General features: G+C 37.1%; 6 protein-coding genes across 18 annotated transcripts in view; 2 read left to right on the top strand and 4 right to left on the bottom strand.

The window, feature by feature from the left end:
* The first annotated feature begins 7764 nt into the window (after nt 1–7764).
* LOC311081221 (peroxisomal succinyl-coenzyme A thioesterase-like) lies at nt 7765–16641 on the top strand. 7 transcript variants are annotated; one of them, XM_084111647.1, is made up of 12 exons: nt 7765–7905; nt 8514–8619; nt 9350–9552; nt 10300–10399; nt 10675–10865; nt 13057–13220; nt 13389–13508; nt 13597–13679; nt 14053–14146; nt 14261–14341; nt 15666–15807; nt 15915–16641. In XM_084111647.1, the coding sequence occupies exons 2-12, from the start codon at nt 8603–8605 to the stop codon at nt 16040–16042; spliced, it is 1323 nt and encodes a 440-aa protein (XP_083967773.1). In that variant the 5' UTR covers nt 7765–7905; nt 8514–8602; the 3' UTR covers nt 16043–16641. The 7 variants fall into 7 exon arrangements, with proteins under 7 accessions (XP_083967773.1, XP_083967774.1, XP_083967772.1 ...); XM_084111648.1 differs by having other exon boundaries at nt 7783–7882; XM_084111646.1 differs by having other exon boundaries at nt 7783–7882; nt 8514–8658.
* Nucleotides 16642–17224: 583 nt separating this feature from the next.
* Nucleotides 17225–51788, top strand: lamb1b (laminin, beta 1b). Of its 2 annotated transcripts, none has more exons than XM_084110636.1 (33): nt 17225–17454; nt 18428–18600; nt 20300–20435; nt 23198–23271; nt 23539–23727; nt 24215–24278; nt 25951–26150; nt 26238–26358; nt 26595–26783; nt 27215–27391; nt 27530–27642; nt 27719–27798; nt 27929–28064; nt 28967–29125; nt 29214–29335; nt 29418–29538; nt 29844–30033; nt 30783–30926; nt 31028–31259; nt 31388–31542; nt 31634–31858; nt 32213–32427; nt 32513–32609; nt 35679–36048; nt 37108–37292; nt 37375–37616; nt 38355–38555; nt 39148–39292; nt 39589–39793; nt 41006–41147; nt 41233–41409; nt 46536–46692; nt 46766–47952. In XM_084110636.1, exons 1-33 carry the CDS (start codon nt 17421–17423, stop codon nt 46900–46902), a joined length of 5307 nt encoding a protein of 1768 aa, XP_083966762.1. In that variant the 5' UTR covers nt 17225–17420; the 3' UTR covers nt 46903–47952. The 2 variants fall into 2 exon arrangements, with proteins under 2 accessions (XP_083966762.1, XP_083966763.1); XM_084110637.1 differs by lacking the exons at nt 46536–46692; nt 46766–47952 and adding exons at nt 50372–50528; nt 50602–51788 and having other exon boundaries at nt 17385–17454.
* A 2253-nt stretch (nt 51789–54041) lies between these two features.
* On the bottom strand, nt 54042–74931 carry tmcc3 (transmembrane and coiled-coil domain family 3). Its single transcript, XM_084111419.1, has 5 exons — nt 74818–74931; nt 73603–73848; nt 58443–59392; nt 58156–58291; nt 54042–55973 (listed from the first exon to the last, which is right to left on the bottom strand). Exons 2-5 carry the CDS (start codon nt 73663–73665, stop codon nt 55671–55673), a joined length of 1452 nt encoding a protein of 483 aa, XP_083967545.1. The 5' UTR covers nt 73666–73848; nt 74818–74931; the 3' UTR covers nt 54042–55670.
* Nucleotides 74932–86156: 11225 nt separating this feature from the next.
* On the bottom strand, nt 86157–90477 carry ndufa12 (NADH:ubiquinone oxidoreductase subunit A12). The gene is made up of 4 exons (XM_084113042.1): nt 90333–90477; nt 89852–89934; nt 89676–89763; nt 86157–86424 (listed from the first exon to the last, which is right to left on the bottom strand). The coding sequence occupies exons 1-4, from the start codon at nt 90419–90421 to the stop codon at nt 86244–86246; spliced, it is 441 nt and encodes a 146-aa protein (XP_083969168.1). The 5' UTR covers nt 90422–90477; the 3' UTR covers nt 86157–86243.
* Nucleotides 90478–90655: 178 nt separating this feature from the next.
* Nucleotides 90656–101984, bottom strand: nr2c1 (nuclear receptor subfamily 2, group C, member 1). Of its 4 annotated transcripts, none has more exons than XM_084113037.1 (14): nt 101857–101984; nt 100166–100274; nt 98011–98241; nt 96577–96655; nt 96268–96447; nt 95999–96146; nt 95821–95917; nt 94049–94227; nt 93814–93967; nt 93601–93722; nt 93031–93170; nt 92357–92494; nt 92160–92265; nt 90656–91632 (listed from the first exon to the last, which is right to left on the bottom strand). In XM_084113037.1, the coding sequence occupies exons 2-14, from the start codon at nt 100217–100219 to the stop codon at nt 91458–91460; spliced, it is 1803 nt and encodes a 600-aa protein (XP_083969163.1). In that variant the 5' UTR covers nt 100220–100274; nt 101857–101984; the 3' UTR covers nt 90656–91457. The 4 variants fall into 4 exon arrangements, with proteins under 4 accessions (XP_083969163.1, XP_083969165.1, XP_083969164.1 ...); XM_084113039.1 differs by having other exon boundaries at nt 98011–98130; nt 101857–101978; XM_084113038.1 differs by lacking the exon at nt 101857–101984 and adding an exon at nt 100772–101323.
* A 461-nt stretch (nt 101985–102445) lies between these two features.
* The window catches only part of fgd6 (FYVE, RhoGEF and PH domain containing 6), a 24771-nt gene continuing 4602 nt past the window's right edge, over nt 102446–122614 (bottom strand). For all 3 annotated transcript variants that reach the window (XM_084113035.1, XM_084113034.1, XM_084113036.1), the window contains 20 exons: nt 121901–122614; nt 117393–117501; nt 116722–116789; nt 116540–116570; nt 114030–114181; nt 113762–113918; nt 112735–112822; nt 111928–111978; nt 111380–111438; nt 111230–111301; nt 111065–111133; nt 110480–110563; nt 110314–110393; nt 110032–110131; nt 107376–107519; nt 107189–107291; nt 106917–107011; nt 106076–106204; nt 104555–104703; nt 102446–104469 (listed from right to left, as the gene is read on the bottom strand). The exon at nt 121901–122614 is cut by the window's right edge and continues 1309 nt beyond it. In XM_084113035.1, coding sequence (XP_083969161.1) covers nt 104433–104469; nt 104555–104703; nt 106076–106204; nt 106917–107011; nt 107189–107291; nt 107376–107519; nt 110032–110131; nt 110314–110393; nt 110480–110563; nt 111065–111133; nt 111230–111301; nt 111380–111438; nt 111928–111978; nt 112735–112822; nt 113762–113918; nt 114030–114181; nt 116540–116570; nt 116722–116789; nt 117393–117501; nt 121901–122614 — 2491 coding nt within the window. In that variant the 3' untranslated portion in view covers nt 102446–104432. The remainder of the gene's footprint in view (nt 104470–104554; nt 104704–106075; nt 106205–106916; nt 107012–107188; nt 107292–107375; nt 107520–110031; nt 110132–110313; nt 110394–110479; nt 110564–111064; nt 111134–111229; nt 111302–111379; nt 111439–111927; nt 111979–112734; nt 112823–113761; nt 113919–114029; nt 114182–116539; nt 116571–116721; nt 116790–117392; nt 117502–121900) is intronic.

Below are 122614 nucleotides of genomic sequence, written 5' to 3'. Positions count from 1 at the left end.
AGGTGGAACTTGCTTTTCACGGGAGCGCAACATGCATGTTAAAGCACTTAAAGAGGAAAGCCGGTGAGAGGTGGATGTTCTCCAGCTGGAGCTAAATAACTAGCAGTAAATCTCTTTATTAGAGAATGCAATACGACTAATGATAGCAATAATATTAACAATAATAATATAATTACAGTAATGTGATGATTTATTTTTGCATAGAATAAAGCTTGATCGAGCAGGAGTCAGGGCTGTTTTTATTATTGTAACACTATTAGGTATTACAGTCTTATCACTTGCCTGTATTTTGTTCCATATTCATGAAGACTTACAAAAGGAGATGTTATGAAGAATATCATGTCAGTTACTTTTTTATACTGTAAATTAAAAGGTGAATGAGAATGTCTCTGTCAGCTCAGCTTAATTGTCATGTCAATTTTTTTTTTTTAATTATTCTTATAATAATTGTTTGCAGTTTAAGTTTGTCTGTAATGCAGCTAATAATTTTTTTGTTTCTTTTTTTCTATTGAAAGAGAACAGAATATTTAACCAATGCTTAGAGAGCATGTGTGTGATTTGAGTTGGACAGAAATCTGAAAACCTAAAGAGAATGACCTGTTTAGTTGGCTCAAAGTTCATTAAAACAATGGCTCAAAGTTCATTAAAACAACCATTTCAAAAGCTGAAGTGATTTTCTTTTTTAAATTATAGTTAGAATATGTATAACTCAGTGTTTTAACTAATTGAAAAAGCTGAATAATCGATCCAAACTTACTGATTATTTGGCGAAATAATCGACGATTAGTCGATTAATCGTTCTAATAATCGTTAGATTAGTAAGTGTACCCATTAAGCCCACCAAAATCTAAATCTAGGTTTTTTTCATAGATATTGACATAGTTTATAAGAAAAATCATTTGTTAAAATGCCAGATCAATCTCTCATTTGAAAATGTATTAATTAGTTGATGTACATTTTAGAAAATAAAATTAAGATAATTTAGGAATAAAGTCAGAAGTCTGGCATGGGCTTAATTGGTACTTTTGGCACCATTTAAGCCCGCATGTGTTCCAGATAAGCCCACATCATCTTTGATTCACAAAATATATTTTTTTTTTATTGATTTTAAAGAAGTAAAACATCAATATATTTATTCAGTGACAGGGAAGAATTAAAAAAAATAATTTTGCTAATGTTTGATTAGAGCCCTGGGTGGGATGGATTGGTGTTAGTGGCCGGTGGTCTGGAGCCTTAAGTTGGCTTGACTGGAGTTGTAGCTGGAATCAAGCTGGAAGTTAGACCGGGTGTATCTCGGGAGCCAAGCCGAGTTGGGGCTCCATATTCTGGGCTTAGGGGGGGCTCCTAGTGGGCCTCCCACACCGGGAGTCTGGAGCCTTAAGCCGGCTTAGCTCCCAAGTTATGCCTGGTCAAAGGTGGAAGTTTAACTGGGTGAGCCGAGTTGGGGCTCCAGACTCTGGGGTTTCTGGGGACTCTCAGGTCACACCGGGAGTATGCAGCCTTAGGTCGGCTTGATTCTGGAGTTATGCCCAATCAAAGTTCCACTGGAAGTGACCATACCTCGGGAAGAAAGCCGAGTTAGGGCTCAATACTCCCGGCATAGGCGGCCCACTGGGTGACCCCTCCATGCCCTGAGTCCAGAGCCCCATCTCGGCTTGGGCCCCAAGTTTTGCCCGGTCAAAGCTGGACAGGAAGTGGCAGTATCTCGGAGCCGGACGGTCCCAGGGGCTCAGGACTGTGGGGAATGTAGGGTCCCTCTGGGACCTCTCCATGCCCAGAATCTCAAGCCTTAACTCAGCTTGGCTCCTGAATTATGTCCGGTTATACATACAGGACTTTAGGACAAACCGGGCTCTCTCTCATTTGAATGAATGTGTGTAATTTGTGTGTAAGTAAGGTAAGGTTAAAAGGTTAGTAAGGTAAAAGCACACAAAGACAAGTTATCTTTAAACACTTTCAAAAAATGTATCAAAGTTTGCAATTAGAGGGATTCCTCATTGAAATACATAAGGTGGGCTTAATGGTGAAAAAAAGACAATGTTTTCCTTTAAAAATGTAAGATATGTTTACAAATACATGCATGGAGCTTAAATATACTGTGGACTAGTATCATAGTAATTTTCATTGTGCCCACACTGAGAAATGTTACGTTTTTTTCATTCAAGGTTAGCTTGTGTTGGCTATAGTTTGCAAGCGTTTAAAAAAAAGTTCATTTATAAAAAATAATCTTCTCTACAAAACAATTTATGATGCATTTATTTGTAAATGAATGTAAAATGAATCACAAAACATTCATTGTTTGCAGTTCACATGCTTAATTCTTTGGCAGTCTATCTTTCTGTAAGGCTAATGGTTTGACCTAGAGATTAGCTTTGAACGCAAGCTAATAAAACTCATCTTTCCATTTAAAGGAAAATTATATAAAGGGATAACGTACTATTTGTTCATACACAAAAAACAATACATTTATCTCTTATTTGACATAATATCAATGTAGTTCCCAAAGAAATGGCTGAAAATTGCAGAAATGTGTTGATTTCTGAAGGGTCCCGAAACACCAAAGTTTTGGGGTGACTTTGTGTGAGGTCCCCTGAGACAGCATGCACATGGGTGGGGCTAACTCAACATTGCCAAATGTGATTGGTATGCAATTAAAAATGCCAGGGAAGTAACAAATCACTGGATTGGTTAAAATAATAAGCAGCATAAAATATTATTTTCTCTTTTTTTAATTTGACTTCAGAGTTGAAAGTGGGCTTAAAGGGCACATGGGCTTAATGGGTACACTTACCCTAATCAATTATCAAAATAATCGTTTGTTGCAGCCCTATTGTCCTCCATCCAAGACATGGCTACGTACTCAAGGTGCTCTCTACTCCGTTCAGAGTACAGGTCATTACTCTCTCTGCTCTTCCCCCCTCTGAGGGCGAGCAGGAGTTGCAATTATTCTGCCCTGGACTTAAGATTATATATTGAGCACTCTGCCAAGTTTGGGCAGTCTGAGCAGCTCTTCGTGTGCTTTGGAGGCCACACCAAAAAGCATCTGGTCATGATGCAAAGACTTTCCCACTGATTTTCTTCTGCAAAGGCGGTCTTTCACCATAGATAGGCACATTCCACAACGAGTAGTACGCTGGGCTTGGTTACAATAAAAACTGTGTTTGGACTAACAAGGAAGTTTTTAGTTCTGAAACTTAGATTTCTTATATAATGAGGACCTCTTATATGATCTCTCAGGTCATGACCCCATTCCTTAACCTGCCTTCATCTTTTTTATTATGTTAATGATGAACTAAATCCTATGAAAATCATCTGCTGAAGTCTATTGCAGATTTAGATATTCATACATGCTTATAACTACAGTTGTAAATGCACAATCAACTTGCTCTTGATTGTTGACAGAGCTTTGACCGTTCCAGTATGGATGGCTTGCGTATAGTGGCCCATGGAAACAGTCGCTAATGAAGCATCTATTAAGTGTTTTATTAACCCCTTGGAGTCGTATGGATTACTTTTTTGATGGATGGATGGATGTGCTTTTTTGGCCTTCAAAATCTAAGGTACCATTCACTCCGATTATAGAGCTTGGAAGAGCCAGGATATTTTTTAATGTAGCCTAACTCTGATTGTGTTTGGCTGAAAGAAAAGTCATATACACCTAGGATGGCTTGAGGGTGAGAAATTATGGGATAATTTTCATTTCTGGGTGAGCTAACCTGTAATGAGTTGCCGTTGATGATAAGAATAAGCAAGTTTAGATCACATACAAACAGAGCCCATTGCAGACGGATGTACATGCAAACAAATGTCTTTCTTTATTACTTGTGCTTTATTAAACATGGTCTCAAAACTTCGTGTGGCCTTTCCTTGTTCAAACATACACACAAAACCATACCTTGTAAACACTGCATAAGATTAAAATCCCCTTTGTATGCTACTCTGCAGTGTGGTCAAAAACTGTGTGCTTCCCAATTACCTATCACACACTTGTTGCTCAGGTGCTCTAATTATACTCATAGCCACAGCGCCACTCAGTGGACAACAATTTCAAGCCTAATAATGTCATGTTACCTGACAACTGTGTTGCTAAGCAATGATTAAATGGCCTGAAAAGGAAACTGGAAAGAAACAAAGGGTTTCATGAGAAGTACTCTCATTTTCTTGCCCGTTTTCTTAAAAATACCCGTTTTCTAACCCATACATGCTTAAACAATTGCCTGATGGGCTGAATGAGCCCTTCTCTGATCACTGCGATTGCCTCTATAATCCTGTACAGTAAAATAAATAAGAGGGATTCGGGTCGGAATCTGAGACTGGGCGTGACGTCATGCGCGTTCACGGCACGCTCATATGTCTGGCAGGTTTGTGTATGCGCCGACGCCGCCATTCTCCGTAGAAAATGGATTCTTAAGCCCCGTTCACACCGCCAGCGATTTTGTCGCTGCATGTCGTCAGCGCCAGAGATTCATGTCGCTAGTGGGCGTTCCCACTACGGGTTGCCTATAAACGTCATTAGCAGATCACCCTCCTACATTATTGACATCGAATCATTTTTCTTGCCGCTAAAAACAAACATTTTTGGAGGGAAATGACTTAATATAAATAGAATCAGTGCAATAAGTGTTTCATATGTGAAACTTTGATTTCTAGTGTTGTCCAGAACACTGTAAGTTATTAGAATACATTACACACTGTACTGTAATAGGTAGACCATATTGCATGCAGTTTATAGTCAAAACTTACTTGATATCCCCACAATCCCTGACACGTTTTTCCATGCATCATTTTTTTTAAATGTGTCTCTATATGTACACAGAGACATATCGTAAAGAACAGGGAAATTGCTAACAGCTAAAATCAACTTCTCCATCTTGACACGACACGCAGCAGTACAGCAGACGGATCACGTGCACTCCACTGACTTCACTCCTATTGGTTGTCGCTCGCGAAAATCGCTTCTCATTTGCATAAAGTTGAAATTTCTGAACTTTTGTCGCGCGTCTCGTGTCGCTTGACACGCCCACATTCTGTCGCCAACGGTCACTGTCGCTTGTGTCGCCGGATGTCGCCAGCGCTCCATTGAAATGAATGGGATCATGTCGCTTTGTCGCTGCGTGTCGCTGGCGGTGTGAACGGGGCTTAAGAGACCGGCTTGTAGTTCAAAAAAAAAAGAGAAAAAAAAGAGAACTTTTGTCTAGTGCAACCAAAAGGTCCAAATTGGAGTCAGACAGGCGTCGGGGTAAGACGAGAGTAAACATAGGGAAGGTTTTCAACAAATGGAGAGATCTCCGGTCTGCTCTAGGGCTCAAACGGGATCCTCAGTTGGCTTTTTTCTTGATAAAAAGGTAAGATATATCCCATTCTCTAATGTCTGATACGGCCAATAATGACAATAAATGACGATCCATAAAATGTGTAATGCTTTAGCGTAAGCTAGATACATGTACAATCGGAATAGGTTTTACTAACTTACCATTGTCAGTGATCAGGTTCAGAATGATTGTGATATAAAATGCTGATATATAAGTTAGATACTACTTAGACACAAATTTTGAGCAAATTACTGCTTAATTACGATGTATTGCTATTGGAATATGCTACTTAGCTGATCAATAAAACAGGCTAAACCCCCGCAAATCTTCGGCGGATTAGCCTGTTTGGCTTTTATGGTAACGTCATAGTGCCACTTGATTGTTTATTACCTTGAGACATTTGGGTGTACTTTGTTGACCGACTGTGTATGGTATGGTATCATGATTACTATTTTGAGCTTTTACAAAGTAATAACTTATATTGTTCATGAACGTGTTTCCATAATAATAGTCATAAGTGGATACAGTAAACACATAACACAGTTCAACATGGAGATAGATGGGAATAAAAAACGAAGTTTTCTACTACCCCCATTTTTTTCCCTCACACATAAGTGTGTTATTTACTCAATTGCCTTTCCTTTCACATATTTTAAATTACTTGCAGATTTAAAACTTTATTACCTCTGAAGACATAATGATTGTAAACAAAAGATTTGTGCGGCTGATGCTCCTTGGGTTATGACCAGCTCGTGCAAGCGTGCGTGTGCGTGTGGTCCGTGAGCGTGCACACCTCTGGTTGCAGTTTCGCTTGCCGCCAGAGGGGGCGTAGTTCTGCGAAAACTCAGACTCTTGCGCAATGCACCTTTAACTGAGTCAGTGCACAAGAATAAAAACAAAAAAAAACAGTGAGCAAAGAAGTTAAAACAGTACAGATAGAAGGCTGTTCTAATGTTACGTCATCTTACCTGAGTGTTCCTTGGCAAATATTTAAATATTAACATGAGCGGAGTGGAATAAAGAAAGTGTTTAGATCAGAGGTGCCCAATCCTGTTCCTGCTGATCGACTGTCCTGCACAGTTCATCTCCAACCCTAATCAAACACACCTGCCTTTAATTTTCAAGTGATCCTGAAGACCTTAATTGGTTGCTTCAGGTGTGTTTGATTAGGATTGGGCACCCCTGGTTTAGATTGATTTTCAAAATGGTAAGCACGCACTGCTTTGTTTATGGTTTGTGTATCTGCTGCGTCAGTTTCCCTTTTTGAATGACGAATATAGATGAATATATCTTCAGAAATAGACAGTTGTCTCATTTACACGCAGGCGCAGAACGCACATTCTAGCTGTAGTCGGCTGTAGTTCTCTCCGTGTGTTCAAGTGCAGCTTTTTCCCCCGACCGACGTGAGACGACAACACAGCTTTGGCTATCATCCCACTTTTTTTCATCAGTCGGCTTTCCACCCATTTTTATCTGCTAGTTCTTTGCCGTCGGTTTGGTGTGTCCCGGGCTTAACAATAGCCTACCCTCGTCACGATTCGATACATATCACGATACTGAACTCACGATACGATATTATTGCGAATGCGATACTCCAAGACATTTGGTAAAAGGTTAACAAATGTACTGTTGATTAAAATGCTAAATTTGGTGTTACATTGAAAATGAATAGGCTTATGCTTGGACTTGGTGCTGGAAACCCAATGCACAGGACAATGGTGACACCAGACTAAAAATATTCATGATTCTGAAGCTGAAAATACAGAATTATATTAGACAAATATACTTGCACACTGTCACTGATAAGATATATTTAAAACAATGTAGGCCACTTTTTACTGATGAGATGAGATACTGTGAGTAGGCTTTAATTAGAATGTGTGCATTGGTAATAAGGAAGCACAGAGTTTTTGACTTTTGTAATGACTTTCCAAAGCCGTTGCCGTTGTAAGCAAGTTTAGAACACGTACAAATAGAGTCCATGCAGACGGATGTAGATGCAAACAAATGTCTTTCTTTATTACTTGTGCTCCATTAAATATGGTCTCAAAACTTCTTGTTGCCTTTCCTTGTTCAAACGTACACACAAAACCATACCTTGTAAACACTGCATAGCACCTTGCATGCTAGGTACTCAAAAGCCTTTTCCTACTCAAAAACTGCGTGCTTCCCAATTATACTATGTCACAGCGCCTCTCAGTGGACAACAAAAACTTTGCAATAGAACAAATGTCTCCTACATAAATTACCCTTTATCCCAGATTTTTGCTGCTTTAAAAAAAATAAATAAATAAAGATAACTTAAGCTTACCTAGTAGCTATCAAACATGAAATATTCTTTAAGCAATTAATTTTTATACATTACATTTTTTTTAAAGTCGTGAACCCAAGTCTTTTGTCCACCTGCACTGCACAATACCTTTCCCAAGCAAGCACTACTCAAACAAAAAATAGCACAATTGAGCGGGTACACGCCCAATCTGGCATCCCTGCAGTTGCGTGAAGCAGCTTTTGCATCAACACTGAACGGAAACAGAAAAACTGGACTGGTACAGGAATAACTGTTACACGTGAGTGGAATGGCATTCTTGTGGTATGTAACTGGACGTTTCATGTTGTCATTAAATAGCCTGCAGATTATTCCAATGATAGGCTATAAACGTGTTTCCTTTATTGTCACAATGTGTTGGTGGAGCTGGTTGCAGTTATAGGGATGTGTCTCCCATGCTAACTTACGATTGTAGAATTTATCTAAGTAAAAAGTAGCAAAATAGAAAATATACGCCCTCTAAAAGTTGTAAACGACCTTTGCTGGTGTAAGCGGCTAAGCGCAGAAACATCTGTGTCAAAGGTAACATTTCGTCATCAGCATTAGCCCACGAGCTGCTCTCACTCAACCGGGGATTTGGACGAAAGTCTGATAACTAAGTTCGATAGATCATATATATACCATCTATATTCGTATTGTTAACACGTATTTTCCTTGAGGTAAGATTTCAATCATTTGGATTAAACCACTTCCGGGTGGGTCTCACTAAAACACCACCGAGCACAACTTCAGATCATGTAGCATGCCACAATATGTGATGGTGTGAACTGTGGATTTCCTTTGTGGTAACTTAACATGTTGTGAAGTTTTCGGGTAAAGACCATCGCTGCCATTTGTCATGTTGTTTTGTATGTTGTTTATGTTTATTTCAGACATTATTTTTGTACTTACGCTGTTCGGATCATCTGAAACCCATCACAGAAGAAACACCTGATCTGATCTTATCGGACTATACGGTATCATGTTGGCACCTGTTAGGTACAGACATTTCATCAGGAAAAACCATAAATCAACGTGGTACCTCCTTTTTGCCAATTTTTTTTTTTTTTTCAAAGACAGTTGTGGCTAATAACAAGTAACAAGAGTTTATTAACAGCTCATGGCATATGCAATATTGCTGTGGGAAATATAAAATTACCATGACGTGGTGAGCTACCAAAGTTAAAATAATTTACTTACTTTAACATTATTCCAATTAAAAAAAAAAAAAAAATTGTAATCAAGTGAGACATTGAATTTTTCCTTTCCATGACACTAAATGGTGACTGAATATGTTAAGTTTAAAAACGATGGAAAAGCACCACAGAGCTATTATAAAAGTGGTCAGGACATTAAAAGCAGTGAGAAGAAACAGATCTCTTTTAAATATGCACACACACACTCAATAAAGATCTGCGACACACACACATGCACTAATGATTAATGACTAGGCTAAACATTGGGCACTAAAGTTACTTTGAGATGCAGCTGCTCAAATGTGCTGCAGTGTTTTTGTACTGCTTTTACTTGATATTTATTTAATGATTATGAGTATTGCTCTTATTTAGTTTTTCTTATTTAATTACAGGGAGAAGCCAAAAAGAGTTTCATTGTACCTGTGTATAATGACAATATAGATTATTCCATTCTATTCTACACAACAATGCAGTTTAATAGAATACATTACATTGTTCAGACACTTTTCAATGTCTCATTTAATTCTGTTTAGGACTGTGGTCACTGATAAAGGGACATGTCCACTGCTCTCTGTCCAGCCCAGTCGAGGGCTGGTGGACGAGAAGTTTCAGATTGTCATAATGAATTTACTGCCAAATCAAGTGGTGACGATATACTGTCTACATCAATCAGACGACAAGGACTTCTGGCAGGCGTTTGGACACTACATCAGTGATGAAGACGGAATAGTGACAGGTGCGTGGGACAGTCCATTGCATGACCCCTAGAAAAGTTACCACAGTAAACCGAGTCCTTACCAACATGCACTACCATACAAAAGTTAGGGGTTGGTGAGATTTTTTTGAAGAAGACTATTAAGGGTACTAAGTCTTAATTTACAGTGCTATGCATAAGTTTAGACACCCATGCTAAAGTTGACTAAAAAGAGGAATAAAAAAATCATCTTTTGGAAATTGAACTTAATGCCTTAATTAAAAAAAATAGGAAAAATCCAACCTTTAAGGACACCAATTTTCTTTGTGAATGAATAATGTATCGTAAATAAATAAATGTTCTTCCTTAAAATACAGGGTGCAGTTACTTCATGGATCCAGGATACTATGCATCCTGATAAAGTTCCCTTGGCCTTTGGAATTAAAATAGCCCCACATCATCACATAGCCTTCACCATACCTAGAGATTGGAATGGAGTACTTTCCATAAGATCATCTCTCAATGCAAATCAAACCAGCTATTAGGCTAACTGAAATAAAACCATGCCAATCTCTAGGTACCTTGGATGATGATAAATAACCTTCTTTGTCCAACTAAAGACAATATGAAGCTAGTTTTAGCTGGATTTTTTGCTGGTCATAAACATGTACAATCATGGAATTCACAAACTTATCTATTTGCAGAGTAAAAAAGTATCTAGACAATAATAACATAAAACATTGTTGCAGTGTGCATTTATGACATGATGTGTATCTTGTTGAAATGTAGTGGCAAAAGATAAAAGTTTGGGAGGCACCTATGAAGGCACAGAGCAGATGGGATTGATATGGAGCATGAGACCTGTGCCAGGAAGTCGATCTGGACTCAGGTAACCCCTAAACCTACCCTACACCCTAATCTGGTTTGGGGAAAAAAAATCACACGTCCACTACGCATTGGATTTAATCCAGTATTTCATCGCGATACAGTTTGCATTGAGGACATATTGGACTTAGACTAGCAAAATCTCAATGTGTGGTTATTGCTGTTTCTCTGTTCTTTTTCTGTCAACTGAATCAAAAATTGTGAAATGTTAGTCTTATTTAAAGTTATAACTTTCTCATGTATTCTATTAACCTTTCCTTCCATTCCCTTTCATTCAAGGTTGCGTAAGACAAATGTTCTTACACCGATGGTGATTCACATTTCGGTATACAGTGGGCATCTATCTGAAGGATTTAGCGAGAAAACACCCCTGGCGACGAGTATCACAGAACGCTGGTACGTTGCACCAGGTGTTCAGAGGGTGAACGTCAGGGAGAAAGGAGTACGAGGAACTTTATTTCTTCCTCCAGGTATACACAAAATGATGAACTGCTCATTATAGATTAAAAATACAATTCAGACATACAGTGATTTAAAGGGATACTCCACTTTAAAATGAAAATTCTGTCATCATATACTCACCCTCATGTTGTTTCAAACCTGTATGAATTTCTTTCTTCTGCTGAACAGAAAGGAAGATATTTAGAAGAATGTCAGTAACCAGACAGTTTCTGGTCTCATTGACTTCCATAGTAGGAAAAAAATATACTATGGAAGTCAATGAGACCAGAAATTGTCTGGTTACTGATATTCTTCTAAATATCTTCCTTTATGTTCAGCAGAAGAAAGAAATTCATAAAGGATTGAAACAACATTTTCATTTTAAAGTGGAGTATCCCTTTAAATACACCTTTTCTATGATACCAAGCAGATTTCTGCACGGGTTTTTTTTTTTTTATAAACCCGCACCCACTGTAATTAACAGAACACCCGACCCAATATCCGACAGAAACACTAATTTTATGTAAACAAATAATTTTCTCATGTAGCCTAACACAAGCAAGAAAACCAACATTAGGCATTCTGAGCCGATGCAATTAATAAAACATTGCATTAAACAACACAAGTAAAATAATAGAACGAAGAATGTTTTAGTAGGCTATTTAACTGTAAGCTTAAAGCTAGTAATATTTAGTAGGGCTGTTTTCGACTAAGGATTTTCATAGTCGAATCTGATTCGTTAGATTTTGCCGTAGTCGACTGATAGTCGAACCTTTTTTTTTTTTAGATAGCAGCTAGATTTTTTCCATTTCAAACAAAAGAGCTAAAAAAAAACTAAAAGAAAAACATGGTGTGTAACAAATACCTTTTATTCATTTAAAGCCAGATGAACAAAACATATCACACATATATCATAACATTTCATAAACATGAGGAGCAATATGAGAGAGAAATTTGGTGATCGTTGTTTAGGTAGCATTAAACCACGTAAAGCTTTTTCACGCCCATGAGAACCGTGTGGAGTCAACTCACAGCCGCTCCGCTGCCCTGCTGAAAATGTGAAGCAGAAACGCTTAATATCAGATAACGTCCATAATAATTGGACTCTGGGTTCGATTTTTTTGACCATTTTCAGTGGTTATGAGGAGCAATATGAGAGGGAAATTTGGTAATCATTGTTTAGGTACATTAAACCACGTAAAGCTTTTTTCACGTTAGGACTTAGCCTATATATAAAGCCCATGAGAACCATGTGAAGTCAACCCACAGCCGCTCCGCAGCCCTGCTGAAAATGTGAAGCAGATTTTTGAATACATTTTTATTTATTTACATTAGTAAGCTACAGGACATCGTCTTTCAAAACATGACCTGCGCGAAAGCGGAAAATATTTTTTTGTACCCAGCCCTTCTGAAAATGCGAATGCGTCTCTGTCCCCAGCACATTTCAAACCAAACTGACGCCCATGTATTCGACTATGAGGTTCATAGTCGAATCAGACCTCTCCGAATCGAATCGTCGAATCCTCGACTATTAGAAGTCAGCCCTAATATTTAGTAGATTCACTCAGCATGTAACGTGGTTGTCTCTTCTGAAACTCAAAACCAGCACCAAAAATAGGCTAAAACTTTTATTCAGATTGTGAATATATTAAATACATAAAGCGAGCAAAGCGCGCTCCCTTTAATATAATCACTATAGCTTTCAATCAGATGCATCGCGATTGACTACAATGCTCAGCGCTGCAAATAATGCTGTAATTAGTAGCCTTTAACAGTCTCTTCAGACACGTAAATATTATTCCACCCGTTACAGGTTTATTCATTTCTGAATTAACATTTATTTGCAGGGCGCAAAGTCACAAAAATGTCAGGGTGATACAATTGCCAACTTACACTCAAGGTGTAAGGAAAATATGTATTACATTTTACTTGATAGTTGAAATGAAAATGTTCTATTTTTTTCTTATTGTGAACTATTCAACGGTATAATTTCTTTTATTTTTTCGACCTTGTGATTAATTAAAATATCATGACTTGATATTCCAGTGAAATGGTGACTGACAATCAACTGCAGTCTTGTATTTAGATCTGCCTCCATCCAATTAGTAACCGATGTATAGAACCAGGTAAATATGGGCAATATGGAAGAAAAGATCTGTCGCTGCTTTCTTTTAATCACAACTTTAAAATGAAATTGCTTATAAATAACTTGTTTTTTAGGCCCTGGGCCGTACCCAGGAGTGCTGGACCTTTGGGGAGGAGGTGGTGGTTTGGTCGAGTATCGTTCTGCCCTGCTTGCATCTCATGGCTTTGCATCCATGGCACTTGAGTACCTCGCTCCAGAAGAGCTGAAAACAGTTGATGTTGATGTGTCGTACTTTGAGGTATTTCAGAACTTTTGACAGTCTCCTAATGTGGACCAAATTTGACATGGCATCCTTGCTGATCTGCAATTGTCATCTGACTTTGTCATTTAATTTGTTCCCCGTGCATTGCGTTTTTTTCCAGATTAACTCTGTCCCACTTACTTTGTATATATATTATTCCTGTAGAAAGCATACCAGATTTTGCAAAATCATCCAAAGGTACAGAAGGACAATCTGGCAATGCTTGGGCTATCTTTTGGAAGTGCCGTCACATTCAGTATGGCGGCCTACTCTAAAATCATCAAGGTTCGCTTGACCTGCATACACGAATGTACAGTTATCTACATTTTAAATGCAGCTTTTTATTATTTAATATCCTTTTACTGTCTTGTAGCCCCAGTGCTGTGTGTGTATCAGTGGAAGTCATGTGATTCCTATTGATAAATCTCTTTTTGCAGTCTTTGAGGAGATAAAAAAGTGAGTGGATTAAACATTAATTCATAACCTGACTGAGACTCATCTAATGCAATAGTAATAGCAATCGTAGTAATATATTCTTTATTTCTCTCCATATTTAATTATATTGTGAATAAAAAAAAGTCAGGAACTGGCAAGGGATTTCCTAATGGAGCTGATTGAAATACAAACAAAACACATAACTTATATTAAAAAAAACAAAACATTTTGGAATTTACTGAATGTGGATATTTGACCTTTTCTGCACACAATTAATGTTGTCTTCCTGTCAAGCTAATTTAACAAGTGCCAGAGGACCATAAAAAGCCCGGTCATGTCCTACAGTCTGGGAAATATAATTGGATGTTTCAGTAACAAATGACGTTCATTGCAGGCATGCGAATAAGGTACGTATGAATGAGGAGAACCAGGTAATACAGAGAGACATCATCTTGCCGATTCCCTCAGACCCGGCTCTCAAAGTAGACGTGAGAATGACTTCGACATTTCTTTGTTCATATATACAGTTTGTTTGCATATAATTATTATAATTACTATTATTTGTAATGCAAGTTCTCTATTTTTTTTTAAAATGCACATAGGTTGGGAGAATAAAGTGTCCTCTTCTGTTGGTGAATGGTGGTGATGATCAGAACTGGGCTTCTGTTGAATCTGCTGCAGATGTGAGTTATATATATTTCATTTTGTCCAAACATGATTACCTCAAAAGGACAGCTAATGTAAGACAATATTAACAATAGACAATGAGACAATATTAAAGGAATGGTTACCCCAAAATGAAGATTCCTTTCATAGTTTTTTTCTCCTTGTTTTTTCTCTCTCTATAACAGTGTTATTGATTACTAAAAGCTACAAACAAATATTTAACTATATAACTGTTTACTAAATATTAAACTGTATTAGTAACTAACTATATATTAAAAGATGAAATAAAATGTAAATATTAGATAATAAACTTACTTCAATAAAAACGAGAAATTTTGCCGTGACTACTAACTGAAATAAAATAAGTTGAAGTTGAAGTACTAAAATTACTAAAACTAATAAAAAAACGAATTACAATGATAAGCTGAAATATATAAAAACTGAATGCATATATACTTGCATATTAAAGGTGCTCTAAGCGATGTTGGGTGACGTCACTTCTTGTTGACGTTCAAAGTATTGTCGAACAAAACGGAGGCTAGCTCGACCCTCCCTCCTCCTCATCCCGTCCCCTCCCCCTCCCTTCCGTGCTTCCTGAAACAGTCATGAACCATTTAGAAAAACCAAACTGGATTTACACACCTGTTCAGCAAAAACAGAGCGACCTCTGTTTGTCGGATTGGAAGCGGCGGAGTTCTCGCCACCTTTTGAACGCTTTTCTGATGTAAATTCGGGACTTTGCGCGTTCCTTCTCCTTTTCCCTCTTCTTTGTTATTTGTTCATCGGAACGTCGTCTCTTTGGTAATGTGACGGCCATATCAAAATTATCAAGAATATACATTTTTAACGTTAGTCGTTGTCGTTGTCTAGGACATCTCTCCTCTAGCTAACTTCCCTCTTCATGCCTCTCTCTCCTCCCCTCCCCACATCCCCCTTCATGTGCACGCGCACTAACCCCCCAACCCCCACCCCCAAATCATTCTTGTCGGTTATTGGCTGGAACACTGTTTGTTATGTTTCGTGGTCCAGGCTGGGCCAGTTTGTTTTTCTTGCCGTTTGTGGAGCCTGGGCTGTCTACAGAGACCACGTTTTTTACAGTGTGTTCAGGGGACAGGCAGCTAGCGGATAGTGAGGAGATGTTTGCGGTATGTGACAAAAAATGTTTTGGCCTAAAAAACGCGTGACATTGCTTAGAGCACCTTTTAACTTGCGTTGTAGCTTACGATTCAATAGCTGTCATCTTACAGTCTATATACGCTGTACACGCCGTGTAATGTTCTCATCTATGATTCAAATGGTTTGATGTGAATTGGGTCCTTGATTTGGACCTTTTATACCCAGATGGAGATGATGATGGAGAAAGCAGGAAATCGGCACTTGTTGACAGTCCTGACATATCCTGATGCGGGTCATCTGATCGAACCTCCGTACTCGCCTCACTTCCGAGCAACTAACTTCATGCTGCAAGAAATGAAGGAGAAAAGTAAGCAACATTTTTTCATATAGAATCAACATATTTAGAACTTTTTTTAAATGTGTCATTTGTTTGAATATAGATCTGAATGTAAGTTGTTGTTATTGTTGCTGCAGTTGTCATGCTGTGGGGTGGACAGACCAAACCGCACGCTTACGCACAAGAGGACGCATGGAACAAGATATTAGCATTTCTGCGGCAGCACCTCTGCTTCAGCTCAAACTTTGCAAAGGCCAAACTGTAGTTCTGTCATTTACAACATTGATTGCCAGCACTTGTTGTTACATTTTGCTTTGGTATCTGTATTAAACAAAAGTGGACAACAAAGTAATACCTTTAATGTAATACATTTGTTGCAGAAATTATACATAATTCATTAATGATGTTTGCAATAAAAGGGGATTATAAATATAGCACCATTACATAGTTTTGATAACACTAAATAAAGGAATTACAAACACAGTTTAGGTTTTTTGGGAAAGATTTCTCGGCACACTAAATACCAGTGATCACACTATATTTTCTTCATTTTGTACCTCTCTCTAAACAGGCGTTTAGATGATTTCATTGTTTCATTTTATTTCGTTTAACTTTGTAACTTTGTTTCTTTTGATTAAAAAGAATGATTTCTATTTTCTAAAGTGAATGTCATTATTATTACATAATTATGATGGTCAGTATTTAAAACAAAAGAATTGATGCAAAAGCCTTAAGGTTTTAAAATATTTTAGTGATTCTGTAACTAGGCCTACTTGAAGTAAAAAAAAAACTTTACATAATTTTTTCATGGATCAGTTGTGGATTAATAAATATGTTGTATTAAAATCATTTTCATTTAACAAGTTTGAAAGAGTGCAGTGTTTGTGTGTTTTTTTTTCTCTCCATAAAATTCAGAGATGTCACTACTATAACATTGGCTTTGGTGGTACTGACAATATGAAATGGTAATGTAAAATGTGTAAAATATATATATATTTTTTTTAACTGTCTAAAAAGCAGAGCAACAAATAATTGTAATGTGTATTTGAAATTATTTTAAGTTTTACAATTTTAAGTAATTTAAAATTTGTTCAGTTTTTAAAGATGTGTGCTGACTTTTTTTTTTTTTTAACAGTAAAACATAGACATAACAATGTAACGACTTATTTGCTAATAAGTAGTTTTACTGTATTAACATTAGGCTACCTAACGTCGCTATTTTAGCTAAGAGATTTTATGGTTGTGATTTTTTGGACAAAAAGACTGATAATTAATGTTACATATGCCAAATAGGAGCCCACTTTTAAGAATTGTGTGAAAAGCATAGCCTAAAAGTTTAAATGTTCTCCTGTTTGTTGTTTGGAACCGCGCCTATGATGCCAAAAAAAATGCTGCTCGCGCCTTAAGATTCACGTTTATCCCAAGACATTCTGTCCCCAAATGCATTATTGGTAGGCAGCTCACAATGTTTTGAGACACGCCAGTGTGTTTGGCGTTATACTGGGTTTGTAGCAGCAGCACTACTCGCGTAAATCAGCGTTGTTTAATATCATGGGCGGGAGCTTCGCTTCTCCCACGCTACACACACTCACACACAGTTATTCCAACACTCTGGAAAACACTGCTGGAGAACAAGAGCAACAATGTGGACTTTCCAGATTACAGCTCTTACGATATGTAAGTTTTGTTTATCAGTATTCTTCCATAAATACAACTGCCACTGGTTTTCATTTGATACAGCTTATGTTTGACTAAGAGTTTGATGGTGTCCATGATTTATTATTGTTTTTAACATTACCAGATGTTTTGGATTTTGGGTTCTGTAAGGTACCATGGAGTAGCCTACAGAGTTGTTTACGGTGCTTAAAAGTTCTTAACAGGATTCAAAACAAATTTTAGTTCTAACCTGAAACTTTATCTCACACATTATTTCTATTTTTTCATTTCTAGTATAAAAGTAGGGAAATAAAGGTCCAGTATGCAATATTTGTAAAGTGTATGGTCCAAAATCAGCAATTCAATGTAAACTTGTTTAGGTTTGGTGTTGCATAGTGGCAAGTTTGATGTCTTCAAGTTTTCAAACTATTTATAGTTCTAATTTGAAACTTTGTTTTTCTTATTATTTCTAATTTTAAGTATAAAAGTTGAGGAAGAATGGTTCAGTATGCAGTATTTGTGAAATTTTATTTGGTCCAAAACCAGCATCCATTATATAGTGTCAGGTTTAGTGTTTAAAGGTTTATGTGCATCTCTTCCGGTTTTCTGCATGCCACATTTAACTCTCCATCAGGTCAATAAGCGTTTCCATGTGATATTCATTTCAATAATTAGGAACAGACTCTACTATAACCAGAAGCCAAAATGATTAACCATGCCATCTATCTATCTATCTATCTATCTATCTGTCTGTCTGTCTGTCTGTCTGTCTGTCTATCTGTCTATCTGTCTGTCTGTCTGTCTGTCTCTCTGTTTATCTATCTATCTATCTAGACTTTAATGTAAGTGACTATGTAAACTAAAAAAAAAAACACCCACAGAAATATTCACTGAGGCAATATGTGTGACAACTGACCTCAAGTCTCCCCTATAAATGAACTTTTATTGTACTGTATTTTAGCATAATGTAATAATATCTATATGATTCCCCTAGCCTTTGCTTTGCACACCCTGGCACAATTACCTGATCACAATGACAAGTGCGCAGAGGGGAGCTGTTACCCCTCTACGGGTGATTTGCTGATAGGGAGAGCACATCGGCTTACTGCTTCCTCCACCTGCGGACTGGATGGACCGGAGAAATTCTGCATCGTGAGCCATTTGCAGGTAATGCAACAAACCTACGTCATGTACTATAAAAGTCAAACATGCAAATATATCACATACCCATGATATGTTAAATTGGTTTAAACACAAAACACTGATGAAAAACAATATTTATTTATTTATTTATTTATGCACAATATAATTATAATGTGAATGTGAATAATAATGTGAAATCAAGTAACGTTTAAACTTTTCTGTAATATACAACCAGAATTTTTTATATAAATATATTTGTTTTCTTAAGTTATTTTCTCTGTCTATTGTACATGACTTATATACAAAATTGTTATTATAATAAATATAAATTATTGTATTACAATTGAAAATAATGAGAAAAACACAAAGTAAAACATCCAAACGCATTGCAGTAATGATTGTTTTGGCGTAAGGAAATCTGATTGGCATGAAATGAATGTTACAATAAATCAGTTCTAAAAATAAGTTTATTTTCTTTATAAATAATATATATATATATATATATATTATTTATATATATATATATATATATATATATATATATATATATATATATATATATATATAGTTTTTCAGTTATTTTCTCCTTGTAGTACACATGCCGTATATAACCTAAAAACATCTGTGTGATTTGATCATAATCTTTCTATATGTTGTTGGGTGGGTAACAGCATTCGGTTTGTCTTCCCACATTCACTGTCTGATGAACAATCGGATCACTGTGTGAAGAGTATGTGGTGGGAGGATGAAGGACCCTGTCAGATGTTCCAGACCCCTTTAGGCCACTGTTTTGCCCTTTTTCACTATCTGTGTGGCCATCAGAATAAAAGTCTGACTGTAAATGCCAACAAGTGATATGCTTGTTATTTGAACTATGTGTAGGCTTGATAGGATCTGGAACTCAACCGTCCAACACATCTAGCATACGCAATTTTGGTTGCTATCAAACCTTAAAATTTAGGAACTAGTTTACACAAAAAGAAAAATTCTACTCAGCTTTATGACATTACAAATCCTTATGACTTTCTTTCTTCTGGGGAGTGCAGAAGGAGATGTTTTGCCCTGGTTGCTCTTTTCCTTATAATGAAAATGTAAAGTATCCAAAGTATCATTAATTAGTCCATTCATGCACTATATTTCTTTTATAGTCATACAATATAGGTTTTTGTGAGGAAAGAACTCAAATTTAAGTAAATCTTGCCCTCTTGCCATTGATTTCAAATCTCATTTACATTCAAACTTGCAAACGGACTTAAGAGAACCAATGGCACTTGTCATAATTATGAATAATATTTCAGAGCTTCAGTGGGAGGGAATATCATCAGTATCAATATTACAGCAAATTCCAGACATGGTTGAATTACTTTAAAAACTAGAATATAGCTCATTAAATAGCAAACATATTAATTTAGACTGCTTTTATAGTGTGTTTTTGTCCGTTTTGGAGCTGTGCAGCTGTAGGAAAATTACTACTTTTTTTATTTATGTTGTTTTGCTTGACCAAGTTAGTTAGATTTAGCCTGTGTAAGTCTTGCTGTGTATACATGTGTTTATGTTGGTGAGTCATGCGCATGAGAGGGTGATAAAAACAGGTGCCCATCCAGAACATCTGGATTCCTGCTGTCCGCATGAATGTGCTTTTCATTCCGCCAACCCCCCAAAAGACTGTATATGTCTCACATGTTCCAATAACATCTGCATCTCGATCTCTGTCCATTGTCAGGACGAGAAGAAATGTTTTGAATGCGATTCCCGACGGATGTACAATGAGTTCACCTCCCCCAACAGCCATACCATTGAGAATGTGGTGACAGCCTTCACTCCCAACCGCCTCAAAACCTGGTGGCAGTCCGAGAACGGTGAGTTCTCGCACAACAATAAGAACAATCACAAATAATCTCATCGGTATTTCAGTTCTTTCTCCTACACAGATTCCTCAGATTTTCATATGTCTCTTTTAGACATTTAGAAGTGATTTCAACAATGTCTCAAACTAAGCGAAGATATTTGCATTCAAAAGTTAGATCTCATATGAAAGCAAATATTTCTCATCAAATTCTTCCAAGGCTGAGCTTAACTGAGCTTTGCTATTCACGTTTTTCTGACTGTATGCCAGCAGTTGTCTAATTTGTGTGTATTTTTATCAGGAATTTTAGGAGGAAACTCCAGAGACAAAGTTGATACTTTAAGGGATAGTTCACCCAAAAATGAAAATTCTATTCTATATCTATATAGATATTTTGAGAAATGTCTGTGTTTTTTGAACATGTAGTCAATGGTCACCAAAATTGTTTTCTTACCAACATTCTTCCAAAATATTACCATAATGTTACCAAAATGTATTCTTTTGTGTTCCAAAGAAGAAAGAAATGCATAAAGATTTGGAATGACATGAGAGTGAGTAAATGATCATTAATTTGATAAATGAAACATTAATCTCCTGAGCTATCAAGGATCAATAACTCAAATATTCTGAAAACTAATAATATACACATTTATATGTCACAATTCTCATATCATTGGTCCCAAAAGAACCTACTGTGTCTCATGGCAGGAATTTGGGTAGACAAATAGAGAGAGGAATGGAGAAAAAGGAAAAGAAAGTTCAACTGACAGGAAGTAGTGGGAATGAGAAAGTGAGAGCTGGGATGAATGTAACCGCTGGGCGTGGGAAACAGCTGGCCTGCTCTCTCCCTAGCGACTGGCTTCCACAACACTCACGCTACCAGACTCAATCCATGGGTGTGGCGTGGCATCTCTAATTCAGGGAATTTATGATATTGGATGCTTTATTTGGCATAGTGCTGCACTTTTGTTACGCCCTTGTTCCCTGTAAATGTAAAAAAGAAAATGTGATTTTTTTTTAATACCGTTTCAAGGGTGTTTGTTGTGATTTTAAATATAAAAGCACCGTGAATTCACATGAATGTTTTTTGGTCAACAGTGGCGATAGTTTATTAATGGACCACTTGTAAGTCAAGTACTTGACCACAATGTAAGTCAAGTTTGTTCGTTTTTCATGACCGTTTTCCAGTATCTGACTAATAGAATTAAACAGATTTTTTTTTTAAAATGTTTTGCTTACTGTACCTTTAAGAACATGATAAGTAGATTACCTCTGTGTATGGAGCTCTAAAGGGACATGGTAATTGAAAAAAAAATCCATATCTTCTCAGCTTTCGCAAAACTTTTGCGTTCCCTAGAGAACGTTGTGTTCGCTACCAAAATTTGTGCGTTCCCTTAGAAACTTTGCGTTCGCTTGCAAAACTGTGGGGATGGAAATTATATGAGGTGGGAGGAAATAAAATTATATAGTTTTATCCTAATATGTATATTAGGGGTGTAACAATATATTGTGTCACAATATAGCGCAACACAAAAATGCAACAATATGTATCGTGGATAGTGACAATATGTCTTGTGTATAGTTCACCCAAAAAAAAATTTCTGTGTGAGGATAAAAAATCAAGTTTACAGAGTTTTAGTGGCAGTACTAAATTAAACTGCTATATATAATGTTTAATATAATGTATAATAATGCAATGGGGGAATATTTGTGGGTCCTGATAATGCCAAATACCACCAGTAAAAAGTGGCCTACATTATTTTAAACATATCTAGTCAGTGACAGAGTGCAAGCATATTCGTCTAAAATAATTTGTATTTTCAGCTTCAGAATCATGAATATTTTTATTCTGGTGTCACCATTGTCCTGTGCATTGGGTTTCCAGCACCAAGTCCAAGCCTATTCATTTCCATCCAAAATGTAATATCAAATTTAGCATTTTATTCAGCTGTAAAGCTTTTGTTAACCTTTTATCATATGTCTTGGAGTATTGCAATAATATCATATCGTGAGTTTAGTATCGTGATATGTATCGAATCGTGACATGAGGGTATCGTTACACCCCTAATGTATATAAATGTCCATTCACCGCAGGGCCCCTTCAAGCTCCAGTTGCACTGCCCTAACGGTGGCCCTGTTTATAGTGAATTTATAACAGCCAAGGGTCCATGTAGCTTACACTGAATGAGAAATGAATGTTGCGACTGTTAAAAATGCGCTTGCTATATATATACAGTGTGCCCAGTATGCGTGAAGTATGAAGGTATGAATGCAATTTGGATGTACTACAACCGCCATGTTGTCATTTTAGAATCTCGGCAGAAGTAATAGGTCCATTACATTTTGCCTGCTGTTTTATAAATACTACAAATTCTGACACTACTGATTTCATGTAATGTTTTGCACCTACAGTATACTAGTGAAACAAACATATCCCGCTACAGGAATAGTCTTTTTGGACTTGGGAGGAAGTTTTGACTACTGAAACTTACAGTATGTTTACATAAGACAGTGAACTCTTTTGTTTCAAAAGATCAAGGAAATTTCTTTTTCATTAAACAACACACCGTCTTTGATATTTTGTGTGAGGAAACTATTCGTGCCAGATTGCTTGGAGTGAACAAATATTTAATATATTACTATGCTTTTCTAAAACTGTATTAAAAATGAATACTTTTGTTGGAGCCGATAGTCTCGTGGGCAGCGCTTCAGCAAGTAGCCAGTTGTACCTCATTCATTTCTTTCCTCGCTCATTTATCCATTCCTCTCCATTAGGAGTTGAAAATGTGACCATTCAGCTGGATTTGGAGGCCGAATTCCACTTCACACACCTCATCATGACCTTTAAGGTGAGACAGACACTCTCTCTCACACACAAACACACGGAACTAGAACACAGTCTTGTGGAATGTTGAACATATGTGTAGATATGTTTGAAGTGTTTTCCTTTGAGTCCAGGGCTGCGTCTCCCAAAAGCATCGTAAAAAGATTGTAGAAACCTTTGGCACCAGTTGTGTCTACGATCTACTTCAGCTTTCTGCTTTTGGGAAACTTTTGCGGGAGTTTTTCAGTATCCGATCCTCTGTAAATGTATTTTTTTTTGCTGTTTTCCGCAGACCTTTCGGCCCGCAGCCATGCTGATTGAACGTTCTGCAGATTTTGGGCAGAGCTGGCAGGTGTACCGATACTACGCTTTCGACTGCACTGAATCCTATCCGCACATCCCTCGGGGGCCAATCAAAAATGTGGATGATGTCATTTGTGACAGCCGCTATTCTGGCATTGAGCCATCAACAGAGGGAGAGGTGTGTGATATACATTCATATAGACAAATATACATATAAAACAAAGTTCTGTCATGAAACTCTTGATGTCGCAGGCTGATAGGTGCTTAGCTCAATCTTCTCGCAATCACACCATTCTCAATAGGGCACAGCTGATTGGTTTAGCGCACTTTCAGAAACCCTCCGCCTTCCCCAGCTCCACATGTATAGATCTGCTACGGGTAATTCATGTAATTCAGCAGCAGCATGTCTTACTTGCTCACAGCAGTGTGTCATGTATGTATTGACAGTAGCAAGTCCTGTACTTGCTCTGCAGCAGCAGCAGCAATAACAGCAGCGTAGCAGATCTATTCCGCCAAGACCAAACATATCAACATTGTCACACCCATCACCATGCCAAACACTCAGAGAGTTGTCATGACAGAAGTGCTTATACATACCATTTAAACAGTATCTAGATACTTATATATACAATCCTGAGTCATTGTTCTTGTGTACTTGTGAACAGGTAATTTTTAGGGTACTTGATCCTGCATTTAAGATTCCTGACCCTTACAACCCACATATTCAAAGTAAGTAATTAGCATATCACCACAGCAAATCTCTTGACCAGTGAAAGCTTTGTGGTGCTATTTGTGTCTGCCAATTTCACTGAATATCAATTTTTTAAATGAGAATTTTATTTGAAAATTTCACACAATAATTTTTTTCCACCTCAGTCCCAAAGTACCAATGAATATGGGCTCAACCCCAATAGACATTTGGGGCCTGTATATGTCCCCTCCCCAAAATTCGTAATAGTGGTCAACAAAATAGGGGTTTTCGTTGGCCAAATTTATGTATAGACTTTAAAAAATAAAAAAAGTCCAATATTTTATTTATTAGCCCTTAGCTTACCTCTACAGTGCTATAAACTGTGCAACCCAGTGGTAAGGCAGTGGTTCCCAACCCTAGGCCTGGAGTACCCCCAACACAGCACATATTTGAGGTCTGGGAGTACTCCAGGACCAGGATTGGGAACCTCTGAGCCAAGGGGACATGGTGATGGATGAATATGAGATTGGAGGAAAAAATATATTTCAATGGTTTTGCGCTTACTTGCAAAACTTTTCAATTCCCCCAAAAAACGTTGTTTTCTCGCAAATTTTTTTTCCACCCACCTTATATTAATTCCATCACCAGTTTAGCAAAAAAGTTTTTCTCGGGAGAACTCAAAAGCATTGAAATATACATTTCCCTCCCATCTTATTATTTTCCCAATAACCATTAGGGGCCCTGTATAGACTTTATGTAGCCCCGCCCCTTTTCAGCACTGCGCTCATTGTGTTCTGTCTTCAGGCTTGTATTTCCACAGCATGAAGGGAAGATCTTACGGATTTATGAATAAACCACTCATTTTAAAATCTTCCCGGTCTACTGACATTTGTAATGACATCCGCTCCAAACATTACAATTCTCATGATAACTTTTCGTTAACTCTACAATAAGTATATCCACTTTACCAGCTAATTACTCTTCAACAGCGATGTCATAGAAATATACAGGGTCAAGTTCAAAGACAAAATTCTAAAGATGGTCTATAGAACAATAAATTGGTATATTTCATTCACATAATTTAATTTAAATAGGCAACTGACTAAATTTGGTTTTGCAGCAAAAAACAGCTAAATTGCTGTTTTTCAATGTGCTTTGCTTTCTAGAAATAAACACTACACTATAAATGTTCCTGTAACAAACTTGAACTATTGAGCTTATCTAGGCTAAAATAAGTATAAACATAATGAAAAACTGGGGAAAATGACATAACAGGGTTGTACACAGGGTCAAAGTCAAAGAAAAAAAATACTGCATTTTTCAGGAAAACACATTAAGCATTTTATATAAAACTAAAACTAAAAACTAAATTTTTAATACCAGGAACATTTTGGTAGATTTTCTAACCCATTCAAATTTAATAGTGATGTATGGACTGGTTTTCAACTGAAAAGCACATTTCAAAATGAAATTATTCATTTTATTGATTTTTTTTATTATTTTTTTTTTTTTTTGCATAACACACTAAACAGAATTAATGTAACTATATCCTGTAAATATTTTGAAGACACAAATGTGGCACAAATGGCATCATTTTCTGAGAATGACTGACTGTCAATCAAGTTGGAAATTTAGAGAAAAATAACTGTTGTCTTTGAGTATGTGTATATTTGTTTTTGTCTGACTACTGAAATACCTTTGTTCATACAGACTTAATGAAGATCACAAATCTCCGCATACGGATGGAAAAGTTGCACACTCTAGGTGATAATCAGTTTGATGACCGAGAGGAAGTGAGAGAGACATATTATTATGCTCTCTATGACATGGTTGTCCGTGGCAACTGTTTCTGCTATGGCCACGCCTCCAAGTGTGCACCAGTCGGCAATGAGGCAGGGGTTGATGGCATGGTAAGTAAACGCAACAACAACATTCACAAACCAATCACTCGCACTGCTCACCTATGTGTGTGTGTGTGTGTGTGTGTGTGTGTGCAGGTTCACGGTCATTGCATGTGTAATCACCACACTACTGGACTCAACTGTGAGGAGTGTGAGGACTTTTACCAAGATCTGCCCTGGAGACCAGCATTGGGCCGAGAGACAAACGCATGCAAGAGTATGACAAACAGCCCACAGTTAATCACAAAAGAATAATTATATCAATTATATTATATTATATTATATTATATTATATTATATTATATTATATTATATTATATTATATTATATTATATTATATTATATTATATTATATTATATTATATTATATTATATTATATTATATTATATTATTCAGAAGCCATACTGAATATTATTCACTAATCTGGTGTTTTTTCTTTCTCATTCTCTCAGAATGTGAGTGTAATCGTCACTCACATTCCTGTCACTTTGACATGGCGGTGTATCTGTCATCGGGAAACAGGAGTGGAGGAGTATGTGATGACTGTCAGCACAACACACAGGGCCAATGGTGTGAGAACTGCAAACCCTTCTTCTACAAGCACTCTCACAGAGACATCAGAGACCCCAGGATCTGCGTGCGTGAGTGTGTTTAACGCTCTCAAAATGGATACATTTAAATCTGTTCCTATGGAGAAAGGATGCTGTAAAGTGTTACTTGGAGCAATGTTACATGATAAATGAAACATGATGAATCTGTGTTTGTGTTTGGTGAACGTGATTTCACCAAGTACAGCATGTTCCTGGATTACCATATTTGTTGATCCTGGAACAACATTCCTATCAACCAATCATATTTGAGGGACATTTTTACAGTTTATATCAAGTTTAGGCTTACAATCATGGTTAGGTGCTTCTACATCAATGTTATTCACCTATCATTCCCCTCTGATATTAGGGATAACTGATGGGTAGGGTTAGGTTTAGGAGTAAGGGATAGGACTACATTTTCAGACAGGAATGTTGTTCAAGGATCAACTAAATATGTTGAGTCTTACTTGGTTTGTGTTTAGCCTGTGACTGTGACCCACATGGTTCTCTGAATGGAGGGTTATGTGACAGCGCTACGGATGTCCTAAGAGATATGATTGCTGGCCAGTGTCGCTGCAAATCTAATGTGGAGGGACAACGTTGTGACCACTGTAAAAAGGGACACTATGGCCTCAGCGACGACCCATTAGGCTGTCAGCGTGCGTAAACACACACACACATATACACACAAACAGCTTGTTTCATGTTCTTTCAAGGCTTTGACCTCTGAAAGACTTCCTGTTTTCTGGAGTCAGTGTGTATGATCATGTTTGTCTTTCTTTTGTGTGTGAACGCAGCATGCAGCTGTAATCCTCTAGGCACACTCTCCGCAGGAAGTCCCTGTGATATTCAGACAGGAAGCTGTTACTGCAAACGTCTTGTGACTGGACAAAATTGTGAGAAGTGTCTGGTAAGAGAGCATTATAAGTATGTGTGTTTTGGGTTTGTGTTTTTGTGCTTGTGCGTAACACAGTTTTCCCTTTCAGCCTCAGCACTGGGGTCTCAGTAGTGATATGGATGGCTGCAGACCATGTGACTGTGACATAGGTGGGGCTTTACATAATAAGTAAGTACCTGTATTAGATTTGTTAAAAAAATAATCCGTTATCATGTCATTTAATAAAAACATTTCTATTACAAATTAATTTATACAGGCCAACATAAATATTCTTCCATATATTTTGTTTGCTCTGTAGTTGTTCTCAGCAAACAGGGCAGTGCACTTGTAAGGAGCATATGTTTGGTAGGCGTTGTGACCAAGTGCATTCTGGGTACTACTTCGCAGCACTTGATCACTACATTTATGAAGCTGAGGATGCTTCCTTTGGACCGGTAGGTGTCACTCAGGAACACTGGCCTTCATTCATGAAACACAAGTAGAAAAAAAAATCGGTAACACTTTACAATAAGGTTCATTGCTGAACATTAGTATTAAGTAATAGTAACAAACAATGAGAAAAACATGTGTTACAGTTTTTCTTTGTTAATGTTAATGAATGAAAATACAACTGTTCGTTGTTAGTTCATGTTAGCTCAGGTTCATTAAATAATATTAACATATACAACTTTTCATTTAAATAATGTATTAGTAAATGTACAAATTAGCATTAACTAAGATTAATAAATACTTTACAAGTTTTTTCATTGTTAGTTCATGTTAACTAATGTAGTTAACGAATATTAACAAATTAAACCATATTGTAATGTGTTACCATAAACTCTTTTGTAAACATTTTAAAAATGTAAATTTTTTTTAACAATTTACATAATATTAGTCTTACAAACCTATTGAATGTGACAGTTTACATAAAAATGATTTTGTGAACAAACAGCATGTGAAAGTTTACTAAAGACTGCTCGTACAGAGAAACTAAATGTGATTAATGTGACTAAATTTACATAAGAATGGTTTTACGAGCTAACTGAATGTGAAATTTAACAAGAATAGTCTTATAAAGAAATAACGTGCAAAAATGTACTTACTTAGATAATTTACATAAAAAGGGTTTTGTACTAATTGAACCATGAACAAATTAAGGACAACAATTTATGTCATTTGCTTTTATGAAAAAACTGAATAAGAAAATGTATCTAAAAATAGTTTTAACAAAGATATACACAGAAATTTGCTTTGCTCATTCTGCTGTTCTGATTCTGATGAGTGTTTAAGTTCTTCACGGTAACATGTAACAGAACCTTACGTGTAAATGCGAGTATTTATTGATTGTATGCAGGCAGTACACGTGGTTCAAAGACCATTACCTCTGGATCGTAAACCCACCTGGACGGGTACAGGATTTGTCAATGTACCAGAGGGTGAAACACTGAGATTCAACATTTACAATTTACCACGATCTATGGAATACAACTTAATGATCCGCTATGAACCACTGGTAATGAACACACCTACAATATTCAATTTATAACTTACATGCATGTTCACAAACAAGCAAGCACATGTGTTTAATGCATTTATTGTAGTTGCCAGATGAATGGGAGCAGGTTGTAGTAAACATAGAGCGGCCCAGAGCCAGTTACCAAACAGCACACTGCACTTCTGCATACAATGATGAACAGACCATCTCACTGCACCCTGGATCCAGGTAAGGTTGCATTAGCGTGTGTGCAGTGTTTTGTTTTGTGTATTGTGTACTTGACTCCTGATTGTGTGTTTGTGTGTTTCAGATATGTAGTTCTGCCTAGTTCAGTGTGTTTGGAGAAGGGTCAGAACTACACAGTGCAAATTAGCTTCCCACAGTACTCATCATACAGCTATCACTCTTCTCCTCACACACTTGTTGATTCAGTAAGGTTATTTCATTTTCACTCGGAAATTGCAAGTACATTTCAGAAATAATTACAAAGAAACGCAAGTATGAATTAAAAATGACATTTTGTATCTTTCTAATAATGTTTTATTTACAATTTTGAATAATATATTTTTTTACAGTGCATGAATATAACATAAGCCAACTAACATTCGCAATTACAGACATATCTTCTAATGCAAATACATTTTTCCTTTAGCTCTACATTCACAACCATCAAACACAGTGGTGTGTTGCAATAATCATGCCTAATGTCTTGAACCTTTACTTCTAACCTCTGTAGATAGTGCTTCTGCCAGAGGTGCAAGACCTGGATCTATTTTGTGAGGGACCCCAGCAGCAGGAGGACTGGGAGATGTTCAAGAAATACAGATGTATGGAACGGAGCCAGAGTGTTAATAAAATCCCCTTGACGGATATTTGCAGAAACTTCATCTTCAGTGTGTCGGCACTACAACACAATGGAGCTCTGGGTGAGACAGTCAGAAGAATAACAAAATTGAGTTTTGCAAAATTTATTAAAGTCCTCCTGTGGTGAAAATCAAGCTTTTAATGTTGTTTATATGTCTATGTGGTGTTTTAATATGCTTTAAGACAAACCATGTGCAAATTCATAAGTCAACACCATTGCTGAGTATTTTCTCCTTAAAACTGCAGTGAACCAAAGACAGTCTCAAAAACACGGTTTTGAAATCGCTGGTGTTTCTGACGTCACAAACTACCTTGTAACCAATCAGGTCAACGTGTGGTCGTCAACGAGTGGATCTCTGAGCTGGTGCGAGTGAATGGAGGCGGGCCAATTTGCATATTCATAGAACCGCGTATACTAAATGAGGCAAGGGTGTCGAGTTACATTCAAGCGATTTTAAGGCATGAAGATTTTCAAGGAAAAACATATAAATATGTATATCAAATATGAGTTTTAAAGGATAAAATGATTGACTACAGGGGGACTTTAAAACTAAGCATGAAATAGTCTAATTAGCCTAAGAAGGCATTGCTTGATTAGGCAGCAAAGCTTTTGGTCGCAGTCATTATATTGCTATTTAGTTCGATGATACTGGTGGTGCAGAAATTGCACACTATAATTTTAAAAGTACATTCTTTATCATCAAAAGCAAGTGCATACTTTTTGTCCTTAGCACAAGGTTGCCAATCAAGCATATTTTAGCTGCCTGTCTGATTAAAACCCAATTGTCTCTCAATTATTTATCACTGGCAGAGTGTAAGTGTGACCCACGAGGTTCTCTGAGCACAGTGTGTGACGTTAACGGTGGGCAGTGTCAGTGTCGGCCCAATGTTTCAGGGAGGAACTGCGACGCCTGTGCCCCGGCCACCTACCAGTTTGGACCTTCGGGATGTAGACGTTAGTGAACACTACACATATGCACAACAACACAACACCAACATATCCATTTAGCATAGAATAACATTAACGCCATATCTCTCCGTTCACTTTCTCATCAGCGTGTGACTGCAACCCGCTGGGCTCTCAGAATCTTTTCTGCCACCCCACCACGGGCCAGTGTTTATGTGTGCCAGGGGCATATGGGCGCCAGTGTGGCAACTGTAAGCCCAACCACTGGGGCTTCCCTCACTGCAACCCCTGCTCCTGTAACGGGAACAGCGAACAGTGCCACCCGCTTACAGGCGAATGTCTGAACTGCAGGGATCACACCACAGGCCACAAATGTGAGAGGTAAGAGAGGATAACAGGTTTGATACATATTATTTTGCATAGGACTTCACCATGGGCTAATGTGCTCTAATTCTTGAGTAATTAAAAAATAAAAACACTTGTGTTTTTCTTGAAACCCTCTGTTCCAGGTGTGAAAGTGGTTATCACCGTAATGCATTGTTGGAGCCGTGTCGCCCTTGTATGTGCCCTAGCGGACCTGGAAGCGGAATGCAGTTCGCTGAGAGCTGTTACCAAAACCCCAACTCTTTCCAAATGGTCTGTGTCTGCAGCTCAGGCTACAAAGGTAAATGCATCAGTTGGAGAAATGAACAAAATAGAAACAATTTCTTAAATGTCTCACATAAAACACTTCTCACTCCAACTCCACGTTCTAGGACCTAAGTGTGAGGAATGTGCCTCTGGTTATCATGGTAACCCTCAGGTACCAGGAGGACGGTGCAACCCATGTCAGTGTAACGGAAATATTAACATGCAGGACCCCGAATCATGCGACACCCGCACTGGTGCCTGTCTCAAATGCCTGTTTCACACCGATGGCAATGCGTGCCAGCACTGTAGACGTGGTTACTATGGAGACGCCCGTACACAGAAGTGCAGGAGTGAGTATGCAGTGTAAACAAGCGCATTACTGCGCTCCATCTGATTGGCTGCATGTATGCGCATGCAGTGTGTATTTGTCCTTTCCTCCATTACGTCCTTTCTTCTGTGAAATACAAAAGAAGGTCTTTTTGAAGAACGTTTTTGTCCATACAATGAAAGTCAATGGGGTCCAAAACAACATTGGACTCCACTGACTTGAGATATTCTTCAAAATATTTTTGCTTGTGTTCCACTGAAGAAATTTTAATTTTCAACCTAATTGAAAGTTTAGCAACATAGTTATACACTTCATGTATGCATGTTTTTTTTCTTCAAATATCCGCAAGGCCTTTTTTGTATCGTTTTGTACTCAGGATGTATGTGCCATCTTGTGGGAAGTTCCAGGCACAGCTGTGTTGATGGCCTGTGTGAGTGTGACAGGGTTAGCGGGCAGTGCCCATGCCTGCCTGGTGTGGAGGGTCAGACCTGTGACCGTTGTGCCCCCAACACATGGAACATCAACAGTGGCAAAGGATGCCAACCTTGCCAGTGCCACCCAGACCACTCCTACAGTTCCTCCTGCGACTTGGTATAAACACAAACACCTACATTTATCACACCAAGTTCATGACAAAATCAGTCATAAATCAAGTTTAATTATCCACTTGTCTCAGCTGTCAGGTCAGTGTTCCTGTAAGGCTGGTTTTGGAGGCAGGACATGTGAGGAGTGCAGGGAACTGTTCTGGGGAAATCCTGAGGTCCAGTGCCACGGTGAGTTTGCACTGCGTCATCGAAACTGTCCCACGCCGTGGGTCATGTGAGTGGAGTCCGAATACTGCTGCACTAATATTTGTGCAACACTCCCCAGACAGCAACATAGTGTCAGCCCACATCTGGCCCACATCTGGTACTTTTGGATTCCACGTGTACCAGATGTGGGCCGGATCTGGGCCGACACCATATTGCTGTCACATTTTCATCCTCAATTTCGTGGCGCACGTGTACGTCCTAAATAGCAAAGTTTTCTTCAGAACAATGCACAAAAGTGAATGGATGGAAAAACCTAGATGAAAATAAATATCCCAAAATACGGAAAAATAAAATCCCTAAGAGCTACAACTTTCCTTTTCATTTCTATTTTGATTCTGTTTCTCAGGAAATGTTTCCTTGAACACATTAAATGGACACGATGCTTTATTCGCAAATAGATTTTCTGTGATATTGCGATAAATTAAATCTGCAACTTAAACTTTCTCATGCATTTGTTAACATGACCTGAATGCCAAGTGGAGATTTCTAACCAGACTTAACCAATTTGTCATGTACCATTTTTTATCATATTTATCAGGGGTGCCATCAATTTTGACCACGACTGTGAATACACCCATGCTAAAGTTGACTAAAAAGAGGAATAAAAAATCATATTTTGGAAATTGAACTTAATGCCTTAATTTAAAAAATTAGGAAAAATCCAACCTTTAAGGACACCAATTTTCTTTGTGAATGAATAATGTATCGTAAATAAATAAATGTTCTTCCTTAAAATACATGGTGCATAAGTGAGTACACCCCTATGTTAAATTCCCATAGAGGCAGGCAGATTTTTATTTTTAAGTATTTTTTTTAATTTTTTTTTAGGATACTATGCATCCTGATAAAGTTCCCTTGGCCTTTGGAATTAAAATAGCCCCACATCATCACATAGCCTTCACCATACCTAGAGATTGGCATGGGGTACTTTCCATAAGATCATCTCTCAATGCAAATCAAACTAGCTTTTAGGCTAACTGAAATAAAATCATGCCAATCTCTAGGTATGGTGAAGGCTATGTGATGATGTGGGGCTATTTTAATTCCAAAGGCCAAGGGAACTTTATCAGGATGCATAGTATCCTAAATTTTTTTTTTTTTAAATACTTAAAAATAAAAATCTGCCTGCCTCTATGGGAATTTAACATAGGGGTGTACTCACTTATGCACCATGTATTTTAAGGAAGAACATTTATTTATTTACGATACATTATTCATTCACAAAGAAAATTGGTGTCCTTAAAGGTTGGATTTTTCCTAATTTTTTAAATTAAGGCATTAAGTTCAATTTCCAAAATATGATTTTTTATTCCTCTTTTTAGTCAACTTTAGCATGGGTGTATTCACTTATGCATTGCACTGTATATATATATATATATATATATATATATATATATATTTTCTTTTTTTTTTTTTTTTTTTTTTTTCTAAAGATAGTTTCTTTTGAAAATTAAGATTTTGTTCTCTTGAACAAACTAAATGGAAATGCTGATTTATTCACAAATTGTTTGAAGTGAAGATGTCAGACCAGATTTAACCAGTTAATAAATTTAACAAAAAATGGCACATGAAGAGCAGAATCAAGACCCAATCTATACCTGATATCTGTATAAAAAATGAAATTAAAAAAAATGAGAGCAGTGTAAATACGGCCTAGAACACATTAACCACTCACAAATAAACTAACACAGGGAAATAACACTCTACCAATGCTGATTTGCACCTCTACTCAGCTAACGTGTTTACCTTATTTTGGAGAATTCCAGAAAGTCTTCATGCTCTGATATTATTTCAGAGAAATCCCTGATATCTTGGCCCGCAGTTGATTTTCTTGTGATTTAGTTCTATTTAATGTATTCCTTATTCTTCCATCTGCTTTACTCATATACATGATAGCATCCAAAGACTCGGATGAAATCCTCCGATACAAGGTTAAAATGTTACCAGACAATGTTTCTGTGGTATGCTGACAAAGTTTCCCTTGTGAGATTCGGCTGCTACAAACAAACACTCGCACACAGCGCAAATAAACTCCCGGAATGTTTGGAAACTAGTTGGAAAGTATATACAAAAGTGTATATTTCTGCCAGTGTGATTTATGCAATTCTCTCTGAAATTCTTCAGAGACCCAGAGTTTATTTGAATAAGGGTCTGCTGTTACTTTAAGCATAAGTGTGTGTGATTGTTCTTGTTGAACTACAACCAAAACAAACTCTATCTCTCTTTATCTCTTTCCCTGCTTTTTATCTTTCTGGTGCTTACGCACTTATGTGAAACTTCATACGCTTCAAGTGAATTTGAATGGTTTGGGAATAAAAACTGCGTCTACATGCACAATCTTCGCTTCGGTCAAATAAACACCTTAATCTGTGTTCTTTTGGCAGAGGGACAGATTAGACGAAACCTGAAATACACCTAAAATTGAATGTTTATATTTCGAGGTCAAGAGCCAAGAAGATTCCAGTATAGAGATAAACAAGCTCTAATCATCCCAAAAAGGAAAAAAATCCAACTTTTAAACTTGCCATGATGTTCCAAAGGAATCCTCTGAACACAACTCTTATGAATTAAACACAAGGTCACATTTCATCCAAATAACAAGCAGGAAGAGAATATAAAATGATGTTCTGCATAAAGAAAATAAAAGTCATTTTAGATCCATTAAGATTCTTTTTGCATTGTGACATTATTGTCTTAAACACATTTACTAATGAGTTTATTCTCAGTGACAACTCTTATCAGATTTGCATTACTGTACACAATTTCAAAATATAATTATAAGTAAAAAAAAAAATCAGTTTCCAATTTAATTATTAAAATATATATTTCTTGAATATATAAGCTGTTTTTTTCCACCTAGTATATCATGCGTGGGAATAAACAGATGTTTTCTCACACATTCCAGCACACACACACACGCATACAAGAATTCACTGTCCCTTCCAGCACCCACATCCAAGATATTAAATCATATGAAGAATTTTGGCACCATTTCATTTTTTAAATCAATTGTGCATGTTTGTGTTCCAGCATGTGACTGTGACCCACGAGGCATTGCCACTCAACAGTGTAATAAGATGTCTGGCGAGTGTGTGTGCGTAGAGGGCGTGGCCGGGCGAAGGTGTGACTCGTGTGGGCGTGGCTACGTGGGGACCTTTCCTGATTGCGAGGCGTGTCATCAGTGTTTTCACGAATGGGATGTAAATGTGGGAGAGCTGACCAATCACACGCAGAGGCTGGTGAACACAGTAGAGGATATGAAAGAGACGGGCGTGGCCACGCCCTATAAAGACATCATATCGAGTCTGGAGGATGAAACCAGACAGCTCAGAGAGATACTGGAAGACGACAAGGTTCAACAAACTCTCACAAACACACAGAGGATGCTGCAGCAAGCTAAGTATGTATAACATATCCACATGCATATCACTCCATTGTTTTCCTTTTTATATACTCTCTTTTAAAGTGAATTTATTCATCCTCATGTCATTCCAAACGCATATGATTTTCTTTCTTCTCTGAAGTAGAGTGCAACAGTCTGGTTCCAGAAGTAAAAATCCCATTCTTTTTCTCCATAAGGAAATAGATTTTTACAGCTTTTACAACATTAAAGACAGTTTTAAAATCTTTATGGGAAAAAAAAAACTTCTGATATTAACTTCACTGGAAAAAGTGGGCCACTGTTGCGCTCTATATGCATCTCTGTAAAGGAGTTGTTTTGTTGAATGTTCACGCTGATCTTTTCCATACAGTGAAAGTATTTATGGTGACAGCATCATAAAAGCCATCATCATAGGTCACATATACAACATTATTAAAAAATATTGTCAGATACAAATATTTTTAGCCAAAAATGAAGGCTTGAGGGATTAACCTGGACCACCTTGTAGTGCTGTGACAGTGTGAAGAAATTACAACAAAAAATATTATTAAAGAATATTATTCTAATATTAATTATATTATTAGTAACAGTTATATATATATAATTTATTTAATCAATATTTTATTTATTTAATTAATATTTTAATTAATTATTATTTATTGCTATTTTAATGATTTAATCTACATTTTTCATAATTAGCCTGCATGTCTGACATTTTAAAAAAATTGTCTTGAAATCCGCTTTTTTTTACACTTCTTCTAGCAAGAATGCAATAATGTATCTTATGTAAACAACTACCAAGATTGGGGTTAGGTAAACCCAAAACCAATCAGACATCCCACCAACTAGTTGGTTTTAAAAATACATATAAAGCTGCATATACTTAAAATTAACACACCATTCATATTCATTCCAACAACAACAACAACAACAACAACAAAACAACAACAGTGTGAATGGAAAATGGACTGAGTCCCAGTCACAAACTTCTTTCAAGAACAGGGACAGTGTTAAGTGCCAAGTTCTTTTTCACACTGTTTACTTTAATACACTTGGATTTCTTTCTCCTGATCTTAGTGAGACAGCATCAGTTCTGAGAAAGTCTATGGACCGATTTGAAACAGATCTGGAGAAAGTATCTGCTGACCATCAGGAGGCCTTGGAGAACCTGGAAAGTCTGACCAAAGAGGCCCAAAACCTACAAGAGATCTCCTCTGACAAACAGCGGCGGGTTCTGAACATAAAAAATTCAGACGCCAGAGGTGAGTCGAGCACACAAACATACTGGTTTAAATTCAACACACGCATGGTGTGTCAGAAGTGTGTGATCATCATCTCCCGTAGGTGCGGCTGACAGCATCAGAGAGTATTACAGGGAATCTGGCGGGGCGGAGCTTCGTGTCAATCAAGCCGTCTCTGACTCGAGAAGTACGGTCAATGAGTCTGCCTGGCTGAGGAAAGCTGCAGAAGCCAAGCTAGACGCCACAGAGAGAGAGTTTAACCTCAAACATCAGCTGCATATACAGAGGCTGGACAAAATCGGATCTGAACTGGACTCCACAGAACTTTCACGATTAAACCGTCAGGTAAATAAATGACGTTTTTAAAAAATGAGTAGTCAGTTGGTTATTTGAATGGCTAATCAGTTGGTTAAAGGGATATTTCACCGCTGGAAAGATGAATGTGTATTTAAATTGGGTCATTTATGTAGTAGAAATGTGAAATTATTTTAGAAGTTGGTGCCTTCTAGAATGAGAAAAGCCAGAAAATGTATTTTTGGCTCATGTGGATGAAAGACAACAACTCCCAGAATGCACTTGCTTCGCTGCCCTACGAGGCCACTCCCAAGCCACGCCTACCGGTTACAGAGGGCAGTATCGGAAGAAATGATGCAACTAGTCTACTAGTTGACTCAAAACTGAAAAGACGCCGTTTTATCGTGAGATCCCCCTATGGGCGGGTTGAAAACATGCGGAACGAGCTCCTACGACTGGCTGTAGTCTCTCGCCTCTGGACAAAAAAGCCTCCGATGACACTAAATTACGATTTTTGCGTCATCAGAGTTTTTTTTCAGACACACAATACAGAAATCTCTCATCTCAGGGGGACATGAGGGAGGGAAGCACGGTCATTCGAAAATACTACCCGGTTTCTACTGATAGAAAGCTTAATGCTAATCGGTGAAGTATCCCTTTTAGCCAGTGGTTCTCTTAAACACAGCCTGAGAAATATTAGACAAAATCCAAACAATGTGCTCATTATTTTAATGTATTAAAGCTATATTGTCCTGGGTTATAATATCAGATGTGTAAATGTGTGTGTAGGTGTGCGGAGGGGTGTCAGGTCTTGATGGTTGCGGTGACTGTGGTGGTCTAGGCTGTGTGAGCGAGGATGGCGTGACCCAGTGTGGTGGAGAAGGATGCGAGACTATTGTGACCCAATCTCAAGAGGCCTTGAAGAAAGCCAAAAACTTAGACCAAGAGGTCCTGCACGCTTTAAGAGAGGTGGACAAGCTAAACAAGATGGTAGGTATTCACAACAATATTAATTATCCTAACTTACTAATTTATTTAAATTCATGTAGCCTACACATTATCATTCAAAAGTTTGGGGTCAGTAAGAATTTTTATTTTTATTTGCAAGAAATGTTTATTTTTATTCAGCAAAGACACATTAAATTGATCAAAAGTGACAATAAAGGCTTTTACATCATTGCAAAAAAATCTGTTTCAAATAAATGCTGTTCTTTAGAAACTTATATTCATCAAATAATCCTGAAATAAATGTATCTTGGTTTTCACAAAAATATTAAGTAGCACAGCTGTTTTCAACATTGATTATAGTAAGAAATGTTTCTTGAGCAGCAAATAATCATATCAGAATGATTTCTGAAGGATCATGTGACACTGAAGACTGGAGTAATGATGCTGAAAATTCAGCTTTGCGTCACAGGAGTAAAATGGTTAAATATATTCAAATAGAAAACAGTTATATTAAAATGTAATCATATTTATTTTGCAATATTAGTGTTTTTACTGTATTTTTTATTAATTTAATGCAGCATTGGTGAGTTTTTTTAAAACATAAAAAAATATTTAAATGTGTGTTGTCTGGTAGGTGTCAGATGCTCGAGGACGTGCAGACGAGGCTAAGCTCAGCGCTCAGGGTGTGTTACTGAGAGCCAATCAGAGCAAAGCACGAGTGGAACAGACCAATGATGAGCTCAGAGACCTCATTCAGCAAATACGAGACTTCCTCACAAGTATGAAATGTTACATATAGTAAACACTCACACATTAGATGTGTTTAGAATACTAACAATCTTTTCTTCAAAACACTTGTATATACGTAGATCTGCATGAAATGTCCTATTACATTTGTCAGAACTATAACAAACTTTTTAGTTTATACCCACCCGGTTTGTCTTTTTGTTACATACCATTGCTTATTAGATATAGGTGCATGGTATATCATATATGCATTTATTATTATGCAGTGTCTCAAATACAGTGGAAATATACATTTTGATGCTAGAAACTTGAATGTGATTGTCTGTAGATGAAACTGATCCGAAGCGTATAGAGGACGTTGCTGATGAGGTGATGAGATTGAGTTTGCCAGTGTCACCTGGAGCTCTAAAGAACATGACCACAGAGATCAACCAACATGTGGCCAGACTGACCAGTGTGGATGATATTCTGACCCAGACGGCAGACAAGGCCCTCACTGCAGAGGGACTCCTGCAACAAGCACAGGCTGCCAAGTGAGTAACTTGGCAAACTTTAGAAAAGCACTTTTAAAACTCACTAGTTTATTTAGTTTGCCCACTAACAATGTCCAACAGTGGATATAAAGCAGGTTCTCAACCTTTTTGACTTCTTTCTTTGAGAAAATGGACCCCGAGGCCTCCCTTCTAATCTGATTTGTACTTTTGGTACTTCTGTAATATAAATAATAATAATTAATATTAAATTTAGTAAAATAAAAAGAATAACATAACATTCAGTGGAAAAAAATATGTATATCGTGGCCACAAATTAACACTTCGTTCCCACGACTTACTAATATGTCTCCACGTTTACTAATACATTCCCTCGTTCTAAGTAAATCGTCCGCATGATATAATAACTCATTCCTTCATTTTACTAAATCGTGTTCACATTGTAATAATTCATATCCTTGTTTTAGTTAAATAAAACTGTCCATGATTTATTAAAACAAGAGAACAAATTCTCTTAATTCATAGCCACGATATATTTTTTTGTCCGCATATCATGTACGAGGCTTCGTAGATGTCAGTTTAATGTAGTACACCTTTATTTGAAACTTTTTTTAGCATTTAAATCAAAATTGTTAAAATAAAATGTAACTAAAATTAGACGTATATAAATTATATATATATATATATATATATATATATATAAATACATCACTGGAGAATTGTCTTTTTTTATACAGAAATAATATTTTCAATTTTTTTTCAAAATTACAGCTTTTATTGCAGATAACGCACAAATATTATGAAAATAGTGATTTTTCTGTTTTCTCACAGCATATGTCTCATTTTTTCATCTCAAGCTTGCGCTTCATTGGCACTGTCTAGTTGTCTGTCTAATTTAACAACTTTTTTGTGGAAAAATTGTTGGTTGTGGCGCCACAACTAAGGAACAGTCATTATGTAAATGATTTTCACACAGTAAAATGGTCATATTGCACTCTTTGTTTATATTATCATAGGTTTTAAAAAAAAAAAAAAGGTCTGAGGCAAGGCAAAAATATTTAAATCTCAGCATAAAAGGCATTTGAAAAGTAGAAAAATACATGGTGGTAAGGTTAAAAAAAAAAAAAAAAGTTCAAATGTGTCACCTGTACTGTAATAAAATCAATCCATGCAATAAAAAAGGCCCATAGTTGAAGTAATAACCATAAAAACAGGATCCTTTATTACATATATTATGCTGTGTGTGTATGACAGTGAGAGAGCTACAGCACTGAAACAGGCCACTGATGAGGTGAAGAAAACTCAGGAGGATACTGAGCGCGCTAAGACTGCTGCCAGCAGAAAACTGAAAGAGGCCGAGAGTGACATGACCCAAACAAAAGAACAAATCGCCGCTGTGAGTATACATATCTTGTAAAAATCCTTATGTGCCTTATGTAATTTTATTGATTCTTTTTAATGAACTCTTTGTGTCTATACAGGTACAGACAAAAACTGAAGCGACGGAGTTCAAACTGAGTAGCAGCACAGGAAAACTTTTGGATCTCGAGAGAGAGGTCGACGAACTCCAACAGAAAATTGTAGAAACGTCCAGCGGTGCAGATCAAACTCAGAGACAAACTGACGACATCACAGCGGAAATTGAACTCACTGAACGGGTAACTGTCTTTTGACTGTGATGTTCTGGTCATTTATTCAAAAATACTTTCAAAGGAAATTTACAAATACAATGACTGTACACCTCTTGTATGTTCAACATGTTTTTAATTAAAAAAAAAAAAAAAAATTTCGGGGATAAAGTAAGAAATGTATGGTTGATACAACTGTCCTAATATTATAATGAAGATAATATCTTATAATCTTCAATTATATAACTGCGGAATCTTCTATTACATATATATATATATATATATATATATATATATATATATATATATATATATATATATATATATATATATAAAATGAAAATACTGTGGTCACCAACCAACATTAAAAAAAATAAAAAAAATAATGACAAGGCAAGGTTAGTAGAGGTTAGATAGATATCATGTATTATAACTCTCCCAAAACTTGAATGAATTATAAAATATTAATTAACAATTCATGATATTTGTGAAATATACAAAAAAAAACATTAAGATTAGTGCATTAAAGTTTTGTTTATATAATATATGTACATATATATATCATATATTTATATATGTAATATGTAGATGTGTGTGTACACACATCTATTTATGTATGCATATATATGCGTGTGTGTGTATATTTAAACACAGACACGTGCACGCACGCACACACACTATTATGGAAGCTTGTTTCAGCCACAGAATAAAACATTTTAAAAGATAATTGCGACTTTTTATCTCACAATTGCGAGTTTACATCTCGCAATTCTGACTTTATTTCTCAGAATTGCGAGATATAAAGTCAGAATTGCGTGAAATAAAGTCGCAATTGCGTGTTATAAAGTCAGAATTGCGAGATATAAAGTCGCAATTGCGTCTTATAAAGTCAGAATTCTGACTTTTTTTCCTCGCAATTGCGACTTTATATCACGCAATTCTGACTTTATAACACATAATTGCGAGTTTATATCTCACAATTCTGAGATATAAAGTCCAATTCTAAGGGGGAAAAAGACGGACTTTTTTTTTTTTTTTTTTAACCTCAGAATAGTTTATATCTCACAATTCTGACTTTATAACACGCAATTGCTACTTTATATCATGCAATTCTGACTTTATATCTCCCAATTGCGTGTTATAAAGTCAGAATTGCGTGTTATAAAGTCAGAATTGCGTGTTATAAAGTCAGAATTGTGTGATATAAAGTCGCAATTGCGAGAAAAAAAGTCAGAATTCTGACTTTATAAGACGCAATTGCGACTTTATTTCACGCAATTCTGACTTTATATCTCGCAATTCTGACTTTATAACACGCAATTCTGACTTTATAACACACAATTCTGACTTTATAACACGCAATTCTGACTTTATATCTCGCAATTCTGAGAAATAAAGTCAGAATTGCGAGATGTAAACTCGCAATTGTGAGATAAAAAGTCGCAATTGTCTTTTAAAATGTTTTATTCTGTGGCGGAAACAAGCTTCCATACACTATATATACTACATATACTGTATATGAATATAATAATATATATTTGCTCATGTATTATATAAAAAACTGTGATTAATTGTGATTAATCGATATGACAACGATTTGACAACGATTTGACATCGATTTTTTTTTTATTATATAAAAAAAAACTTATAGGCCTATATAAAATATATTTTAAAAAAAGGGCCTCATTGATTAATTTTGCCTGATTGGGGGCTGCTACTATTTGCTTAAGCTTTTTGAACGTAGAAGTGTGATAAAGGCGCGATAGGCTGTCAATTTTATGTGGATAAAGGCATATTTTGTATATGACTACACATGTCCTTATAAGGGCAAAAAAATATGTCGTTTTAACGACATAGCATCTCGTTATTACGAGAAAAAGATGTCGTTTTAACGACATAAGACAAACTTGTCAATCTTGAAATTTGTCAATCTTCGTCTTTATAACAGAAGATACAATACAATACAAAAATCTTCAAGATACAGCCATACAATCTTCACATGTAACGGATTGTCACCTTATAAACAGTCCTTTGTGTGGTGGTGGAATAAAGAAATATATGGTTACCGGTATTATCTTAATTTAAACTTTATTTTATTATTTTATTAGTTCATTAACTAATTATGCTAACTCAACTAATTTAATGTAAAGAGCTGGATACTAATTACTAATGAAATAATGTCAAATATTAAATGTAGGCTATTGATTAGAGTTGCCATAGACTAAAGGATTTTCTAGACTAGTAGTCATTCATTTAAGCAATTAGGACTAATCACACGTTTATATTAAATCCTGGGTTCATATATGGCTATAGCCTGTATTCCGCGCTCAAGCGCATGCAAAACTTGCCGCAAAGCACTGGCAAAAGTAGGCTAATATAATAAATGTGTCTGAAAAAAATAACGAAGCATTTTAATTGTTTATTAATGAACTAGTCTTTTCTAAATCAGTGCGGTTAGGCACCCTGCAAACGTATCTCCATACATCTCCGCTGTAATGTAGCCTAGATGCGCCTTTCATACGGACAGGATTACATAATCAGATATAGGCCTACCGTATTTGCTTTCGATTGGATTTTTTTCGTTGGTGGACATTTTTTAAATAAACTTTATATAGTTAGTTATATTTCTCATGTCTGTGAGGCTTGTCTATACACTGTTTTTCAGTTCATTTTTGAGACGCGCTCCAATTCACAGATCATGAAAGCGCGCCCTGTTCGTTTTCTTTTATTTTACAAAAGCACAACGTTTGCTTGTTGTTGTGAGTTTACACAAATAAAAGTAGTTGCGACTGATGTATTATTATTTTCTGTATGACCAGAAATGATGGAGTATTTTAAGTTGTTTCCACTGTTGATAGGAAAATGCGAGTGATGGCACCGGCGCATCCATGTCATGCAGTGCGCGCTCCACACTCCGCACAAACACTCGGATATGCGCTTAATAATAGCGAACATTTAGGTTACGTTAGAGCGAGCGGCCATGCCAGACTGATAAGTCCTCTTCATGTTTAACAAATCAAATTCTATTGCATTTTCTTGCGCCAGTCTGAAAAGGGCGGCTGAAACACTTAGCCTATACAGATAAACGCCCAGCGCTGGTGTTTTTCTTTAAACAAATTCGTTAAGGCTTTAAAATAAATATTGTTTATGGGCTAATTAATGCCACAATAATTTGTTTATTTTATTGGCTCCTACTATTTTTAATTTTTGTTTTGCATTGAATACCATTTAAAGGATTTGCTGCACCGCAATCCCATCCTCCCATAGAAAGACACGTTAAGAGCCACCTTTATTTTCTTTATAATAAAGGGTTTCTATGGAAGGAAACCGCTTAACGTATAATTAAATGCATTGCGTTCATATTCTGGGCTCATCTGCTTTTCTGTGTGTACAGCATTTGATCTTTATCACTGAAGCTTTTTCTTTATTATTAGGGTTTATTATTCCATTCCAAAGGACTGTTTATAAGGTGACAATCCGTTATACATCTTGAAGATTTTTGTATTGTATTGTATCTTCTGTTATAAAGACGAAGATTGACATTTCGTTAATTAAACAAAATTAAGAACACAATGTTGTAAAAAAAAAAAAACAACTTAGGCTATGTTCTGTTAGATGTGTTTTGACTACTTTTTGTTTAATTATATCTCTAGGTAATGAAGATATAGCCTATTAACAAAATAAATCTTATTATATAGCCTAATATATCATATTAAAAAAAAAAAAACTTATAGGCCTATATAAAATATATTTAAAAAAAAGGGCCTCATTGATTAATTTTGTATGATTGGGGGCTGCTACTATTTGCTTAAGCTTTTTGAACGTAAAAGTGTGATAAAGGCGCGATAGGCTGTCAATTTTATGTGGATAAAGCATATTTTGTACATGACTACACATGTCCTTATAAGGGCAAAAAAATATGTCGTTTTAACGACATAGCATCTCATTATTACGAGAAAAATATGTCGTTTTAACGACATATGGATCTCGTTATTACGAGAAAAAGATGTCGTTAAAACGACATAAGATCTCGTTATTACGAGAAAAAGATGTCGTTAAAACGACATAAGATCTCGTTATTACGAGAAAATATGTCGTTTTAACGACATAAGATCTCGTTATTACGAGAAAAGATGTCGTTAAAACGACATAAGATCTCGTTATTACGACATAATTGAGGGGGAAAAATAATATGTAGGCCTATGTGGCAGCAATGCGTCACCATACTTACTAACCCCAAACGTTTGAACTGTAAGCCTAGTGTATAATGTTAAAAAAGCTTTCTATTTTAGATAAATGCTGTTATTTTGAACTATGGTTTGTTTGTAATGTGACTTTTTTCATGTATGACATTAAAATTATTTTTAGAATTAAATACATAAATAGGTTAAGCAATACAAATGTGTTTATGTCTGATAACCTTTTAAACACAAACTTAACTGCAGACACTGAAATGATGTACACTGTGTGATACAGTACAAATATTTTGAGTGTCCCTCATTTTCCTATAAATAACCACGATTGTCCCGCATTTTCCTTTTCTGAAGTTGGCAACCCTAACTGTCACACACACACATGCAGGAATACAAACAAACGCAAGCATGCACACACACTGACATCCAAACGCACAGACACACACCCATACACACACACATACAAATCCACATGCACAGACACACACACAAACACACACGCGCACACACATGTACGCACGCATACATACACGCACAGACACACACACACACAGACACACACATACACAAACACACACACATACACACACACACAGACAGACATGCACATACTACTACTTTTTTTAGGTATATACATAAACACGCAATACAGCCAAATTGCTCCACGTCATTTCTTTTTGTGGAAAGCCAGTGCAGGCCTGAGCGGCGGTCATATTTTGTACCGCCATGCGGTACATCTAGTTAAGATTTATATGCTGTAAGAAAATTGTATTACTTTTTACTTGATGGTTACACCACAATCATTAACCACAGGCATTAAACTCTTACTTTTTTGAATATAGCATTATGATTATAAAACCTTTGGCTACTTCCTTTTATTTCTTTTTTAAATTGAGAACATATACATCATTGACTCTTAGACACTTTGAAATAAACGTGCTTGTGTATATTTTTGTATTTTAGGAGATTGACTCGCTGCAACCTCGGTACCAGCTGGTCAGCGGTCTGATAGATCCAAAAGCAGCAGGTGTAATTGATGCACGTCAGAAGGCCGAGCAACTACGACAGGAAGCAAAAGATCTATTAATAGACGCCACCAGCAAACTACAGAGACTAAGAGGTAACAGTGCTCAAATATGAAATTATAGATTTAACTATGATTCCTGACTTTTCTTTCTCTTTATCTCTTCCAGAGCTGGAGAGATCATTTGTGATAAACCAGCACACTCTGGTGGAGAAAGCTCAGGAACTGGATGGGCTGGAGAATGAGGCCAGAGATGTTCTGCAAGAACTCAGTCAGAAAATCACCATCTACAGCACTTGCGCTTAACGACCAAGAAAGCTTAGATTATAATCAGTCGAAAACCATGTAAATGCACTTTTGTATTGTCTAAAATAAGTTACTAACTGCACAAATGCAATTCATTTAAGAAATTACAATGAAAAGCAATATAAGATTTTACTAAGACCACTTAATATATTATGCCCTTTCTGAATTATGAAAAAAGTTTACCCAGTTTATTATGCCCTATATGATATTGGAAATCCTGCAGTGTGCAATAATAATACAGCTATCTCAACAAACATTCCTCTGAAACGAGAGGAAGCTCCTCCATTGTGGACAGCAAATCGGGTTGGATTTCAACTGTCGACGACAGGTCGACTGTCACTTATGCTTTCCATCTGCCCATCTTCAACAGTCCAGTCACCTAGTCAGAAACTATTTCCCAGCATCCCTCCTGTCCCTCACCTGCACTCGCTCAGCCATCACCCGCACTCCAATCTGCACCAGGATAAAAGCACACACCTCACAGTCATTTTCTGTCTGGTTTCCAATACGGATTACACACTATTATCTGTGAAGTCTCCTTGTAATTCTCCAGCGATCTCCTGTAAGCAATTTTTTGGAATATTATACTTACCTGTCTACTCACCCTACACCCAGTCGTGGGCAGTCTGTGAGAGAGGCAGGGGCAGTCGTGGGATAATGGTTAGCGAATCCGACTGGTAACCCAAAGTTTGCTGGTTCGATTCACACTTGAGCAAGGCACCTAACCCCCAATCGCTCCCCGGGCATCACAATGGTGCATCACGTTTTGCAGTGTGTGTGCACTAACTTGGATGGGTTAAATGCAGAGGACAAATTCTGAGTATGGGTTACCATACGTGGCACTAACATCATGTCACTGTCACCCTACACCTGCCAAGCAAGAGGTGTGTGCTCTCTTCACGCTCCAGTCACCACCGGTCCTCTGTTAAAAAGAAAAGAGACTCGATTATTCAGTATTCATCTGCTCCTCATTATTCTGACTGCTTCATTACTCACCTGATTAACTGTGCATATCATCTGTCAATAAATACCTGTTTGGGTTGAACTAACTCCCTGTCTCCGTGTCTGGTATTCCCTGACAGAGACATGTCAAAATGAAAATGCCATCAGATTATCTGATTATCATCAGATTATCTGATCTGATCAATAAACCACTGTTTACATTTCATAAAACTGGAAATGGCAATATGATAAAATAACTAATATACATTATATAGAGCCAAAAAGATTATGACCACCCACCTAACCTATACCTGCTGTTGGTCCTCAACATGCAAAACAGTGCCGACCCGCCAATGCATGATCTCTACAAGACCCCTGAAGGTGTGTGTGGTATCTGGCACCAAGACTTTAGCAGCAGATCCTTCAAGTCCTGCAGGTTGTGAGGTGGAACCGCTGTGGGATCAATCTTGTTGGTCTAGCTCTAGCACATCCCACAGATGCTCAATTGGATTGGATTTGGAGGCCAGGGGGCTACACCTTGAACTCTTCATCACGTTCATCAAACCATTGAACAATGTGTGTTCTGTGGCAGGGTGCATTATCCTCCTGAAAGGGGACACTGTTGGTCTGTACCTGGTCTGCAACAATATTTAGGTAGATAGCTATACAAATAAATATGAATTGAATTGAGGTAGCATATTTCAAATTGAAGTTGACATGAATGGCCAGACCCAGAGTTTCCCAGCAGAGCATTACACTCCCTCCACCGGCTTGTCATCGTCCCACAGTGCATCCTGGTGCCATCGCTTCCCCAGGTAAATGGCTCACACGTCCACGGCCGTCCACATGATGTACAAAAAAACTGGACTCATCGGATCAGGCGACCTTCTTCCACGGCTCAAATGGACAGTGGACAGGGGTCATCTTAGGCAAGGTTAGTAGAGGTTAGATAGATATCATGTATTATAACTCTCCCAAAACTTGAATGAATTATAAAATATTAATTAACAATTCATGATATTTGTGAAATATAAATAAAAAAAACATTAAGATTAGTGCTGTCAAATCGATTAATCGCATCTAACATTAAAGTTTTGTTTATATAATATATGTACGTATATATATCATATATTTATATATGTAATATGTAGATGTGTGTGTACACACACCTATTTATGTATGCATATATATGCGTGTGTGTGTATATTTAAACACAGACACGTGCACGCACGCACACACACTATTATGGAAGCTTGTTTCAGCCACAGAATAAAACATTTTAAAAGATAATTGCGACTTTTTATCTCACAATTGCGAGTTTACATCTCGCAATTCTGACTTTATTTCTCACAATTGCGAGATATAAAGTCAGAATTGCGTGAAATAAAGTCGCAATTGCGTGTTATAAAGTCAGAATTGCGAGATATAAAGTCGCAATTGCGTCTTATAAAGTCAGAATTCTGACTTTTTTTCTCGCAATTGCGACTTTATATCACGTAATTCTGACTTTATAACACATAATTGCGAGTTTATATCTCACAATTCTGAGATATAAAGTCCAATTCTAAGGGGAAAAAAGACGGACTTTTTTTTTTTTTTTTTTACCTCAGAATAGTTTATATCTCACAATTCTGACTTTATAACACGCAATTGCTACTTTATATCATGCAATTCTGACTTTATATCTCCCAATTGCGTGTTATAAAGTCAGAATTGCGTGTTATAAAGTCAGAATTGCGAGATATAAAGTCAGAATTGCGTGATATAAAGTCGCAATTGCGAGAAAAAAAGTCAGAATTCTGACTTTATAAGACGCAATTGCGACTTTATTTCACGCAATTCTGACCTTATAACACGCAATTCTGACTTTATATCTCGCAATTCTGACTTTATAACACGCAATTGGGAGATATAAAGTCAGAATTGCATGATATAAAGTAGCAATTGCGTGTTATAAAGTCAGAATTGTGAGATATAAACTATTCTGAGGTAAAAAAAAAAAAAAAGTCCGTCTTTTTTCCCCTTAGAATTGGACTTTATATCTCAGAATTGTGAGATATAAACTCGCAATTATGTGTTATAAAGTCAGAATTGCGAGATGTAAACTCGCAACTGTGAGATAAAAAGTCGCAATTGTCTTTTAAAATGTTTTATTCTGTGGCGGAAACAAGCTTCCATACACTATATATACTACATATACTGTATATAAATATAATAATATATATTTGCTCATGTATTATATAAAAAACTGTGATTAATTGTGAATCATCGATTTGACAGCATATGCTGTAAGGAAATTGTATTACTTTTTACTTGATGGTTACACCACAATCATTAACCACAGGCATTAAACTCTTACTTTTTTGAATATAGCATTATGATTATAGCTATATAAATATGGAGAACATAGGTCTTTTCAAAACCTTTGGCTACTTCCTTTTATTTCTTTTTTAAATCGAGAACATATACATCATTGACTCTTAGACACTTTGAAATAAACGTGCTTGTGTATATTTTTGTATTTTAGGAGATTGACTCGCTGCAACCTGAGTACCAGCTGGTCAGCGGTCTGATAGATACAAAAGCAGCAGGTGTAATTGATGCACGTCAGACGGCCGAGCAACTACGACAGGAAGCAAAAGATCTATTAATAGACGCCACCAGCAAACTACAGAGACTAAGAGGTAACAGTGCTCGAATATGAAATTATAGATTTAACTATGATTCCTGACTTTTCTTTCTCTTTATCTCTTCCAGAGCTGGAGAGATCATTTGTGATAAACCAGCACACTCTGGTGGAGAAAGCTCAGGAACTGGATGGGCTGGAGAATGAGGCCAGAGATGTTCTGCAAGAACTCAGTCAGAAAATCACCATCTACAGCACTTGCGCTTAACGACCAAGAAAGCTTAGATTATAATCAGTCGAAAACCATGTAAATGCACTTTTGTATTGTCTAAAATAAGTTACTAACTGCACAAATGCAATTCATTTAAGAAATTACAATGAAAAGCAATATAAGATTTTACTAAGACCACTTAATATATTATGCCCTTTCTGAATTATGAAAAAAGTTTACCCAGTTTATTATGCCCTATATGATATTGGAAATCCTGCAGTGTGCAATAATAATACAGCTATCTCAACAAACATTCCTCTGAAACGAGAGGAAGCTCCTCCATTGTGGACAGCAAATCGGGTTGGATTTCAACTGTCGACGACAGGTCGACTGTCACTTATGCTTTCCATCTGCCCATCTTCAACAGTCCAGTCACCTAGTCAGAAACTATTTCCCAGCATCCCTCCTGTCCCTCACCTGCACTCGCTCAGCCATCACCCGCACTCCAATCTGCACCAGGATAAAAGCACACACCTCACAGTCATTTTCTGTCTGGTTTCCAATACGGATTACACACTATTATCTGTGAAGTCTCCTTGTAATTCTCCAGCGATCTCCTGTAAGCAATTTTTTGGAATATTATACTTACCTGTCTACTCACCCTACACCCAGTCGTGGGCAGTCTGTGAGAGAGGCAGGGGCAGTCGTGGGATAATGGTTAGCGAATCCGACTGGTAACCCAAAGTTTGCTGGTTCGATTCACACTTGAGCAAGGCACCTAACCCCCAATCGCTCCCCGGGCATCACAATGGTGCATCACGTTTTGCAGTGTGTGTGCACTAACTTGGATGGGTTAAATGCAGAGGACAAATTCTGAGTATGGGTTACCATACGTGGCACTAACATCATGTCACTGTCACCCTACACCTGCCAAGCAAGAGGTGTGTGCTCTCTTCACGCTCCAGTCACCACCGGTCCTCTGTTAAAAAGAAAAGAGACTCGATTATTCAGTATTCATCTGCTCCTCATTATTCTGACTGCTTCATTACTCACCTGATTAACTGTGCATATCATCTGTCAATAAATACCTGTTTGGGTTGAACTAACTCCCTGTCTCCGTGTCTGGTATTCCCTGACAGAGACATGTCAAAATGAAAATGCCATCAGATTATCTGATTATCATCAGATTATCTGATCTGATCAATAAACCACTGTTTTCATTTCATAAAACTGGAAATGGCAATATGATAAAATAACTAATATACATTATATAGAGCCAAAAAGATTATGACCACCCACCTAACCTATACCTCAACGTGCAAAACAGTGCCGACCCGCCAATGCATGATCTCTACAAGACCCCTGAAGGTGTGTGTGGTATCTGGCACCAAGACTTTAGCAGCAGATCCTTCAAGTCCTGCAGGTTGTGAGGTGGAACCGCTGTGGGATCAATCTTGTTGGTCTAGCTCTAGCACATCCCACAGATGCTCAATTGGATTGGATTTGGAGGCCAGGGGGCTACACCTTGAACTCTTCATCACGTTCATCAAACCATTGAACAATGTGTGTTCTGTGGCAGGGTGCATTATACTCCTGAAAGGGGACACTGTTGGTCTGTACCTGGTCTGCAACAATATTTAGGTAGATAGCTATACAAATAAATGTGAATTGAATTGAGGTAGCACATTTCAAATTGAAGTTGACATGAATGACCAGACCCAGAGTTTCCCAGCAGAGCATTACACTCCCTCCACCGGCTTGCCATCGTCCCAGTGCATCCTGGTGCCATCGCTTCCCCAGGTAAATGGCTCACACGTCCACGGCCGTCCACATGATGTACAAAAAAACTGGACTCATCGGATCAGGCGACCTTCTTCCACGGCTCAAATGGACAGTGGACAGGGGTCATCTTAGGCACTCTGAATGGTCTGTGGCCACACAGCCCCATACGCATCAGAGTGCGATCCACTGTTTGTTGTGACACATTTCTCCTATAACCATCATTAAAATTTTGTGTGACTTGTGCCACAGTAGACCTTATGTTGTCTCGGACCAGACGGGATAGTCTTCGTTACCCCCATGCATCGATGAGCCTTGGGCGCCCAACATCCTGTCACCGGCTTGAGGTTTGTCCCTCCTCAGTCCAGGTCTCCAAATTTTCACCACTGCTGACCGAGAGCAACACACAACAAGCCTTGCCGTTTCAGAGATACTCTGTACAAGTCACTCAGATCTTTATTCCTGCCCATTTCTCCTGCATCCAACACATTGATTATGAGAACTGATTGTTTGCTTACCATTTAAAACCCTTAAACGCATACCTCTGGTCTTTAGTGACCTGGGACGTCATTCATACCCTCCTCCTAATAATTTTATTTTTAAGTTAGACCTCAACCTTTTTCGTATTCCTCAATCAATTAATTATAAACAATATAACAAGAAAAAAAAAATACAATTATCAAAGAATGCCTGTTTTCCCATTCATTAAAAAAAAAAAAAATTACCTATGGGCAATAAATATTAGTTCTTTAATAATACAAAAACAATTTCAAGTTAATGATATTAGAAAATAAGATGGATTCAACTGCATAAATTAGGTGGTGACGCAATCTTCTCTAACGGTCGGTTTCATCGATGATGATGATGTCGACAGTCGTTCAATCATGTTGATGTTTCAGAGAGTAGCTAACATGGAGACGGAGAAAAGCCCGTTAAATGACAAACGCAATGACAACCAACCCTAAAAAGTCAAGAAAACAAGGAGTGCGAATAGCTAATTCTACATAAAAAGAAAAAATCTTGACTGAAAACGTTTAACCAGTTTTGGAGTAACGTTAGCTAACTATAAGCAGCGACGCTATTCTACTAACGTTAACAGGTAACTTAACTTATAGTAGTTTTTTAACCGTTTTCAGCGGTCTATCTACACAAAACGTAAAGTATAGTTGTCGTATTTTTAGCCGGGACTCTTGTTAAATATAATGGAGTGGATTGTCATTCCGCTTAGTTTATTATTTTACTGATACGGAGTCCGACGATATGGTAATTGAAGCTTTTTTCCATAGTTTCATACCGGAGTGCATCGTGCTCCGTTTCCTTCATCAACCACAAGAGGGCGACAACCATCTGAAAGTGAAGCACAAGCGTCATCGGTGACCTTTGAAAATAATGAAAGCATTCAAGCCTTGAAGTCTCGCAAAGGATTATCTTTCAGGTAACTAATATTAAACAGCACAGGTAATGTTAGGGATGTATAAAAGAAACGAACATAGCTAACTTACATTTAATCAAGAAATTGTTTCTTAGTTCACAATAAATGGTTCCACCAAATGAGAGTTGAATAAAGAAAGAATCATAAAATAGAGAAACTGAGGCGATTTATTTTAAGGTTTTGACCAATTTTAAATTAAAACCAGACCAGTTTCCTACCGGATGGACACTGAAGCATGTATAAAACAAATAAAATCACTTTTCCCATGCTTAAAGGAAAAAAGGCCTCTAAAACTCTAATATTACACCACATCTTAGTTCAGGTTCATGGGTAAATTCAGATGTTGTGGCTTGTATAATTTTCAGTCAAAACCACAGGCAGGCACACGCACACTCAAAAAGAACAGTTGTAGTAATGCTTAAATCAGTTTGCATTGTAGGAATCATTAAAGCTTACATTAAACAAAGCTACTTAAAAATATATAAAAATAGTAATTCTAACTTCCACAAAGAACAGTTCAGAATGCGTTACATAAACTTAACAGAGACATATGTTTCCTTCTGTTGTTCTATAACCCCTAAGGCATTTCTATTAGCAAACAAAAAGAAAGTGTTTGTTTCCATCTTTTGTGGTCAGTACAGAGCACCGCTGATCAGACTAAAGAATAATAATAATTTAAAAAAACAGATTTTCAAACTTTTTAACTGTTTAAAGTGTCGGTGAAAAGAACTTCAGGCCATTTCATTAGTACAAATAATGCTAGAAAACGTAATCTTAGTAAACGAATGAAACTCACAAAGCATGTCAAAAACATGGGTTACACTTTATTTTAAGGTGTCATTGTTACAGTGTGATCATATATTAAGTACTGAATAATATTAAGCAACTACATGTACTTACTATAGGGTTATGGTAGGATTAGGCTTTGGTTGAGGGATTAGTTGCATGTAATTATGACTAATTTACTGTTATTACTATGGTAAGTACATGTAACATATGTAGTTAACAATGACACTGTAAAATAAAGTGTTACCAAAACATGTCTGGTTTGTATTTCACCCAAAATTCCAAAATAAACATATTTTTGCATAAAGAAAATCAAGCCCTTTAAGACAGTGAATCCTCTGCATTCTAACATTATTTATAATTGATCACATTTCTCCAAAAATCTCATTACTGCAATAAAATCTCATTCTCCTTATTAAAATGAAAAACATTTTCCTATATTAGAAGTTCTGTAAATTGTTTCCAGAATCACATTCTTCACAGTAACAAGAATAATGACAAGTACTCAGAAGTAAAACACCCATAAAAACATAATTATGACAGTCAGTGAAAAAAAAAAAAAAAAATCAAAGAATATTTGGTCCCTAAATGGTCTTAAATTTCTTTATGTTTATATATATATATATATCTTATGATTGAGGGATGAAATATGACCCAGATTTGTTTTTGTGAGCACAAACATGCCATCGCCATCTAAGAAAGCACATAAAATGTGTAAAAAAGGTGGTAAACCTTGACTTTTAAGACACAGCTGACGAATGGAAACATGTTATTCGAAAGTATAACAATACAGTCACAGAGATGGACCCGTTTCTGCTACAGTACATCATGAATACTATCTCGTTCATTTACACACAAACACAAAATGGTCCAAAAGTGTATGTTAAAGCATTGTCTTATGAGTCACATTTTGAAGGGAAGATCCCTGGAGGAGTACTTTATCTGACGCGAACGCCACTGAACAGGCATACAACGCGCATGTTTTACGTCCCTCATCTAGGCAGTAGCATTCGTTCTATTGCGCACTGCAAGTGCTCCCAGTTGCTCCAGCCATACACCAGTAGACAAACGCATACGAAAGTCCCGAACACATGTAGACGACTTCTCATTAGCGGAGCGGAAAACTTAGCAGCCGTGGAGACGCACACCAAGATCACAGTGACGATGGCCAGCATGATGTTAATGCATTTTCCCAGCAGCACTTTGGCGTCGGCACCTTCCAACTGCAAGACCTGCTGCTGCTGTTGCTGTAACTCCAGCTTACTCACTCGCGTCTGACAAACTTCCAAAGCATCCTGCAGAGAGGGAAAGAGATGCAACAATTCCAGTTGTCAAATCTGATTGGCTAAGCAGCGTTCCAAGATTGCTGATATTTAATAAAACAGCAGCTGGAAAACCGGAGTGATTATAGAGCACTTTAAGCAGGGGATGGAAATTGCTGTCGCTGCACTTAAAGTCTGTTTTGAAAAGCTTGGTGCTCTGGCTTCTTTTGGAATCTCTTGTTGAAGGAAAAATCTATAAACTAAATGGCCAAATTATGTTTAAAAGGTAAGTGCTCAAGATTAACTTCTAGTTTATTAAACCAAAATCAATAATCACACTTTGCGATCATCAGCATCCTGACCTGGTGTGCTATGGTTGTTGTAAGTTCCATCATTATCAATATAGTAATGATTCTGTGTTTCCCAAAACCATAGTTCCAATGAAAGTTTGCCAACAAAAACACAAAGTCGTATGGTTTGAACTACACCTCTTGATTTGTGATTAGAAACAGATTCTTGTTTCTCATGCTAACATGCTGTACAATCTATACATTTCATTATCTCTCTCACTATATATACACTGCCCAGCCAAAAAAAGTTGGTGTTGGATTTAAATTGGGAAATGCTTAAGAATCTATGATTGGATCTTTATTGCAGTGATTAATATGTTTCTAGCATGTTGTTTGGCAACAGTTTTTCTAACCCTAATTAATGGAGTGCGTCACTTTTCATGTAGGAAGAGATCATGGCCATATTCTAGGATGACAAAGCCAAGATGCATCAGGCTCAAATTGTGAAAGAATGGTTGGGAGGGAGCATGAAGAATCATTTTCACACATGAATTAGCACCTCTGAGTCGAGACCTTAAATGCATTGAGAGTCTTTGGGATGTCCTGGAAGAGACTTGACTCTTGCATTGCCAATACAAGATCTTGACCAAAAATAACATCACAACATTTATTTCCATCAAGAGGTGCATCCAAGATCTTGTATTTCATCAATTAGGGTTAGAAGAACTGATGCAAACATATAACATGCTAGAAACATAATAGCCTACATAATAATAATCACTGCAATAATGATCCAATCATTGACTCTTAAGCATTTACCAAGCAGTGTATGTATATTATATTAATTAAGCGAAGTTATTACCCCACCACCTGCATGACGTTCTATATTGTTGGTTTGAACGACCGATATGCAACTAAGCCACTAGTTTCTATCTAGACTAGCTAGATCATTTCTCCAACGATGCATCACATACTACGGTAGTACTGTAGGTGGCAGCAAGTTACATTGTTGTATGAAAAACGCAGCCTAGCTTGACATTGCCTCAATCAATGACGTGAGTTTGGGACGGGATTATCTGCATAGCCAATGGCAGATAAAGGGACTGTTTGAGAAACCTGTTTGAAATTTCGTTTAGTACAACGAGAGGCCTCTCACAGAAATAGCCTCTCGCTTAAAAGTGATGTGCTTTACAGTAAAGTCCAATGTATACTGTGGTTTTTACACATATGTGAGGGTTAGGGTGACCGCCATGTTATTGCTCTGTTGAAGGAATGTAGATGTGATTTTGCAGGACAGTCCTGCATGTCCCGTAAAACATTACTGAAATGCTGCTAACGTCTTGCGGGAAGCAGAACAAAGCTCCCAATTTCTGGACTGGGTCACCCTAGAGAGGGTGTGTGTAATTTTATCATCAGCACTGTCAGCGTGCAGCCCTTTTTTATTTGATTTTTTTGCACATATTGGTTGGTCCACAATGTGGCAACACTTATAGAGATAGCCGTAACTAGTTATAAATATTACAAAAACATCTTTATCTGTCATGACTTTTGAAGAGAAATAGCACATACACTGGACAAAGATAAAACTTTCTAGGGCTCACGTGTCAGCTGCGCACACTATCGAATGAAGTATACTTTCTGCTTGCGTACACTAAGCATTCACATCAAACCTGAAGTATCAGGGGTTAACGTTGGACCTGCAGTGTTTTTCAGTACAGTTACTGTATGTGGAGTAATATTTTACTGTGGGTTGTTGTAGTTGTGGCTGGTTTGAACTAAAGCTCAAATTAACAAGATCATTTCATTGCTTTATCACGTTGTGGCTGGATTGTACAAGGCGTAACACTAGACTGATATTCCATTTGAGCGCTGTACATAACATTAGGATAGTAGATGTGTCATTGCATGTGTGTGTCTGTATATACCTGTATATCTCTGGCTCGTTCATAGGCCTGATAGGCCATTTTTTCCTCAATGCTTGCTAGTTCCTGTTTGAGATTTGCAGTCTCATTCTGATGAAGCTCGGTGAGGTCATTCAGTTGATCTTCCAATCGCTCACACCTTACAGAGGAACAACATGAATATTCATTTTGAGATTTGTGAAATATTACATTTAACAAATGTATTGTGTATCCCTATTAATACTATATTAACACATCACAGTTGTGTTTGCATGTTTGCATTAGAAAATAGAGTATGAAAGACTATTAACCTGAACCGCTCCTCTTGTAGTGTTTGTGTAATATTCTCAAATTCACATTTAAACTGGGTCTTCAAAGTGTCAATGTCGTCTGCCAGTATATTCTGAGCTTCCCTCAACTCCCTTATCTCCTCCCAGGCTTCCACCAGCCGGCTGCTGCTTTCCCCTTGGCCTCCTCCTCTCGCAGATGCGCTGTGCTGCCCTGTCGCACCAGATCCAGTCACATGACCATTACTCTCAATCGACACCGATGTCCCTGTGGAGCACTCGTCATCGCTCGGGTATTTGGGTTTAGGGGTTAGCGTGGCACTACCGCTCAGAGTTCGGGCTCCCCCTTCCGCCTGCAGCCCGCTCCCCGTCTCCATGGAGCTCTTTAGCTGTGCTATGTTGTCCGCGCTACCAAACTTGTTGCGAATGAGGTTTGCTATCTCTCGAGGCTTGCTGAAGAAGAACGGCGGCGACAGCGAAACTCCTGGGCCAACAGTTCTGACTTTGTCCAAATGCACGTGGCGCCCACTTCCCATGACCACGCTTTCCTTGAGGTTGTCTTTGGGCATCTCGTTTTCTTTGGAGTGTGTGGGCGTGTGCTTGGTCCCATTCGAGATGTCACACTCCTTCATCTTGCGTTGATACTGCTCTAGCTTCTTCTGCAGCTGAACAATATTGTGTGCCGTTTTCTGGTTCTTTTTCTCAAACACATGTTTGATGCGGCCGCTCTGCTGCTTGTCGGCGCTGTTAATGAGTTTGAGATACTCCGCCACGTTTTCATCCTGTAAGTTTTGCTCGATTCGCAGCTGCTCTTTCACTTTTAGCACTTTCTGCTGCAGGGTGTCCAGACCAGAGCGTGATCGTGGGGTGTCCCGTACCACCAGATCAGAATCCAGGTCTAAACACGTCTCAGAACCACCTCTGCGTATGATCGTCGGCACGCTAAGTGTGTTCACGTCACCGCCTCTCTCCGCCTGAAAGGAAAAAGAGAGAGAGAATAAAATTAATAACTTTAAAAAGGATACGATGAGAATGTGCTCATAAAAAGTGCTTGTATTCAGTTTCATATATTTCATAGAAAAAAAAATGTTTTAGTATTTATTTTTTTATATACTATTATTACTATTAGTAATTTGTATTATTAATATTTATATATTTATTCATATTTTGAATTAGCTTTTTGGGTTTAGTTTATTTTTTAAAAATGGCCATCTGAATTTATTTATATTTCAATTTTCTCTTTCAGTTTTAATAATTGTAGTACTTCAACTTATTTTATTTCAGTTAGTAAGTTTTTCATCTAATATTTATATTTTATTTCAGCTTTATTTCAATGAACGAATTTAAAAAAAATAAAATTGTTTTAGTTATCTTTTTTATTAGTGTCATTAAGTTTTAACATGCCTGCACCTTGTTTTCACTCGTATGAAACAGTTAAAAGTGCAAATTAAAAAAAAAAAAAAAAGATAAATATCAGCACATTTCGATTAATTAAAAGGTATAACATTGTTGATTATCTATTGGAGATGCCATATGTCTAAAGTAGTCAATTAGAAGAAAAAGCTTTAATAAATATTGTAGCCAGCCAAATGGCAATGACAAAAAAAATCCAGAAAAACATGGTCATGAAACTGCCTCAGGAACCAAAAGGATGCATAGTTTATTAGAACAGGAAATAAGCCAAGGAGCCAATTTTTCTTTTCAGTCTCAGTCACAGTCCATCACTGCCCAGAACCGAAAGCTGGAAAAGAACATAAGCAACATAACGGTTCAAGATTTCTCAAAAATAACGACCTTGGATGAAGAAAATGGTTCTTCTTTTTTCCCCCTTTTTTACCATAATAGCAAAGATTAGGTCAGCATTATATAAATAAGCTGTGGACCAAATGGAGTGTAAAGAATCAGATTAAGCAAGAAAATAAAACTCTTGGAATGAGGAAATGAATGAAGCTCTTCATGAGGTCACTTTATGAACCTGTGCAATAGGCTGGCAATAATAAGCCATCCCTATAGTCCTGAGGGACATAAAATGCATTCAGGCAAACTAAAGGGGTAGTTCATCCAAAAATTAAAATTCAATCATAATTTACAGGTCAATTCATCTCAAGTGGTCCAGTGGACCTGAGATCTCTTCATGCACACAGTTCTTACTTTGGTACCCCCCACAAAAATAAATAAAATAAAGACTGAGGTGTGTGAACCCTTCAAATTGACTCAAAATTTGCATTCACATTTACTGTCGTTCTGCGAATTTCCCCAAGTGAAATAGTCATTTCAAAAAGAATCCACACAATTAGACATTTTTCGTTGGGGTGAAAGATTTCCCCACACAGTTTCCACATAGGCTTCAAGTTGGTCACGCAAATTTGCTGTGTTGACCAAAAGAAAGATGCTTGGTTTGCTGTGCTTCACACGATTGACAATGGACCGGTTCACAAAATTTTGCTAATGTGACCACACCTTAAAAATGGAAATTTAATCAATTTTGATCACTACATTTGGACTTCAGTTTTTGTTCCACGGAGTTAGGACCATCCTAAACCGAGATATTGAGGTTCCCATAAACATCTGTAGAAGCAATAGTCTATTTGTAGACAGTTGCCATGGTTAAACCAAGTAAAATCAAAAACTGGTGGTTTTGCAATACCAATAAATAGACGTGAATTGTTTAAAAAGAAAAATAGAACAATTAAAAAAGAATCCAACTTTACAATTTATGGATCACTTGAAATGGACTGACCCTTATTCATCCACGTCAGACTCGTACAATACGTTTTCTTCCTTGCAACACAAAAGGAGATATTTAGTATAGCAGAATGTCTTAGGTGACTCAAAAGGCACCATAAAAGTACTCAATACCACTTATTTCTTTTAAAGCGATTCAATAGCTTTAGAATTTAAAAGGTTATTCATTCTTTTCAATTCTGAAAATATTCCCTTCTGCAGTAGATCTAAAAATCTCCCTGGCAACTCTAATCAGTACAAAAATAGTGTTTTCACTTATTTAAAGCATGAATTAGATTTGTAAGCTGAGGTAGAGATGAATATTTTTAGCTAATATGAAAAATAATAAATGATAACAGCAGGTTGATTTTTTATTTTTGGGTGAATTATCCTTTTAAATTTCCCTTAATCAATCATCTATTCTACAAAACTGTCGGGATTGATAGTTTTCATCAGGCCATTCCCCAGCCAGCTACATTCAGCATCACAACACGTACAAACCCGCTAACAAGAGACAGATGGAGGCTGCAATTTATGAAGTTATGAGCCATCAGTATGGCTTTAGAAAAGCTCTTTTCGGAGCAGAATACTTATCAGCTCTTATATGTGAATTATCCGTGTATGCTTATATAAAAATGTCAGATATTTACAATGACATCAAATTTGTCGGTTACCATGGCAGCTAGCCATCAAGCGGTAACAGGCCGACAGAGATCAGGGAGATGGGCTTTTATGACTCGACTGCAGTGGAAGAGAGGGAAGATAAGACAAGTAAATGCAGACCACAAGGAGCAAATACACCATCAACTGAAGCATTACTGGCACAGTTCATGAATCGGAATAGAGATGTTTCCATAAAATACATCCAATGAATCAAGCATATGACAACGCTTAATGCTTTTATTTTAACAGACATTTTCACACTCAAAACTCATTTTGGCTAAAAGCTCTTTGGTTTAATCTGCGGTGATGGTGACGACAAAGGCATTTTGCAAACTCAATCAAATGACATCAGTTCACTTAGTATCATTTCACTATTTCCTACGGGTCAGGCCATAAGTACGGAGTTTCGGTACAGTTGACTGAAGCTGTGTTGCAATGTAACAATCCCACTAAATCTTAGGTTCATTGATCATTTTTTAAAGGTGCTGCCTGTAATTTTTTTTTTTTTTTACTGCTCTGAAGCATAAAAATACCATAAAAAACTTGTTGGAATGTGTGATTCCGCCAATTTACCCAAAAGTGTTTCGACACCCCGGGTTGCCAGTTGGAGGAAAACACAGCATATTGCAGCCATGGAAGCCAGCAAACAAACTGAATCACAGATTGTAGATTCTACCCAACCTTAAAAGCCTTGGTTTCCATTTAAAAAGCTCTAGAACCAGAGGCATATTAAAACGCGGGTAAATCAACTCATCAACTTTACTTTTTGCCTTTCGTTGTCAATTGCACTCGTTCCTGTTACATGTCCTCAAACTGGCAACCAGCGTCGAGTCTGAGGAGGAGGGGGCAGGGGAAACAACTTTCTTCAATATTTTGAATTTGGACTACAGTACCCATTTCAACCACTAGTTGTCAATATTACATACTGCACCTTCAAGGCCTCAAACATTTTTGTAATGCGTCGAAAATGATTCTTGAATTCTCAGAATTTATGTCACCTAGGTAACTACAAGAAATCTCAAAATATAAATACTCAATACATTAACTCCAAGGTTAGCACAATAATGAATCTGTTAATAGCAAACAGCTGAATTGGCCTGTCTAATATATTGCTTTATCACTAGTGAAATGAACATGGCTTTTCTCGTTGAATGCCGTTTAATGATTAATGCTTCTAAAAAGGCTCAATCATGTTTGCGTGTGTCATTGAAGCACCTCTGATCCTCTTCTGACTTTGAGCAGACTGTATCAGTGTCTCCAGGGCAGAAAAGGTCTCTGGAGAACTAGGTCAAACAGCTCAAACGTGTAACAAGCCGTCTGCTCATATAACCTTCCTTACTCTCTCTCCTTCCTGTCATATACACACACCTGGCGTCTGACTTGCGATCTGTTCTTCTTGAGATATACCCAGTATCACTTAGTCAAATGACATGCATACATAACTGAAACTAACAGAATCTCTATCTGCTCTTACAAAGCGAACCTGTAAGTTCACAATTTAAAAGTACTTCAGCTAAAGCCTGACTGAGGTTTACACTGCCGCTACAGAATAAACAAGGAATGTGTATACTGACTGAGATTGTATAATCCAACCCCGGATTATTTCTCGATCGAGAGAGAGAGAGAGGGAGAGAGAGAGGTTAAGATAAAAAGATTAGCTACCATGTGGCTCGTGGAAGTGACCTCACAGCAGGCCTATCATGAGAAGAGCTCTCAGCCTTCAAGTAGAGAACAATTCTGTACACAGAAGACTTATAAAAACCCTTGTGTGTGTGTGTGTGTGTGTGTGTGTGTGTGTGTGTGTGCGCGCGTGTGTGTGACGCTTGTTCACATGCTTTACATAATGCTGAGGTCTACAGAAATAATACTGTTGAAATGAAACCATCGACATGAAATTGAAATCAAAACTTCTAATGGTATTTAGTGGTAACTTCTAATGGTTTCTGTATGTCGCAAACAAGCGACCATGAAAAGCAGAATTTATTGTTTGCATTCAACTGAGAAGCGTTTGAGTGCCAGATGGAGAGAATGAGGAAATGAAAAAAGACAGCAGACAAAAAAATGCCGAGATGGCTGTTTCTGACACAATGCTTAAACTTCATCCCAATGCAGCTGTATACACACTTGACGTATAACACACACAGCACAAACAGAGTGAGAGTGTTGATCTAAGATCAGTTTTCCGCCCTCATAGGAGAGGCAGTGTTTTCTAAACTCAAATCTAATGTGAAATCAAACAATCAAAGGCCTGGGCTCTGTCGGAATGAAACCGGTATTTCTATTGGCAATCCCTCAAGATAAATGATAAGACTGCTTTAACTGCACACACAGACTGTGACTAGTATACATGCTTTTCATGTTTTCCTACATAAATCCGGTTTTGCAGCATCCTACACACTGAAAAAAAAAAAAAAAAAATACTGTTTGTAATATTTTAATGTTTCTTTAAAACAATTTATTTTAATTATAATAAAAACACCACAGTAAAACAAAATACAAGTTATTTTAATAAATAATAATACATTCAATTATAATAAAACAATATGTAGCCTATGACATTTCATGTAGACATTCAGTCAGATGTTATTTTAATAACTGCTCTAATTGATCCCACTAGGAATGTTCCAATTGTTTATTTATTTGCAATCAAAATGACCAGAAATTTGTGAAAAAATTGATGTTTTGTTTATAATTAGGAGGATACCACATTTACCATATTATGTATTATGTTATGACATAACATACCTAGGGAAAGGGATTGTATTCATATAGTAGGGAAGCACAAAGTGCATAACATAATTCCCACAAACAAAAATCCTGAAAAGATGTATTCACTCGCTCTCTTTCTGACTTCTTTTCTAAGCCCCCCTGAGTAGAAGATTGATTTTATCTTTAACTTCATTGGGAACGAGGCACACACCAGGCGTCTGACGAGAGAGAGAGCTGTGCAGCTGTTAGCGCGTGTGTGTTGGCTAAACTCTAATCCAGTCAAAAGAGCCCTGCTTTAGAGTTAATGTCATAAAACCAACAGCAAAACCACACAAACAAAAACAACTCAAATCCTTTTTCCAAGCAACGTGCACCAAGCAAAAACCTGGTTTTATATGTGCTCGTATTGAGTATTAGGAAAGTGTGAAATTGAAAAAGTTCCCTGTCTATGTGGCCAACTGCCTTTCTTGGTTTCTCTGTTTCTTGGCTTTTGTTCTCCAACTCTGGAATGTGCCACAGGAAACAGTTATGCTGTAATGAGGAAGCCACAAAAAAAACTAAGCTTTCTAGAATTTCACTCTATAGTGTAACAGGAACAAACATTACTAATGCAATACATGTCATACAGTTACAGTAAAAATCAATAATTTTCATCTAGTCTGAATTCAGAACGGGCCTGAAGCTGATTCGCAGATTGACATTTTATAAACAATCACTAGTCTTTAACCCAAGGAGCCCAAATCTGCATAATGTTTGACTTTCTTCAATACATACTTATTGATATTTATATTCACACTACAACAATAGCATCTTCTGGGGTTTAGAAATTAAATGATCTACTTACTCTATATTACCACGGGGTGGGTCGAGTGTCTGAGGACTGAATAGGTACTGTTGACATGTAAATGTGGGTGGTATGGGTTAATGTATTTAAGTAATGTATTTAATTGTATTTATGCTTGAATGTTTTGCCAATCATTATTACATATTCGGGTCTTTAGCGACCCGACACGGATTGATTTCTACCTGTCGTGATAATATAAAACTCTCCTGATATTAGAGTAACAATTACAGAAGAATAAAATAAATTATATTTTTTTACCTTTTGGAGCTTGGAAAGATTCAGTTTGAGCAGATATTTTATACCATCATCACTCTCCTCATCAAAGCTCATTTCCCAGTACATTCAGCATCTGCTCATATTCGCAATCTCAAACATATTCTCAAAACTATCATTTTCAACATCTTCCGAATCAATATTTCACCAGATCCACCTCCAAGTGACAGTGACACTAATATTTGATTGCGTTCAGTACTTGCTCTGCAGTAAATCACTGAGCCATTTCAAGTTTTGCTGATGATTCTTCCTATTCTTTTGAATTTCACTTATTCAGCCATCAAAGATTCAATTATTGTTGTGCAGAAAAAAATATTTGCACTGTTACACACCTCGGCTCTTTAGCAACCCATACATATATACATTATATATATATATATATATATATAGAGAGAGAGAGAGAGAGAGAGAGAGAGAGAGAGAGAGAGAGAGAGAGAGAGAGAGAGAGAGAGAGAGAGAGAGAGAGAGAGAGAGAGAGAGAGAGAGAGAGTTAGAAAAGGAATGATTGAGGAATACTTAGAAGGTTGATGTCTAACTTTAAAAAATGAATGAGGAGGAGGGGTAGTGAATGGCGTCCCGGGTCACTAAAGACCTGAGGTATGCGTTTAAGGGTTAAATAAAAGCAAAAAACAATGAAAACAAAATGAGCCGCTCAATTTCAATTAAAATTGTCACGCCCAAGGACATATTCATTCATTCATTAATTCATTCATATGATTATTTTCTTCTGAACTTCTTTGATTCACTTTACTTCTGAAAGGCAGAGCGTGGTTGTGTGCCCTGTGTTTTTGTTTGCTTGCTGTCTCGCTTTCTCTCTCTCTACTCTCTCTCAGGCCTAATCATCAGCACCTGTAACTCGTTTGTGAGTGTGCCTGAGACAGTAGAATGGGGCAGTCCAGTGTTTGCAACAGTGAGATGCACTTCTCCCCTGCTCCAGATTGAACTCTGTTGTGAAATATGTTTGTTTCTGACATTCAGAGACAGTAGTTGTGAGTTAGCGGTGGCTAACTGACTTTAGCAGTGACCTGTGTTAAGTGATCTTGATCTCACTTCAACTAAAAATGAAGCAGAAGGTATTGTGTTCTTGTTAACCTGTTTAGTAGTTACTGTTGTGAGGGAAGCTGTAGGAGTGAGTGCCTTTTTCTTTTAATACTGTTTTTCTCCCTGTTTTTGTATAGCAAGGGAGTTGACGGAAGTTTATGTTGTTTATTTATTTTTGTTTAACCTTTCTTAGGTTAGTTAGGACTCCTCCCAAAATTAGTTCTATTTTGTTTGCTATTTTAGGCCTTGCTTGGGGCACGAAGTGAGCCAAAAATAGGCACATGACCTGAAGTTTCAGAACTGAAACCATCTAAACATCAAGTAGAAGTAAACCACTCTGTGATCATCATGCATTTTTAATTGTACACAAAACAGCAGTTGACAATTTGTTAAATGGGAGAGTGGGTAGATTTTCAGTGTACAGTAAAAGATCTGCCGAATGTGTGAATTGATTGGACTGACCAAATTTTGACATGTATAGATATATGATATTGCTTTAGAAAGCACTGTTTTTGCAATAAAAAGGTCAGCTTAGTGTGCAAAAAGTATATTAGAAGCTGAACTGAAAAGCTACTTGGCTCAAAAACCATGCCCCCTCAGTTTAAATGGGCATGACTCATCTACTTAAGGAAAGCTTTTCTCTTTTATATCAAAATATCAAATAATTTATTTTTTATTTTTTTAATTAACCCCTTTAAAACACTGACTACATGCACCAGTTCTTGCACATATTTTACATTTATATACATTTTATTTTAATTTAAAGAATATTTAATAAAAACAAAGAATGAGGAACTTGCACTATATTAAATTTAAACTATCACAATGGTTAATATGTCAGTTCATCTCATTTCAAGCATATCAAGATCAGGCACTGAAACCCACAAGGTTTCTCCAAACTATGCTCATGTAAATAAAGTAGATCATTTTAGCTGCCTTTAACTGTACAATAAAAACAAAGTAAAATAAAAGATGCATGTGGCTCTCTGATTAAACTAAATACAAAAAGACTAAAGCTTTCTGAGACACAAGACATAACTGTGCCTTAAATTTGTTAAACGCAAACACGCCACGAGCCATTCGTTATCACACTGTTGTTACTTATAACACGCATATCTGCACGAAGACACATTAATACTCGGGTGTGTCTAGCATGCAGAAACTTGCTCTGTCTGTTTGTCATGTGACTTGGAAACTCAAGGGCCAGGGGGCAAAATACAACTTCAGCAATCACAGACATTCGCATTCAGACAGGATTAGATTTTTCAGAGGACCATTGAGTTTGCCAAAAAAACAGTAGGTAATTTGCTCTGGAATTTTTACTGAGGTAGTGTGAGAAAAACACAGACCTGGCAGATTCAGGTGGGATTAAAATTGCAAAAGTACATCTGTGAAACAAGAATTTCTGTAACAACCCCATGGAAAACTAGTCTCGGCTGAATAGGCTTATGAGGCAAGACATTCAAAAAGGATTTAACTGCAAAATTGTTTTTTGTCAAAAAAAACAAACCAAAAAAAATGCATTTATGAGTGCCAAATAAGTGTGTCCACGATAAAGGGGAAAAAAAGAACACATGTGCCAAGTTCTTAGAAAAGGAATTTTGTATGTATGCTGGTTTTGTATGGCTCTGAAAAACTTGTATATAGTTTTCAAGAATTTAAATAGATTTTTCAAGGTTTTTTTCTACAATGAATTATTCATATGCCTTCCCTTGTCATAAAAAGGTGAAATTAAATACTTTACTGGTGGTTACATCACATCCTTGCAAGTATTATATTATATGGCCACAAAGAGAGTTTAAAGGCTTTATCTTCACATGCACATACAATATTAGCAAGCACTTTGATTACACATACATACATGCATACATACATTTTTTATTGTTATTTATTGATTAATGTTTTATTCCATTTTCTATTTCTGTTAAGCTTTTGTACATGTTGGGATGGGAAGAACATTGTTCTTGTGCATTTTTTTGGACAAAAATTATAAAAATAGAATTGAAAAAAACGCACATCTACACTCATAAATCAATTCACACAAGACATAAGGTTCCAATTCAAGAACTTGTGCACTATTCTATAACCTTTTTTTATAAATAGTGCAAGCGTGTTCACACTGAAAATTCCAATTCGAAAAAGTGCACTTTAAATACCCAGATGATGCACTTAAATGAAGTGTGAATGTTGGACACTTCATGCACTCAACTGTCACAGCTTTAATTATGTAGCGGAGGGGGAGGGGCATCAGACTCAGATGATGAATGACAACATAACTATATTAAGTTCATACACTACACGGATGAGTACATGGTGTATAAGTACCTCAACTATATTTTTGCATTTATTCCAGTGGGGTGTTTTGCCCTGTATGCTTCCAGTGCAAGTGCATTACTAAAGCCCACTTTTGTTTATTTTTACAAACTCAATGATGCGTCACAATTGCTTTCAGTGGTTATCAACATCGTCACAGATGCTGCATGCATATGACTTCAATTACATCAAACCCGGAACATATCTTTAATTTGTTTTCCTCCAGTAAACACAATGGCAGTCTCTTCCAATACAGGGGAAGATATCCACCCCTCATCCACAAATCAGAGCATTCTGGGGCACAGCCAGTTCCACAATATTATTTGAGACACACACGCACACAATAGTACAGCAGTAAGTTATGGCCACATAGGACAAAGTGTCACCGAAGGGACACTAATAACTCTGAGTGAGGCTAATACTCTTAAATGTGTCAACACTGCAAGGATTTGGCATGTGGACGGCACAAGTGATGGGAGCGTTCTTTTTTTGGGGGGGGACATTGCATCAGTCTAATATCCAGACATGCTCCACATGCTGGTGAGGGTGTTGAAGGGGAATTCTCTGGACACACCAGAACACCACAACGTCCTCAGAAGAACAACTGCATTCTCAAATGCTTGTGTGCGCATGGTCGCTATATTTTGGGGGCAAAAATTGTCCTGAGAAGTTAGGTAAATATGAGAAAACCTCCCTTTAAAGATGTCTTCAAAGATAAAAATATATATATTTTCCCATACAACGACATGACTTGCGGCTTAACCACCTTAGTACTTTGCCTTGTTGGAGAAATTAACTAGCTAGTCGTCACTACTATTATTTTATATTTGATTCATCACAGGTTCCATCTTACATCATACTCCAGGGTTTCCTTGTGCATTTCTACACATTGATTGTTGAAATATATAGAATTAAATGTATATATTTGAATGGACTGAAAGATAATGTACTGAATTTTTCTTTTTGTGCTCAGGCGAATTATCTAAAGTCGACATTTCATACTAGCAAGAAACTATGCTTGTAGTTTTAACCACACGTTTGTGATGCTGTTTGCGAAGGTTTGTTAAAACTAGGCTTTCAAGAAACGCTGAATCATTGTTGAACTATGTCGGTAACAATGGAACTTGTCAAATTTCTGCTTGCCCTGCCAACATTTTCACTGGTCCAAACACCAAAACTTTTTATTTCTCATTTTAAAATGTCTTAATTTGTACATTTATTTTTTTAATTTACAAAAAATACTTTTTTTTGGATTATTATATGGCATTTCTTTCTGTTATCCTTACATAATGTACGTATCTGGTGGCTTCATATGACCATATGCACACATAGCAAAAACGTGCTAGCAGTTTTATAACACATACACTAATAAAACTATTTTCTTTTGGTGTTTTGCCACACAGACTTCCATTGTTGGGGTATATATATATATATATATATATATATATATATATATATATATATATATATTAGGGCTGGGTATTGACACAAATTTCACAATTCGATTCGATTTCGATTCACAAGCTTACAATTCGATTCAGTATTGATTATTTTGGATATCAGGTACAATACATTGCAAATTTTCTCAAGGAAAACAAATCTCTTAACTATTATTGTAAACTATGGGAGTCAGTTGTAGCCTATAGGCTTCATTAGCCTACTATAATATTGAAGGTAAAAATTAACTGATTTGTATACAAACACTTAAAATACACTTTTATTTATTTTTATAATAATAAAGTTGTATGAAATTATATAAAAATTTAAATGGTGGCTGTCATAAAAAACTTTCCAGATTTATTCAAACATGCATTAAATATTGAAGAACATAAAAAATTATAATGAATATGTAATATGGTGCATATATTTAACAAAATGCTCCTCTCTAGAGTTAATTTTTCTAGCTGACTAACGAGTTTATGGTCACTGGATATTTTTTTCTGAGGTAAATGTGACGTTACATGACATTTGTTTACTAACGTCTTTCCACGGTTGAAACACTGATTGAGCGATTCCATGTGACATGATACGGACTTCGATAAGTTGTACTCTATCTTTTAACACACTTTCAGATGCTCATTCATGTTTATTTCGCGCTGTAGGCCTAACTGATATTATTAAGGCGGAAGAGAAGGAATGTGCGCTCTGCGCTGCAGCTGCTCTAGAGCTGCGCCAGAGCGATCTCACGCCACAGCGACAAAACGGTAATTATGTTTTTGAATTTCGTAAGAAAATGGACGTAATTTGAAATCTGAGACTTCGTTTCATATCAATAATAACAAAGCACAAAGATTATTGTGATTTATTGGATGGGATGCGCGCAACAATGTTCCATTCATTCATTCATCAACTGAAAACAGGATGACTAATCGATTCTTGGGATTTAAGAATCGATATCGTTTCGTAAAAATGAGAATTGATTAAAATCGAGAAATCGATATTTTTTACCCAGCCCTAATATATATATATATATATATATATATATATATATATATATATATATATATATATATATATGCTATTCTAATTTCCACAAAACTTCATCTGTCAACCAGCTAGATCGTTTTATTTTTGCAAACAATGAAAATGCATGTAAAAGCAATAGAAGTTTAGTATGTCCTTATGTAGATAAATCAGCAAACATGTTTATGTTTGTGCTTTTTAATAGGTGTCCCAAAGTAGCAAAACACACTGTTTAGCCTCACTTGAGCATTGTCATATGAACTCAATGAATGGTTCCATTTTATCTGTCATTTAATCAATACTTCATCACTCCGTCCAATAGGATGCAGCTTCGCTAACGCAACACGCTTATGATACATCAAACAGTGCGCGCAAAGCAATTCAATTACGAAAGGCTAATCGAATGTGTTTTACGTTCTCTCTCCATTAACGCCGGGGTTAATAATGCACTGGCGTAGACATTCAGAACAATCAATTAAGCCTATCAGCAACTTCCATTCACTAAATCACTTCTCCGTAAATGTTTCAACAAATGGACTGACGCAGGGATGCTAATGCGCTCATTTTCTTCACTTAGAAGTAAACAAACACTCATGAGGTTTATAATGACAAACCAACATGTTCTTTTTCTAAGCAGGGACTAGTCGCATTAAAAAAAAACAATGTGGCAAGCACATTGTCTTAGTGCCAGGGGTCAGGAGGGTCAACACACGCGCGCACTCGCACACCGAACACAGAAGCATTTGTTCTGCTTACAACAGCCCAACTCAAGACCCAAGCACATGCCCCAGCACGCCACCATCACCCCAGTTTTCAAGCGCATTAACAATGTGGTTTAGGCGTGTGTGCAAGAGATACTTGGGATTTTGATTTCCATGAATTAGAATGGTAAAGTATCGCCATTTACTCATTTCATTATGAGGAAACACCAGTGTAACCGGTCTAACTGGGGTTAAGTTTCACTATTATTTGATACAATGATGACTTTTGAAAACATTCTTTGGGGAGAGACACAGTAGTAGTTAAAATATTGCTGAAGTACTTTATGACTGAGCTTATTTTTCTGATGTTTATGTCAGACCTAGTCATAGAAACTCTGTTGGATAAAGTGAACGAATAAAATAGCAGAATCCCGTCTGACCCTTTTAGGGCTGGTTCAAATTTATGATAAAAAAAAAAATTCCATCAGCATTCCTTTTAGATTTATTTTTATTTTATTTTTTATGAGGAATGCTTGAGCAACATGCACAGATTATGCCAATAACTGAAATTCACAGACATGTACTGTTCAAAAGTTTGGGGTCAGTAAGATGTTTTAAAAACTTGTGCGCACCAAGGCTGCATTTACTTGATGAAAAATACAGTAAAATGTAATATTGTGAAATATTATTACAATTAAAAATGTCTGTCTTAATGTATTTTAAAATGTAATTTATTCATGTGAAGGCATCCATTACTATGCTGACTATTATTTTATCAATGCTGGAAACAGCTGTGCTGCTTAATATGTTTGTGGACACGGACACATTTTTTCAGGATTCTTTTTATGAATAGAAAGTTCAACGGGCCATTTATCTAAAAATAACATGCTGTGAGATGTCAGTTCAAAGGTAAATATCATCGTTTGTATCGCCCATAAAAATAACATTTGAATTAAACCACTGTTTTGACAACAGTCCTAATGTTTTAGCAATACATTAATTTTCTGATGTCAATGTTGTTGCCACTGTAAGGGTTAAACTATATTGCTGTATATGCAGCATTAGCCTATAAGTTGGACATTTCAGATGCAATTATTAACAAACGATTCTTACAACATCTAAACGTGGTTTTACTACAGTAACCTTGTTGTAAAACCATAGCAATAATAACTATGCAAATAAAAAAAACATGATGACCAATACCAATACGCGCGGTTCATGAAGCAAAACCTTTGTTTACAGCAAAACACCACTGGTTACTGCAGTGTTACTATAGTAAAAATGTGGATATTTCGGGTTAGCACGAGACTGATAAAAAGGAAAAACAACATCTTAAATCATGAACCATAAACAGCAGAAACACATCAGATTAAATGATTTCCACACATATGCACAGTCTGAGGGTTAGATAACATACTGCATGGATGGATTAAAATGACTCAAGCATAACTACCATGTCGCAGTGTAAGAAAGAGTTCCTCTCGAGTTCAGGTAAAGTTCTCTCGGCGCTGGGCATAGTTCAGTTCACTTCGGTCCGGTCAAACTGGACGCTCATGTGCGATTACGGCGGTCTAATTTGCTACATTGTGTCACGGGGTGCGGGGCGCAGCCGCGCGCTCTCGGTCCGTAGATTCCTCTTTGTAATCTGCGCGACACACACATTCACTCACTCAGTCCCTCAACCCTGGTGCACATTTATCTGGAGAGAGAGAGAGAGAGAGAGAGAGAGAGAACGAGGGGGGCGGGCTCAAGTTCGTCATTACGTCACAGCCATTTAGGGGCGGTACTACAAGTGGTAAAATGTTTTTGTTTCCATTTACCAAAATTAAATACGTAATTTTAAAGGAAACATTGCGATTGTATTGCGATTTCACACTTAAAATATTCAGATGATACATCTTATTAATATGCTTACATTTGCATATTATATATCATAAATTATATAGACTCAAAAAAAATATTCCTGTAATCAAAAACTCATCCCATCCCTCCTTCTTGTGTTTTCTTTAATATTTAATAAATCATACAGGTTTGGGAACAGGCGAGTGAAACATGCTTTTTGGGCGAACTACTTTTAGGCAAGCTCAAATTTTAGGCTTTGGTTCTGTACAGTTATTGTTAACTAAAACCATTAAATAACGTTTTAAATAAAGCTGAAATAAAATATAAATATTAGACGAAAAACGTAACTTTTGAAATGAATTTTTTTGAAAAAAAAATATTTTTACGTTTTAAATTTTACCATGGCAATATGTTTAAGTAGAAGTACAAAAACTAAAACTGAAGTAAAAATAAATTAAAGCTAAATAGAAAGATAAAAAAATAGCGAAAGAACAAAAGCACGTAAAATTGACCTAAACTAAATAAAAAGTTGATTCCTAATAAATACTAGTGTTTATATATGGTAATGCTTAAAATTCAATGAAACATCAAATTAAAGTCATATTTAAAAGCAATGTTTTTACTAAACAAACATATAATAAACATATATATATATTACTGAAATGTGTTTGATTAATAAACCACATTTATAATAAAACACAGTCTATTCCATCATGCACTATAACTAGTACAAGCGTCTGACTCAATTCAGTATTAAAACAATGTAAGTGTGATCATAAAAAAAGAAAATGACAGTGTCTATTACTCAAGTAATTATTTATCTGACCTGGACAGAAGCTGCAAGCAATTCACAACACGTCACCCGATAGTCTCGAACCATAAATAACCATCATATCTTACAGCATTAATGTTTCAGAGAATCCTTTTCAAACGAGTGCTGAATTTTTAAACATCTACTGGTCTGAAAGAGTCACATAGAGCTCATTCAGGGTGTGTCAAACCAGTCTATCTGTCTGGCTCTCGCGCACGCACGCACACACACACACACAGAGAGAGAGAGAGAAAGAGAGAGAGAGAGAGAGTTGTCTATTAAGGTGAATGGTCAGTACTAGGTCAGAGCTATTGTTTATTGAATTTGCCTGTGCCTTTTATCTGTTAACCTACTGTTACATGGGTTAACAAACAAAGAGCTTTAAAATATCAGTTGAACCTACATCACTTTAATGTTTAATAGTAATATTTAGCAAACTGCACTAATTATGATGAAATAATAAACCTCAGCTACTCTACTGAATGACACGGTCACTAAGTGAAAAGGTTTAGTTTCCCAGGGGAACTGTTACAAATGATTCCCATCTGCCCTGCTGCGCTGCTAAATAATCACATTTTAGATGCGCAAATCCTTGTAAGCACAGAGGTCTGGTGGGTGAGGGTCACAGGGGGGTCAGCAGGGTCAGAAACAGTGTTGTATGGGGGATGCTTGATACAAAATTGTTTTAGCATCCCTTTAGGGCATAAAGATGTTTGATTTGTTTTATTTTCGTATAATGGTGCAGTTATGACTAACGTGATATGTGGTTATGGAAAGACTGGATGCTTGCATTATTCTAAAACACTGAAAACATTCAAAACTGCTTCATATGAAAAATAATGTAAACAACCAGAGAGAGCCGTCTACCAAAACAACAGCATCGTAATACATTATGCGTTTTTCTCCCATAGAAGCCTGTTCATACACTGCTAACTGAAAACAGTGGACTCTAAATAACTGGAACTTATTAAGCACCTTTATGATAATGAGTCTGTCTACACACACTGTTTGCTTTTGCTTTTGGTTATGTTTTGTATGTACACACATTCCAAGTAATTAACATATTTGCAGTATGTATTTTTAGGTAGGACCCAAATTTATACTATTCTGCTGTTTATCTTACATCATATGTTTCGTCATATGTGAACACAAACATTTTTAAAAAGTTAGATTAGACTGCCAGAATTCAAAATAAAGTATATTTATGCCGCAGAAAAAAATCGCATATTTTCTGACACATATTCCACTGTAGATTTTTCCATTTTTATTTTCTACAACAAATCTACAGCTTTCAGATGGAAAATCGTCACACATCTTGCTGGACTATGACCAGCTCTTGGACATGTAATCTCTTGCAGTTTTCAAAACAAATGGAGAGCATAAAATATTCACCAGAAGAAGGCCCTACTTTATTTCAAGTGTGTGAAATAGCCCTGTTGGCAACACCAGTTCCACACACACACACACACACACACACACTAGCTGATACCTTTTCACTTGGTGTTCTTCGAACCGAACAGACAATGTAATGAGATCTTCACACACACACAGAGAGAGTTCGAGACACACACACCTGCTTACTCTCCATGCACAAGCACCTTACACAATCATACCGGCACTTATCCTACTTGTAAGAGCTTGCACATACATTCATACCAGAACGAATTGTATGTCTGGAGTTCAGCCTTCCTGTCTAAAGCAACAGATTGTGCGTATGTGCAAACATGTAGACAGATTACATCAGCGTTAGGAACCAATGGAGAAGACCATTACCAGTGACCCCCAACCACTGACCCTCGAAACCCGTTGGTCAATGCGACAGCAATTAGTGAGTTAAAGTTCAACGTCACAAAACTGTAAACACATAATTGGTCAATATTTAGTCTGCTTTTTTTTCCTTCAGTTTGTCACCTAATGTGCGACCTGTGCCACTGTATTATTATAAGAGCTAGATTTAATGTTGTATGGTGTTAGGATTTCTTTGGCTTTTAGATTGTTGATATGTGGTTCCTAAGTGTTCTGAGTGGTTGTTAGCATGTTGCTGTGTGGCTGCTAACATTTCTGTTTATGCATTTAGCAGACACTTTTATATTCAAAGCATCTGCTAAAGTGTTTTGAGTGGTTGTTAGCATGTTGTTAGCGCGTATGCTATTGTGGGTGCGTCTCAATCAGCTCCCTAGGTCGTGAATCAGTATATTGTGTAAACGAATTCAGGCACTGTTAAGGACACTGATGGCTCTATTTCAGGCGAAATGATAACATCCTCATCGTACAACGTCACTACCGGTATTTATGAACAACAGCAGCACAGATATCTTTTTGACATTATTTGTTTATGTTGTTTAAAAGTAGGGCCTACATTATGTTAAATATTCTAAATGTTTGCTATTATGTTCTTTACCTATCTAGCGATGTATGTTTATGCTGAAATATAATTATTGTCTTTTTTAGTACATCTATTGCGTCATCATGTGTATTAAGTTGATTATGTGTGTTTCATGCTTCAGAATTTCCGTTAACTTAGTGAGCATCACTGTTTCACAGTGCATTGTGGGACTTTTTTAGGGAGCAAACGTTTCAGTGCACTGGAAGGATTTTGCGATCAAGACAGCCCTTAAAATGATCAGTGCCCTGACTACTGAAAGCTAATTGAGACGCATCCTATGTGATGGCTAAAGTGTTCTGAGTAGGCCTACTTGTTAGCATGTTGCTATGAAGTTGCTATAAAGTGTTCTGTGTGGTTATAGACCTTATTCACCGCAGCGCCATCTTTGATTTTTAATGGGAATGAAAGCGAGGCTGTGAGGGATAGACAAACATCTCTTCAGTGGGTTATACTGTTATTTAATGTGTTTTTGGATTGTTCTGCTGACGAAACACTGTAAAAATATCTGTCTAAGAAATAGCAGTAGATCAAAAAACCCAGACAGTATGAGATCTAGGAGCTTTATACAGCTTTTTACAGTGGATGCCATTGAAAACACGGTAAGTCTATCCCTCACCGCCTCGCTTTCATACCAGTCATGGCGCTCTTCTGAAAAGGGTCTATTAGTGCATTCCTAAGGGGTTGCTGCTAGGGTGTTGGTTGGTTACTAGTTGGTTTCTTATTTCTATTTTTGCCAGTACATCACCGTTAGTGTTAGGATCTAGCCGTTTGTGTCCGTTCCAACATATGCATATGAAGCAGGTTCTCTCGCCCAACCTCTGCTAGAGCAGAGCTGTGTGCATTTTAATATCATGAGCTGAATCACTCATACAGACAGATGGTTTCAGTGACCTACAGACTGTATCTGCCAAACATAATTCAATGAATGAATCATCACATTTGTCCTCGCATAAACTCACAACTGCTCCTTTTTGGATGTTGCTGAAATGCATTCAATTCACAACGCCTACAGCATCTTAAATAACTGTGTGTAAAACTTGTAAAACAGAACAATTACTAAAAGAAAAGTTTGCATCAAAACAAATTTACAACAAAAATACATAGAAATACACTCTATTGTGTAACATAAAGCATTTATTTTATATAATTGGATCAACTACTGGCACTTTTATGTCCCACAGAGGTTCGCATGTTTTTGTTATTTAAGTCTAAAATTTCTTCTAACTTTTTATATGCCTTCATTTTTAACTTTTCCTTTTATCATATCCCTAGTGAAAAACCTATGTATTTAAAATACATTTATTTCATAATAAGTATAGTACAAATCTCTTGAGACTTACTGATATAAAATGTATAATTAAACTTTATTTGGAGTACTTCTTTATCGCACAATTCACATTTCTTAATATTAAGCCTAAAACGTGTTTTAATATCACTATTAGTATGATCACTGTATAATTTTAGTCTTTAAATGCAAGATATGTAAAGCGTATTCCATTTTAACACAATCAAATATACTTAAATATAAAATATACTTAACCATTAAATAACTATTAAATATATAAGTATATCTTTAGTTGTACCTCAGCACTATTTCCGAATGTATTAAGTAAAAAAAAATTTTGTTCCAATTTAGCAGACTTTCAGTATATTCATTTAGTATACCAACAGTATAATTGCAGGGTATTTATATTTAGTACATAATACATGTATTTGTAGTATGCTTAGCATAAAATGTATTTCAAATACATTTCGGTATATTTATGTTTCACTAGGGATGTTTTAATCATATACTGTATGTCTATTGGTGTCATTTCCATCACAACCAACAATATAATCAAAATGATAAAATTCCCCTGTGATGCATTTATATTCACTATTGAAATGAAATAAATTAGTAAAAGTGTGAAATATGTGTTTCAAAGGAATTTAATTTCTAAAATTCCAAATTGTCGATTAAGCAAAAAACTTTAACCATAGCCCTAAAAGAAACCTTTCGGTATAGAAAATGTTAGTTAGATTTAGGTTACTTTTGTCCCCAATGGTTTTAGCTAAGTAAATATTTTGTTTTTGTTCTTAAATTACGTTTCCTCCTCACCAACCCCCTGTCACACACACACACACACACACACACACACACACACACACACACACACACACACACACACACACACACACACACACACACACAGAGATGTCAAAGTGTGACAATAGGTGTAGCAAAGGCCACGACTTCTATTTTTAACAATCCGTGGAAAACGTAATCCATGAGAATGCCCACAGGCTGTTTCTGTCCAACTGAAAGCTTTTCCACTAAAAACAAGCCGAAACAGAGTCTAACAAATTGATCTGCACTGATCACACAGAAACTGCATGAAATTCACAGAAATTCACAATAAAATGAGGTTTTGTAACAAGATAAAATGGAAAAACAGGGAGAGGTTCAGTTAAAGTGCGGTTCCATTTTCATGTCACGCTATGCATATAGTCCAGAATCAAGTCCTAAAGGGTCCAAGTTTCCTAAAGGGACATCTCACCCCAAAAAAGTCTGTCATCGTTTACTCATCGTTTACCCATTCTCTGCTCTTAACATGCCAAGTTTCAGTATGTATATACGCAAATTAGTCATGAAACCTCAGGAGTGGAAGATTTTCAGTGAATAATGACTTCAATACAATTCCTTGTAGATGACTTCAAATTCAGTGTGGACTACTTTTTTTGTCCTTTAAAATTAAAGTGAATGGAGACTGGGGCTGTGCAGCTCCCAAAACAGCAACAGTGAAATTGCAGTGGAAAAGAAGTGCCTTTTTCTTTTAATACTGTTTTCGCCCCTGTTTTTGTATAGTTAGGACCCAAAATTAGTTAGTGGGCTGTTTTGTTTGTTATTTTAGGCCTTCCCATACACAAAAGAAATATATTTGAAATATATTTTCAGAATATATTTTGAAATATATTTTTGGAATATATGCAAATATTCGAAATTGGCCCAATAAATATATTTTAGTTAAATATATGTAAATATATTTTTTTGAAAATATATTTTAGTTAAATATGTGAATATATTTATATGTCAATATATTTACTAACAACATATATGTTCATATATGTTTTAACTTTTGCAAATTGTTATACTTGCATCATAAATATTGTGCATATTTTCAATATTTAAATGACTTCAGGAAAGATGTCAATAAAACACAACAATAAATCTAATAATTGCACTTAGTGTTAGGTACGTGCCACCTAATATGGCCTAATAGTCCTAGGAAAGCAACTTGCAGTCATTTAAATGTAAGTACAGTATTTATTATAGCTGTGTGTCATAATACAGTAGTGAAATATGGTAGCCTACTGTTGTGTATAGGGGAAAAGGTAGAGGAATTACTATGATCAAAATACATTTTCGACCCTTCTTTAGCAACCTAAACATTTTATGACCATATATTTTGTCATATATTTGCTATAAATGTAAATATATTTCACACTTAACATCATATATTTTTTGTTATATTTCAGAATATATTTCAAAATGATAAATATAAGTGAACAACAATGCAAATATATTTCAATGTATTTGGAATATATGCCACATATATTTTTGACACTTTAAAATATATTTAATATATTTTTTTTCTGTATGGGTTGCTCTCCCCTGAGCCATTGCTCCCTAGTAACCTATGTTCTGTCCTTTTTTTGATATATATCATCTGGTGTCGTCTTAACTCTGTGACAGAGGATTGAAGTGTGTTCTCAACTTCCTCCTTTTTTTTTAATTTTAAGTTTTTTCCTTTGTTACCTCCCCTCCCGACCCCTAGATGGTTAGGGGAACGTAACAGCAGCGTGAATGCTATAAACAGGTTGAGCTAGCTTGTTAGTTACTCCTTTTGAATTATCACTCTGTTACCTTTTACCAGTCATACCGCTCTCTTTCTCTCTCCCTCTATCTGCCTCCTTTTTATTCAGTCTTCCATTTTATTGTCCTTAGTGCATATGCTAGTGCACTGTTCATTAGTCTCTCTTACACTCCCACTTTGGCCTCTTTTATCCTTTCCCTTTTTTCTTGTCAGTGAATTAGTGCTGTGAACTGCAACATAAAAAAGAAAAAGAAAAAAAAAAGACAAAGAGACTGAGACCTGATAGATAAAAGAAAGAAAAATGACCTTCGTCCTTTCAACTCTCTCAGCCCCCCTGCAGGACATGACATCACTACTGTGTAGTTTTGATCCTCTAAGGGTGAGATGAAAAGAGCTGGTATACGCACACTCACAGGAATGCATCAGTTGGTCATCCTTTCATCTCAGCCAATAACTGGTATCTCTTTCATGACACGCGGTCATCACTTATGACCAAAACGCAAAGGAACTTTCCACCAAAAGTTATCATCAAATCCTCGCTTATTTATTTATACCGTATGCATTTCCTTCCCAAAGTTACGGAGCCCTTAAAAGGACATGAGATGGAAAGGGAAATTATATTTCAATGCTTTTACATTCTCGCGTTCCCACAGACACTTAATGCTCACAAAACTTTTAGAATATGTGGTGGGAGAAAAAGAAAACTCATTTCAGTTTCTCAAGTTTCTCAGGAGGACGCAAAAGTAATAATTTTTCCTTCCATCTCATATTTTTTATTTTTCGCCGCCTTCGTTTCTCTCACGGACAGTGCGCCACATGTACAGTGGATAAAAAAGTCCCCCCCCCCCGTGAGAACAGTTTGTTTTTGAGAAGTAAAACCTGAAGCAAAGATAATTCATATCAGAACTTTTGCACCTTTCATGTAAAAATAACAACCTATGCTGTGCCACTGAAAACCAGAAATGACACATTTAAGAGAAAAAAAGCTGATTTTGTGAGAAATCTTTTTATTCGTTACCTTTAAAAATCCTACTTCGATAGTTCTGGAACCTGTTGCACTCCATTTTCTTCAAGATCAAGAGCACTGGGATAAAATCATGAAGATCTGACATGTCACGTAACCTTTCGCTCAATATCTCACACATAAACATCACACACAGTCTCTAGAGGATGTTTCACTGGAAGTCTTGCTGTCACATTATTAATGATTCATCTTCCTGACTACCATTCAGAAGTGAATTATTGATGAATATCGTCTGTGTGTGTGTGTGTGTGAAATGACCAAAGACTTGAGTCTAAATATATCTCTTCTTTAATTTAATGAAATTAACCTTTACAGGTCAGTGGGACTGTAAATGCTGGACCACCAGATTTGCCGTGTTCCTTAAATATCGACAAACCAGTTGGGATTATAATACTTCTCTAAGTATTTATTGATTTTTGTTGTCATTTTAGTGGTGGCAATGACTCTAGACTCTAGTATTTAGGGGGGGGGGAAACCCCCAAACAACAACAGCTTCCTGTTACAAGATAAGTAATGACTCAATTATTTTCTGTGAGAGCACAGATACTGTTGATAGAACATAACCTGAAACATTTATTTAGGTACGTTACGTACAAAGAGCACAAAACAGTGTGCAATCTAAACAGATAATAAACAGACTTGACACTGTGTTCCTTGCACTTCCTGTGACTGAGTGAGTCAGTGCGAAAGGAAAGCAACTGTATGAAGTACTGTGTACAGTTTGCATCTAAAACTTACAATGTGATGACAACAGTGTAACACCTGTCATAGTACTGAATTTGTACTATAAATACTGTAACACACATCCAATATTTACATTTAATCATTTGGCAGACTCTTTTATTCAAAGCACCTTACAGATAAAGAGAGCAATAGAAGCAGTCAAATCAACATAGGGCAACAATATGCAAATGTCAAGACCAGTCGCAGCTAGACCAGCGCAGCACACTTAGCAAGGATTTTTTTTAATATAATATAATAGTAAGGGTTATTATTGAGTCAAATATATACAGTCAATATATATAGCGAGTCAATATATCTTTCAAATGTGTTCAAAGATTGTTGAGTGTGTATTGTCCATCAGTTCTCTTTCAACAGGGAGTGGCTGAATTGGAAAAGCTATTTGTTTTGTACCTTTTCCTGTTGTCTCGATGAAGTCGATGAAGAACAATGAAGTCTCAACCCCATCCTACATGCTTTGTCTTCCACTCTTTACATCCTTCACTGCAGAAAAAATAGAGATGTGCTGTTTAACCAGTATCTGGGCCAGCGCTAAATTTATCACATTAGGTGCCTCAAAATAAGGACATATGGAATCTCTTATAACACGATGAAACATTACACTGAGATACATAGCATAACAGTTATTAACATAACAATACATAGCATATCTATTATGTTCTGCGATACTAAAACCTATTTACCCATCACTACATTACTGGAATTAAAAGCCATGAACAAGACCAGACACAACACATTTTAAAAACATTTTAAAAACCCTGGCTACCAGGGTGTTGCTATGCAGTGGCTATTGCTATTGCTATTGCTGCAATGTGGTTGAGTGTTCTGGATAGTTGCTATGGTGTTGCTAGGGTGTTATAGGTGGTTGCCAGCGTAAAATACGGTTGTTAGGCTATTCCAGGTGCTTTCTAGGAGTTCTACTATGGGGGGTTCTCGAGGGGTTGCTAGGGTATTCTGGATGGTTGCCAGGGTGTTATGTGGTTGGCCAAGTGTTTTGGTTGGTTTCTAGGGTGTTACTATGCAGTTGTTCAGATGTTATGAGTAGTTGCCAGGGTGTTGTTTGTGTGTTATGGGTGGATACCAGTGTTCTGGGTAGTTGCCAGGGTGTTACTATGCGTTGTTGGGGTGGGTAATATATGGTCACCTGGGTGTTCTAGGTGGTTTCTAGGTGTGGTTGCCAGGGTAATCTCCATCCCAAATGTTTAGGGTGCTGATATGTTTTGTTATGGTAATAAATGGTTACCTGGTTGTTCGTAGCTTCTGAGTTTTATAATGACCAGGGTCTTGATAGGGTGTTCTGGGTGGTTTCTATGGTCTATGTGCTTGTTAGAATATTATGAATGGTTCCCAGGGTGTTGCTAGGGTGCTAGGTAATATATGGTTATCTGAGTGTTCCGGGTGGTTGCCAGGATAATATACAGTTGCCCAGGCGTTCTGTGGTGCTGCTGTGTTGTCGGGGTTACCTGGGTGTTTTCTAAGATGACACTATGCAGTTGTTAGGGTGGTATTGGTGCCTGCCAGTTTGTTGCTATGCAGTTGCTGGGGTGTTCCACATGGTTGCACAAAGTAATCTGAACATCTCAGCTAACAAATAGCACAGCATGAACAATAGCAATAGAGGAAGTTAACCAGTAATTGCAGGGACCGCTAATAACAACAACAACAAAAAAAGATGCTGCATTGAAAGGATTACATATTCACAGACAATGGTAAGTGCATGTAAAGCACGGCACATTGTAACTCAGAGACTTGATGTTATCTGAGATATGAATACAGTACACCCTATATACACTACACCAACGGCTGCTTATTCATGGGGATATGAAACATTTAAACCACTTGGCAGTGTGAAATGACACCATGCTAATGTGCATATCCATAATTCATTACCTCAATCCATTTCGCAGTGAACTTGTGTGTGTGTGTGTGTGAGAGAGAGAGAGAGAGAGAGAGAGAGGGGATAACAAAACTACACACCGTGAAGTAGCTGTCTGTATGTTTCTCACAGACGAGTTACAAACAACTTTGACCTATTATTAGTATGTTAACCATAAGCTGCTGGTGCCATGCATACGCTGACCTCCTCTGCTAACACTTTTTTCACTTGTGAATATTAATGGTTCTTAACGATTCTAAGAACTGTTTTACCATTTATCTTCTGCACAGATGTATTAATACTATTTGTGTGAAACGGAGAGTTTACATTGTCACATTACTCTTGTGAAATTGTGGTGATGCTGCACCCCTTACAAAAACAGTGCTGTGGTGATACTATCACCCTCGATGGTATCAGGTGATGCTATGGTAATTCAGTATAAAGCAAGATACTCAATGATTAACATATTAATGTGCCATGATATTTACACAAAAGTCCAAGGTACTGTAGAAAAAAAGAAAAAGTCCAAAACACTAACAGCATGGTACTTTTTTAGGGCTTATTGGTAGAGAAATGTACACTTTCTGAGCAGGTTCTAAAAAGATGTATGCTTTTTTTGTTTCTGTGGAGATGTCATAATAATAAGTTGTCAAGATTTGAATGGTTTTGTCAATGACCTCGACTGAAACAATAACATTTAAATAGACAAAAACAGGGAGGCAGTAAAATGTGATTTTGCTCTCATCCCTGTAGGAAGCAGCTATTATAGTCTGTCCACTGGTTTCAGTTTTCAACATGAACAATAAGGCCTACCCTTTGGTTTCAGTTGAACAGTCCCTCAAAAACTTGAGCAAAATCCAAAAAAACAAAAGAAAACATGGAAACAGTGCCCTCTGCTGTCCAACGCCTGACTCACCTACCTGACCAAACTCACCCTCGATTAGAAAATAATACGATTATGATATACCTAGCATGTGTAAATGCTCATTGCCTGCGTTTGGCTGCTATAGGAATTAGATCCATCTATGAAGACCATGTCAGACTGATGCACTACAATGACCTGAGGAAAACTGTTTACTGTTTACCCTCAACATTGAATCACACAGGAAATACTTTAACACGTGTGTGTGTGTGTGTGTGACACCATACTGAACTGCTCCTAGCTGTGCTTTACTAGTTTTAAATTACAATATTTAACCATTCATACATTAACCATTCCTTACAAATCTTATTTATTTTCTTGTGCACATTCCTAGTTTTAGTTCTAGTTAAAATGTCTCATGGTTTTTATATTAAGCAGCACATGATAACAGGAAATGCTTCTTGAGCACCAAATCATGATATTAAAATGATTTCTCAAGGATCATGTGACACTGACTGTAGACTGAAGTAGTAATGACTGATAAAAATTCATTTTCACGATCCAATCATTCCCCAACAGTTTTATAAATATGAATTCACACAGAGACAAAGACGTTTGTTTTAATTTATTTATGATTATTATAAAGCTACAATGTACAGAACGTTCCAAACAGCAGAACTGGTGAAAGGAGGAGGGGATTATTTCTCCCCGGCTTTTGGGGGCACCCACTCGTGGATCTTCTTGCGAGTGGTTGAATAGGGCACGTAGCAGTTTGATGTGCCACTGAGGTTGATCTGATGAACCTTGGCCAGGAACTTCTTGGGTTCTGGAGGGTGAGTAGTGGGAGGGTCATCCGTCATGCAGTGCAGCCAACGGTGCCTGAGAACAACATTGAAAGAGAGAAAAAGGGAAGATATATGTGACCCTGGACCACAAAACCAGTTACATGGGTTCATTTTTTGAAATTGAGATGTATACATCAAGGTGAATAAATAATCTTTCCATTGATGTATGGTTTGTTAGGATATGACAATATTTGGCCGAGATACAACTATTTGAAAATCTGAAATCTGAGGGTGTGAAAAAAATCGCCTTTAAAGTTGTCCATTTATGTTCGCGATCGTGCTGCATTCACTCACAAAAATAACTGTTTTATATATTTACGGTAGGAAATTTACAAAATATCTTCATGGAACATGATCTTTACTTAATATCCTAATGATTTTTGGTATAAAAGAAAAATCAATAATTTTGACCCATACAATGTATTGTTGGATATTGCCACAAATATACCCCTGTGACATGTGACTGGTTTTGTGATCCAGGGTCACATATGACATATTAAAAGCCGTGAGAATTTTTGTATAAAAACACGCAATTCTATTCTGAAACATTTTTGTTCTATTCCATTCTGTACTTTATTTTTTGTACAATACATAAAATCTATAATAAAAAAAAAAACCTCTATTAATACTAATATATTAATAAAATATATAAATGTAATTTTATTTTATATTTTAATATTTCATATTTTACTTTCAGCAAAAGGATTTCAAATATCAATCATTTGGATGTCTTTCTACTTTTCTTCACTAAAAGTGTAGTAGATGTACTTTCTGTTCCAAACACTGTATTCACATTGCCGCTAATGCCGAATTTGCAAGACAACCAATTTTCAATTGCTCTGTAAATTTACCCAATGTTTTGTTCAATCATAATGGCTGCCAATTAGCACTTTTCACTTCACTCTTAATGCACCAGAATGAATCCATTTTTTCACAAGAATAATAGGGCAATTTTGGTTTTAATAAACACTTTTGTTATACCGGTTGAAACTCTCTTCACATCCTGATAGCAATCAATAATAGAAATATTAAATATTACAACATGTACATATGGAAGTCTCAGGACCTAAAATGTTTGTCCGAATGCAATGATACGTTGCCCTACCTGTCAAAATGTATTTCTGCTCACGCAGACATCACACATCATTCCATAAGGCACCGTGCGCCACAAACAAACAGCAGCCGTCTTTACAGTTCCTCCTGAACCAAAACAACGATCTAAAGGCCCATACACACCGGGATGAATATCGGCACACGTTATTCGCCAGCGTTTTTCAACGCGTTTTTTGTGTTCACACCCAAGCGATTTTCGCTGACAATGAGCCGAGTGAACATGCAAATTCATTCCCTGACATTAGATGGCGCTTAATGTAAAACAGAAATACCCCGGTGGCGATTGTCAAACGTTTGTGGGAAAAAGTTATAGCCTATGTACAAGAAAGACAATTAAGTGAAATGAAACTAACCATCAAATTCCCATTTGCTCTGCAATACCACTCCATAACAGTTCTCTTTTATCAAGATTTTTGTAGTCACTGTAACGTTTGTCATATAGTTCTTTATGTTCCGACACCAACGAGACCAGCAGCTCTACATTCATCTTGCCTTGCATCTTCCTTGTCTTATTTCTTCCCGGCGGCAGTGTAGAGGTGTAGACGCTACTTGGCGTATATCTTCTTCGCCGTTATGTATGTGTGCTCGGCAAGACCGTTTTGTGTTTGAGCGCCCCCAAGTTGTGTTTTACTGTAACTTCAGAAACTCCAGACACGTGAGCAAAAGCGCCAATCTCATTGGTCGGATAGTTTTTGATGCGGCGCGTCAAACCAAAAAAACGAACCCGAGGCGTTTTTTAAAAAGTGACGCTTTTACGCGTGGCGTTTTTCGCGTCGGTGTGCACACTCACATTGGCGCCCTTTGTTTAGTCACGAGGCGTTAAACGTCGGCGAAAATCGTGCGCGAAATTCGTCCCGGTGTGAACAGGCCTTTATTCTGCGTTCACGCCATGTTGTAACCATAATTACTAGATGGCAACCAGCGACGTCCTAACTGGAGCTGTTCACATCCTCAGACTCAGATTTATGTGTTTCTATGTCAACACGATCAACGCCAAAATGAATCTGTAGCAGTCAGGTGGTATAAGCAAGAGCTCTGTAAGTTCATTAGTATTATAATGTTATGTGCTTTGAGACATGAGGTAATTTAACGCTGTCTCTCATGACGCTTTGCAGACTCTACTCTGGATGTGCGCATTCTTGAGCGTGGTCTTGGAGGCGCTCTGAACGGAGGGTGGGATCTCATGCTTTCAAAGCTAGCTTGCTATAGGGCTTGGGCGTCGTGACGTCATACTTGGCGTGGCGGCCATGTTGATGGCCTCGCGAATGTAAACATACAGCAGTCGAACGAGGAGAAGCAGAGTTGGGAGAAAGAAAATAAAGAAAAAAGATATTAAAGTCCCGAAAAGGATGTGGAATTTATGGGGATACGTTAAATAGGGAAGCCAGGGACCAGTAACGTTATGTGGACAAAATCGGCAAAAAAGTTTAGTTAGTAGCTGTCAACCCTCCCGTTTTTTCCGGGTTTCTCACGCATTTGAGCTCTTTTCCCGCTGTCTTCCCGTTTTAGTATTTTCCTATAAAATATCCCGAAAAATGAAAAATGACTTTGCTTACAGATTGGCGTGAAATCGTGCTCTCACAACAACCACGCTGTTATCTTAAAAAGGCCAATATCACGCTAAGGTTGCCTTCAAGTAAGCAAAACGATGCTTTGAAAACATCTGTTTCGCTGGAAGGGCAAGGGGGTAGCAACAGGACAACAGTAACGTTACAGAGACTGACAGGTCCGATGGAAGGGCTAACATTAATGTTATGAGAGAGTAAGGTATTAAAATACGGGATATTTTACAGGAAAATTTGTCCACATACTGGTCCCTGGTTTCCCTAACGTATCCCGGTAAATTCCACATCCTTTTCGGGATTTTAACATCTTTTTTCTTTCTCCCAACTCTGCTTCTCCTCGTTCGACTTGCTGTATGTTTACATTCGCGAGGCCATCAACATGGCCGCCACGCCAAGTATGACGTCACGACGCCCAAGCCCTATTGCTAGCCTCTCAGAAATTGCTTACACTACCTTTAAGACAAGAGTAGGGTTTTTTTTAAAGAGCTCTATAAACCAATAATTACATAATCTTAAGGGAAAAATGTACAGGGCAAAGGGACACTAGATACGAGAAAGAAACTAAATCCATTAAAAACATCATGGCAAATACATCTGTTTATAATACCATTCAGCAGGGACCATGCTGCCATCAACATCCCACAAAGTCTTCTTTCCGTTCATCTCTGTGGTGTAAATCACCCATCGGTGACGGCCTGAAAGTGACACAGTGAAAATACACACTCAGAAGACATAAAACACAGTGAATTTGTGCATAGACAACTAAAGTATGTAAATTAATACCGAAAAAGTTTCTGTTGTCCTCATAGTATTTGTTGCCATATTTGTCAGCACCCACCAAGGCTCCTGTCTTGATATCATTCACCCTGAGAAAAACATTTCAATGATGTCAAATCAATAGTTAATATATTAAGTGTAATTTATTATAATAGTAAGTATATTATAATATAGTATAATATATATAAATATTAATAATAAATTCCATGCAAAAAGTACAGTGGCAGCAGCATAAATTTCCCTACAGGTCTAAAAAAATACAGTCCCCCAAGATCTTAACTATCTATATATTGATAAAGGTCTCCGGTAAATACATTCTCCGGTAAACACACATTCAGTTGTTCAGTGTTTCGCATTCATATGTGTGACTGTACAGTCACTATCAAAGAGGTCATTGCTTTGGATTCAGTGTCTTACAGTTCTACACGCTTCATTTCACACCCGTTTACCTCTAAAGCTCTAAAACAATTTTATTCGAGTGACCTACCTGAACAGCTGCAGTAGGAAGCCTTTAACACCGCCATGACCGCCGAGTTGACCCACGGCCCGCCGCACTAGATTCGCGTACTCCGCCATAACTGACGGACTCTAAACGCTGACGGACGGTCACGCGCTTTACAGTTCCCCCTGCACACGCGATCGCGCGGTTTGGGTTCCGCCAACAATCTCTCTGTTTTGGTTTAAGCAGATAACGCTGTTGTCTTCGGGTGAGGTGCACTAACTTGAGAAAATAACCTGCATTTTATTAAGACATATTATATATAATACAATTGAAGCGTTCAAGCTTGATCGGAGAATGTTTCTGAAAGGTCTGGTTTACTCTTTAATAAAAAAAGTGACACAACACAAACATATTCAGTATTTAAACATTACAGAGTTCACAAGGTACTGCTCGGAATAAACCTGGAACAACTATAAATTGATTCCAACACGTTTGACCAATACATTTCCATGACTTTCATTTCTTTACAATTTTTTTTTTTTTATACAGAGATTGCACTCACAGAATAATATTTTGCCAATTAAATATATTAGAGCATAAAGAGAAAAAATGTACATGAACTACAGAAATTGCCATGACTTTTCCAGGGATGGAGAAAAGATTTTCTGTAACCGTGGGAACCCTGTATATCACATCAAATGTGTTCATAAAAAAAAGGAACAGGCGAACAAATGCCAAAATACCAACATTTTTCCCCTTGATTTGACATTTATTATTCCTATATACATGATTCATATACATACAGAGAAAGTCAGTGCTGGGGGGGGGGGGGGGGGGGGGGGCAAAGTTCTCTTTGGAACAAGTTCTCAAGAACAGGTTCCTTTCACTTCCTGTGTCTTCATAGACACTTTTCTAAACATAAGTACAGCAATACAATAAAAGCCCAAACGATCCAATCGCAGCAGTTGCAGTAATCCACTTTATCCATACTACATAACCTTATAGACATAATAACTGGCCAAATGAAAAAGCAAAGTCATAACAAAATGATTTTCTTATTCGAACTGTATGATTATATCATAAAGATCGCTGTTTTGGCCCAAAGGGTCTGAGTGAGCAAAGCCATTGACTTTTTAAAGCTGATGGGTGTGGCTGTGGGCGAGGCTTCAGTCACTCAGCGTTGCTGATTGGCTGGCTGTTGTAGTCGGTAGACTCCATTTTGAGGATGTAGGGAATGATGCTGTCGATCTGGACGTTCCCGATGAGACCGGCGAAAAACAGCTCCTCAGTCACCGCAGCGCTCATGAGCCGCAGGGCGGGCAGGCGAACTAACAGTTTTGAAAGACTAGCAGAGAAAGAGAATTTATATATTGGTAATAGTCACATCTAAGATATCATACTATATCTAACATTTCCGAATATTTAAAATTAATTGGATTGTTGGGTGTAATGCATTACTAGGTAATTACTTACTCTAATTTAACAAAGTAAGGGATTACTTAATTTTACAATTACTTCTGATGTAATCGCATTAAATACTGTATAGACTATGAACGATTCTATATAAAACAATAGTGGATTTAACATCAAAATTTAACATCTAATGGTACAATGTATATATTTTTTATGTAACCGTCTCCCTTTAAATACTTTGGTCAGTTTAAGAATAAATTTATGCAATTTTATATTATTTAATTTGAAAGGATTAAAGGCACAGTTTCATATCTATCCTTGTATTGTTCAACTGGGCGAGGTTGATATGGGATTTTTAGAGAGTTTAATTGGTACAGTAATCTAATTACACTGTTGAAGATGTAATTAGTAGCTATTAATGACTTTTTTTAGAGTAACTAAACTACACAAGTCGCTCACCGATATGTGTCCTCTGGATACACTTTGCTCACATAGTCCTGCAGTTCCATGTATGCTTTCTCCTGAAACCGTTCAATCTGAAGGGTGCCGTCCACTCCGGAGTGATCTGCGACAAACACGCATACAATCAACTTAATTCTTACCTTTTTTTCCCCATTTCCCTCCATATTTTTCAGATACTCTCCAGTTGTGCTCACCTGGGCTGAAGAGAACCACAGCTTTGAGGTAAGCGTATTCATATGCATCAGGACTCATGCGACTCATACTGTTACAGAATTCCTGCATACGCCAGATATGCTCCATGACTTGCTTCACCCGCTCTGGGGATAGTTTATCTGTTGAACACACGTACACATCTCTCATTACCCTCAATGAATCAACTCAAACTGGTTGTCAAACTGGGATCCCCAGAGGGCGCTAGGGGGTCCGTGCAAAAAATTTGAGAAATTAATTTTTTAGGGCTGAGCTTCTGTTTATGTTCTCTGATCAATGTTTATATGTGAATAAAAGCCTAATTAAATCTGTTCATCATATAAAGCGATCGAGTCTCTTCAGAAAATTTTAGACTAAACCGCTCAATTCATATGGATTATTTTTACAATCTCTTTATGAACTTTTTGAAGCATCAAAGTGTCAGTTGCATAGCTATCAATGGAGGGACAGAAATCTCTCAGATTCATTCATTTGTGTTCCGAAAATGAACAGAAGTCTTACGGGTTTGAAAACGACATGAGGGTGAGAAATTAATGACAGAATTTTAATTTAATTTTTGGGTGAAATATCCCTTTAATATATTGTTAAAGTATGTTAAACATAATCTGACCAAATTTAGAAATATATAATATTCAAAAATAGTAAAATGTCCACGTACCTTCATCCAGGCTGGTCTGTAGGTGGTTGATTATGGCCGTGAGGATCGTTTCTACATTCATAATATGTGAACACTGAGCCAGACCTAAAGCAAACAACTCATTCCAGCAGGCCTTCATCAGCGTGATGCTGTTCTCTGAGCTGAGCACCAAAAATACAGAATAAAATGAGGATACAGCTAAATTTACAAATAAAATCATTACACAGTACATTGCGATTTGAATTAGGTGTAGGGGACCAAATAAGGGTATAAATGGCCGTTTATGCATGCAGTTCTCTTCCACTGTCTATGGGGCAAAATTTTAAGGCATCATGCAGTCGTTTCTGACATGAAGGTTGTATTAAAAGGTAGGTAACGTAATAATGCTTAAGATAATTTTAGCCAAATTCTAATGCAGCATTGCATAGTGGGGGAGAATGCAGGAAGTGCTGATAATAAATATACTTATCATTCATTTAGTACTTAAAAACAAAGTATATATTCCTCCCCCTATTTAAACAACCTGCATTTAGAGCCATCCACCTGTGATCGCCTGAAACCACGTATAAACTAGGACATGAATACACTCACCCAAGTGCCTGAAAGGCTGGAATAGAGCGTGCCCAGTGCATGGAGAGGAAAAGCAGACGGGAAGCTGATTCACAGATGTAATTCAGATTCAGGAAGTCTGGCATGGGCAGCGGCATCATCAGCTACACACAATATTTAATGCACATTGTTATTCGACCATCATTTTTCAATCGCTATAACTGCAGTGTGTCTCAATCTACAGTGAGCCCTGACCTTAAAGGGCACGTGCATATCTGAGAGCAGCGGTCCCTCCAGTTCCAGTAGAGCGGTGGACTGTTCATCAACCCTGACAGCCACAAGTCCCTCTGCCATCTCTTCCCCACAACCTTCCTCAGGCTGAAGCGCCTTTGTGAGCGTGTCAAAGGCCCTGGACACAAACAAACACAAAATGTGTAAGCACAGCCATGTACCGCATTGATATCAGAACTACACGAGTTGCTTTCCGCACCGTGTGACGTCATTCGACTCGTCCCTCTGCATGTCCGTCATAACGCTGTCATCGTTACTAGCGGTCTCTATCCCCGATAGGTCAGCACTGCTGTCCATCATCTCACGACTTTTGTTGAGGTGACCGAGAGACGTGACCACGCTGGCCAGGGTACCCAGATCTCCCTGACTGGAGTCATTCTAAAGTGAACATCAGAAAACTTGAACATACATATGAACATATGATGAATCTCACGAAAACATTATCGGGTTAGTTTTACAGGGTATCTGCAGGGTTTTTAAAATCAAATTTAAGACTTTAAGACCTGCACAAATTAAATGAATGCCATATGAGCGGGGAAGGGCAATGTCTAGGGTAACATGACTATAAAAAACATGATTTTACTGTTGAAATACAGGCTTTGACAAGAACAAAAAGTTTTATAAAATGATAAACCTCACATTTCAGCCTTTAAACCATTTTTTTAAAGAAAAGGGACGAGTCAAAATTATAAATGATTAGGCCAATATTTATTTTCTGATGATTATATTAAAAATCTATATATGTTACATTTTTTAAATAATTTTTTGCAGTTATGTAATAAAATGGTAGCCTGGTAATACCAAACTCTGCTACTTCGCTTCGTAGAAAGAGTCTGGCATGGCATAATTGAAAAGCGTTTTCTTTCTTGCGGGGGGGCGCTTGTCTGATGTTTAAAATCATTGGTTACCCGTAAGCCAATCACATAACGTTTGGTTATGGTGTGTGTTATGCGCATGCTCAGCCGCATCTAACTTCCACTGTAAACACATGTATGATGCGAAAACAAAACCATCGAGCGAAATACCGGAGTTTTGCAGATTATGTGAAGTAAATCTACGCATCCACGGTACAATCAGTGTCTACGTCATCACGGCTCTCAGCCCGCCCTCTGTTCGTTGATTGGCCGGCTGTTTTCAGGCCGGAGGAAAACGGAAAGCTATTACGCTGTCTCAGACTGAGTACAGAAGCGAAATGAAATTGAGCAGAAGTACGAAGTCTGACGTAGTTCAGGCTAATAAAATGGCACAGGCTAATTGAAAATGCAAATTCACTCTCTGACAGTAGGTGGCGTTTTGGATACTCTGGTAAGCCACTGCACTTAGAACGGCAAATTTCTCCGAAGGCCGTCGAGTTTGCCAGATGATAGAAATCACGATAGTTTACCTTATTGGGTTTTGTGTTTTTCTGTTCGTCTTGAAATGATAGTTACGATTTTTCTTATACAATTTAAAAGATTTAAGACATTTGTTGGCCTTAAATTTGATCAAACTGATTTCAACCCAAAATCTGTTATTTTTAAAATGACTAAAAATCTTAAAATATAATCATTATTTTTTATAAAAAAAATCTTACAATTTGATGTGGTAAAAAAAAACACCACCATAATGTAAAATGACTTCTAAATTTAAATATGATATAGTATATAGTTAAATAATATATATATTAGTAATAAGAACTGAGGGAATACATGTTTTAATTTACATCATATATGTTTAATTTACATCACGGTAGTGTTTTTTTATGAAAATATTGCCACAGTGAACTTGATGGTCCTAAAATAGGCTTAATTTTCTTTATGTAAATTTTCAAAAAAGCATGTTCTTGGCAGGGAGATTTACCAAGTAGTCTTTTTTTTTTAATTACGGGGACCAGGAAAATAGATTTAGAAATAGATTACAGCTAACCAGACTTATTATTATTAATATATATATATATTATTACTACAAAAAAAAAAAATATATATGTTTTACCTGATCTGGTGAAGAAGGAATTAAAATGGTGTTGTCAAGTTTGGAAAGTGATTGCTGTATGTTCAAGAGCATGTTGGAGTCCAATAAACTGGTGGACCTGTGATCAGACACAGAGTGAGAAAACAAACAAACAAACAAAATTTTTTTTTTTGACTCAAAAACACATTCACATTTGTACCTGGTGGTCTCTTTTTCGCTAACAAACGTTGGCATGGCGGCGAGAGGACTGCAGAGGTTTTTGCGGATGTAGATCTTTTCGATAGAGGGCGCACAGTTTGCTGGCTTCTCTCTCGACACCTCCACCGGTTTCCTCTCGCACTGAACAGCTGTTGGCAGAATTTCAATCATAAGTCTTATCACTTAGAAAAATACCAGCACACCCCAGCATCAGTCGTGTCTAGAGCTCAAATGGTGCGGGTACGTGTTACCTATCGGATCTGGACTCACAGTCTTGTTTCATGCCGAGGGCCATGCAGCGCTGCAGTCTGCAGTATTGACACCGGTTCCGATGGTGTTTGTTGATGATACATTCTCCAGACCCGCGGCACGTGTACACCAGATTCTTCCTGATGCTGCGCTTGAAGAAACCCTTACAGCCCTCACAGCTCACTGCTCCATAGTGACGACCTAAACACACAATGACCAACAGGACAAATGCAACAATTTAAAAGTGTCTCTCCCCAATAATAGCTTGCAGCCAGTTTGAGCTCTAAACTTATTTAAAAAAAAGAAAAAAAGTGTGTGTTGGTCATGTACCCGAGGCCTTGTCTCCACAAACTACACAATACTCCACTGGAGGCTTCGTAGAGCCCTGTTCTGAACCCTCCGTCACAAACTGAAAAACAAAACACTCTATCCTATAAATATGAACATTTACATTGTGTAAATAATTACAAAAGGAAATGCCATATGCAAAAACAAGCAAGTACACACTATCACAATACAAATCGATATGAGAGGACTACAGTTATAGTACGCCTACAAAAAGTACCACGTTATAGTGATGTATCAGATGCTATTACTATGGTACTTTGAAATATGGTATTAAATAATTACCAATGTATTTATACAGTGTTTCTCCACACTAAAGTCTCAACATGCCATTGATTTCAATATTGTTTGACATTAGCATGTTGCTAAGCTAAAAGACACATGATTTAAAAAAGACACCATTTACATCAAAACTATTTTAATAACAGAATGAAATGTTTTTATAAGCAAAAATTGTCTCACTTCATCCACCACATTTGATTTTTTTTACATTGCCGCAACATGAGTAAAGCCCAAAGTTTACTGCAGTTTTGACATTGTGCATGCATACATCTGAATGCATAGTGTTTTAATGTATGCATTAATGTATAACACATGCCAACTAATCTAGAAAGTGTCTACAGAAGTTATGGCTGATAAAAATGAACTCTTTTAAACTAGAGTTGCGGGCAGGGCTTGTTTCCCACAGAATAGAAACAATACGCTTTCTCGCTCTCTCATCTTTCCGGCAGCGAGTTGACACACAAACCCGCCTCCTCTCACTCGCTCGTTTCATTTGATCTGGTTGAATATTGTTGGTGTTACAGGGCTTGAATTTTGCGTGGGATTGCGCATAATTTGACTGATTTTGTGCTCAGGCCCAAAGTGCGCATGGATAAAGCCACCTCTCAGTACTAAATTGAGTTATTCTTCGCTGCTTATTGCGCTTAAACAGTCAAATACACACAAAATAATGTCAAAATGTTGGTCTTGGAGAGTACAGGTTAGTTATGTTTTAAGTGATTGTAAACAGTTGAGAAAGAAAACGCATGTATAACAGTATAATGGATCCGTGCATCCGGTCTTAAAGTGACAGCAGCCTAATATACATGCTGCCAAATTATGAGATAATATAAAAAATATATGATGATTTTTCCTCATGGTATCAATGTCAAAATTGTGGCTAGTGAAAATCCTGAATGGTTTGTAACTTTGGAAAACCACTAGCCACAGTGGCTGGTGAGCAAAAAAGTTAATATCAAGCCCTGGTTGTATATATCTCTTCACTGGTGATAGTATTTGTTGTTCCATTTCTTCTTCAGCTGTGAAACAATGCTTTAGGCCAGTGTTGCCACCTTTTGGAAACACTAAAAAGGTAAAAGAAATACGTGCACACTATACTGATGTACGGCGTGCCCAGCAAATGTGTAAAACGTTTACCTGGATCTGTTGTCCTGTCAGCTCAGGTGATGCAAAAAGCAGTTGATTGACAGCTGACCCTTCGGCAGAGGTTAAGATGACCTTGGTTGGTGAGTTCTCTTGTTTGATGAACAGTTTTTCCTGGTTGGGGTAATCCAAGTTGGTTAATATAAACTGCTGTTTGCCGCCTCCAGCCTGATCAATGGCTGTGACTATCTGCACCTTCTGAGCCAACTGCTGCTCTGTCACAATCTGATACAACACATGACGACAAAGACCATCGAAATGACGTTTACAGCAGTAAAGTTCAGTGAAAGCCTGTTCACACAAACATAAATGTTCGGCATCGGCACTAAAACGTTCTTCCTCTGCTATTTACTGTTGTTTAACAAAAGCACACCCGAGTTATAAGATGTGTTCGCCATAAAGTGGCGCTGCAGAGACCGATCAGTGTGTGACATCAAAGTACAGCGGGAGCAATTTGAAAGCTTTCAGTTAAAACAGCTCAAACATGCATTTAAGTCCGGGACTAGACTTAAGCCTTGTCTGTGAAACCGGGGGCTAAAGCTTCTAAAGTTTAAACTAAAGCTAAAGCTAAAGTTTAGCTCTTCTTGGTTGGCTAGCTTTTTCGTACGGAAGAGGATTAGGGCCAAGCAATAATAAAAAAATAAAACCATCTCGAGAATAAAGTCATTATAATGCGAGATTAAACTCGTTAAATTTCGAGAAAAAAAGTCGAAATACAATCTTGAGAATAAACTCATTAAATATTGAGAATAAAGTCGTTGTGTTTCGAGAAAAGACTCGTTAAATTTCGAGAAAAAAAAAACTGGAAATACAATCTTGAGAATAAACTCATTAAATTTAGAGAATAAAGTCGTGTTTCGAGAAAAAAACTCGTTAAATTTCGAGAAAAAAAAGTCTAAATAATTGTGAGAATAAACTCATTAAATTTCGAGAATAAAGTCTGTGTTTCGAGAAAAAAAGTGGAAATGAAATGTAGAGAATAACGCATTCGATCAGTGTTCATTGCATAGCCTATAGAGGACATGGCAGAGTTGGATCACTTAGTCAAGCTATATTTTAGACTTTCTTTCAGTAACAAAGAATAGATTCTTAGGTCTAGGTCGGCTAGGTCTTTTTAGAAGAAAAAATCAGTCCAATTTGCGCGATGTACTCACTTTTGTCCAACATGAAATTCATCGAGGTTTTGTGGTTTCCCAGGATACCATAAGACGCATTATTTAACTTGTTGATCCTCAAGGTGTGGAATTTCGACGAAGGAGACGCTTGAGAAGACGCCAGTACACTTGCGCTGGCCCAAATGCACTCTGGCATATGGACAGCTATGATAAATTAAAACCGTACGGCATTGCCATTAATGGCTGTATAGATGGTTACAGTCGTTACATTCTGTGGATGGAGGCGTACACAACCAACAACGATTAATAATGCGTCTTATGGATTCCTGGGAAACCACGAAACCTCGATGAGGTTGATATCAGTAGGCTATGCAATGAACACTGATCGAATGCGTTATTCTCTACATTTCATTTCGACTTTTAACGAGTTTAATCTCGAATTATAGTGACTTTAATCTCGAGATGGTTTTATTTTTTTATTATTGCTTGGCCCTAATCCTCTTCCGTATTTTCCGCAGTGTGAAAGATGAAAAAGATTTTTTTTTTTACAACCATCTGTTAAAAAAAGAACTCATTGCGTTGACAGCATGCAAATGTTCATGTCGGTCTGAACCATAGATTTTTTTAAAATATGCACGTAGTGTCCGTGACGTCGCTTGTTGGTTTCTGAAGAGCATTTTTAAAGCCCATAGTGGGCGGAGCCGGCCGTCGCCATCTTGGTAGCGCGTCACTCCCGGATAATCAAAAATGGGCAAAGAGGCGGGATTAGCTGAGGTGACGTGACGGCTAACAGACAGCAGAAATCTATGGGATTGACTCTCTTTTGGAGCCTGTCTCTAGTGGCCAGTCAATGAATTGCAGTTTAAGTCACTTCCATGTTGGCTTCAGGAGAGAGAACGGAAGGTTGCCATTTGGTTCGAACAAACGTTTAGTGAACAGCTGTTCATTAAAATTCAAATGTTTACCGCACCAAATTGTTACACGCATATTTCGTAAATGTAAATGATAAATCATAAATGTGCTGTGTAAGTCACCTGTAGGCCTCCGTCTGCAGAAACCAGCTGAATTCTGGGACTTTCTCCATCCATGATAACGATTTGTCAGAACTGTGGCTTAGCAACGCCTCATCAGCCACACGCCCACCTGAGAAAAATAACACACAACTCTATGATTGATGAGATGCTTTCTTAACTGCTGTTTTCGCAGCACTGTCATCTTGTTGTGCGTTTAGTTTTTAATTGAGAGGAAAGCGCGCAGCACTTTTAAATATTCATCTAAATGTCGCTCTCAGCAGTGTGGGCAGCGTCATGATGTTCGCTAACAGTTATTTCAAACATTTTTATTTTTTTTTAAGCGAAGAACAAATAACTATATCGTGGCCTTAAAACACTATACAAGTTTTTAGGGGGTCTGTGGAAAAGTTTTGAGAAAAACAATGTAAAAATAAATAAATAATAAAATAACAAAAAAAGTATGCAAATAAATTAAAATATATTTAAATAAATAAATAAATCTAACGGTCCAGTAATAAAATGGGTATTAAAAAGACAGTCATATAATGTTATAGAATTTAAATATTTCAAAATTTTGACATTTTATTTTAATTAATTTTTCACAGTATAAATCGGAACCTGACTTACATTTAGGATGGCGGTCCCTCGCACAAGGATGATCATATTTGGGGGTCTACAGCATCTAAAGATGCTAGGATGTCAATTAAAAATAATAATAATAAAAGATCGCAGCATTAAGGGTCCGGGTTGGCTTAAATACTGATGTTTAATAAGTAGGTTTAGGAGATTGTTCAAATAATTATGCAAAAGAGGTCTGTGATGTTTCAACCTGTTTATTATCAGTCAAATGATTCACGATTTTACAGTTCTTGTCATTGCAACATCCTGACCAATGATTTCTTCAATATTAATGAGCTACTGTTATTCACTCTACATATGCTCAAGTATTGTGCTCAGTGTTGTCAATCAGTTCAGATTGATGAAGACAAACTGAAATATCACAGGCTTCTGATTAGCAGTAGCTACATTAGCACACTAGCCAGCATCGCGATTTTAGTGTTATTCAGAGAATCGAAAGACTTAATGATGAAATGCGATGTAGACGGTGAATGACAGCTGGGGGTCAGTAACTCCTGTGGAATGTGTGTGTGTGTTGATCCGGGAAGATAAAGTTAGATCTGTTCCTGTAGGTTAAAGGTCATGATTGAAGGGTTAAAGCTCCTCACACACATACACAGAGGGATCTTCACTGCAGCAGCTCCTCACACGCGGATTACAGGACACATCTAGTACCTTCAAAACTTTAGATCATCAAATGAGCTGTTAATAGGTCCGAATAATGCCTTTGCGCTATTTTTTTTATCGGTATTTGTTGTGTTTATCAGAGCGCTGATATCAGATGCACACATTGATAGCGCTAGCTTGCTAAATAACGTCATATCTGCTTAAAACTTGCTATGATGTCCATTAGATGGCTGGCAATATATGTTTATTTTTCTTTAAAATCCCAAAAAGCTCGTATAGTCAGTTCAATCGCAGACATGTAAGGATCGATTTGATTCCCAATGTTTCCTGTTATGGTAGCGGCTACTACGCTAACGCGTGTTAGCAGGCCGGCTAACAACAGTGCTAACATTCTCCCGCATGATTAATCCTGAACAATTACTGCAAGCACAATAGGTTTTAATAATGTAAAAAAGTGTTAATCTTACCATGAAACCGTGAATAATTATCCAAATACTGGCGTGTTTTGATAAATTATCGTAAACTGACGGCTCACGGCAGCTATAGGAGGTCAGAGTTCGCGACCCGTTCAGAGGAAACCGGCACATCTGCGCATGCGCGAATGCACTCGTGAGCTAGGCAGTCAGCGTTCATTTTGGTCTAGGTTGAATAAAAATTTACGCCGTTAGCCAGGATGATTTAAAGTTATGAATTGTATACACATTGGCCAATAACTGTCCCAGTTTATCCAGTTGTGAATTATCTTACGTTAGCTATAGATATACAGTCACTACCAACAGCTCTGCTTTTGGATCGTGCGCGATGTTGTGAATTTTTAAATAAATAAATAAAAATGTTTACGAATTTAAATCAGTAGCAGTAATTATTGTAATAGCCCTTAATTAATATACATTGGCTATCAATAACTTCGCTCTCTTGTTATTGTATCGGCAATTGAAAAACCTCATTCTGCAATGAATCGATTTATAAAAAAGTGTGTAATGTACTTTTAATATTTATATTTAACAAACATAACCCAAGTCATTATGAAAAAAAGTTTAACCAGAAATGCACACGTTATCTCAGTACATTACATTATTTATTAAAAAATTATTTGCACTTTACATTTATGTTGGGACATAGCCTACTCCCTTGAAATCCTTAAGATATTAACAGATTACTTCAGGATGTAAAACCTTATGGAGATCCTCAGAACTTTGGGATACAACAGTGAATTAGTGCCAAGATGACCAGAAGCATCAGGAATAGCAATTATATTTTTCTTAAAAGTGGAAAAAACAACAATAACAGTGGTGTATCTGTTTCCCAAAATCAAAACAATCTTACAAAATGTAAACATTCAAAACAGAAATATGATCGATATCAAACAAATAAAATCCATTTCTTGGACCTGTTACCCTTCAAACGGTGAAAGATCAGTGGCTTGCTGTGCTTGGAGCTGACGGAGGACGTTAGTGAAAACTGTAGAGAATATAATCATGTTATAACCATTGTCAAAGCATCCTGAACAAGGTGCATTAGAGTATTTAATGTGTGTGTTATATATCTTTCCCTGATAAGAGCACTAGTTTTTTTTTTCTCTGTATTCACAGCCGGTGTGCTATAAATGTCTTATGTAGTACGTTAAAACAGTGCTGAGTTAGCCAGCCTAGCACTGTGTCTTTACTACCCATAATTCATTGAGGCCATTAAACATCCTGAACTATTTTAAATATGCCTGCATTATATTACCATTTACAAAATATGTACACTTCCAGTTCAGTCCAGTATGTTTAAAACACCTACTTTTTACAAAATAGTTTAAGATTATTAAAAACATTTTTGTAACTGTAACAGGCTAACTGAAAAAAATCAAATAACGAAGGACCTCTTCGGGAAATACGGAAATTTGTCGTAACTTCATTCTTACACAAATTGTCGCATATAATGCACAAATTGTTTGTAAAAAAACAAAAGAATGCGCATACATAAACGGTTGCATGCAATGCATCAATCTTTTGTTAAAACACGTTCTTGCGTAAATGCTCACATTCATGAACGAATCTTTTGAAAATGTCATATGTAACACAATTGATTGTGAAAATTATTACGTTCTTAAAAAAAAAAATGTATAGTTACATTCAATGTGTGCATCATTCAGAAAATCATTCTTATGTAAATTGTTGCAGGTAATTAACTAATTGTTTGTAAAACCATGCTTGGGTAAACCGTCGCATGTAATGTCTAAAATGCTTGTAAAAAACGTTCTGTAAATGGTCACGTTCAATGCATCAATCGTTCATAAAACCATTTGTGCGCAAATCAGTTGTAAAAACAATGGTTCTACGTACAATTCATAAATAAAGTCACTCTGTTTAAGCCTTCATTTCCCAGCTTTCACAGTTGAATAACAAAATCTCCCATAATGCACCATGCCAGACTGCACCACATGATCGTGCCAAAGATGCGACCTGGCATCAGACATTCCTTGCATCATACTTGCTCATGCACATTCAGACTTGACTATGAATCACACTAGAGTCCAAATTTTTAAACCTTCATCAGGCAACATGTAATAGCTGCAATTAGATTCAAACTGTCCCTATGACATCATAATGGACTGTTTCAAAATATCTAGCGTTCCAACGTTGGCAAGAATTCGGATTCATAGGTAAACGACACGTCATGGTCAGGAGTACTTGCAAACTTCTGTATGTAGAGATCATGACCGGTCATTTAGACCCTGAACGCTCTGTGGGCTGGTTTTATGCGAAGGAGTTTTTACAGAGAGGCAGTGTTTGCTAAAAAATACATTAAGAATAAACGTATGGATTAATACCTCACATTTTTGAAGTACGATGGATGCGGTCTGATTAAACTGGCCACTTGTTTTACCTTCATTATGGTGCTTAAGATAGATTAATGCATAAACTACATCTACCAGCATCCTTTGCTTTGAACTGGGTTTTGATTTCTGCATCCTCAGACGCACTGCCTGTGTAATACAGTGGAGAGACCCAGACCAACGACATTGATTTATTCGATTTAATCCAACCCAGACCAGTCAAAGGATCATGGCCTCTTGAAACGCTTCAATCCATCTGAAAAAGCAGCACAGATTTAGTTTGAATCAATGACTGACAGAACAAACTCTATACAAGTGCATGAAGTATTTTTCTGCAGTACCTCTGAGCAGTGGGGATATCCTCGGCTCTGAAGATGTAGTAGAGTGTGTTTTTATGGTACAGTTTAAACTGCATTTTTTGAGCCGGTCCTGTCTTCTCCTCTCGAAGGAAAAAGCCCAGCAGTGGCTGACTCTCCAGTGCCGCAACATCCTGAAAACAACGCAATCATCGTCACATGACAGCTTTTATTATGACATACACATCTGCATATTCTCATGACACCGTAAAAAAAAAAAAAAAAAAATTGACGTAATTAGAGTTTTCAGTGTTGCAAAAATAGCTGTTTTCAACAAAGAAAAATTCCAAGAACTAGCAACTTTTCCCCAACAAATAGTCCTGTAACTTTACCAAAAAGCCATTCAAATGTCATCTCAAAACCGTCTATGCTGATTGTACACAGTTAAATGTTTCGAAACAGTTATGACGTAACGAAGCCTCGTTTACTGAAATCACGTGACTTTGGCAGTTTGATACACGCTCCGAACACTGAACCACAAGCTTCATGAAGCAGTGTTTTGAAATCACCCATCACTACTCATTGTTAAAACTAAATTCTGATAATGGTTAAATAAATAAAAAAAGTACAATTTAAAGGAACACGCCGACTTTTTGGGACATTAGCTTATTCACCGTATCCCCCAGAGTTAGATAAGTCCATACATACCCTTTTCATCTCCGTGCGTGCCGTAACTCTGTCTGACGCACCCACCACTAGCCTAGCTTAGCACAAAGAGTGGAGGTAAACGGCTCCAGCTAGCATACTGCTCCCAATAAGTGACAAAATAACGCCAACATTTTCCTATTTACATGTTGTGATTTGTGCGTGTACAAATAACAAGGTCACATGAGACACATGAGACATCTTCTAACCGTATACATACTGGGAACTATATTCTCAGAAGCACTGCTACTTGGGCGGAGTGATTTGCTCACAGCACCTGAGAAGCCCCGTGGTGGAGCAGAGAGTTTGCTCAGAGTTGGAGTAAATCACTCCGCCCAAGTAGCAGCGCTTCGCCTTCTGAGAATATAGTTCCCAGTATGTATACGGTTAGAAGATGGCTGTGTCTCATATGACCTTGTTATTTGTACACACTGTGACTATACAAATCACAACATGTAAATAGGAAAATGTTGGCGTTATTTTGTCACTTATTGGGAGCAGTATGCTAGCTGGAGCCATTTACCTCCAGTCTTTGTGCTAAGCTAGGCTAGCGGTGGGTGTGTCAGACAGAGTTACGGCACGCACGGAGATGAAAAGGCAATGTATGGACTTATCTAACTCTGGGGGATACGGTGAATAAGCTAAAGTCCCAAAAAGTCGGCGTGTTCCTTTAAACAGTTTCAATATAGTTAGCTACTTTTTGTTAGTAGCTTGGTCAATGACAGTTTCAAAGTATCTTTCCCAACAATTTCCTTATGTCTTTTTACATAGCTTCAATATAGTTATCTGCTTTTTGATAACAGTTTGATAAAGCTTCCTCAACACTGGATAAAAGTTATTACAAAAATAAAGGCAGCATACTTCACTAGCGGCGTAAGTGTAGAGGACTTTGTTCTCGATGACAAACCACAGTCTCTTCCACGGTTTCTTGTGGCCTTTGGATCTGTGCAGATATCCACTCATGGAGGAGTTCTCAGTGCTGGCAGACACCTGTGAGTGAGATGTTTTAATATGACATCAGCTTTGTGGTAAAAAAAACCTGAAGCCTTCACTACAGTGACACATAAATTCTCAGTGTCATTGCATTAAAGGTGCTCTAAGCGATGTCACGCGTTTTTTAGGCCAAACAGTTTTTTGTCACATACAGCAAACATCTCCTCACTATCCGCTAGCTGCCTGTCCCCTGAACACACTGTAAAAAACGTGGTCTCTGTAGACAGCCCAGGCTCTACAAACGGCAAGAAAAACAAACTGGCCCAGCCTGGACCACAAAACATAAACAGTGTTCCAGCCAATAACCGACAAGAATGATTTGGGGGTGGGGGTTGGGGGGTTAGTGCGTGACGTGTGCACATGAAGGGGGGTGTGGGGAGGGGAGGAGAGAGAGGCATGAAGAGGGAAGTTAGCTAGAGGAGAGATGTCCTAGACAACGACTAACGTTAGAATTATATTCTCTTGAATTCTGATATGGCCGACACACGACCAAAGAGACGACGTTCCGATGAACAAATAGCAAAGAGTAGGGAAAAAGGAGAAGGAACGCGCGAAGTCCTGAATTTACATTGGAAAAGCACAGAAGGGAGGGGGAGGGTCGAGCTAGCCTCCGTTTTGTTTGACAATGCTTCGAACGTCAACAAGAAGTAACGTCACCCAACATCGCTTAGAGCACCTTTAAGGGTAATAATGTACAACTTCAGGTCACCTCTTTGAGGGCAGAAGGAATCCTTTTCTGTCTTCTAGAAAAAGCAAATGTTGAACTCCGCCCACTAGGGGAAGCGGTAACATTGGATTGGTCCCCTAAGAGACAAAAGCAAAACAGCACATTAGAAAAAATATGTGGGATTTGGCTGTGCAACCACACAAGTTCAATACTCCGAGTCAAGCATGAGCAAACAACGCTAAAAACAAGAATGTTCAATAAACAACACTTCTAGTAGAGAAGTGGTTGGTTGGTAGACAGCAGAAATCTCGTACCCTTGTGCTGTAGTTTGATATAGCAGTGGTCGCACACTCGTGCCAGCTGATTCTTCAGGTATTCCAGGTAGAATTTATTGGACGAACATGCCTGACACACCACCTGTTGCCACAACAAACCGATATCAGTCAGACCTATTTGTTCACCAAAAGGAAACAAAGCTTAGATTTTTTTTGTATTTCGAACCTTTCCGCAGGCACGGCAGTGGTGGCGTCTCCAGGTGAGCGTGAACTCGCACGTGCAAATCATACACATGGTCGTTCTCAAATCTGGAATCCAGATAGGAGCTTTAGAGCCCAGCGGTAGACCGTCATCAGAGATTCCCTCCAACTACACACACACAGAAAAACCACAGACGCATGAGACAAAGCACAAGTTTGAGAGACAAAACACATACGATAAAATCTCAATGAGCTCCTTCACAACGTGTCTGAAATCAGCCGCTTTTTTTAAATAGTTATGAATGCCAAAATTTATTTAATTTTTCCAGATTTGTTTTTTAGAATTTCGATATTGGATATTGTGAATATCTTATGACATTAATGTTGTTAAACGCCAAGTTGCGTTTTAATATAATTGGGTATACAAACTTTTTTCATAAAATGATAAAACTTCATATTCAGCCTTGTGCACTGCTTGTGAATATTTCATACTTTTATGTTATGGAAAGGTCAATATTTTAATTGTGTGAATGAACAATTTAATCAAGTTATGTAAAAATAAAAATTCTGAGAATAATCAGAATTTTGCATTAGACTTGGTATGAATAGTTCTGCTGCATTCTTTTATGCTTATGTCTTTTCTAACATTTGTTAAAGCATTAAATTGGCACCATACTTAAAATAATAATAATAATAAAAATGATATTCAGTTTTTAGTCTTGTTTTCTAGTACAAATATCTAAACATTCTTAAATCAAAATACATTTACTTGAGACTTGTCTTGTTTTTTGAATTAGGATTAAAATGTATACTTTAATTAGGTGAATTTAATCTTAACAACAAGAATCAGTATCTGCAAAAGGGTAAGAAGAAATAAATGATGTTGATATATGCCTAAGGTGTTAAATTCAAAATCAAAAATCAAAATGAAAATTTGTCTAATCCAGTAATTCATTTTTTCTATTTTTTATCTGAGCACAATCAGAAAACCCGTCGTTATTCGTTTTTTCATTTTAGTTCAGGAAATAAATAATGGAAAAACAAGTCGTTTTTCATCTTTTTATTTTTGGTTTTAATTTGAAAAAACGATTGAACGAATGATCCACGGACGGTGACGGACCCATCATATTCTGCGATTATAGGCCTATATAAGAGTATTTAATTTGTATCCATAGGCCTACTCCGTGCTAGCCTGGCTCCGCCCTCCTACGTACTTCAGCTCAATTTCATTTTCCTTCAGTAACTCCGTCTGGGATTGTGGTGTATTCTTTGGTTTTCTCCGATCAATTTTTAACCGGTCCAATCAGCGAACAGGGGGAGTGGCTGAGAACGATGACGTTGAGATCGTGCGCTAGTTTGAGTTGACATAACGTCACGACCAAACGTTAGCAATTGGTTATGGCAGATCCAGAGTGACTCTGGTCAGATCCAATAGTTTTAAACTTCAACAGAGTACCCGCCTACAAGGAAGTTAACGCTTGTCAATGGAGAGAGGCCAGACTCTCTGTACAAATGAAATGTACGAGAGTCTGGTAGAACCATAGATAGTATATAAACTGGACACAGCGACCCCATAGGTTTCAACGGAGAGAAGTGAAGCAAATTAGAAGCCCTCATTTCCTGATTGCCGAGCGTACTGCGCAGACTCAAACTGAGCTTGACGACGTGGATGTGACGTGAGCAGCCTGCCTGACAGTTGTAAGTTTTCTAGTAGCTGTGCCAAACGAAATCTGAACCTTTCCCTTCCGAATCTTGCAGAGACGGAAAGCGTGAGTAGGAGCTGTCCATGAGCTAGGAGCAGGAGCAACGTCATGACTCTCTATGGACTTCTCCCTTGACTTTATCGGACTTTATGCCTCCACGTCCCCCCGATTGACTATGAGCTTCTCTTCCTGTCTCTACGGTAATTTCCAGAGAGTCGCGTGGTTATGACGCAATCGTTAGCCTACTTTTACAAAAACTGCTTCTACGGGGCCATAACGTAAGATACAAGGTAATGGAGCCTTTTATACATTGTCGTGTTTCTTTAGAAATAAACCATGGACAAATGGAGTCTTTAAACGCCTCAGATGTAAAGTTATTCGCCGTCAAAGTGACGCCAAAATGAATGGGAGTCAATGGGATGCTAACAGCAGGTGAAGGCTTGTTAGCCAATGGCGGCTCCCGGGGGTGGTACGGAAATCGAGCGCTCAATTACCCCCCTGGGTAGAACCAGGCTAACTCCGTGTAGCTGGCCCGCCATCTACTGGCTAAAAAAAATATTGGCCCGCGGCCAAAGTTACTTGACGACCCCTGGTTTAGGGTATCTGGGTTCGAGACTCAGAGCACAGTTTATGATTGATATGAATGTTTAAATATACTGGAAAACGAGACAAAAATCACTTTTTTTGCAGTGTACACACATCAAGTCAATGAAGATAGTTTGTTATTTGTGTTTTACGAGGACTCTCCATAGACAATGATTTTTTATGAACAATCCTTACATTCTATCCTAAACCTTATAGAAAACATTTTTCGTATGATTTATAAGCTGTTTTCCTCATGGAGACCGAAATGTTGTCCCCACAACACAAAATTTCAGGTTTTACTATCCTTGTGGGAACATTTGGTCGCCACAACATATGGAATACCCGAATCTCACACACGCACACACACACACACACACACTTAAGTGCACCCACCTCTTGGCTTCGACTGGAAAAGAAAGAAATCTTCTTTCTGGTGTAGTCATCTATTGCTTTAGCGATGGCTTCAAGCCATTCGTCTCTTTCTGTGGCTGAACTGCAAATGTCAATTACAGTTAGTTATTTCAATTTAATTAAAAACAGCTTCCAGGAATCCATTTTATTTCACTAGTGATCAAAAGATGATTATCATGTACAATTATTCATTCCACTACCGATATTTCCTTCATGTAGACCCAGCAGATAAATCATACATGTGTGTGTGTGTGTGTTTCTTACTTGGCAGACAGTATAAAGGAGCGTTCCACACTCTCAATGTTTAACTCATTCTGATAGGCCTCCTGACTTGGTTTGCTCACCTATTAAAGACGTGAGACACACATATGTTACATCTCCTGTCAGTGTGTGTGTGTGTATAAGAGTATTATGACGGTGGATATCTGACCTTCATGCCGGCCAGAGAGAGCATGCTGTTGACTTTATACTGGCCAGACTGAACGGGTGTTGTGTACAGCAGAATATCATTAAACTGTTGAGAAAGAAAGACAATTTACAGTGTTACACCATCCACAGTTTCCTGTCTTATGTAGCAATTTCGTGTATTGTAAAAGACCGTATTAATGTAATGTATTGGCGTGCGGTCACTGTTGTGTTGTTTTTTTTAGTTTTACTACCTCAAATGTACAAATCAGATTTCATAGATGAAAATATCAATTTTTAACTAACTGAAATAACAAAATAACACTAAAATAACAAACTGGAAAAATAAAATAAAACTGATCCAAAACTGAATTAAAAATAAATTAAACCTAAATAGTAATATTTATTAGTAATTCATTTTTTTTTTTTTTTTTTTTAAGACAAGAAAATGGCAAAAAAATTAAATGAAAACAGAAAATCTAAAAAATAAAACTAATTAGAAATATTAATAAAAACTATAACGGTACATAAATGATACTAAAACAATGCTGTCTATTTTATAATCAACATTTTAATTGTATTTATCCTTAACTTGACCATAGTTTCTCACCAGGAAGAACATTCTGGGCTGCATAACTTTCCTGGAGAGTTTCATCAGAGTGCCTTCCTTTAAGAAAACCTGCGTATGAAACAAGAACAGTACGTTAGTTTACCAACACAGAGACTTCAGGCACTGCTCAAGACACAATGAATCATGGGTACTTGAGTATCTTACCCTGCCAGGTTGGACGATTTCATGATGACCATTCAGACTGTACTGAACCTGCATCAGCTTCTGAAAGTTATCCTGAATAAACAAAATGCGTGTTAGACGGCATTCATATTCATGAGGTCATAATGCGTGGCTGTGTGTTTGTTGCGTTACCCCTTGCTTCATGATGTCGTTCGCGTGGTTTGCCACTTCTTTCACCACACTAAGAGCAGCTGGGTAAATCAAACAAAGTATTTAAGAGAACAAGTTTCATTTTGCAGCAAAAATCTCACATAAAGTCAAAAGCTTGATAGATTTTTCAATTTACAGATTCATTATAGTGAACTTGATTTTTTTGGACTATAAACATCACAAAGAAATGGACGTAGCTACATATCTTTTCTTCTGTATTGTCACAGACGTTCGAGTGAAACGGATTATTGAAAAGAAAGAAAATGTCAATAAGATCAATAACATGCCTTTAGAAAAAATAGATATTTATAATTTAAAAGCATTTATAGACCTTAGTCAGGTTAGACGCCATTTTGAATTTACCACAGATAAAAACAAGGCTCTGAGGGATAGGCGTGCAGTCTTTACAATGGCACATACTGTATAAAAGCCCTAGATCATGTCATTTTTTACAACAATTTTCAAAAAGAGCCATCTTAGCACCGTCATGAGTCCCTGTGTCATTTCCAGGGAAAATGGTATGCTCTTACTTTTTGTGTCTTTGTAGTCGGATGAATCCTCAGGAAGATTCTTCAAATAATCTGAAAAAGACATGAAAACGAAAATTCTAAATTGGTCAGAGAGATTGGCTGTACTCCTTAAATCTTTAGTTTAATCATAAGTTTGTTTAAACCTGGTATTAAAATGCGTTTTGATCGTTTGGATCACAAGAAGACGAGGGAGACACATTCCCGTTTACACCTGGTGTTTAATCTCTTTTGTACACTTTCAACTACTTCTGTCCTGATGTCTTTGAGGGGAGGGTCTATGGGCGGGTAAATGTATGGGCTTTTTCAGATCTTTCAAACAAATGGGCAAAATAAGCTCAAGCTGTTTACATATGAACGCCCATGGAAAAACATACAGAGTGGATCAGCTTTCATTTCTACTCTGATAGCAGCAAGACCACGCTAAATGCTGTGAGTGTTAGAAATCAGGAATGGTGAGAGAACATTGTGCTTGGTAAGTTTTTCAACTTCAAACCAAACTTGGATCTTCAGCCGACAAAGTTTAAATCCCGTCTGGTTAGCGCTTCCCATAATGTTAACGCATTAGGTCAGTAGGCGGAGAGTAAGCTCTTTTGCAGCTGTTTGGATGCTTTCGACCACATGAGCGTTTACACTACGAAAGCAATCCGGACCGAATGTGTTTTCAACTACCTCTGGAAGTGGTTGAAAAATGGACAAGCTCAAAACGTTTTAGAGCCCGTTTACACCTGTATTTAGCGTCGTCCACTTGTGATTGGATTGACCAAAATGCATCTTAATACCATGGTGTGTAGGTGTGAGTGTGTGTACCTGTGAGCAGGAGCTGGTATTGAGGTATCCGCTGCACCGGTTTCAGCAGGTAATGCTTCAAAGCAAGACTAGCACAGCGAGGACTCGTCTGAGGATGAAAGAGTGAAAGCATTACCAAATGTATTTGTAAAAAAAAATGGCTTCCCCTGTTCGAGAAAAATACAAATATGCACTCTGCATTCAATACATATTTAACTATCAATTAATTGGTTTAATCAGTATAGTAATCATGCTGTATATTGTAATTTCAGTTCAGTATTTAAATGTCAGAATGTTATTAGAGAAAGTGTCTTTTCTGTATGTTCTATAAACATTACTTTTATTGTAATTTTTTTTTATACATTTAAGTTAAACAAATACAAATAATTGAAATTAAAATAATAATAAAATACAGCTAAATAAAAAAAAAAAAATTGAAAATACCTATTGACTAAGTATATTTATTGATTAAAATGAATTAAAATATGCTACATGCACATACCATTTGGTATCATCCACAAGCATTTTACACAACATTAATAATTAATTGCTTAATTGAACTTTTTGAAAATGTACTATTTAAAACAAATATTATCAGAATATTACACATTAAAATTATGCAAACAATAAAAATTCATCCTTCGTGCTCTTGCAGGTTTCTGTGTTTCATTGACCGTACGTGTGCAATAACTACTAAAACAGTGTCTCTCTCACGTTGTTTTTTCATGTTTTATGGGGACTTTCCATAGACATAATGATTTTTATACTGTGCAAACTAATCCCCTAATCCTAAACCTACCCATCACAGAAAACTATCTGCATTTTTACATTTTCAAAAAACATCACTTAATATAATTTATAAGCGGTTTTCCTCATGGGAACCAAATAATGTCCCCACAAGGATTTCAGATATTGCTTAGGGTTTACCAGACACCCCACACTACACACACATGAAATATTACGTAAGATGTTATTCTCTATATTAATCACTTTTCATCGTGGGGACGATCATTTGGTCTTATAAAGATGCACGCACACACACTCCTACCTCAAACTGACGAACAACGCTTGCAAAAGGAGGATTTTTGCGACACTGTTCGTCCAGCAGAGCCACGTTACGGTCAAACTCTCGTATGTAAGTGGAATACATCTTCAGATACGGACCCTTCTGAACAAAGATATCAGCCAACCTCTGATGATCAGACCTGCAGGTGTGAGAGATTCCCAGAAACAAAATGTTCAGTATTACGCATTGAAAGATTGACAAGTTTAGGGAATACGTGAATATTCATATGGTGTGTGTGTGTGTGTGTTACCAGTGGGCCACTCTCTCCTCCAGCTCTTTCAGCAGGTCTTTATTAAGTTCGTAGAGTTGGGGCAGATAGTACAAGATTTGATTCAACACTTTCTCCTCCACCAACGGCTTCCCGCTCGCACGAGTCGCTTTGGCAACTGCGTCCCGGAAATCCTGACACAGAAATGGAGATGTAAGCTACTGCCAAAATTTCAGGCTACGGCAACAAAACAAAGAGAACTAACCAAGATGAGTAATAGCAAAAGACACACGCTAACATCCGTGAATTCAAACAATGACTTTATTTACTAGACCAAAATTTTTGATATATATTTCATGGTATAATTAGCTAAAATTAACAGTGCCATAAACTAGCACTCAACGACATTTTCAAACACAGAGTAAAAACAAACAAACTGAAGCGCATAAACTCACAGCACAGTCCATCTACAGCTGTAACAGGAAGTAGAGAGTACATTTTCTCTCACACACACACACACACATACACACACACACATACACACACACGTGTCTTTAGGACAGCTGTTTAGGGTCACGGCCAAACAAGTGGGTTAAAGGGAGGGTGGGTGTAATTACTTTCCGAAAACTCTCTCTGTCCGTTGATCTCTTATTCCTTTACCACAGTCTCTCTGGACAAGCTCTTCCTCTAGTCTTTCCTCCGCCATCTCTTTCCTGTCACTCTTTCTCTGACTTTTTCTCTAATTCTTTACATCAATCTGAAGGGTCAGGATGCACCACAGTTCTAGAACTAGTTAACCATTGAGGTCGACTAGATGATGCTTTAAACGGGACAAAGTATGACACATTTTTATTGTTAAATAAAACGAATACAAATATTTTTCGTTAATTGAAATAATTCTGAAATAAAATATAAATATTAGATGAAAAACTTTATTAGATGTGTTAACTTGGCAACTAACTGAATTAAAATAAGTTGAAGTACTAAAATTGCTAAAACTTTTAACTTGAAATAAAAAATTAACCTACACAATAAAAATGAAAAAAGCAAGCAACAAAATCACTAAAACTTGAATAAACTAAAACAGGACATTAAAAAATGATTCAAAATATTAATAAATGTATCTCGCAATTCAGATTTATTTCTTGCAATTCTGATTTTTTTTCCTCACAGTTGTGAGTTTATATCTCGAAATTCAGATTTTTTTTTGAAAATTGCAAGTTTATATCTCGCAATTCTGACTTTTTTTTGGCAATTGTGAGTTTATATCATACAATTCAGATTTTTTTTGCCAATTGCAAGTTTATATCTCACAATTCTGACTTTTTTTGGCAATTGTGAGTTTATATCATACAATTCAATTTTTTTTTGCCAATTGCAAGTTTATATCTCGCAATTCTGACTTTTTTTGGCAATTGCAAGTTTAAATCTCGCAATTCTGACTTTTCTGACTTTTTTCTTGCAATTGTTCATATCTCACAATTGTTTTGTTTTTTTTGAAAATGCAAGTTTATAGCTTGCAATTCTGACTTTTCTCTCTCAATTGAGAGTTTATATCTCGCAATTCTGTTTTTTTCTCACAATTCCGATTTTTTTTCTGGCAACTGCGAGTTTTTATCTCGGAATTCTGACTTTTTACAAATCTGAATTTTGAGATAAAAAAATTGTATATATATATATAAAAAAAAAAAAATCGCAATTATTTATTATTTTATTTATTTACTTATTATTATTCATTTACTTTTTTAATTTTTATTTAGTGGCGGAAACCAACATACATATTTAAGAAAGGACTGTGTTGCAGCATTCTGTGCTTTAGCACACTTGCTAACAGTCTACTTTAAGCACACTGAAGTTTTTCCCTGTTATTCCATTTAAAGCACCTCAAATGTAACAAATTCACAGCGTTCAATATTACATTTCTAATAATAATGTCGGACTTGAAGTGCAGTGACCAATGTATTGACCAGTGCACCTACAATGGCCATTACGTTGAGATCAACATTAATAAACAGTAATTCACACATGATTCATGAACCATGCAAGAATACCAGAAAGAAACATGGTGTTACTATCCACAAATGACTATTTACATGCGCAAACTCCGACCATTGCAATCACGTGCGATTTAGACAACCATGAGCTTCACATTTCTGCTTTTAACAGCAACAGTTTTGAACAGCCTTTAAAATGCCTTGCCCCAAAGATGTCTATCGTAGATGCATTACAGTTCATGCGATATTTTCGCATAAGGGACGAGTCAAATTGTTTTTGTCAACTTGTATTGAACTCAGAACATTTCAACGTCGATGGTCAGTTTAGAATGTAGTCTTGCACGTATTTAAATACACTTGCACACAGCTACTCATTAAAATCCAAAAATAAACAGACAAATGTGTCTGTGTGCGTGTTTCCCTCTATGATCCTACTGTAACTGTGAGAATCAAAAACTATTCGAGAACACATTCATGTGAAAAAATGGGACACTTTCTGCATAAAATAATTATTGCTCTGATTCAAATCTGGAGCCAGTGAAAACAGCGATGACTTACGATGTGAAGTAACTTCAGAACATCCACAAATCTGCAAAGACAAACAAACACAATGAATCAAAATATAAATCCCCCCCTAAATATGTAGAAACTATTAAATATGAATAAGCATTAAAATAATTTTTCATGGAAGGCGTGTCATAATAAAATGCTTTCAAATGTCATTGGGCGCTTGTACTTACACTTTCTCGGAGCTCATTATCTCCATTGCGATGTGGACCACCTTGTTCCTCTTTGCTCGCTCTACCTCCTAATGACACACAAGTTAAAATGCTGTTATAATATTAGACCATTTAAAAATCTATGGTATAATTTGAAGTGTCATACTTGCATAGTCGCTACATCCAACCATGATTACCAACAACAAACAGCCTCATAGCAAAACAAATGTGAGTGTGTGTTTGTGTTTGTGTGTGTTGTTTTGGGCTAGTGAGAGGCTGCAGTCTTTATTTGGATCAGGGTCTGTCTAAACACAAGGACAAAGTTTGACTGAAAGCACCCCCTGTTTGGGGGTCTCTCTGGATTATTTTCAGACAGAAAGTCTGCAGGACAAACCTTCCCAAATCAAAGATTTGGAGCTCATTCTTTTAAAGTTTTTCTCTTCAAATGGAAATGACAACATTCTCAATGTATTTAAAGGGTTCGTTCACCAAAAACGACCCAAAAATTAAAGTTCTGTCATTAATTACTCACGTCGTTCCAAAAACTTTCATTCATCTTTGAAAGATATTTTAGAGTAAAACCTGAGAGATTTCTGCCCCTGTGTTCTGTTGAAAGTCCATTCCACTAAAAGTTCAGAATGACAATGTAAAATGTAATCCATGTGATTGTTGTGATGTTGTTTTGTGCGTACCTCTTTATCTTTTGATTGGCTCATGTCTTCCTTACTGGAGTCGGAGCTGTTACCATCGTCCTCGTTGGAGCTCAATCCATCCTCTGACAGATCACCACTCACAGAACATCTGTTGTCAAACAAGTTCAGTCCAAAGTACATACAATCAAACATGTATTCACACACAAAAATACACACACATTTAAAATTCAAACTAGTGTAACATTCAATTTCAACCTAGTTTCCTTTATACTGACAGGCAGTAATTTCTTTAAAAAACATGTGCAATAATAATAATACTAAATGAAAATAAATAAAATGAAAAAAAAAATATATATATATATATATATATATATAAAATAACAAATATTATTATTAATATGTGATTTTTGCATGTGCCTACCATGACACAACCTCATTTGTCAAGTTTAAATATGCACAGGAAGGATGCAAATTAAATTTGCTATTTGCAGCTGGATTTTCATTGAATAAGAATTTAAATTTCAGTCTGATTCTCATACTAACACTAGTGGTGAAAAGGTTGGAAACATTAAGGTTTTTTAATGTTTTTGAAAGTAGTCTCTCACTAATAATACTCTCACTAGTAATCTCACTAAGGCTACATTTATTTGATAAGAAACATACAGAAAAAACAGCAATACTGTGAAATATTATTACAATTTAAATGAACTGGTTTCTGTTGTAATACATTTTAAAATGTAATTTATCCTGTGGTGCAAAGCTGAATTTCCAGTAGCAATTACTTCAGTGTCACATGATCTTTTAGAAATCATTCTAACATGATGATTTGGTGGTGAAGAAACGTTTCTTATTATAATAAATATTGTCTTTTGAAGTGACATGAGAGTGAGAAAAAAATATATATATTTTCATTTTTGGGTGAAGCATCAGAAAGCTCAAGCAAACTCTCACACATGCTGATGCATTCACACACTTTCTGCCCTCTTTCTGGTTCCTCTCGCTCTCATTCTTTCTCCTGTGGCAGGACAGAGCTGCTCTTGTTTACAGCTTATATAAACTCACTCTGCAAAGAGACACACACACACACACACACACACACGAGTTTGGAGTTTCTGTCGTGCCTGGGCAATTACTGTGAAATGTGAATGTTATCTAAAATTGGAGTTTAACTATCTATTAAGGTCCCTCAAATTCAGAAGCTGGAATGTGCGGAATCTGAATATCACTGAATTAATTATTGACTTTTAACACAGTAATGATGGCTCACACAACCTAAATGTATTCTTAATCATCTAAATAAGGATTGATTATTGTTTTTCATATAGAACTCATAATTATTACCAACTAACCCAAACTCTACACCTTCAAATAAATAAATAAATAGCTTTTTTTCAATTTAGGATGTCCCTGAATGTCTCCAAAAGAAGGTTTTGTAGGCGCACACACGCACACACACACACACACACACACACACACACACACACACACACACACACACACACACACACACACACACACACACACACACACACACACACACACACACACACACACACACACACACACACACACAGGTTTCAAGTGCTTCTGCCTGACTCCCATTAACCAATCAAGTCCACTGATAGTTCAAATCCCACAGTTGAAGAGAAAGTGCCTGTTTTCAGAATGTAATACTAGCATAGTGCCTAGTTTACACTGTGCAGTATACACTGTATGCTACCTAATATTTAAAACAATCTGAAACAGTATGCAGAAACAAGGAAGTAGTATGCTACATGTGCAAGTGTATATAAATCAGCATCAGAGACTGACAGGGAAGAGAAGGAGAATACATAAAAAGTATTCTCGTCGCTTCATAACATTAAGGTTGAACCACTGTAGTCACATGGACTATTTTAACGATGTCTTTACTACCTTTCTAGGCCTTGAAAGTAGTTATGTCATTGCTGTCTATGGAGGGGTCAGAAAGCTCTCGGATTTAATAAAAAATATCTTAATTTGTGCTCTGAAGATGAACAAAGGTCTTACAGGTTTGGAACGACATGAGGGTGAATGATTAATGACTGAAATGTCATTTTTGGGTGAACAAACACTTTAATTTCTTACAATTAAAAAAAAAATCCCCTCCTGTTTCTAATTCAACATTTCTTGAGCAGCAAATCATCATATAAGAATGATTTCTGAAAAAGATATTCCCAATATTACTGTTTTCGCTGTATTTTGGATCAAACAAATGCATTCTTGGTGAGTATAAGAGACTTTAAAAATCTTTCCCATCTAAAACTTTTGAATGGTAGCGTAATTTTTGTAAGCAAAAACACTTGGGATTTAAGTTAATTTAAGTCCAAAGTGTATTCTGTTGTTGTGTGCTCAGCAAAGTTTTTGTACTGAGAGATCAAAGATGATAATGTATTACTACTGCGGATCAAGGGCTTTAGCCCACATGACTGTAAAATATTTGTTGGTAACAACTTGCTGACAACTCAAAACATACGACCACAAACTTGATTCAACGTCCTGTGCATCTGGAAACCAACTGCGGATTTAGCAAATGCCGTAAGTTTTCACCAGCACTGAGACCTCATCACTGACAAGCCAATGTGTGGTGGAGGTCAAAAATGTGTTTACAAAGTCTACAGTCATCACAATAAACACACAAGTCAAAAGTTCGGAATTTATGTTTCTTATCTTCTTTAAATTATTTTTGATCTACACTGTAAACAATGATTGCTGTGTGATTATTTATCACAACTTAAAATTCAACATTAGAATAAGAAATAATGTGTTGTTTCAACTTAAAAAATATGTGTTTGTGCTTGACTTAAAATATTAAGTTTACTTAAGTTGGATATTTAAGTTATCAACAAATTTTAAGTTGTTATAACTAATTACAGCAACTTTTTTACAGTGGCTTATGCAGATATTCTTGAAATTAGTTTTGTAGACAAAAATAAACTGTGCTTGCGCATGAATTCTTCTACAACACTAAAATAAAACTTTATTACAAAAGCACTTACTGCTGAGAAATGTTAGCCATGTGCTCTGATGCTTTATAATGAGGTCAGTAACAGTCAGCAGTTGGTATATTTGCAATCAGAATAAGATGATTCACGTTTTACTGACATGACATGATTTTTGCTACTGTGTTGGAAATGTTGCAATGACAAAGCATGACTGTGAGCCAGAAGATCTCAATTGAAAATTCTGAGAATGAGAGAAGAGTGTGGGAGAAACAGAGAGAGAGAGAGAGAGAGAGAGAGAGAGAGGGAAAGGTTATTTTCCAGTGGCTCAGCTCTCTCCTCTACAGACATTTCCTGCTCTGGCCACTGAAAATAACCCACAGGAAAACAGCCCAACCTGGACTCAAAGAGTGGACTGTAACCCTCTCACACACACACTTCAATGACCACACAGACCAAACCAACACAGTGCACATTAAAATATATATACTTGTTGCTAAGTAGGTTTTAACAAATCACAACATCTGAAATTGGCAAAGCTCCAGCTAACCAAAATGCAGCATGTTATGTGATCCAGATTTTCTAATTTTGGAATGACTGTATATATGTATATATGAGTCTTAAGGCCCATTCACACCCAGATGATAACTATATCGATAACTATATTGCTTTAAAAATCAAACTAATCCTATGAGAATAGAAAAGTCTACAACATAACATCTATAACAACAATGACATTCACAGCCAATCAGAATCCATCGGCTTTAAAGAGCTTAACCATTTAAAGCGTCAAATGTCATAACTGCAGTATGTGTTATAGTTATCTATAACAGTTATAGTTATCTTAATGTGAACAGACCTTTAATATGTTGTAGGCATTTGATCAGGAAAGGTCCAATAGATGTGAATATACACTGTAATTTTTAAACATTGCCTGAGCAAAAGCTCACATCAAGCCCTCCTTAAACTTTTAAGACATTCCACTAAGAACGTTTTCGGATATTCTAGAGCAGAGGTCTTCAATCCTGCTCCTGGAGGGCCACTGTCCTGCAAAGTTTAGTTCCAACCCTAATCAAACACACTTGAATCAGCTCATCAAGCTCTTCAGAATCGCTTGAATATTCAAAGGCAGGTGTGCTGAAGCAGGTTGGAACTAAACTCTGCAGGACAGTGGCCCTCCAGGAGCAGGATTGAAGACCTCTGTTCTAGAGGCTGATTAGAAATCCTAAAATATAGCTGGTTGATCTATGTAGTCTTAGAAGTCGTTCGCACTTCGTGTCTAAAAACACTGCACCGTTTTCTCCTTCTTTCCTTCATAGACGTGTCTAGAAAATATGAGATTTGCGATGGCAATTTCTCGTCGCAAGTCTACATTTAAAATAACGAACTTGAGCGCATAAAAGATGCAACTTGTGAATGGCCCCTTAACCAACTAATATAATGGTGTAGGTGTAACTAATGTAGGCAAATAAACCATGCAAACCATCCAAACACTGACTTCTTGGTCTTAAACATCAACATTTGTTGATAAATTATTATGTCCTTTAAATAAATGTTGTATACATATATATGCATGCACAAACTGACCTGTTCACGTCACATGGTTCCTGCACTTCATACACTCCTGTGTCTGCATCCTGGTTGGAAAAGACCCAGGGCAGGTTCATGTACTCTGGAATCTCCTCGTATAACGGGACGTTCTCGTATTCCACCCCACAGTCAGGCTCACTGTCACCTTGAGCTTCTTCCTCATCACCACCAGGGGTGACCTGATTAGTGCGCGTGGCTTTATGATCCTCGTATTCCGCATCAGTACGAGTGCAATCCAGGGACTGTCCACCGCGAAGCAACTTCGGAAGCAACCGTGCACACACGCGCAGCTCTAGAAGTTTCCGCAAGCTACGCCGCGTTTGATCGGATCGCACCAACGGCTCGGAGGATTCGGATCCAGTGTCCACTCGCTGAAGATCTGCAGAGGAAAACGACTTTGCCCTCTGTTTGACGAAAACAGCCCCCATACCTCCAGCCTGTGGTTGGCTGTTACTGCGAGTCGGCTGGTTTTTACTGAAGAGAGGGATGCTAGGCAGGGCGACTCGCCATGAAGGTTTCTCCGGAGGAGGTGCCGGGAGTTCTCTGAATACGGGAGGACTGGAGTTAGGAAGCGGAGGGGGTGTGTGCGTTACCGGACACGTGTTTTGCTTCCGCAACACAACAGATGCGGGAAGACTGTTTCGTTGGGGCTTTTTAGGCATGACTTTCGGTGACCTTTCCTCCCCATCCAAAGATGGCTTGCTTAAAGCT

This window comes from Abramis brama (genome assembly GCF_963993115.1).
Source record: "Abramis brama genome assembly, chromosome: 4".
In the NCBI taxonomy this organism is placed as follows: Eukaryota; Metazoa; Chordata; class Actinopteri; order Cypriniformes; family Leuciscidae; genus Abramis; species Abramis brama.
The sequence above is the reverse complement of the archived record's forward strand: the minus strand, read 5'-3'. Positions and strand labels throughout refer to the sequence as shown.

Coding starts and splice junctions, on each gene's coding strand:
- lamb1b (XM_084110637.1), top strand. CDS start 17,421: ATGTGGACTTTCCAGATTACAGCTCTTACGATAT. Junction 23,272..23,538: donor ACCTCATCATGACCTTTAAG/GTGAGACAGACA, acceptor TGTTTTCCGCAG/ACCTTTCGGCCCGCAGCCAT. Junction 26,151..26,237: donor AGGCAGGGGTTGATGGCATG/GTAAGTAAACGC, acceptor GTGTGTGTGCAG/GTTCACGGTCATTGCATGTG.
- LOC311081221 (XM_084111646.1), top strand. CDS start 8,603: ATGTTGGCACCTGTTAGGTACAGACATTTCATCAGGAAAAACCATAAA. Junction 13,221..13,388: donor TTGATGTGTCGTACTTTGAG/GTATTTCAGAAC, acceptor TTATTCCTGTAG/AAAGCATACCAGATTTTGCA. Junction 13,680..14,052: donor GTCTTTGAGGAGATAAAAAA/GTGAGTGGATTA, acceptor CGTTCATTGCAG/GCATGCGAATAAGGTACGTA.
- nr2c1 (XM_084113037.1), bottom strand. CDS start 100,219: ATGGATGGAGAAAGTCCCAGAATTCAGCTGGTTTCTGCAGACGGAGGC. Junction 94,228..95,820: donor TTCCTTCTTCACCAGATCAG/GTAAAACATATA, acceptor TGTTCACTTTAG/AATGACTCCAGTCAGGGAGA. Junction 92,495..93,030: donor ACAGACCAGCCTGGATGAAG/GTACGTGGACAT, acceptor TGTGTTCAACAG/ATAAACTATCCCCAGAGCGG.
- tmcc3 (XM_084111419.1), bottom strand. CDS start 73,665: ATGCCCAGCGCCGAGAGAACTTTACCTGAACTCGAGAGGAACTCTTTC. Junction 59,393..73,602: donor CTTTCTTACACTGCGACATG/GTAGTTATGCTT, acceptor TTTTCCTTTCAG/GCGGAGAGAGGCGGTGACGT. Junction 58,292..58,442: donor CTACAAGAGGAGCGGTTCAG/GTTAATAGTCTT, acceptor TTCCTCTGTAAG/GTGTGAGCGATTGGAAGATC.
- ndufa12 (XM_084113042.1), bottom strand. CDS start 90,421: ATGGCGGAGTACGCGAATCTAGTGCGGCGGGCCGTGGGTCAACTCGGC. Junction 89,764..89,851: donor GGACAACAGAAACTTTTTCG/GTATTAATTTAC, acceptor TGTCACTTTCAG/GCCGTCACCGATGGGTGATT. Junction 86,425..89,675: donor AGCATGGTCCCTGCTGAATG/GTATTATAAACA, acceptor TGTTGTTCTCAG/GCACCGTTGGCTGCACTGCA.